The 144179-nt window shown below is 40.6% G+C and overlaps 2 protein-coding genes and 1 pseudogene across 5 annotated transcripts; 2 read left to right on the plus strand and 1 right to left on the minus strand.

The window, feature by feature from the left end:
* Positions 1 to 9407: 9407 nt before the first annotated feature.
* On the minus strand, positions 9408 to 67884 carry TOPBP1 (DNA topoisomerase II binding protein 1). Of its 4 annotated transcripts, none has more exons than XM_045856858.1 (28): positions 67692 to 67884; positions 66956 to 67046; positions 60846 to 60980; positions 59024 to 59167; positions 58205 to 58386; positions 56836 to 57032; positions 53684 to 53857; positions 52799 to 52968; positions 50811 to 50974; positions 50416 to 50663; positions 42562 to 42902; positions 41679 to 41851; positions 37697 to 37908; positions 36157 to 36440; positions 30959 to 31132; positions 30759 to 30868; positions 24565 to 24688; positions 23567 to 23713; positions 23347 to 23449; positions 20058 to 20250; positions 17956 to 18176; positions 16946 to 17112; positions 16585 to 16693; positions 14446 to 14609; positions 13584 to 13721; positions 12095 to 12187; positions 11758 to 11919; positions 9408 to 10143 (listed from the first exon to the last, which is right to left on the minus strand). In XM_045856858.1, exons 2-28 carry the CDS (start codon positions 67037 to 67039, stop codon positions 10000 to 10002), a joined length of 4557 nt encoding a protein of 1518 aa, XP_045712814.1. In that variant the 5' UTR covers positions 67040 to 67046; positions 67692 to 67884; the 3' UTR covers positions 9408 to 9999. The 4 variants fall into 4 exon arrangements, with proteins under 4 accessions (XP_045712814.1, XP_045712813.1, XP_045712815.1 ...); XM_045856857.1 differs by having other exon boundaries at positions 53678 to 53857; XM_045856859.1 differs by lacking the exon at positions 30959 to 31132 and having other exon boundaries at positions 53678 to 53857.
* LOC123830900 lies at positions 18627 to 18743 on the plus strand (annotated as a pseudogene).
* Positions 67885 to 79520: 11636 nt separating the features above from the next.
* On the plus strand, positions 79521 to 117793 carry LOC123830522 (inhibitor of carbonic anhydrase-like). The gene is made up of 17 exons (XM_045856854.1): positions 79521 to 79674; positions 81321 to 81490; positions 88378 to 88486; positions 89273 to 89449; positions 90105 to 90252; positions 90997 to 91052; positions 93948 to 94126; positions 96356 to 96530; positions 97409 to 97551; positions 100148 to 100238; positions 101412 to 101468; positions 105906 to 106061; positions 108912 to 109053; positions 114407 to 114471; positions 115140 to 115324; positions 116541 to 116727; positions 117489 to 117793. The coding sequence occupies exons 1-17, from the start codon at positions 79632 to 79634 to the stop codon at positions 117521 to 117523; spliced, it is 2118 nt and encodes a 705-aa protein (XP_045712810.1). The 5' UTR covers positions 79521 to 79631; the 3' UTR covers positions 117524 to 117793.
* Positions 117794 to 144179: the final 26386 nt, after the last annotated feature.

The raw sequence follows: 144179 nt of genomic DNA on the forward strand, positions 1-144179 counted from the left end.
CACTGACATGACAGCTATCACAGGATAATCTAACAAAATTGTTTCGAATGACGTTAAAGACAACTAAACACTAGGAGATCCATCGTATAGAAAAAAAGTAATGAGCTTTTTGGCCAACCCAATGTTTAGAGCTTATTTAATGCCCTTCCTTGACTCTTATTATACACTGTGTCTGAATGTCTGCTTTGTCTGATACAAGTATTCCTAACCCAGCTTTCTACTGGTTCCATTTTCGTTAAATATCTTTTTCCATCTGTTCACGTTAATCTTTGCGTGTGCTTATTTCTGAAGTGAATGGATCCCTTGTGGGCAGCGTATAGGTGGATCTTGTGTGTTTTTTTTTAATTCATTGAGCTACTCTATGCCTTTTGATTGACTAAGTTTTCCAATCAAAAGGCATAGAAAAGGCATTTTCCAATCATTTTCATTTAAATAATTGTTGATAGATATATAGTTATTGTCATCGTATTGTCTTCCAGCTGTTCGTTTCTTCTTTTCTTGCCCTCTTCCTTTGTGTTCATGAGTTTCTGTAGTGGTGGTACACTTAGTACACTTAGATTCCTTTATCTTTAGTGCACCTACTATAGGTCTTCGCTTTGTGGTTACTTGAGGCTAACTTTAAAAACGTATTTTTTAAAAACGTGTTTATGCCCTGGCTGGTGTAGCTCAGTGGATTGAGTGCGGGCTGTGAACCAAAGCATCACAGGTTCGATTCCCAGTCAGGGCACATGCCTGGGTTGCAGGCCATGGCCCCCAGCAACCGCACATTGATGTTTCTCTCTCTCTCTCTCTCTTTTTCCCTCCCTTCCCTCTTTAAAAATAAATAAATTAAATCTTAAAAAAAACATGTTTATGATGGTCCATCTTAAGTTGACAGCTTAAGTTGGACCACATTCTAAAGCTCTACATTTTTTCTCCCCACCCCTTGTTTAATGTTTGCTGTCACATTTTACAGCTTATTTTGTCTATCCATTAACAAATTAGTAGTTAGTTATTTTTACTATTATCTTTTAACCTTCATACTAACTTTATGTGATTAAGTCGTCCTCTTATAACATTAGGTTATTCTGAATTTTACCCTGTGCTTACCTTTACCAGTGAGATTTGTGTTGCCAGAAGTCTCCTGTGACGAATCAGCACGCTTTCACGGCAGCCTAAAGCCACCCCTTTAACATTTCTTGTGATGCCAGCCTGGCGGTGGTGGAGTCCTTTAGCTTTTGCTTGTCGGAAACCTTCTTCCTTCCTTAGGTCTGAAGAACAGCTTGCTGGGTAGCGCATGCTTGATTGGGAATTTCCTCTAGCATTTAGAATATATTGGGCCGTGCTCTTCTGCCCTGCAAAGTTTCTGCTGAAAATCCGCTAGAATTCTTATGGGGGTTCCAAGTATGTAACAAGGTGTTTTTATTCCGCTGTTTTAGAGGTTCTTTGTCGTTAACTTTAGGCACTTTAATTACAACGTGTCTTGCTGTGGGCCTCTTGAGGCCTGTCTCAGTTGGAACTCTCTGGGCTTGAGGATCTGTTTTCTTCCCAAGTTATGGAAATCGGCTGTTATTTCTGCTTCCCTCTGTCTCTGTTCACCTCCTGGGACCCCTGTACTGCGAATAATGGTCTACCTGATGATGTTCTAGAAGCCCCTTAAGCTGTCTTCACTCTTTATGCTTTATTATTTTGGCTGCTCCGATTGGGGGAGCTCCATGCACGGCCCACGTTCGAGTGCACTGGTCCGCCCACTGCTCCATTTGGTCTGCTGCTGACCCCACTGCGTGGTTTGCAGGCGGCTCACTGTCTGCTGGAGCTCTGTGGCGTGGGTTTGGTGCTTCCTTCCATCTCCTGTCTCTGCAGACATTCTCACGTTGTCTGCTCACTTGTTCCCCTGAGCTTGATGAGCATCTTCATGATCATTATTTTGAATCCTTTATCAGGTAAATCACCTATCTGCCTTTTGTTAACTCCTTGTTTCTAAGTATTATTTTCTTTCATTTGAAACATACTCCTGTTTCTTCATTCTGCTCGACTCTGTGTGTTGGTTTCTGGGCCTCAGATAAAATGGCCGCCTCTCCCCCTCTTGGAGTTACCTCACGTAGGAGATGAGCCTTACCACTCAACCCTGCCCTAGCCCCTGGCTGTCCCTCAAAACCTTGCATTTGCCCAAGCAGCCTGCTTTATCCTTTGTGGCTCCCAGTAGCTGAGGGTGTGTCAACAGCCGCCAGTGCCCCTCAAGGCAGGGCTGGGGGGGATCTTAGTCAGCACCTGGATATAGGTTGATTGGAAGCCAGGTCCTCAGGCAGCTGCATTGAAAGCATACACATATGCCTTTTGAGGGGGAGGACTGTGACACGGGCATTTCTGTCTGCTTCCTCCACTCAGTGCTGGAGTGACAGCCAGTCCACTGTCCTGTCCTGCTGGACCTGTGAACACAAGCCCCACTAGCCACCAGAGCCAGGCTGTTAGGGATGAGTCTGCTGGGTGGTAGTCCCGAAAGCTGAGGTGCTTTCTGGAGACATACACAGCCTGAGGCAGGGAGAGAGGGAGCAAAGATGTCTCTCCCCTGATTTCTGGAGAGAATTTCAGTTGGCCCCTAGAAGGGTTTTAATTAGAAGCCTGCCCCTAGGCCACAGCTGTGAAGATAAAAGAACAGGCCTCTTTCATAGAAAGACTAGGGGGAGTTTCTGTCTGTTGCGTCCGCACCGTCCGCACCGCACTGCGTGCGTCCTGGTGGTGGCAGCCCGTTAAGAACTGTTTCTGTTTGTTCCAGCGCTGTGGGACCCATTAGCTGAACTGCAAAACCCGGGCCACCGGGCATGTACAAAAGTTCCTTTTCAGGAGGCACTGGGGACTGGCAGCGAGGCTGAGGGAGGGTACGAGGCTGGTGCTCACTCTCTTGAGTTGTCTGGAGAGGACTGCAGTAGTCCTGTAGATAAAGCCTGTCCCTCTGGCTGCAGCTGGGAAGATATACAAATAGGCCTTTTTCACAGAAATACTGAGGTGTGTCTCAGGCTTCTGTCCCCAGAATGTGCCCTGGTGGTGCTAATTAAGAATTGACGGTCTGTTACAGGGTGGGACCCAGGACTGGAAGCCCTGCTGGCCACCTGGGGGGGGTGGGGTGGGGAGAGGAGCGTTGTCGCCTGCGCAGCACTCCCCTGGGTCACCGGATGAATGCACAAGCTCCTCTCTGTGGGTAGCAGCAGCAGAGGGCGGAGGGAGAGCCGGAAGACAGTGCCCACTGAGTTCTCTGGAGAGGGTCACCGTCGGCCCTTAGAGGTGGGATGCATTGGCAGCCTGCCCCTCAGGCTGCAGCCGTGCAGATGAGCCCTCAGGTCTCTCACACTGAAAGAATGGGCATTTCAGTCTGTTGGCTTCTGTGGGCTTAGGGACGCTTTTCTCTGCTTGTTACACTCCCGAGGGACCGGAGCATGAGCCCCAGTGGCCACTAGAGCCATGTGATAAGGGGTGTTCCCCGGGTGGCGGCCACAAAATCAGGGTGCCCGACAAAGCACACAGGCTCCTGTCTGGAAGACACCAGCGACCTGGGATGAGGTAGAGGGAGAGAGGGCAAGAATGGCGCCAGCTGGTCTCTGTCGTTGAAGAGTATTTCAGTAGGCCCCAGGTGCGTGTTGAATTGTAGCTCACTAGCTTGAAGATAAGCAAAACGGCCTCTTCCACACACAGAGAGCACTTTTCAGTTGGCTGCCTGGGTGCTGGGTGCTGGGTGCTGGGTGCTAGGTGCTGGGCCCTGGGGCAGGGTCATCCGCTGGAGCCGGCACCCTGCAAAAACTGTTTCTCAGGTCCTGCTGGGCTCGTGGGCCTCCCGGACGCAAGCCCCACTGGCTTACAGAGCGAGGTGTCTGGGGGACTCCTCCCTCAGGGAGGAGCCCGCGGTTGTGCGGTCCCTCCTCGATTGTGGGCCATCGCACCGGGGGTGGGGCTTCACGGTGACTGTGTTTCAGCCTCTCATTTTGTTGCGGAGCTTTTCCTCATTGGCCCAATGTGTAGGAGTTGCTCGTTTTGGGTTTCTTTTCAGGGAAACTGTTCTGTGTGTAGTGGGAGGTTAGGTGTGGCCGTGGGAGGACCTGAGATCAGGGTCCTGTAACGTCACCACCTTGAGGAAGAACACTCCTGACTCACTTTTGATGGATGGTATTTATAGGTGTAGGACCTGGAGGCTTCATCAAGTTCAAGTTTAATTAATGGGGGTAATAAATATCCTCTCCCTGTCGTATCACATCTGGTTGTCTTCTTGAGTGATGAGTGAATTTAGGTATTGTTACCTTGGTCCGTCATTATAAAACTCCCCATTTGCTCCAATCTGTGATTTCATTAGTTGTAAAATGTTTGCTTTGATAATTTCTTCTGTCCTCATTCCCTGGAATTACTCTATACAGAAGAGTTTTTCCTGAATGTGTTACCAGACGGGCCTGACCCTGAGGCCAGCTGCAGTGTGTGGCTTCTTGACTGGGTAGACTTCACAACGCAAGTTCTGGTGACCATGAGGAGCATTTATTAGGGCTGGGGGACGGTGGAACAAGAAAGGGCTTAGCATAGAAGAAGCAACAGGAGAGCCTGGGCTGGGCTGCTTTGGCTCACTGGGAAGTCAGAGAAGAGGGGACCTTGGGGACCGGTTCAGAGGATCAGTCCAGGACAGGCTGCCCATGGCCTTCGAGTTAAGGAGACACGTGCTTGTGGGGGAAGAAGTGGGGAAGACGAGGGGAAAGGCGTGGGCTCTTGAGGCTTTTCTCTGTCTCGTGCAGGCGAGTCTTACGGGAAGTCTCAGGAGGGTCTCAGAATATTCATCAGCTCTCCAGGTGAGCTTTTAGGGTCCTGGCCTCCACTGGTTGGTCAGTGGCAGGGCAGGGGGTCTTTAGTCATTGCAGCTGGTTCTGTGGCCTCGCCCACCTGGTTTTGCTGCTTTTCTGGGCCTGGAGCAGAAATATAACTGAGGCCTAGATGTTATCTCCAGGGAGGTGACCACAACAGGTTGTGAAGTGCTCAGCCATTGTGTTCAGCTCTCTGCCTCAGTTTCCCTATTCCACTTGCCAAGGAATTTTCCTCGCTTCTTACTGTCCTGTCTCTGTCAGGTTATCCTGAAGTGCAGTTCACACTGATAGGACAATTGCTTCTCTCCTTTAGTAGTTCCTATTGCTTAAAAAAAATTTAACATTCTTTTATGGCTTGAAAAAGGTCTAAGACATCTGTACCATGGTGTTTCTTCCCATAAATACCTCTCAAATTTAGAACACTTGGTAATTTTGATTGCAGAGTCCCAAGTGCCAAGCAAGCATGCGAAGGCTCTGCCGACAGGCTAACACTGCTCATGGTGGGGAGCCGAGACCTGGGCGCCCGGCTGACTGACCGGTCTGGACTCACAGGGGGTTTGAGGGCTGCCAGGCAGGGGTCCATACACTGTGTGGCCCACTGCAGACTTCTGTTTCCAGTCCTGAATGTCTGAACTTTAAAAAAAAAAAATCTTCACTTGATATTTTTTGGTTTTAGAGAGAGGAAGGGAGAGTGAGAGAAAGAGAAATATCAATTGCCTCTCTTATGTACCCCGACCAGGGACGGAACCAACCTTTTGGTGTGTGGGACGACGCTCCAACTAACTGAGCCACCCAGCTAGGGCTGAACTTTTAAAAAATGAAAGTTTATTGAGACTGTAAATTAGCATAGTTTTAGAAACACAGTGACCCCATGTACCCTTTACCCAGTAGTTTTCCCAGCTGTAACATCTTGTGAACCCACACAGCACACTACAGCCAGGACACTGACATCCCCAAGGTCCTGATACAGAGTCGGGACCTCTCCCTGCGTGCTGGATGATGTACCACCCCACTCGCAAATCGTTTAATGAAGCCGTTTATATCTTCAAGTTTATATTAAAAAAGCAAGCTACCAACAGTTCCATCACAAGAGTCCCTCAGACACCATTTTATAGCCACACCAACCCCGCCCCCAACTCATTTTCAATGCTGCCACGGTCTGTTCAGGCTGCATCAGTGCCTTTTGCCCAACACGGAGCAAGGTCACACAGAGCAAGGTCTGGCCCTGGGGTGAGGGGTGGGGGCCTTGAGGGCATGCCAGGCCTCCTGCCCAGGTGCTGAGGAGACGACTGAGTCTGCATGGGGCTATCCCGCCCTTCCTGCATTTATTTTTTTTTTTACTTCAAATAATTTTTTATTTTCAATTAGTTAGTTTCAGGTGTACAACCCAGTGATCAGACATATAGCTTACTAAACGACCACCCAGATGAATCTAGTACCCATCTGACATCACAGTTCTTACAATATCAACTGCATTTCCCATACCATACCTTATATCCCTGTGACTATTCTGGAACTACCAACTTGTACTTTTTAATCCTTTCACCTTTTTCACCCATTCCCCCACCCCCCTCCCATCCAGCAACCCTCAAATTGTTCTCTGGCCCTGACCGGGTAGCTTAGTTGGTTACAGCATCATCCCTTTAAGTCAAGGTTGTGGGTTTGATCCCCAGTCAGGGCACATGCAAGAATCACTCAATAAGTGCATAAATAAGTAGAACAAATTAATGTCTCCCTCTCTTCCTCCCTAAAATAAATCTTTAGGATATTCTCAGCCCTGGCTGGTGTGGCTCAGTGGATTGAGCTTTGGCCTACGAACCAAGGGGTTGCTGGTTCGATTCCTGGTTAGGGTGTATGCCAGGTCCCCAGTGGAAGGGCGCATGGGGGGCAATCACATTCGTTGTTTCTCTCCCTACCCCTGTCTAAAAATAAAATCTTTAAAAAAAAAGAGATATTCTCTGTATCTATGAATCTGTTTCTGTTCTGCTTGTTGTCTTAGTCCCCATATTAATAGAAACCATGGCATTTCTCTTCCTCTGTCTGACTTACTTCACTCAGCACAATCCCCACATGTTACAGATGGCAAGAGAACACTCTTTTTATGGCTGAGTCATATTCCATCCATTGTACATATGCTTGTCGCTCCCTCTTGGCTATTGTAAGTAATGCTGTGATGAACATATAGATGCTTCTCTTTTTGATTCAGTATTTTGGATTTCCTGAATAACCACCCAAACCACTTCCTATTTTTTATGGCCTTGAGCTAAGAATGGATTTTACATTTCTATTTATTTAATCCTCATCCAAGGACACAATTCTTGATTTTCAGAAAGGGGAAGGGAAAGAGAAAGGGAAAGATAGACGCAAGAGAGAAATATCAGTCGGTTGCCTCTTGTACGCACCCTGACTGGGGACTGAACCCGTAACCGAGGCATGTGCCTTGACCAGGAATCAAACTCACAACCTTTTGGTTTATGGGATGATGCTCCAACTGGCCAGGGCTGAATTTTATGTTTTTCACGGGTTGAAGGGAATATGCCTTAAAAGTCCTGGCCAAGAAAGCTTAAAATGCTTAGTATCTGGACTTCTACAGAAAGTTCACCAAACCCTGGTATGACACAGTATGTATTAAAGCACCTCTGGGTGAAGGCTGGAGGGGAAGTCTCAGATTGAATTCTAAAATTGAGCCCTTATCCTAAAAATACACATATACAAAGTTGTACACCTGAGTCCATATCCACGTATTACAGCCCCGGGTTAAGACCTTTGCACTACGACACGGTATGAGCCCGTTGGGCTGCCATAAAACACCAGACTGGGCGGCTTAACCAATGGCAACGTCCCACAGTTCTGGAGGCTAGAACTCAAGGTACTGGCTGGGGTAGTTTCTTGCTTCCTTAAAGGCCCTGTGTCCTAATACAGTCACACTGGGGGGGGGGGGGGCTCAGGACTTCAACGTATTAGGGGAGGGGGACACACTATTCAGTCCATGACACCATAAATACACTGAGGACCCCGTCTCTTTGGCTCTTGAGATCATGTGTTCTGAGTGGTGTGCTCCTGAGTCCTGGGCATTGCTTTACAGGCTGAATGTCATCTTTGTTGAGTTAATGAATGTCAGTGAGATTAGACTAAAGCATAAGGACATTTATGGAGGAATATGAAGTGCTAATGTATCACAGATTAAAATACTATAGCAATTCTGAGGAGAAACTAGGAATTAGGATAATCCAGGGAAGTCTTTTTCCCTCTCCTTCTTAAATGAGAGCACTATCTACACTTGGAATGGTTTGCATGTAGGAAGGAAGGCCCTGCTGGCATCAGGGCATTTCCAGACTGAGTCACAGGCAGAGCTGGAATGGTTGGTGCAGGGTGCGGACACAGTCTGGAGTCAGAAGGAGCTCAGATCATGAGCCTTAAAATTGTAAACCATGTCAATAAGACAAACTGGGGAAATAGTTCGCAATTTTAGCAGGAAATGATACATTAGTTAATTTTATTTTGGATAGAAAAGGGATCGTAACATTTATCAGTGTGTTCATCAAGAAGTTTTGAGGAGTATTAACTACGTCAAAGAATTTTTAATTGGTGAGATTCAGGGAAATGTACTGCGAACAGTCTGTGAAAGCACCCCGCTGGGACACTGAATGGCTCTGAGGAAACCAGGCCCACGAGGGTTTCTGTTGGGGGGAGGCAGTACAGTTTACATGACAGTGCTGCACCTATCTGGCTGTGCAGGACCTTGTACCGTCCTAAACTGTGAACTAGCTCAAACCTAAATGCGTTCAGGAGCCAATTCTCTTTAATGCCCACCTGAGGAGATTTTATATATATATTTTTTAAAAGAACAAATAAGGGAGGGAGAAATATCCATTAGCTGCCTCCTGTACATGCCTGGACCAGAGCAAGGGGCCAATCCCTGAGCAGCGGGGAGAACCCTACTCTTGTCAGGCTTTCTGTGTCTAGGTCAGTGATTCGCAGCCGGTGCGCTGCAGGAACTTTTAAAACATGAGATACCTATTTAGTCAGGACACTGACGTCTCTTCCTCAGATTGGGGGGTGGGGGGGAGACACCAGCCAACATAAAAGATGTCCAATGTGAACAAATCAAAATGATACCTTTTTTGGTCAGTGGGAAAAAAAAATTTTTTTTGGTGTGCCACAGAATTTTAGTAATTAGTTTACGTGTGCCATGAGATGAAAGAGGTTGAAAATCACTGGCCTAGGTTAAGAACTTGGATCTTTCACTGTCTGAATATGCCTTTGAAAGGAAGAGTCATTAGGAATTTAACAAGTTACGGTCCTGATTCTGATTTGTCCCTTAAACAAAAGAAGGTAGCTTTATACTTGGAAGCCTGTGGTAATGCATGTAGTAGCTGGTAATAAAGGCTGATGCAATTTTGTGGTTCTAATAAGGTTTTCTTTTTTAACCAAATCAAACAATATTCTGAATAAATAACAACCACCAGAAACATAACTAGCAAAATTTGCTTTTTAAGCAGTTTTACAGTTCTGTTATTGCTTCAACAAGAGAATAAATGCCAGAATACTTTTCAAGAACTTAAATATCTTAAAACTAATCTGAGTCACTACTTTTACTCTTTATTGTCTTTATTTCCCAAGTTTGACACCCAAACTCAGCAAACATCATGGAGGTCTGTACAAACATACACATACACATATACACGCAAATTTTAAGTTTAAAGCCTCAGTTCTTTGTTAAACCCTGTGCTCAGGCTCCTGTTAAAAAGAGGTAAACTGGCGAGAAGTTAAAAATCAGGGAAAACATGAATAAATCCCAATTGACAGCTTCCTTGTTATGAATTAAAGCAGATGTTTTAAGGCAAAATCCATCACCTTCTAATAAAACTCCCACTAAGTGCTAGCCTCAAATATTTACAAGAGAATAAATACATAAAAAGCCTCCTGCACACGTCAGGAGGTTTAACGGCAAGTCAGCTGAGGGGCTGTTTCTTATTTCAGGTAGCTCTCCATTCAGGGACAGTTACTATTTCACTGATTAAAATTTCAGGTGTTAAAAAAACTAACTTCAAGCAGGGTCATCATCATACTCTGCAGCTAAATTCTTCAAGTACTCGTCTCTACATCATTACACGAATCCGTCACAGTAAGAGGCTTTTAATGTGAGAACGTTCACCGTCTGGTAACTCAGGAGGAGACGCCATCAGTGTGCTCTAGGCCGTTTGGTATTACTTTTCTCTGCAGGCGCTTTTCTCTTTTGTGACAGTCCAGACCCGGGCTCCTTATGATTCTGAAGAAGTGAAACAGCTTCTGGCAGACAGTAGTTTTCTACTCGAGGAGGGGTTTCCTATGAAAGAGGGAAAAAACCTTCCATTATTCATTTTTTCAGATTTCAAACTGTTCAATGATCAGCTAATAGATTTCTTTACTCTGCTTTTTGACCACAGGAATCGTAAAAGGAAAATGTAAATTCATTCCTCGGTCCCTGCAAAGAAAACACCTGTCTTTTAAGGCATGCCTTTATCACCTGTCACACTCAGTGACCAGGCCCTGGTGACAGTCTCCACTTCTATCAGAAAAAGGAGCTCAGGCAGACCAGGACTGGCTCAGACCTTAACAATGGTTTTATCTGTAAAATATGGATTAAATAAAGAATATAGAAAACATGGAAAAATACAGTTAATAGTTATCAAGTGTGAGACAGTATATGCTTATTCAATTTTTGAAAAGAACTTTTTACTGAATTTTTACTTGATCTTTAAACATGTGAGGTGTTTTTCTCCATTCACAGATAAAATGAAAAGGTTAACTGACACAATGTTACATAACTACCCAGGTGGCAAAGCCAAAATTCACACACTTCTCTATTCAACTCGAAAGCCCGAACCTTTCCCCCAGAACCACACTCCCACCACATGGAGAACAGACGGCTCGACAGCTCAGCTCGCCGCATTCCTCCAGACCCCTGCGCTGACGGGTGTTCTAACCCTGAGCAGGGAGCGATCACTCCTGGGGTCGAGGAGGAAGCTGCGACTGGGGAGGCACCGCAGGAAATGCCTATGGGTGTCGCATGCTTCTGTTTCTTAACCTGGGCACCTACAAGACATTTTGCTATTCTTTAACCAGTACATGTTTTATACACTCTTACACATAAAAAAAAAAGTGAAATGAGAATGCGTGTACAAAACCCTGTGCCCAGCACAACACAGGCGATTACCAATGACCAGTTCTTACCTTGGACAGCAGCTGTACACCTGAGATGGTCAGGACTGGAGGGGGGAGACTCAGTGCGTCCCACTGCACTATGACAGAGCCTTCACGTTTATGTTGCAGGCATTCTTTCCTCTAAACCCAGAGCAACTCCCAAATACAAGCAGCAGAAACTGCGCAGGCAGGCTGAGCTCTGGCTTCTCTGTATTTCTGCCATTCTGTTCAAAAGCTTTTACAGTAAAGACACTCATGATCACGTGTCATACTCTGCTTATTCCTGATGGCACGCCAGGCACTCTGGAGTCAGGAGGACCTCTCCTTGCCCGTTCAAATCGTACATGGGCCACTCAGTACACGCGTGTGGTGAGTCTTCCACATAGCAAATGCTTGATTTACCGTGGTGTCTACCACCTGTGTTTACTATGTATCAATGCAAAAGGTCAAAACTAAAGAAGAACCCTGGGTAAATGGTTCTCCTTGGACTCTTAGAATCTACTTCTGCTTTCTTCATATTCCACCATCTAAAAGAGGCACCTAGATTTTTATACCTAGCTCATATTTAAATGTTTACAAGCTACATGTTCACATAGTGTTCATTATTATAAAAAAAGGAACTGAAAGGGGTTACCGAGTGTCACTGGAGACCAACACTGTGTTAGTAACCAGCCGAGGGTTTTGGTGTGCGGTCACTTCTCTATGCACGCCAGCAGATCTTTGGCAATGAGGAAGTCAAGGACAGAAGCATACAAACCTGCGTAAGATAATCAGCAATGTATTCTGTTTTCAAGCAGTACACATTCTGGGCAATAGCTTCTGCTATATTAACTCCTGAGTCATCGGGTTTCAGTTTATTTCCGTCAGAAAAGAGGTGTGTGGCTTCTTTAAATAAAGGCACAGAATGACCAGGTAACACCTAATAAAAAAGCAAGAAGCATCACTGTGTATTCGTATCTCAAAGTAATTCCACTGTACAATCTGTAGATAAGGATTACTATCTCACAAAGTACACAAGATCAGAACCTGATTGCAGCAACCTTGATCAGAGAATAATTCACGTAAAAAACTCAGTAAGTAGATGCAACACAAACCTTAGCTCCTCCGGACTGAAGCAGACGTTTGAATCCTGCTTCTCGGGACTGATTAGCAACATGTAGAATAACCTTCCACCCGCTAAATGCCCCCTAAAAATAAAGAAAATAATTGTGGTGAAATTATTTTGTGGGAGGTAACATAAATGACAGAACGATACAGATAACATTTTATCTGTAAGCGTAGCTCCACACCAGTGAATAATTCTATGACCTTCACTCCTGCCATAGCGGCAGACTCTCTGGTCAGGGTCCTTGGATGCGCACAGCCTGTCTGGCACACCGTACGTAACCCATAAATACTCAAAGAGTAGAGGAAAATAATTTAGGCAAATTAAACAAAAGTCAGGTTGCTTTGTTTTAGTCATTTCTAGTATTTTTTCTTACAATTAATCAAGGGTAGAGCCTAAAGCACAGCTTCTTAGATTAGATGAAGTCTCCTTTGTATTTCTCTTGAACATATCTGAAGTTGAAACATACTGGGGAACTGCTCTAAAGGAAAGGGAGTGAAGGCCAACGAAGACGCAGAACACAACCAAGATCGCTGGACGTGGGGTTTTGTTACCTTTTTGTGAGCCACATGGACCTGTTTTCTGATTTTTTTAAAAAAAGATAGCTTTGTTGTGTGATTTCTATACCATATGAACAGGTTGTAAATGTTCAAAATAAAATAAGGATTACACAGGAAATAATTTTATTGAAATTTATAAAATTATTTAAAACACTGTGACATAATAGATGTGCTTGAAAACTAGCAGTGAGTCAAATAACTACTATAATTTTAAAGTAGTAAACATAAACACCTCAAGATACAATTATAATGCAAAGCAAAAATATCTTTTTCTCTTGGGGCAAAGTCACAGGTACTATTAATAGTGTTGTGATCTGTTGACTAGACTTATAATGGAAAGAAAAGCTAACTTTTAATAGATGAGGAAAAAATATATCCTTATTTTTATTAATCTAAAGTGTGAAGATTAAACTCAGGAAGGGTATAAACTTCTTTGTGTGACTCTATGGGCCCCAAGTTAAGAACTCCTGAAGTTAGACACTGAAAGGATTCTTTGGAAGACATACACTATGGGTCACATTTTACATATAAACTATTTTTAAAAGAATTATTAACACTGCCCAGACTAGTGTGGCTTGGTTGGGAGTTGTCCCACAAAGCAAAAGGTTGCCAGTGTGGTCCCTGGTCAGAAGGCACGCTAGAGGCAACCAATTGATGTTTCTATTCCTTTCTCCCTCCATTCCCCTTTAAAAATAAATTTTAAAAAATTATCAACCTTTATATATATCTTACTTTCAATCACAATTAGAAAAATTAGGGATTAACATTAAGCTCAATTTAGAATGCTCAATCAAGTGTTAAAATACAAATAGAATTATTTTGTCAAGCACATTCGCTTCATTAAAAAAACCACCTTAATCTGAAAGAGTCATAACATCACATGCCCTTTATACCACCTACACAGTTACACTTTCATACCTCAGCAACGCCTGACTCCTGTGTGTGCTGGATTCTCTTCCTCCATCTCATTGCTGCAAGGGCTAGTTGTCGCTGCTGCACGCTGATTCCAGTCAACGCGTCCAGGATGGAACTGCTTCCCCATTCGTAGTCTTCTTCCTAGAGAATCAATCCCACAAACTGCTTAGTTCCCACAACAGTCCTCAAGGAGTTCATGGTCTATATGCTCAATTGTCATAAATTGCATAAGAAAGCACCACTTTATGAACATGGAGGAAATGTAGATTAATTTGGCTTTATAGGAGAGCGAAGTATATGGCTTTTAATTAGAAATCAAAAATATACTGGATACATTTCTAAGAAACACATGTAACCACAACAACTGGCAATGTTTAGATTGCTGTGCTTTCCCCACTGTAAGAAGAACTTCAGAGCAGGACATGGTCTCAGAGGAGGTATGCACTAACAGCCTGAGTACCTGTCCATAGAAGAGGTCCCTAAGGCCTCTTGACTAAAATCTTCAAAAACTACATTATAGATATAACCGTGAAGGTCAGTTAGGAACCAAAATATTTCAAATAATTAGTTTAATATTTAATTAGCTAATAGTAAAGAAAAAAAGCTTACAGTGAGCTCTTAATATTTGCTGATGTTATTTCCATTAAAAAACATTCAAATCAAAATGACATAACTAGGAATCTGGGTAATACCTAATTTTTTTTGTGCTTTAATTGTTAACATGGACCTTACAAAACTGGTATACTCTAATTGGTCATATTTGTTAATGTCAATTACACAGATGGTCTGTGTATGTGCTGGAATCAATCATTAAGATGTTCACTTTTAGAGAAAAGTGACCCTTTACGTAAATTTGAACGCGCACCGGCACGAAGCGCCCAGCAGTCCTGCATGCTTCCAGGTAGGAGCGGTGAAGCACCCACTTCCCCGCCGCCAGGGAGGCCAGATACTTCTCGTTGCGCAGCGGGTGCCCCACAACGATGTGTGTGCAGCTGGGGTCGAAGGCCTGCTTCTCTATTACCGAGCCACCTGGAGCGAGAAAAGTTGGGAATTTCCTCATTCAGCCACAACGCCATTGTCAGATCTAAAACAACGAACAAAAATTCTTTGCTATTTCAATACAAAATCCTTGTTCAAATTTTCCTGCTGGTACTGGGGTCTGATACAATTAAGGTTTAAAAAAAGAAGAAGAATACAAACAAGGGTCACATATGGCAGCCGGCGGTTCTATTTCTTGGGTTTCTACTACCCTCAGCGATTTTAAGTACTAAATAGAGATAAGCAGAGAGCTGGAAGTCAAAACAGGTCATCTACAGACTAAAAGCAGAAAAAACTTTTTGTGAGGGGACATAAGGTCAGTCAACCAACAGAGAAGCTTGAGAGGAAACACACACATGCCAGGTAGAGATACAGCAGCAGGCAGGAGCTGAAATCCCTCACACACAAATGTACGAAGCCTGACTTTGAGGAAAGAAATAAGACACAGTATATAAGCTTATGCAAAGCATGGTGTTGATTTATACTTTAGAGTTAGACTACAGGTTAGGTGGAGATGCATCAAGGACTTTCTAAGATTTTAAACAGAACATTCGAACTCATGGCTTTAGAGATGACTAACAAGAGCAGCAATGCTTTTTGAGCACTTACTATAGGCCAGGAACTGTTGAAAGTACTCAAGATTATTAACTCACTTCATCCTCACAACTTGATGAAGTTACTATTATTATCTGCAATTTACATGTGGGGACACAGGTAGAGTAACTCACCCAGGATCACTGAGGTAACAAAAGAACAATGACGTTAAAGTTCCATATTAGTATCAGTATCTCATTCTATATTATTGTCTATATCAAATTTACTGTGACCCAGACAACATAAAAGGTTGGTTTATGTATATCGGTTCACCACAGTGGCTTCACTCATGAAGTGAAGGGCCCCTTTACATTCTGCATCAGGAACCCTGTGGTCACAGGCTCCAATTCCAGCACAGTCTACACTCAGGTACCCCTGTTCTGTGTCTTCTTCCAGACAATTTTCTGCCAACTGCTATTACTCTCACCCAGAGTTTGGAGAGATGTCTCTATCCACCTACAGAGACAGACACTTGAGAGTTCCATTTTGGTGAGCTCTGGGTGAAGCTCAGTAATCCTGATTTATAATTCCATCTAACTTAACAGGCAACTGGGGAACAAAATGTTCCAGTTGAACAGTTCCCCAGAAACATAGTTTCTCAAGTGTACAACTATATTTGACAGAAATATTTTTTTTAATATATTTTTTTTGTTTTGTTTTTAGAGAGAGGGGAAGGAAGGGGGAAAGAGAGTGAGAGAAACATCAATTGGTTGCCTCTCATCAGCAACCAATCAGGGACCTGGCCCACAACCCAGGCATGTGCCCCTGACCGGGAATCAAACCAGCGACTTTCCAGTCTGTGGGATGATACCCAACTCACTGAGCCACACCAGTCAGGGCTGACAGAAATCTTTAAAAAGCATATATCATGGCCCACCACCACATCCTTAAAAGGACAGACAGCAGTAAATATGTGGCTGTAGAGCGCCAGCTTACCTTTCTGGTGTGCTGTTGCTATGAGTGATGTCACACTAAGGGCCTGACAACTAGCACAGCAAGAATAATGCCACGTAACTTCACCTTCATTAAGAAAGTGGTTTTACACACATTGTAAATCTATAACTTCACTGATTTGGTCCAAGGCTTCATCAATGAACAAATAAATGCTCAAAGCAGCACAAAAGATTCTTAAACCTTAATGGCTGGTTTCAATTCAAATCTTTAAATCCTATGACCCAGTGACTTTAGATTTAGATTAGAGCTTTATAAAATAAAAGTTCTAATGCTGACTCTATGTCGAGTCTCAGACAAATTAACCGTTTCTTGTTTCTCAATTTCTGTACCTTAAAAAATGACACCAATATCAGCCATATTTGCTTTCTAAATAAGGTTACTGTATGGAACATTTTTGACTTAAGTAAAATACTTATACCTAGTTTCTCAATCAGATGACAATAATCAATACGTTCTTGAGGATTCAGAGATGACAACTGAAATGTGTACTGTTTTTTTAAGTCTTCATGAGTCTCCTCTATTATAATCTGAAATGCAAGAGTTTCATTTTAGAAAAAGGAACATTAAAAAAGTTATCAGGTATATAGTTCTTTTACAATGACATTTTATTTAGTCTTCAAATAAAGTTATCAAATATGAAAACAATACAATGCAAAGAAATGAAGTTTTCAATACCCGACGAACCCTTGACAAGCCCGTGATATTGATGCCCACAGATTTTGAATGCAACCTCACTGCAACATGCAAAAGCCGCATCACTGTACTAAAGATGAACAAACCTTTTCTCTAGGATGTGGAGCCACGGGTGGGTTGGCCAGGGGGAAGGCGATACTGGGGGCCTGAGGTGTAGGGATCAGGTGGCTGTCTTTTAATGGAGTTTCCAGTTCTTCAGAGACTGGGTGTTTTGGAACTTCAGTCGCACACACGTTTCCAGGATCATGGACAGCTGAGGGCAATAAAATGTTGCAGTGTGATATTATCCAAACATGACTAAGAATGTATTCTGGGAAATAGTCTCATACGTCTTAGCCAAGATGAAATTAAATGAATTCTGGAATGTAAAAAGGACATGCAGAAGAACTGGCCTATTTCTAGAGCTTGTAAATAAAGGCAATTAATTAGTACTAAAAGAGCAAAGGGTGTTTTCTGTGGGCTTCTCCCAACCATTTCTTTTTTTTTTTAACTACCAAGCTCTCATTAGCAAAAAGTATCCAAAATTTATAAAATGAAAGCCAGGCTGCATTTGGAGAAAATCAGAAGCAGAGCACAATCTATACATCTAGTGAGAGAAATAATGTATTGATGTGAGGCGGGGGGATGACCAAGGATGAGAGACAGGAAACGTTTTGTTTTTAAGGAAAAGCCCAAGGAAGAAAATAATAGGGGAATTCAGAAACAAACTCATACAAATCCAAAGAACAAGAGTAGATATGTGCTGAGTAGAATTCAGAAGAGGACTTAAATGAAAATAAGATGATTGAGAGAAAAAACAAGTGCAAAAAGGACCAAAAGGAGAGAAAGAATAACAATGAAAATCATGTCTGGGAAATAATGCCCAAGACTAAATTTCCAAACTTAAAAACCAAAATATATTTTTCAATTTACTGATAAACTAATTAACTCAACTTTATTATTTTTCTGACTCTTAAGTTTAAACCAAAATCAGAAATATCTAGTAAGTTTTTCATTTGCATGTACAATTTAGAAACCCACAATGTGCTTATCTGTTAATTATCTTAACAAGACATGTACTTAATACAAAGAAGTAAATAGATTTCCTTCTCATTACCGTGTTCAACAATTTTTAAATCATGTAAAGGGTCCTGGAAAGGAGAATCCTCCAATTTTTTCATGTCAACCTGCGGTTCAGAGTACTGTGTGGGACAGCTAGGCCACTGCAAATTGCTGGCAAGCCTTGCCCTCTCCTCTCTGGCGGTAGGGTCATCCCAAATGATCTGTTCATTCTGGGAGGGCTCTGTGTTGACATCAAGAGCTGTCTGACGAGACTGCCTAAGGAATAAAAGTGACAGACAGACAGTCATAACAAAACCCACATTTATAAGTTCCTGAAGTTAGACTGTACATGTGTGGTTCACCTTTATATGCCCACCTAGTATATAGTAAGCACTTAAAGCTACCAAATAAACTAACTTTGGAAAATTTTATCTTTTTAAAATGTTTCTCCCTTGGCCCTGGAAGGGGAGCTCAGCTGCTTAGTGTTGTTCTGATGTGCCAAAGTTGTGGGGTCCGGCCCCAGTCAGGGCACAAACAAGAAGCAACCACTGAATGCATCAAAAAATGAAATGAATTGATCTATCAATCAATAAATTAAAAAACTAAAAAAAGCTTCTCCCAGAAACTAATCTGTTTTACTGAGAAAAATAAAACACATATTTTGACTGAATGTCCATATATTTAAAACTTCAAAGAGGAAAAAAAAAGTTCATTGTCAAAAATTTTAATTTCACTGTGGCAGATGATCAAAACTGTCTGACACAATTTGAGCTTGCTACAGCAACAGAGTCTAACCTATTCCGGCGCTCTCCTCCATGTGACAAGCCATTATACAGTCTTAGTGTAAAAGAAGAAAAAATATTTTTAATTTCAAATGACTGCTGCATTTAAAAATGGGAGTTTTCATACTTAGATACAGGGTTAGGAAAACATGGTAATGTTTAGGAAAATGGTTACTTTGCTTACTGGTAGATGTATTTTTATTACTTGAAACAATACAATTACATGGGAAATATATTATAAATACTGCCTCAAAAAGAAGGGTCTTTCAGCTCTTGGTGACCAAACCTCTGCGAGTCTCAAGTAGACAGAGCAGCGTGAACTAAGGTAAAGCACATTTTATAGTGTAATTGTAAGAATTCCACTGGAGAGTAAACAGAATTCTAACTATTTTCTTTCAAGATATATAGCAAATCTTTCAACATGTATACACATAAATACACATGCATGTTATGTATATATATAAAATTCAATCATATAGGTATACACACACATAAAACAGTAAGAATAATTTACTAAAACGGATATACCCCATGGAGTTCACTTGACTCAAAAAGAAGGCAGATAGCCTTTTATTCTCAGAGTATTTAAGTTGGCGCAAGATTTAGCTTCTCCATAATAAAACATGACCTGAAGCATATTAACAAAAAGGCACTGTTACTCAGTACTCACATAAAAAAATTAGCCTCATGAAATATACAATTATCATAAGATAAATGCATAGCTTAATTAATTTAAGATATTAAGTCCCATAATACTAATCATATAATTAGAGAGTTTCCTATTAGGAAAAAGATGAAGTAATGAAACTAAACTTAATGTCACATCACACTAAGATCTGTAACCACATTTCCTAGAAGCTAGATTTATAGATACAAAATACATGTAGTTCCAGTAAGAAATAACTGTTTACATCACACCGCACTGTGAAGCACTGCTTGGTAAGGAACAAAACCCCTGTGTCTGTCTCCTGCCCCCAGTTAAGAATTCCAGAACTGCGTGGAACAAGGGAGGGAAGACAGAAAATCAAGGGAGGTAATGTTTGAACATAATATACAGGGGTGGGCAAAAGTAGGTTTACAGTCATTCATATGGAAAATAATAAATAGTAATACAAGAATAAACTGTGTTTCACATACTCACAACTGTAAACCTACTTTTGCCAACCCTGTATATAGTTTGGGCTAAATAAGGCCCAGTAGTATAACCCTTTCAGTGGTCGTGGTATTCTAAATTTGTTTTACTAGTTAAAAACAAAAGCAAAATTAGGCTTTAACTCATGGAACTGAGTCAGTAGGTACCCACACAAGGAGCTACCTTTCTCTTAAATCATCTAGTCACTCCTTTCTGCCACCACGAGGAGTGACAGGCACGAACCTCAGGGCCTCCAGGACTCTGCTGCGTCCCGTGCGGGCGGAGCGAGCACTCTCAGGGGTCGAAGAGGTGCTGTTACAGCCATTTCTGCCAAAGGAAGTCCTCGGCCCTTGGGGTTTCACCACTGATGTTGCAGACATGATCTCCTGCAGCTGCTTTTGGAAATTCTCTCTCATCTCCAAGGTCTGTGTCAGAGCTTGAAACACACACAAACACACCAATAAAGGTAAATTTCTTTTTATAATAAAAGCACATCTTATCACATTAACTATTTTGTCTAGATTAACAAATTTATTAACTGGACATTTATGGAATACTTACAGACTACAGGGATGCACTAAGACCATGAATACTGCAGAACACAAAGGCAGCCCTTACCACGAGGGCTGTACATGAACGAGTCAGGAGGCCCTTCGAAGACACTGTACTGGGACCTGCAAAGTGGTATCTCTTTTGTAGGATCCCTGACTGCTTCTTATACTCTCATGTTATATACTACGATCATTCATGTATGTGATTTTCCCTATGATCCATGAAAACACACACAAGTGATTTATCTTTGGGTTCCTCGCAGCCTATTTTTGCAATGAACAGAGTGGGAGTAACTAAATAGGTAAGTCACAGGGAAAGATCTGGTAGGGCAAGATGAGTATGGAAAATAGAAAACAATGAATCCATTAAAAAGAAGACACCTATAGAGATAAAAGATTGTTCATTGCAGCACACTGTGTAATAGCAAGAAATCAGAAATAACTACATGACCAACAAGGGAATGGCTGAGTAAAGTGGGTGATTTATACAATGAGTATTATAGTTGCCAAAAAAAGAAAAAGACTGAAGAAGCTCCCTCCTTATGTACCAATAGGAAACACTCCACAAACTGAACTATTAAAAAGATCAAGATCAAAGTATAAAACAAAATATATAGTAGTCCACCATTTATGGGTTTTTTTTTTTCCAAAGTAGGGAGGGAGGAAATTCCATACCGTTTTCCACAGTGGCTGCACCAGTCTGCATTCCCACGAACAGTGCACTAGGGTTACCTTTTCTCCACAACCTCTCCAACACTTCTTGTTTGTTGCTTTGTTTATGATGCCCATTCTGACCGGTGTGCAGTGGTATCTCACTGTGGTTTTAATTTGCATCTCTCTGATGGCTAGTGATGCACAGCATCCTTTCATATGACTCTGGGGCCCTCTGTATGTCCTCCTTGGAGAAGTGTCTGTTCAGATCCTTTGCCCGTTTTTTAATTGGACTGTTTGTCTTCCTCAAATGGAGTCGTGTGAGCTCTCTGCATATTTTTGAGATCCAACCCTTGCCCAAGATATCATTGGCAAATATATTTTCCCATATGGTTGGTTCTCTTTTCATTTTGCTGATATTTTCTTTAGCTGTGCAGACGCTTTTTATTTTGACAAAATCCCATTTGTTTATTCTTTTCTTTATGCTCCTTGCTCTAGGGGACATATCAATGAATAGTGCTACATGGGATATCTGAGATTTTCCTGCCTATGTTCTCTAGGACTTTCATAGTGTCATGACTTATGTTTAAGTCTTTTACCCATCTTGAGTTTGGCCCGGTAATTGCACTGCTGGGATTGTACCCTAAGAATCCTGAAACACCAATCCAAAAGAACTTATGTACCCCAACGTTCATAGCAGCACAATTTACAATAGCCAAGTGCTGGAAGCGACCTATGTGTCCATCAGTAAATGAGAGGATCAAAAAACTGTGGTACATTTACACAATGGAACACTACGCAGCAGAAAGAAGAAAGAACAACTACCCTTTGCAACAGCATGATGCTAAGTGAAATAAGCCAGGCAGTGAAAGACAAATACCATATGATCTCACCTATAAATGGAACCTAATCAACAAAATAAACAAGCAAGCAAAACAGAACCAGAGACATGTAAATAAAGAACAAACTGACAGTTGACCAGAGGGGAGGGGGCGGGAGGGGTAACGGGGAAAGGGTCATCAAGGAACATGTAAAAAGAACCCATGCACAAAGCCAAAGGGAGGTAGGATTGAGGGTGGGAGGTGACAAGGAGAGTGGTAGGGGGAAAATGGAGACAAGTGTAGTTGAACAAAACTGAAAGAAGTTGTGTGTTTTGTTTTGTTTTTTTTTAATTTAAAAAGAACTGCAGTTATACCTAAAGTTATGGTTAAATTGGCTTGAAGTTAATATTGGGAAGAATATCATGAGAGAAACAAGTCGAGTATGGAAAATTGTTCACGTTTGCTCTAATGTTTTTCTACACTTGTGTGTTAAAGTTGTTAGTTATAGTGAAGCATAGAAATTAATGTCTCTTGGGAAAGTAAGATAGGTTTAACTGTGAGTCTCTTAAACATGGTGTTGGAAACTTAGGTAAACTCTGTTTTTCAGGGAGAACAAGTAAGTTACAAAAAGTTCTCTATAGGGTGGAAATGGCATGGGAAAAATTGTTATTTCTGTAAAAGAAGCCTTTTGTCCACTGTATTCAGCAACGTATTGTTTCACACAGATAAACACACTGGAACAAAGAAATGTGAATGCACTGTATTAAATCATATAAAATCAAGAAGTTACTTAAGTTTACGAGGAAAATACATCCAGAAGATGTATTCACTACTAATCACTCTCAGCCTGCTTTTCATCCTCTGAAAGCTACAGTGCAGTGTTTGGACATGCTTAAGTTTCATTCATACCAACTGGGAACGCTTATCAGCTGAGACAACAATTCCTAAATACAAACTTCCCTCTTTATGTAATAAATTATTTTACATTTACAAATGATCAAACATGTTCTTTGGAAGATATTTAATAGTGTCAAAGGCAAAATACAATAAAAAAAGTCAGGAAGGAGAGAACATTTATGATCATATACACATAAAATAGTCCTAGGAGGCTACACAAACTAGTAACTTTGTAAGGTAGGAGAAACCCTTCATACCTCCTTCTGTACCTTTAAAACCATGTGACTATGTTAAACTACATTGTACATATATTAAAACTTACTGATATCACTTAAAAAACAGAACCAAAGAAAAAAGTTAAAAATCACCAGCTCCACCTACCTTTAATAAGATAGGGCTATAATACACTAACTCTGCAAAATACCTAGTTTTACAAATTTCACACTTAAAGCTTTGCAAATTATTACTTAGTGACTGACATGGAACAACCTCAACCAACCCCCAAATATCTGCTTTACTTCCATTTAGCACAATAGAAAATAACTTATTTTTCCACTGGATGTAAAGGGATCATATTAATAAAATGTTTTTTTGTAATTTAAAATATTTTACCTCCTTTAGAGTCATTTCTTCCATTTTCATTTGATGTTGCTCCTTCTTTGTTACTGGTTGTCATATTATCTATATCATTTTCTTCCACAAGCAAATGATCTGTCTGTGGAAGGAAAAAAATTGCAATTGCTCAACCCAAGCCATCATATAAAGTTTCACAGTAGTATATGACTATACACTCGGCTCCAGGAGGGGAAAATGTACCACCCATGTTATCTACCTCATCATCCTTTGCTGTCCCGTCAGCTGAGGGCAGTCGGCTATTACGGAGTCTGTCATCTTGCACGGCGCTGATATCCAAGCTCATTTTGGGGTTAAAAGTATGTGGATACAGAGACTCAGGAAGGTGTTTATACTCTTGGGCACACTGCAACACAATGGTGTGCTTTAAAACAGGTCTCAGAAAATCTTAGAGAATAAATGATGCTAGCTTGCATACGGGTAACCAATATGTTAGGTAATAAGATAAAAAAGTTTTGCAAAATAAAAGTTTTTAAAAGTAGTTTACACTAAAAAAGTCTGCTATATAAAAGACAAACTGCCCTCATTTTTAAAAAATTGTTTTTCAATTACAGTTTACATTCAACATTATCCCCACTTAAAAATAAAATGTTTATTGATTTGAGAGAGAAAGGAAGAGAAAAAATTAGAAAACACTGATATGAGAGAGAAACATCAGTTGGTTGCATCCTATCTGCGCTGCAACTAGCAATCAAACCCACCACCTAGGATGTGCCCTGAGCAGGAATCGAACCCCCAACCTTTTGGTGTATGGGATAATGCTCCAACCAATTGAACCACACCAGCTAGGGCTGTCCTCACTTGTGAAGTCCACTAAAGTATAAAAATCTAATTCTATCTCCATGTTTTTGCCAAGGTATAAACCAAATTCCAGGGAATACCCAGAAAGAGAAAACAGTTCTAAATAGTATTGGTAAACATACATTAATTAATTCTCCTCAAAATTATTATAAAATTTTCTTTCACATCATTTCTAGTTAGTGAACAGAATCAGAGAATCACAGAGTACCCATTAAAGACTTCAGTATTTAAGGAATAAAGATCTTAAGTTTACGGCGGCAAAGAAATGAAATGCGCTCTGTTAAATAACTAAAGTTATCAAACTTCTTTACATACACTGAAATTGGTTCATATCCTGACACAATGTTCGTATACATTTTCATTTAACAGACAGGGAGGATAAACAGTACTGCTTACTTCTAAAAGCCAGTGCTCTGAAACAATGTGTATTCCTCTTTCTTTCACAGATTTATACTCGCGGTTAGTGTCGTTCTGTCGCCCTTGATAGATGAAATGAGTCACTGTTTCATCAAAACTCCACCTGAAACAACCAAGTATAAAAACCAAATAACTAAGAGAAATGTCTATATTAGTTTATAATCATTATTCTCTATGAATAGAATATTCTGGCTTTCACAAAACCTCTAAGAACTGGCATAAGCAAGATTCTTAAATGATAGTCTCCACTTTTTTTTTGTCAAATTTTATACACATATTTCTAGGAATATATATATGTGCAGAGAGATATTTGGAAGGATATATTTTAAAACATTACTTTCTCCTTTATACTTTTCTGAACTGTTTCAACTTCCTTATAATGAATATAACTTTATAGTAATAATACAGGTCTTTCCAGATCAAAGCATTCACTGTCTTTCAGTTGTTGGCAGTCACCATTCACTGTACACTTGCTCTACATCCCATAACAGACCATGTACTTGACACATCATTACCCCCCCAACTCCTCGCAACAACCCTCAAACACTGGCATCATTACATCCATTTTATAGGTAAGAAATCGGAAGGACAGGATTAAGTAGTATGTTCAAGGACATTCAGTGCATAAGTGGTAGGGCCAGGTTTGACTTCAAAACTCACACTCTTAACTATTTTATTATGCTATGATCTCCTGATTCTTCTATATAATATTCTCCTGACCTAGGAAAATAATCTAAAAATATAAAATATGCCATCTTGTAAAATATAAAGTAAAGACCAAAGGGGAAGTAAAAACTGTATTTCTAGCCCTGGCTGGTGTGGCTCAGTGGATTGAGAGCGGGCCTGTGAACCAAAGGGTTGCTGGTTTGATTCCCAGTCAGGGCACATGACTGGGTTGCGGGTCAGGTACCTAACTGGGGGCATGTGGAAGGCAACCACACGTTGATGTTTTTTTCCTCTTTCTTCCTTCTCCTCTCTCTCAAATTAAATAAGTAAAATCTTTAAAGAAAATGTATTTCTAAATATTATGATCATAATCACTAAAATAAAGTTTCTTTTTGTGGACACTTACCACACTTTCCACTTCCTAAATAAGAAATGTCTCTGAACTTTAAAAATAGCCAAATTAGGTTCCAGCCAAGATGGAGGCACAGGTAGAAACCCTTCGCTTCCTCACACAACCAAAAGGTATATACCAACCAATCTAAAATCAATAAACAACCAGAAGTGCCAGAAACTCAAACTGCATGGAACTCCAACAACTAAGGAATTAAACAGTCAACCAGACCAATTAGACTAACCAGACCAGTAGGATGGTCGGATGGAGAGAACCCGAGGTGAGGTGGAGGCCGGAGATCGCCAGGTGGGGCTGGCTGAATGGGAGACTGAGACTCAGCTGACAGTGGACTACGGCGTGGGTTGTGATGGTGGGAGAAACTCACATGACAGTTCATTGGAAAGTGGGGCTAAAGCCCAGCAGGCAACCCTTGCACTGTTCCCTCTCTGGCCCCTCCCCCACAAGAAGCAGCACAACACAGCAAAGAGGGTTCCCCACCCCCTTACAACTTAACAGGGGCCCCAAACAAAGAAATATGGCCCAAATGAAAGAACAGAGCAAAACTACAGAAAGAGCTAAGTGATGAGGAGACAGTCAACCCATCTGCTAGAGAGTTCAAAGCCTTGATAATCAAAATGCTCACAGAAATTATTAAACTTCGTTGTAAAATCAATGAGCAAATGAAAGATACCCAAAGTGAAAAAAAGCAAAATATTCAGGAAACCAACAGTGACAAGAAGGAAACCAGGACTCAAAGCAACAATCTGGAACAAAAGGAAGAAATAAACATCCAACTGGAATGGAATGAAGAAAGAAGGATTCAAAAAAATGAAGAGAAGCTTAGGAACCTCTGGAACAACTTTAAACGTTCAAATATCCGAATTATAGAAGTGACAGAACGAGAAGAAGAGGAGCAAGAAATTGAAGACTTATTTGAACAAATAATGAAGGAAAACCTCCCCAATCTGTTCGAAGGAAAGAGGACTTCCAGGAAGTCCAGGGAGCCCCGAGAGTCCCAAAGAAGTTGGATCTAAAGAAGAACACACCAAGGCACAGCATCATTAAGTTACCCAAGGTTAAAGATAAGAAGAGAATCTTAAAAGCAGCAAGAGAAAAGCAGAGACTTACCTACAAAGGAGTTCCCATAAGACTATTAGCTAATTTCTCAAAAGAAATCTTGTAGGCAAGAAGGGGCTGGAAAGAAGTATTTGAAATCATGAAAGGCAAGGACCTACATCCAAGATTACTCTATCCAGCAAAGCTATCACTTAGAATAAATAGAAGGGCAGATAAAGTGCTTCCCAGATAAGGTCAAGTTCATCATCACCAAGCCCATATTATATGAAATGTTAAAAGGACTTATCTAAGAAATTGAAGAATATAAAAACTATGAACAGTAAAATGACAATAAACTCACAATTATCAACAAATGAACCTAAAAAAAAACAAACAAGAAAAACAACGAAAACACAAACTAAGCAAACAACTAGAATAGGAACAGAATCAGAGAAATGGATATCACATGGAGGGTTTTCAGTGGGGAGGAGGGGAGGAATGGTACAGGGAAGAAGCGTAATTGGTAGGTATAAAATAGACAGGGAGAGGTCAAAAATAGTGTAGGAAACAGAGAATTCAAAGAACTTATAAGTACAACCCATGGACATAAGCTAAGGAGGGCGAATGCTGGAGGGTTGGGGGGTGCAGGGCGGAGGGGGTATAAAAGGGGAAAAATTGGGAAAACTGTAATAGCGTAATCAATAAAATATACTTAAAAATAAAAATAAAATAGCCAAATTAAACAAATTAAGAAGAAATATTTCCTCCTAAGTTACAAACATCTCTATTTCCTATAGACCACACATCCTTAAAAATAACAATAAAAAACACCTTGCCTAATTTGTTAGTTTTATCAAGATAATTCCAAAAAACAGGAATATTTTTTCCTAAATCATCTCGTTTTACTATCCACTGTAATAACATGGATAAATTATGAGTTTCAGTCCTCAAAGGTCTTTCAAGGACAGAATCTCAATGATTACAGATGGTTTTGATCAAGGGGTTCACAATTATTTTCTTAAAAGGCCCGATGATAAACATTTTAGGGTTTGCAGGGCAAACAATCTCACAACTACTAAACATTTGCCTTGTATGAAAGCAGCCACAGAAAACATAGGGCAGGGCAAAAGTAGGTTTATAGTTGTGAGTAAGCCAAACAGAGTTGTTTACTCTTGTATTATTTTATTGTCTTTTTCTATTTTATTATTTCATTTCATTTTTTAATTTATTTTTAGAGAGAGGGAAATGTAAGGAGAGAGGGGGAGAAATACCAATGTGTGGTTGTCTCTTACACACTCCCCACTGGGGACCCAGCTCACAACCTAGGCACGTGCCCCTACTGGAAACTGAACCAGCGACCCTTTGGTTTACAGGCTGGCACTCCATCCACTGAACCAAATCAGCCAGGGCCTATTTATTGTCTTTTTCCATATGGACAACTGGAAGCCTTCTTTTGCCTACCACCGTAGGTAAACAAATAGGCACAGCTATGTTCCAACAAAACTTTGCTTACAAAATCAGATGTCTAGCCTGCTCACCACTTGGTTTAGCTCAGTGCTTTCAGCATAATTGTTACTTTACTTTAGGAGCTATTTTGGACATTTGTGGGGGTAATTTTGGTTGTAATAATAACATGTGTTTGTATGTTGGGGGACTGTCACTAGATTTAGTAAGTAAGGTCTGGGAATGCTAGAATTTCTGTGGGAAAAATAGTCATATATACAATTATCCCACATCCTACATGGTTTTCTTAATGTCCTGACAAAAATCCACATAGGTAAAAAAAAAGTTGTATCCTCGATACAACTGTAAAAAAAAAGCTGTAAACTGTAAAAAAACAGTTGCTCCTCGAACATCATAGTTTTGAACTGCATGGATCCACTTACATACGAATGTTTTCCAATACATACATACATACAGTTTTGTAAATATATTTTTTCTTCCTTATAATCTTCTTAGTAACATTTTTTCTGTAGCTTAAGAATACAGTATATAACACATATAACAAAATACATATTGACTGTTATCAGCAAGGCTTCCAGCCATCAGTAGGTTAAATTTTCAGGGAGTAGAGTCACATGAGGATTTCTGACTCTGATGGTGGAGGGCAGAGGGAGGGGGCACTAAGGGGCACAGTTCAAGGGTCAACTGAAATTAAACGAGCCTAGAACCTGTTTCACATATAAACACAAGTTATTATTTTTTCCAGTTTTAATAATATGCTAGTGTACCAAGTATACAACTCCTGAATTAACTGATGAGACTCTACTTAATCTGGAACTTTGACAAATGGTGAACAAGCCTAGATAAAGTCATATTACTAAAGGAAATGCTGCTTGTGGTATCTGAGTCTCCCTAGCTCTTTCAGCCCTGTGACTGTAGCATTTGAGGTGATTTTACATATGCACACATGCAAATGAATACTCCCTTTTCTTCTAGTGTCCTCAGACACAGGCATCCATTTACATACTAAACATACTTTGTTCTTATGTGCCTTCTACTAACCTGCATTTTTTCAAATTATAAAGGTATATAAAATAGTAACACCTGAAATAAACATTTCCAGTGAACAACTATATATGTGTATATATATAAAAGTAGCCCTGACCGGGAAGCTCAGTTGGTTGGAGCGTCATCCTGTACACCAAAAGGTTGCAGGTTCGATCCCTGGTCGGGGCGCATACAGGAGGCAACCAATTGATGTTTCTCTTCCTTTTTCCTTGGGTGAAGATTTAAAAACAAATTATAAAAGTAGGTAAGTAATATTTACAAAATCATTTTAGTACAGGGAACGTGATGTAAATATCTGTAACCAAAAGGGGATGCTGCGTCTGAGGTGTGGAGAGGATTCTGGTTAGATGTTTAACTGCTGGAAGACAGGTGACAGTAAATGGTCTCTTCGGGATGTTCTATACCTAGCTTATGGAAGGGAACATCTGGGATAGCTGCACTTGAACATGTAACTACTGTAATCTCTGCATATTAAAGGACTTTTCCCTCTCAATCATCAAGTCTGAGAAATTCATTTTGGGAATAGATTTAAAACAAACTTTGAATCAAGTCCACATACAAGCAACATCTAAGGAAGCATTCAAATTTTGACAAATATATATATTCTCATAGGGCTATTGTGAGAGTGAAATGAGATAATGGTCATACTAAGTGCTCAGCAACTGGAAATACATAACATAAATAAAATAGGTAACTATATAACATAATAGTAGATAACACTAAATACATAATAGGTAATCCTAATAGTTATATGAAAACTTCACTATCCCACAACAGATGCATTAAACGCTAGCACGCTTACAACTATGACAGACATTTATGTTTATATTCTTCCGATCTCATTTCTCATATGGAACAGAAAGCTGACCGAAACAGGACTTACTGAAGGGGAAGATGAAGCTAATCGTAATCCTCAAACTGTGTTGCTTATAAAACCAATCTACCGTTATGCTACCTATGAAGGGCGGACTACAACTGATCAGAAAGCTGGCACTGCAGACAGTGGAGGGGTCCCATCAGCTCAGGATTGGCTGGACTAGGCAAGGGTCTCAGTTCTCTCACACTGGTGCCATTTGCACTAGAGACCTCTTTTTAGCTTGGCTCTCTGGTCGAGGGCAGATCTGCTAATCTATGTCTCCAAAGTAGTAAAAACGACAGAAATCAAAACATCCTCAAAAAAGACCATTTTAAATTCAGGAGTACTACTAGAGTACTTAGTATTACTCACAGAAAGGCTCTATTCTGAAAATCACTAAGGTAAAAATATGCTTAATCTCAGACCTACAGGCCAAGTTTCTAGAATAGTAACAGGCACAAAATAGGTTGTTGAAAATTTGTTAGACACCCTAAAAGAACATAAAAATATAGTGTTATGGCAGAGAATATTTTTAAAGGATGTGGTAAATTAAAAATCATTTGGAGTGATTTTGTACATAAGACGACACATTAAAGGGAAAATAAATATTCCTTTGTAGATGCTCATGAGAGCTTTAGGTCACCCTAGAAACTTGGGCCATGTGCCCACCAAACAGAAAGAGGTGCCTGGTACCTGTAATCTGCGCCCAGAGAGGCTGCAATCCCATTTAGTTCACTCTGCTTCTTACTGAGTTTTTTACTGACATATACCACTGCTTTGTGAAGTGGCTTTGGAGCTTCTTCCTGCACATGGAAAATAAAAGAAACAGATTGACTATTATCGTTTGAAATGTTTTATCTAGAACTTCCTTTTAGTAAGAGATCTAATACTACCATCTCTGGTTGAGCATCCTTCAGCTGAGGGCTGGCGGAAAGAGCAACAGCATCTCGAGAGCTATTTGCCAAAGCAAGCTTCAAGTTTCTGCCGATGACTTCTGAGAGCGGGGTACTCAGTTTCCTTCTCTTTTGGCTAGGTCCACCTGGAGTTTCCAAGGCTGCCAGTGCATCCTATATGTATGGAGGGAGGGGGAGAATGGAAGAGGGAGAAAGCAAGGTAGAGATGAAGAGGAGAAAAGAAGAGCAAAGGAAGAAAAGGAAAAAGAGAGTTCAAAAGGGGGATAATCCTAAAAATTAATTGGATTATAGCTGTAATTTCCTCTAGCTTTCCTCCAAACAAAAGGAAAATGAAATGTTATCTGTATCTGTATACTACAAAGAAAAAAAATTCATATTATCTTACATTTGCCCGAATCTTTTTTAAGAAAAGATTTTATTTATTTACTTTTAGAGAAAGGGGAAGGGAGGGGGGAAAGGGGGAGATAAACATCAATGTGTGAGAGATACATCGATTGGTTGCCACCTCTCACATGACCCCAACTGGGGACCTGGCCTGCAACCCCAGCACGTGCCCTGACTGTGAATCAAACCTGCATTTTTATTCATAGGCTGGTGCTCAATCTACTGAGCCACACCAGCCAGGGCTGCCTGAATCTTAAGAGTTTAAATTGTAATTTAAATGAAGAACAACAAAAACAAAACAAGCAGACAAAAAACACAGACGGAAACAAGTGAGCTAGGATGGATATACGCAAGACATGAACTAACATGAAGGTTAAGAAGTCAGACTGAGCTGAGAATTATGGAAGACCTTTGAAAGTACAAAATATCAGTATGTTCCTATTCCCAAGCCACCCACAGTTCCCTCACAGACGGCCCTGCTGCTCAGGGGCTTGCTCATTCTTTCCCATCTGCACAGTATCCCATGTGTACACAGGACGTATTTAACCAGTGCTCAACTGATGACTATCTTCGTTGACAATCTTTTGCCAATATAATGATGCAACGACTAACCTTGTACACACACCATTTTGCACATGCAAGAATAAAGGGAAGCATTTAAGCAAAATTTATGTACCAACAGTGACATGCTTCTCAGCAAAGCATTTAAGTGTACGTTTGTTCCCCAATATGCTTGACAGAACAGTAGGTTATCAGATTTTTTTGCCAACCTTATAGATTAGATAAATATATTTGTACATCTTAATTTCCCACCCTCTAAACAGCTGTATGATGTGTAATATTTCTATTTAATGTTTTGTGATAGCTATCTCTTCCTACCCTTTGCACATTTTTCCACTGGGTTATTAGTCTTTTTTATATTCACTTGCATGAAGATATTTGTATGAATTTACATACATATCTCCACTGTGATACTGGTTTTTGTATATATACATAGTTGGTCTCAATGTGTAGTTTGTCAAATTTTTGCCATGGAGAGTTTTTTAAATACTTTTTTTTAACCATATATCAATGAAATCTACATATTTAAATGTAGAGAATTTTATTTGCTGTCAAATTCTATGAATTTTTATTGCTTTTGGGTGTATGTTATAGTCAGAAAGGCCTCCCCCACAGTGATTTAAAAACCAACCAACTCTTGCATGACCTTTTCTAGAATTTTTATGCCTTCATTTCTTGTGTACAAATACTCTGATCTGATATTTATTCTGATGCAAGGTATGAGGTTGCATCCCAACTCTCTTCTCGATCGTCTGACTGGAATGCCTCCTTTATTATACAAGTATAATATATTCTCCTATCTATGGGATATAATCTGGTGCACTGATTTGACAATTTACATGACATTAACAAACTGCTCCAATTACTGCAACTTTGTTTCAATAACTAGTAGGACTAGTTCCTACCTTCAACTACTCTTCCCAGATTTTTTTTACCAGCAAAGTTTTCATTTATTATTTTTTAAAAATTACTTTATTGTTCAATTACAATTGTCTGCTCTATTCATTTTTTTAATGCTGTTTGTTTTTAATAGAATCTATTAAATGAAATAAATCCTTGTGATGTTTACTTGTTTTTTTTTTGTTTTGTTTTTGCAAGAACATGGTAAGGCTTTCTTCTTGCTAAAGCTTAAAAAAAATATTCCCCACGGCATTTAAAAGGATTCTTCACACACAAAAGAAACAAGAAGCTCCACACCACATGTGCCCACCTTCCGTACCTGTGAAGTAGTGCACCGTGAACACTACTTCCCTTCCGGGACTTGCCTCCACTTAATCCAACCCCTCGCACCAACTCAAAGATGTGGCTTCAGCAACTCTCCCCTCTCATGATCAATTCGATCTCTACTGGATCACTCACACTGGCATACATTTATTTATACCATCTTAAAATCAAAACAATCTCTGTGCACCCTATTTTGTCCTGTAGCCACCCACCCCATTTTCTGGTCACCCTTTACAGTAAAGCTCCTCAAATGCACTGTTTACATCCACTGTCTCCAGTTCCTCTTGCATTCTTGTATGAGTCCACGCCGGCTTCCACCTCTGCCATGTCATCAAAACCCTTACTGGTAAGATCCCTGGTGACCTCCAGAATACTAGATCCAGTGATCAGTTTTCTGTTTTCTTGATCTTTCTGCAACATGTGACAGTTAACCACTCCTTCCTCAAATACTTTCTTTCTCAGCCACTAAGAATCTCTAGGGGTATATGACTAGTGCTTATACTATTTTTTTATAGCTTCATGCAAGTCAGAAATTATTTCCAAGTAAAAAGTTTAAAAAAATTATAACACCTTGTTGCCAAGGATGGGGCACACTGGATGCTCAATACACTATGGGTGGAGTATAAACTGGTATGACTACTCTGACAGTCTTGTCAGTCTCAACTGAAGATGGAATAAAACCCAGCATTGCTTGAACTTGTATAGGAACTGACTGGTCAACATAGCCCATAACTTTGAACTCCTTACTCATGTTGGGTTTTTTTGCCCTTAAAAGCCCCGAATGTTAAGTCACTGGGGAATTTGGGCTTTAGGCAATACAGGTTCCCTTTCTCCTTCTTTAGCAATCTGCAAATAGTAACTATACTTTCTCCACTGCAAAAGAATAAAAATAAAAATAGACACGCACAAGAATGTTCACAAGTACATTATTTGGAAGAGCAAAAAAAATGAATACCACCTAAATGCCATTAAACAGTAGACTGGATATGTAAACTTCAGTATATAGAAAAAATGAAATATTTAATATCACACATTAATAAATCAATGAAGTGCAGTCAGAGGTAGCAACAGGAACAAATCTTCCAAATGAAGGTTGAACAACAATACCAAAAGAAGACAGACTCAAAAAAGTAAATACTATGACTTCACTTATTTAAAAGTAAAAAACGAGCACAACAGAGCCACCGAGTTAGAGGTCAGGGGCATTACCTCTGGGGAGGAGCAGGAAGCAGTACAGAGGGGGGGGTGAGGAAGCTGGTATGGCATTAGCAGTGGTCTCTTTCTGACACGTAAGTGGCTTCCCAACTGTTAACAATGATGTTTCATTTAGCAGCACATGTGTTGTACTTTTATGATGTGTCAATTACACATAAAGTTTCAATAAGAGGTTTTTTTCATTGTGAGGACTAATATATGTTCAACTTTGTGATTATTCCACCTGCCCTTCTGTTTTCAGAGTAAGAATTTCTGTATGCCATACTATGTCAATTTGAAGACTCAGTGATCATAAGCTGAAGTTTTAGTTTATTTATGACCAAAATGAGAAAAGAACAGAAAACTGCTAAATAAACTATGACTCCAAATAATGAAACCTCTAAACGTGTTCTCTACCTTCACAGAGACTCTTTCAGAACCACTGGCTTTGCTCTGCAAGGCATCTGAAGAATGGTCTAAATGACTGGAATTTATCAACTATTTTTTTTGCCTATTAAATTACTTCATTTACTATTCAAAGGTTCTATGATCTGAGACCTTAGAGATCATCTATACAGATGTATACATCTATACATATATGCCATGTTTTCACGGGTGGGAATAATGAAGCCCACAGAGGTTGACTTGCTTTAAAGGTAGCCAGAGGCAAAGCAGAGGCTGATTATAGCCCCCAGTTTCCAAACCAGTGGTTTTCCTGTTTCTTAAGACATAAGGAGCAGTGATAATCACAGTACAAAATGTTACTATGGAAGAGATTTGACGAACCTGAAATTCATGTTTTGGATGTCAACTATAATTAAAAATAAGTAAATAAATAAGCGATCTGATCAAAGATTTAGCTAGGAGAAAGTTGTTCCAGGTATTAGTTTATATTTATTTTCTGGAGATGAACAATCTGCAAACTTTGTAATTCTGCTCTAAAACATACCAGTAAAAATTATTAAAATGTTGCTTCTTAATACCCTATGAGCAAAATAGATATATGGTACGATGATGTTGCAAAAGTCCATGGATAAAAAAACATAGACAATGGTTTGGACACTTAAAACCTAAAAGCTGCTAAAGGACAATGAAGAAAATCATGTTCGGGGGAATAAAAATAAACCACTTGAGAAAGTTAAATTAGCCCTTGACTTGCAAATGATTTTTTCCAGAAAGGGAACCACACTGTAATGCCCAGGAGAACAAGCAAAGGTGCAGACTTGCTCATCATTTTAATGGAAATGACTGATAAGCAGGGTGATAATAAAGACAATGTCAGTATATTGGGTGTACTCCTAGAATCAAAATATAAATAGCAGTGTGTTTATTATACAAGGTAGGGCAAAAGAAGGTTTACAGTTGTTTGCATGGAAAATAATAACAAATAATACAAAAATAAACTGTGTGTTTCATGTACTTGCAACTAAACCTACTTTTGCCCCACCGTGCACTCTTTCATAGTTTACGTATTTTATCAGACCATTTCGTCTGATCCTTATGATACATCTGAGTTTTCAGAGTAAGGGATATTATTCTCTTCATACAAAAGAAGAAACTGATGGTCAGATATCACAGGATGAACAATCTGCCTAGAGTCGTACTGTTCATGAGAGATACAGAACTTGAACCCAGATGTCCTGGTTTCACACTGTATTTATCTGTTACTTCAACCACAAGTATCAGCAAGGACTCAATAATATGAATCTACTTGCCAACATCTCTGGAAAATATACTACTACAAACTTTAGAGGTGATGCAGAAAACGGTGCTTCAACTCTATAAATTCCCGGACCGTTTTCTATGAACCTTACCTTTACATCAAAGGAAGGCTTGAAGAGTTTGTCCTTGGACAGAAATTTGGATGGAGTGTCCAGGCGTAACGAGGGCTCCTTCTGGAGCGGCTGTCCTGCTGGGGAGACTGGCACCTGCCGGGTGTGCTGTGACATCACAGCATGGAAAGCCTTACTCTGAAAGCGGTTCATATCTAAAGGTGTGACGGCCGTTTTCCTGTGCGTTCCCAGGCGCGTGGCAGGATGCTCTGGAGCATCTGAATTTAGATTCACCCCATTTGCTATTTCAGTCTCTAAACTTTGCTCTGGAGGTTTAAAAAAGAAGAAAGAAAAACAAATGTGAGCCACTAACGATACCTTTTTCTTCCAATAAAGAGGTACATAAGTGAGATTTTTACCTTATTGTTAATTTTCATACGAATTCTCATGTATACTTTAAACCTCAAAGTTATATATCTACTTTCCAAGAAACAGACTAGATGATGCATTAAAATATGTTGAGTTAGACAAGCACATCAATTGAAACAAATAATTAATGAAATCAGTTTTCCCATTTTAGCTTGTAACACAAAATATTCTCAATAAACTTCACAATGTGCCAAAAATTATATAAATAAATATCATCTTAGTCAATGGTTGAGTAAAAAGAAAATTCCAAATACATGTACCCAGAGTTAACAACTAGTCAAGTTTCTGGAAAGCCCTTAATAAAATTTTAATATGACCGAAGCATTGCTTTGCCTGTTACAAAATTTCCAGTCTGTCTAGGTAAGTAAATAATGGCTCTGAGAGTTGTTCCCAAGCTGCCGAATTGTCCGTGAGGTTTTTCCAGGGACCCTGCCATCCTATAAGGGGCTACTGTGTCCTCCCACCCCACTCCCTACGTTTTCCGATATTTAACAAAAACACTTAGATGGCTACTGCATACCAGTCCCAATGCTAGACAATGGAAATACATAATGCCCAAGACATGCATAGTCCTTGCTTTTCAGAGCTTACAGTGGAGTAGGGAGACGCGAAGGCAAACCAGAATTGTAACACTGGGATAAGAGCTATAAAAGGGATAATACAAGGTGTGATGGCAAGACAAAGGCCATACTTGGTGAGTCAAAGGAAAGTGCCATCCAAGATGAGAACGGAAGGATAAGAAGGGGGAACAGGCAAGTGTGAGGTGAGCTAGAGAAAACATGCAGAAGTTTGAAGTGTGAGGGAGAACACTAATTACATGTGTGTCAGTATGAGTCATAGGAGGGCCAGTGAAAGGGACTCAAATTCACATCTTTAGACTTCAAACACTGAACGCCTAGAATGCTCCTCCATTGTTTTGCATCCTATAGCTTTCAAACAGTGCTCATACTTGAAAGTACATATTAAACACTTGCACTACGAACACCCATTTGTTTTCCCAATCAATAATGAATGCCCAACAGTGGCTCACTGTACCAGTGTGACAAGTAGAAATCAACAACCTTTCCTAAAAACAGGCTTTGGCACACTGGTATCTCAGAAACCATCAAACTGTAAAAATATGTATATATAAAAACAAAATAAAAATATTAACCTTCTTCAGTTGAATTTTCAATCAGAAAATGGCTTTCATTTGCTCTCTTTCCCATTCTAGCAGTCTCCAAAAGCCAAGCTATGGTGACTGCCGGTAGATTCCACTTCTTGGAAGCTTCATATTTAGAACCGCTTGGTTCCTTCAATACAAGATGTGTACTAGCAAGCATGCCTTTCTTTGCATTGGCTTTGCGGACAAAGAATTCTTGAACGCTGAAAGTTGTATTTAAAGAAAAGCAAATGGTCATACACACAATTAGCCAGCAACCTGACAATGAAGTTTCTAATACAACAGTGTTTTGTTAGAGTTCTAGGAAGACACCAATGATTAAAAGTCAGTTCTATCCCTTAGACTTTCAAGAATTTAACTAGAAAAATCTCCTCCCTAACGGGGAGATTTTTGTCCTTTCCTCCTAAAGGAGGCATGAACATCTAGGGGAGCAAAGAAAAGTGTATAAATCACACATGGTGTATTTTAGTCCACTACAACTGTTCAAAGCATTTGCACATATAATCTCATTTGATCCTCTCAGTATTTGTGGAATACTAATTCTTTTATAAAATATTATAAAGATACAACCTGGAAAAGATAAAAAGAAATTAAGTGACTTGCTCAAGATCACAGACCATTAATAAACACAGATTACATGGAGGCAGAAACAGAAGTCCACCACTTGAGGTATAAGCAGAATTCAATCATTTCTTTTGTGACTTCTCAGTTTCATATTCAAATTCTCCACTTTTAAAATTTCTTGAACATTCTACATTTTCCCAGTATTTTCAGGGTTTCATTTTTCATATTCAACCTACTTATCCATGAAGTCTGTCATCTTGGTACTGTTATTGTCCAGATTTTCTACAATTTCACTTTTTCAAAAAGCTTTTTATTGTTTAGTATAATTCAAATACAGAACACGACAAAAAAGGAAACGTACAATTTAATAATTCTAAGGTGAAAACCCTTACATCCCCCACTCACGTCAGAAGACAGAACCATGCCAGCCACCCCAGAACCTCTCCCATGGGCCCTCTCAGTTAACACTCCCTCCCACCCCTTCTTCACAGTAGCCACTATTTGAATATTTATGGTAATCATTTCCTTACCTTTCTTTCTTGTTACCACATAGTGCATCCTTAAACACTATTTAGTTCAGTTTTATGTCTTTTAGCTTAAATGTTCCCTTTTCTTTCCCCAGTGCCTTATGATCATTTATAATGTAAAGTTACCTCAGTCTGATTGTATTACTGTGGTGTAACTTCACATGTTATCCTCCTATCGTATTTGCTATAAATCAGTAGTTGAATCCAGTGGCTTTGTTGGATTGTTTTCACTATTTAGGTAGGACTACTTCAAAGGGTGATATGTTCTTCAGCAGGACAAACAAGATGTCTGTTCTTCTCTATATTACGTGATTTTCTACTGATTTTCAATGCCTAGATTTTTTCATTAATTCATTTATTTATTGGAATACCAGTAGAAAGGGAAATTTTGTCTTATTCATTATTACGGTATTCTGACAGATTCTATAGGAAAGGCAGGACAAATATTTCATCCTTTCCCTTCATTTACCAGCTCTCAAAATAATGGGTTGGTTCCCTTAGCATCTTTCAAACATGACCAATTAGTTTAGTTTGTTTGGTGTCACTAAGAAGTCATGAATGGGCCCTGGCTGGTGTGGATCAGTAGACTGAATGCCGGCCTCCTGTGAACCAAAGGGTCGCTGGTTTGATTCCCAGTCAGGACACATGCCTGGGTTGCGGGCCAGGTCCCCAATAGTGGGCATACTAGAGGCAACCACACATTGATGTTTTTCTCCCTCTCTTTCTCCTTCCCTTCCCCACTCTCTAAAAATAAATAAATAAAATGTAAAAAAAAAAAAGTCATGACTGAAACATCATTTGATGTATTTGGATCCACTGCTGTTATCATCTGGTGATGCTGTACTTAAATTTTCCTGTCCTTGGCCAGTGGACTTTTTTTCTTCTTCTTTTTAATTCTTACCTGAGTATATGTTTATTAATTTTGAAGAGAGAGGAAGGGAAAAGAGAAGAACATTGATCTGCTGCCTCCTATACATGCACTGACCAGGAATCAAGCCCACAACTTTTTGGTGTGTGGGATGATGCTCCAACCCACTGACCCACCTAGCCAGGGCCAGTGGAGTTCCTTTCGACACAACCCTCCCTAGTTGTGTTTGATAACGTATTTGCTCTCTGTTCCAACAAAATGGTCCAGACTCACTGGTACCTTTGCTGCCCCAGATCTGGAATTAATCATTTATTTAAGCTTTAGTTTCCTTTCGTGGGAAATGGTATTTTAAGATTACAATCTCCTGGCTGGTGTGGCTAAGTGGACTGAGGGCCAGACTGTGAACCAAAAGGTCACAGGTTCGATTCCCAGTCAGGGCACATGCCTGGGTTGCCTCCAGGTCCCCAGCATGGGGTATGTGACAGGCAACCACACATTGCTATTTCTCTCCTTTTCTCCTGCCCTTCCCCTCTCTGTAAAAATAAATAAAATCTTAAAAAAGAAATTCACAATCTGGGCACTGGGGTTCCTTGTTACTACTGGGTTGATAATGACTTTTAGACTTATAAATGATTTCAAATTCCTCTTTGAACCAAGAGTTATTAAAAAACAGTTCTAAAATGTTCAGTTGACAAGGTCTTTTCATTTTTTATTTCTACTATTCATTTCAAGTTTTTTGGACTGTGATTACAGAATATGGTCTGTACTTATTCTACTTTAGGAATCTATTGAGGTTTTCTTTGTGGCAAATATCTCTATAGGCAACATTTACAAGTGTTCCACAGGCACTTGAAAAGGTATGCTCACTGTTTGAGGGTAGATCTCTAACTATGCTGTTTAAATCTATCCTTCCTAGTCCTGGCTGTTATGGCTCAATGGACTGAGTGCTGGCCTGCAAACCAAAGGGTCACAGGTTTGGTTCCCAGTCAAGGCACATGTGGGCCAGGTCCCCAGTAGGTGGCACATGAGAGGCAGCCACACATTGATGTTTCTCTCCTCTTTGTCCTTCCTTTCCCCCTCTCTAAAAATAAATAAATTAAAAAAAAGAAATAAATCTATCCTTTCTCGTTTTCTATTTGACCTGTAATGAAGTAAAAGATGGGAATTAAAGTCTCCAACAATGTGTATTTATACTGATTCCTCTTTGTATCTCCTGTCGTTTTTGTTTCATAAATGAGTGCCATGGTCTATTTGATATACACGTATTTCAGTGTGTGTAGCACTCTTGATTTATAGGCTCTCTTTTTCTTGTTTAAAGCACTGATTTGAATCCAAACTTGTCTGACATTAAAATTGCAACCCGTCCTTTCCTTTTGTTTGCCTTTACTTGCCATCATTTTTTCCTGAGTCAGTTTGTTTTAGGTGCATCTCTTATTTAAAATAATTTTAAACGTTGTTTCATAATCTAATATAAAATAGCTATTCTTTTAATTAGTGTAAAAGTTTAGTTCATTTACATTTACTGGTACAACCGTTTTCTACTTCCTTTTAAAACAGCCACCATCTAACATTCACTTAGGGTTAATTTGGATCTTGGAAGCAACTTTTAAATTAATTTTCTTTTTCCCAAAGTATTCATTATTTCCATTTAGCATTTATATTTCTGGCTGAAAGCCAGAGGAACAATGAATGTATACTGAAAAAGAATACATCAACCATACAGTATGTGGAAGGAAATAATGCACACATAAATAATATTCAATAATGCTGCATGGGTCAGCTTTAAAGATTCTCTTTCCTGGCAGGTAAGCATTAATGTCTGCAGTCTTAACATCTGCCAGACATCTATCCCGCAGGACTCTCCCCTGTCCCTTCGAGCCATCACATAACTACACCACACACTGCTCATACATACTATAAAGCCACCAAGCTAAATTCTAATTTGAATGCTCTCCAATTAGTCAAAACAAATAAAATACATCAAGACAGCAGGTACACTAAAAATACTACATACCTTGCTCCAAGGAGCTCTGCTAAGAACGTCAAAGAATCTTTTTCTGCTCCTGCACACTGGCTGAATGAAATAACACAGTCCTCTAAAGGAGTCATTCCTGCCATTACTGGGACTGGCTTGAAGACAGGACTTGACTTTGGATCAATTAAAGTCTGACAGTCTATACAAGTTACCTTTAAAAACAACAGACAAAAGAACATCAACCTGAAATAAGTGACCAGTGGTTACACTGGTTCAGTTACAGTAGCAGTAATTTTAGTTTAGGTAGAAAGCAATTTTACTTTAAACTTGCGTATGCTCATTCTCAATACATTTGAATTATAATATGTAAAGAAATAGACACACCAATTCATTACATTAAATGTTACATTCTAAAATACTGAGGATATTAAAATCAGTGAAACTTATCACTGAATAATGCTTCAAACTTAATTTCTTCCAATGATGTATTAGTTTGTAATTTTTTCCTCTTAATGCTTGGAAAGTAAAAAGAAAAACAAAAACAAAAAGAAAACAAACCAACACCCCAGTGGTGAAATTACCAGCCCGTGATAAGCCAACCAGATAGAATAATGTAAACGTGCATGTCATGCTTTGGTTGTGAGAAAACAGGGGAAACTGAAATCACTCAAGATGACCTGACGTAACTTCCTAAGAAGAAATGTTGCTGGTTTGGCCCCTGGGAAACAAAACATCTCTACTCTACCAGAATTAGAACCAAGAAGCCTGAACATTTTCATATTTTAAAGTTTCCTTTGCTAAATGCAAAATTCAGATGCTGCCCATACCCAAACAGTAATTTAAACCAAACTGAACTGCCTAGGAAATAAACATGAACACTCCTGGCATTCCAATATCTTTAACTGCTACAGTACTTCCTTACCAGCCATGTGTTTGTAACGACTTCCCCCACCGCCGTTTCTACGTCAGACCCCAGCAGAGGAACCACAGTATAGTCGGCAACAGTTCGGCTCTGAAGGGATACGATTCTTCCAGCATTTTCTCTTATGACAGTTGCAATGTTAGATTTATTTTCACTACTAAAACCCAAAACAAGGAAACTCTTTTGGCTAAATAAACCTTCTTCTATAATTGTAGAAGCATCAGGGAGGCAATGACTGACAGATCGGTTTTCTTCTTGCAGAGAAATATGAGTAGAATCATTGAAGGGCTGAATATAAGTAGTGTCATTAAAGGCCCCCACTTCAGACTTTACAGCTTCAACTGGAAGAGAAAAAGAATTGTTTTCTAACTGATAATTTAGCTTAAAGTTTTATTTCCTAGCAAGGATATTAAGGTAACATAGAGCCTGAGAATTGTGCCCACACTTAAAAACTAAGGCTTTAATAAGTACACAATGCATAAAGGATACAAACCCACCCCACCTTCTGGGCCACCAAGAGTGTTATCAGTATTACCATGTATTATGAGGAAGGACAACAGCAATCGTGTTACTGTTTTAAGTGCTCCTACCGTGCTAGAAACTAGTTGAAAATTATGGTGCTCTCATATTTCATAGGTGTGTCTTAGTTCCAAAACTGGTTTAGATAATTCACAATGGAGAAAAATCATTACGCAAAAAACAGAACAGGTCTAAACAGTCAAGCCCTTTACATGGAAATAACTGTAGAAATGTAATAATACTAAGGTTACTGCTCTTTTAAAAATTCCTAAAATGTTTTGTATTGAAATTGGAGCTACTTAGCTTCTATATAGATTCCTTAAGAGGAATGATCAAGGACCTAAGCAAAAGGTCTTAACTTCATTTTAAGATAAAGTTGACTGATAGAAGGGTAGTAAAAGAAAAAAAATAGCTACATAAATAAGTGTCGATAACTAAACTACACAGTCCCTAGTATGCAAAAATATTGTTAATTCAAGGCTAAAAGTTTAAGAGGTGAAAAACAGTGTTTTTTGAAAACTCTAGCAGCGTCCTGTTGGAAGGTAACACTTTATGGTAGGGGATCAGCAAACTACAGCCTAAGGGCGAAAAGGGCCCAGAGCCTGTGGGGAAGAAGGTTTTTACATATTAGGACTGTAAAAACAGAACAAAACAAAATGGAATAGGTGACAGAGACAGAATGTGACTGGTAAAGCCTAAAATATTTATTGTCTGGCCTTTTACAAAAGGTTGGTCAACCCATGCTTTATGGGGTTCCAATAAGCCTGGAAGCTATTCAAGGATTCTTCACTTACTTATTTATACAGGTATTCTGCCCAAGTGCTTTACATGCACATAATTAATGCCCATGATGCTACCAGGTTGATATTATTAGTACATTTATACCCTTTCTTCAGGAGAAATCTCAGGTTTTAAGAGATTATGTAACCTAAGGTCATAGTTATAAAATGGCAGAAATTATATAAACCAACACTGCCCAACTCCAGGGTCCATAACATTGTCATAATGCCATCTCCTTATATCTATTCTCTTCTCCAAAAGATATTAATATTTTCACTTTTAAACTAATTACTGCCATAGATATATAAATAATATATAAATAAGGAGTGTGTGTGTATATATACATAAAATTTATTCCTACTTAATGAAAGTATTGAAATTGCTCTTATTGATAATCTGAAGAACTCTAGTTTTGTCTAGAGCATTAACTGATCAGAAGATTGTTTGACCCTCAGTTTCACAGTACAATGAATAAGAGACAATAGTATATTTATAATTTATAGAGATATATGAGGATGAGTAAGCTTAGATAGAAATAAAGATGACATGCTACTGTAAAACATTCTGCAAAGTAGATTTAAAATAGCAATTCTTAATACAAAATGTAAAAACAAAATATTTTTTGCAATTATAATTGTCTCACAATCACGGCTAGGGGGAAAAATTTGATGTCTATACACTGCAGGTGAGGTGGGAAGAAGAATCCCAGAGGAATTTTAGACTGCTACTATAAAACAAACTAGAAATACCAAGTCCTTATAAACTATAAGCAAAACCCTGAAGTTATTAAGAAACTCAGAACAAATGAGCATGTTCTACAGCAGTTCTTTCCACTTATTTTAGTAGAACCCTTTTTTCAAACCAACTTCATTCAGAAGCACACAGACACTTCTTGATAAACCTATTATTAAAAAACTTTCTCAAATCACAAGTAGTTTAGCTTTCACAAACTGCAAAATGCTTGATTACATTCTTTATAAGGCGCTAGGGAATTCACTGAGATTTATTGTCACCAAATCCTTTCAGAGTCAATAGATCACTCGCTGCCCTAGAAAGGAAGACCTGAGAAACAAATTGTTTTCCCCCACTAAGTGTCCCTGCTGAAGGACAGAGCACAAAACTGCTCCTAGCCAACCTGCGGCTGCTTTCTACCAGAGCACCCTGGGAAGCTGGCGCGATCTGCTGTGACACACTAATATAGCATAAGCAGCTGGTCTGATAAAAGTCAATTTTGCAGTGCATCATGAAAGTAAATAATGCGAATAAAAAATGAATACTGGAAATTCCCTTATAGAATATGATACGGTAGACATGCAAAACACTCACTATGAAACAATGGAAAATACAGCATGAAATATTAAAGACATCTTTGTAATTGCATAGCTGAGATTATAAGAAGGCAAGGGAAATCCTTAAGGGCTAAAAATGAAATGCTATTGAGCATCAAATGGTTACTAAAGCTAATGGTTACCCTGAAGTTACCCTGGCAACCTAGACCCTTAAAATATAAGGATATCATGCAGAGGGACAGGTGTTAAGCCTTTGGTTTCACACAAATTAGCAGTGGGGTAGAGTATACCCTAGGAAAACAAGCCCAGAAACTCTAAAGGGAAATGCCTTCACTAGAATGTAGAACAAAACCAATCAACTAACAGCACCATAAACACATCCTACAAGAGGAAATAAGCAGTACACTTGGTTTGGCTTTGGGTCAAGGGGAAAACAGCTCTCCTGGGAAGCCATCATCACGAACTGGTCCTCAAATTAGTTAAGGATATAAATTTATGGAAGCCTGATAGTCCAAGAATGTCCTGCCAATAAACTCACTCAGAGGTGTCCTAAGTTGGAAGATTCCTAGGCTCCAGGCAGATTTAGACATGAATCTTTTCTGGAGGAACAAATTCTCACCCCAGGCTGCCAAGAATTCCCATAGTCCTAATAAGAATGATAAATATCGCAAAACACATGAGGAAACCAGGCATTGTGAACAATAACCAAGAGAACTTCCCCACTCCTCCATTCAGATGTTGCAATTAGTTAAATGTGTTATAAGAAATAAAGAACAAACAACATGAATACAGAATAAGAGACTATCAAAAGAATTAGAACTTCCAGAAACTGATGAAATTAGAAGGAAAGGTTAAGTGACCTATACACAGAACTAATGGGAGTTAGAGAATATAGAGAATGGGGGATAAGAAAAAAGAAAAAGAAATCACTCATTCTTGGATTCAGGAAAAAATGAATTATAAGAGGACAAATCAGTGATAACATCTGGACACGAAAAATAAAAGATATTAAAAACAGGTAGAGAAAAAAAGATTTTCTACAAAAGAATGATAATTAAACTGGCATCTGACTTCTTATCAAGCAAGCATGGAAACATGACAATAAAATAATATTTCCAAAGAGTTTACACCAGGGGTGTCAAACTCATTTTCACCAGAGGCCACCTCAGTCTCACAGTTACCTTCAAATGGCCGAAAGTGATTTTAGGGCTGTATAAATGTAACTACTCCTTAATGAGAGGCAAGGAGCTTGGCACTACCGCCAGGCAAAAACAAGGTGCTGGGCCAGATAAAACAAGGTGGAAGCTGGATTTGGCCCACGGGCCTTGTGTTTGCCACCTGTGGCTTAGTCAAAGTAACTATCTGTATGTCTAGCAGAACTATCTTTTAAGGAAAACTGGAAAATAAAAAAACATTAACAGAAATTAAAGGAATTTGAAATGTATCCTTTAGAAATTCCTTTCTAAAAGGATACATTTCAAGAGGAAAGGAAATGATTCCAGAAGAGACGTTTCAGAAACAAGATATGGGGGACTTCTGGCCAAGATGGAGGCGTAGGTAGACATACTATGCCTCCTCACACAACCAAAATAAGGCCAGCAACAATTTAAAAACAAGATAACAACCAGCTATGACATAAAATTGAACTGCATGGAAGTCGGACAACCCAGGAGTTAAAATATACACATGCATTCAGACCGGTAGGAGGGGCAGAGTCGGGCAGCCGGGAGGAGAGGGGCCGCAGCACAAAAAACAGTGGCACCGGGTGTGTAAAACATCCCGGGCACAAGACCGCAGCAGGGGGACCATGGGCGCGCAGGTGGCTGGCAGACCCAGTGAGGTGGTGACTGTGAAGCAAGGTACTGTATGCAAGGTGCCTGGCTGTCCAGGCAATCCCACATTTATGCGCAGATAAACCAGGTGAAATTGGGCAGTGAGACCATGCAACCCAGGGTGCCAGCATTGGGAAACAGAACCTCTGGACACTGATCGAAAACACCTGTGGGGGTTGAGGTGTAGGGAGAGACTCCCAGCCTCACAGGAGAGTGCATTGGAGAGACCCAAGGGGTCCTAGAATGTACACAAACATACCCACTGGGAATCAGCACCAGAAAGGCCCAGTTTGCTTGGGGGAAGCAGTGGAAGGGACTGAAATCCAAAGGAGAGAGGAGCACCATTGTTCCCTCTCGGACCCTACCCCCACATACATCACAACCCAGCAACTGGGGTGCCCAGCCCTGGTGAACACCTAAGGCTCTGCCCCTCATATGTAACAGGCATGACCAGACCCCTCCAGAAATGGCCCGAACAGATCAGATCAAAGCTCCATAGCAAGCACAACTAAGCGACCAAGAGATAGCCAACCTATCAGATGCATAGTTCAAAGCACTGGTGATCTGGATGCTCACAGAATTGGTTGAATTTGGTTGCAAATTAGATGAAAAAATGAAGGCTATGATAAGTGAAATGAAGGTAAATGCACAGGGAACCAGTAGTGATGGGAAGAAAACTGGGACTCAAATCAATGGAGTGGACCAGAAGGAAGAAAGAAACAACCAAACAGAAAAGAATAAAGAAACAAGAATTCAAAAAAATGAGGAGAGGTTTAGGAACCTCCAAGACATCTTTAAACATCCCAACATCCGAATTATAGGGGTACCAGAAGGGGAAGAGGAAGAGCAACAAGTGGAAAAGTTATTTGAACAAATAATAAAGGAGAACTTTCCAATCTGGCAAAGGAAATAGACTTCCAGGAGGTCCAGGAAGCTCAGAGAGTCCCATAGAAGTTGGATCCAAGGAGGAACACACCAAGGCACATCACAATTACACTACCCAAGATTAAAGATAAGGAGAGAATCTTAGAAGCAGCAAGAGAAAAGGAGACAGTTACCTACAAAGGAGTTCCCATCAGACTGTCAGCTGATTTCTCAAAAGAGACCTTACAGGCAAGAAGGGCCTAGAAAGAAGTATTCCAAGTCATGAAAGGCAAGGCCTACATCCAAGTTTGTTCTATCCAGCAAAGCTTTCATTTAGAATGGAAGGGCAGATAAAGTGCTTCCCAGATAAGGTCAAGTTAAAGGAGTTCATCATCACCAAACTCTTATTTTATGAAACGATAAAGGGACATATCTAAGAAAAAGAAGATAAAAAACATGTATACTAAAATGACAGCAAACTCACAATTATTAACAACCACACCTAAAACAAAAATGAAAACACACTAAGCAATCAACTAGAACAGGAACAGAACCACAGAATTGGAGATCACAGGAGGGTTAGCAACAGGGGAGTGGGAGGAGGAGAGAGGGGGAAAAGGTACAGAGAATAAGTAGCATAGATGGTAGGGAGAAAACAGACAGGGGGAGGGCAAGAATAGTATGGGAAATGTAGAAGCTAAAGAACTTATGACACATGGACATGAACTAAAGGTGGGGAATGTGGGTGGGAGAGGGTGTGCAGGGTGGAGAGGAGTGAAGGGGGGAAATGGGACAACTATAATAGCATAATCAATAAAATAAAAAAAGAAACAAGACATGGGAAAAAAAGAGCTAAACATGTTGGCAAATCAAAATATATTGACCATATGGAATAATAATGACAATGTCTAATTGTGACATTAAAAAGGACAATAAAAATAACACACAAAATTACATAAGCTGAGTGTCTTAGTAAGTACATATGTAGGGGATGTGGGCAGCAGTGATGTTAAAGTGTTACAAGGTTCTTGTATTATTTAAGGAATATAAAATTCTGAATAACTCTAGATTTTAAGCTAGGATGCACATTAATGTTCCAAAGGTAACCACTGAAAGTATAAATAGTATACATAACTTTCAAATTAGAAGAGGGAAAGATAGAAAGTATAGAGTGGGATCTGAGGCAGGAAGGGGGAAGCCCAATCCATCCAAACAGCAAAAGTGTTAAAAAACAAGGAAGCATAGAAAAATGGGACAAAGTACAAAATAAGAAGGTAGAAAAAGAATCAAAATATATCACAAATAACAACAAGTGTAAATCGATCAAATTTACAGTTAAAAGAAAAGGTCAGTCATACTAATTGCTGATCCACATGAGGCAGGGATAGCTGCATTAGTATCAGACAAAACTGATTTTAAGTTAAAAAATTATTAGAAAAATGAGGATCAGCATGCAATAAAACTTCAAGTTACACAGAAACTAAATTGGAAATTCCGATACATGCTAAAATATGAATGAATCTTGAAGACATTAACTGAAGTAAATTCAGCCAGCCACAAAAGGACAAATATTGTTTTTCTAATAGTTTTTTTAAAGATTTTATTTATTTTTAGAGAGGGGAAGGGAGAGAGAAGGAGAGGGAGAGAAACATCAATGTGTGGTTGCCTCTCACGCTCCCCCCACTGGAGGACTTGGCCCAAAACCCAGGCACATGCAATCCCTCAGTTTGCAGGCCGGCACTCAGTCTACTGAGCCACACCAGCTAGGGCAAAAGGACAACTATTGTGTGATCCCATTTATATGAGCTATCTAGAATAGTCAAATTCATAAAAAAACAGAATGGTGGTTTTAGGGAGTGAGTAGAGGGAGAAATGGGAAGTTACTGTTTAATGGGTATAGAGCTTCAATTTGGGAAGATAATGTTCTGGAATGGATGGTAATGCTGATGGCACAAGAATGTGAATATAATTAACCACTGAAGTGTACACCCAAAATGGTTAAAATACTAAATTTTACGTTATATATACTTTACCATAATTTTAAAAAACTCAAACCCAAAATATTCTATAGTATTTTGGATTTCATCCAATTTGTGTGAAACCTAAGACTTAACACCTGTCCCTCCTTAAAGTTTAAAGGTCGAGGTTACTGCCAAGATAGCTTCAGGGTAACCATTAGCTTTAGGAACCACTTGATGCTCTTGATTCACTGTGTAAAGTATATGCTATCTAACCACTACACTGTACACCTGAAACTAACACAAAATAATACTGAATATTGTACACTGTAATTGAAAAATAAAATTAAAAAAATTCACATTGTTTCAAACTTACACTAAGTGATGCCAGATATAAAACAGATCAAAGTGGAACCCTTGAGTTGAAGAGACAAGAAGGGGTCAGAGGGGTCAGAACCCCTTAGCTTTGTCTGCCTAGAAAAAGTTACAAACATAAAACTTAAAGAAAAAGGTTTAACTTAAAATTTTAAAAAACCTGGCAAAAATCACGTATGTACGAGTACTATGAAAGCAGTTCTTAATGACTATAGATACCAATCAGCGATTTCTTACCTACTATTGGGTTATCGTTTACATATTGAGAGAGCAGGTCTTCATCAGCCTGCTCATGCTTTTCCGCAGAGGCACACTCTTTCTTGGAGAAGCTGCTATTCCTTTTTAAAAGGGATGTTCTACTTTCAGGTTGGTCTGAGACTGGAATTTCCACTGGCTTGTAACTAGCATGGATATATGGCTCTTCAGGAAGCATATAACCTTTGCTAAAACACTCCAGCAGCCATTTTGCTCCCACCACATGAGGCCTATGAAAACAGTATATAGTTATGCATTAGTTTAAATTATAAAGACCATCATCCCACTTGCCATGCAGTTTCCAAAATTATATCAATGTGCAATTTTAAGAAAAATTATCAGGGTAGAAACTGGTTTGAATTAAAAACTGACAAAACCTGTGGGCTGACTTATCCCAAAACTGCTTCAATTCATCATCATAATCTCCCACAATAACATGAGTTACATCTTCATTGAGCTGGTTAAAACGAACTCCACCTCCGTTGTTAACAAGCCTTCTCAGTTTATCTAGTTTTCTGCCACTAAAACCACAAAGATATATCTGAAAAAAAGAAAAGACAATATTTACTTTAGATCAATGCATGTAAGATGTTTTCTCTCACAATACATTTATTAAACATATGTTAAAATCTACTGTGTATAAACAAGATAACTCTTGTGTACGTTTTAAGACAAAAAAAAGAAAAAACAAGAAAATATATATCAAGGGGTGTATTCTGAAACTTTGATTTTTTTGAACAATTCTGAAATTTTTATTTTTATCACTTCTTCATAATCCCATAGCATTTTTATCCCTCACAGTAGATACTCGGTAATTACTCTGATGCTTTAAATAAAAGCCTTAAGTAAATTATCATCTGAATGTTAGTGCATAGTAATTTCTAAAACACAGGCAGCTTCTTAAAGATCCTACTACTTGTGGCCCTGGTGAGGTAGCTCAGTTGGTCAGAGCATGTCCTGATACATCAAGGTTGTGGGTTCAATTCCTGGTCAGGGCACATATGAGAATCAACCAATGAATGCATAAGTGGAAAACAAATTAATGTTTCTCCTCATTCCTCTCTCTCTCTAAAAATAAATCAATAAATTAAAAAATAAAGATCTTATTACTTGTAAATTTTAAAATAATTATAGAAACAAGTGTCTGAATTCCAAAAACTGGGTTTAAATTTTGGTTCAGTTGTCAATGATTAACCACACGACCATGGCAACTTAGGCCCTTTAAACCAGTTCCTTACTTCTAAGTCAAGATCTCTTTTTCACAGAGTTAAATAAACAAGAAAATTTAAGTCAAGAGGTGAGCACTGCTTTGTGGATAACACATGAAAATTTATTTTTAATTATATATGCACTTATCTAAACTAATCAATATAAAAATGTTTTTCATGTGTTTTGTTTTTAAAAAATTTCTTAACAAATCTATTCCTAACTGCATTTATATCCCAAACTAAATAGCCTCCATTACTAGAATATATTTAAACAAAAATTAGAAATATATACTTCCTATAAGAGTAATTAAGTCATATCCAGAATTAGTATATTCTAAAGTAAAAGAATCTACAAGACACTTTCTGGTCTGCCAGTAAGTTGATAAATTTTAAAAGTTAAGGAAGGTGAGGTAATCTGCCCAATTTCCTTCCTTAACAATAGAACAAGGTTGAATCTCTGCTACTCTTTGAGAAATAATGCACAGCTTATTCATGCTACAAGCAGGAATATATCAAGTAAGCATTCAGCTCTAGGAGACCCAGAATATAAGATGTTTCCATCAAGGCACTTATAAGGTAATTATTCGTGCACTAGAACATTAAACAGCCCAAGAGACACTAAACAAAGCAGTGGGTCTAACGATTAGAAATACAGGCCTTGGAGTAGACTGCTGGTTACTCAAGGTCTGCGACTCTGAAAGAGAACTTTTTAATCCTCTACGTCTCAGCCTTTGGATAATATCCATTTTAGAGTTATTTGTGGGAATTAAATGAGCTTATACATGACATATTAATAATATATATGAAATGATTAGCACAGTGTCTAGCGTATTATAAGCACTTAAAAACCCCTTAAGTGGTTCAGAAACTAAATGATCTCAAAACACAGCAGATGGAAAGTTTAATGTAGTTAGAAGTTTCAGGAGAGCTGAAAACTGATAATGGACCTTGAAGGATGACAGATGAAGGCACATCCCAGGCAGCAGGACCATGACTGTTAAAGGATGGACATGGCCTAATAAATGCATCTGCTTAGCTAGCATTGAAGGGTTATGCAGATACGGAGCAAGCCCAACTCTGAAGAGTTTTCAAAGTCAGACTAGGAAGTACCAATGTACACTGTCACTTCCTACAATTATTACATAATAAAGACATACCCGACAACCATCTAATAAGTCCTCAGGTGACTGAAATGCACTGACATCCAGATTTTCTAGATTTTCAAGTGCTGGATCCACTTTGCTATTAAAAATGGAGTTAGACATCGATTCATTTATGCAACTTGCAGTGATGTTGGAAATATGGCTGACATCTGAGAGAGTCCGACCTGCACAGTCAACAAAGATGCAACCAAGTTACGAAGGTAAAATAACTGTGATTACACGCTTTCCTCTAGATTAAGTTTCCTTATACACACAGGGCTATGAAACACTTCCAAAGTTAAGATTCAAGTGTTTTTACTGAAATCATGGTGGCAAAGCATGAAAAGGGAAACTAAAACGAAGGTTCATATTTTATTTAAATAAAAATATATTTAACATATTTAACAGTGGCTTGCTTTTAATAAAAATCTGAAGTTGCTGGCTTTAAGGTCCAAGAAGCCTACATCTGAGAAAAAAGTTTATAAATATTTGCTGAATTGCCAACATGTCACCTACAAATAGGAAGTTTTAAATTTTATACAGATATAGATAATCTATAACAATTGCAGCAAACTAATAAAGGAAATGCACTAATAGTATTTGAACATCAAATTTTTAAAATTAAGTTTTCAGTTTAAGTCTTTATCTGTTAGTATTCTTAATTTCTTTAATCATCTTTTGCATTACATCAAGATATGTAAGAAAGTATGCATTCAATATTAAAAAAACATTAGGAGTTCTGGACTAATTTTTCATTCAGTTTGGTTAATATACAATTATGCCTAGAAGCAGAGCAATAGAAGACAGAATTCCCTACTATATTCGCTGATCCTATTAACAAACCAATTCTTACACAGGGAACAGATAGTTTACTTTAATCCCAATGAGACTTACTACCACCTGTGTTAACCTGGCCGGTAGGAGTTGAAGTATCAGGCATAGTCTTTGTTTCCGGTCTGGGCTCTATCTTGTACATGGATTCATCCTGACAAAAACCTTTCTCAACACTGTCAAAAAACCATTGCGTGGTGACACAATGTACATTCCATCGCTTGGCACACTCATATTTCTGACCTGTCATGTTAAGAAAGAGAAAAAGAGAAATGCAAACCATTAAACTTTGCCTTGGCAGAAATATTCAAATTTATGATAGATTATTAAAAAAACAGATGAGACAAAATTAAAGTTAACAGTAATTATTCTTAGTTTTAAATAAATACATGTGCTATGTGAGGAGGTATATCTCTCTTTTTTTAAATTTTAAAAAAAGATTTTATTTATTTATTTTTAGAGAGGGAAGGGAGGGAGAAAGAAAGAAACATCAATGTGCAATTGCTGGGCGCTGTGGCCTGCAACCCAGGCATGTGCCCTGACTGGGAATCGAACTTGCGATGCTTTGGTTCACAGCCCTCACTCAATCCACTGAGCTACGCCAGCCAGGACAGGAGGTATATCTCTTATAAAATTATATAGTTACCCCACAGTTGCAACTGAAGGGGTAACTGAAATAATATTATACTTGGTTTGAGTATAGCCTCCATCACTTAATTTATTTAAACAAGTTTATCCATAACATAGGAATAACTCACAGAATTATGTCATCTTATTAAGACTCCAGGGGTGCCAGAAGAAGAGGAAGAGCAAGAAATTGAAAATTTATTTGAAAAAATAATGAAGGAAAACTCCCCCATTCTGGTGAAGGAAAGAGACTTTCAGGTAGTCCAGGAAGCTCAGAAAGTCCCAAAGAAACCAGACCCCAGAACACACCAAGGCACATCATAATTAAATTACCCAACATTAAAGATAAGGGGAGAACTTTAAAAGCTGCAAGAAAGGAGACAGTCACCTACAAAGGAGTTCCCATAAGACTATCAGCTGATTTCTCAAAAGAAACCTTAAAGGCAAGAAGGGGCTGGAAAGAAGTATTGGAAGTCATGAAAGGCAAGGACCTACATCCCAGATTACTCTATCCAGCAAAGCTATCATTTAGAATAGAAGGGCAGATAAAGTGCTTCCCAAATAAGGTCAAGTTCAAGGAGTTCATCATCAACAAACTTATTATATGAAATGTTAAAGGGTCTTATCTAAGCAAAAGAAGATCAAAACTATGATCAGTAAAATGACAACAAACTCACAACCATCAACAACTGAATCTAAAACAAAAGCAAACTAAGCAAACAACTAGAACAGCTACAGATCCACAGGAATGGAGATCATACGGAGGGTTATCGGTGGGGAGGAGGAAGGGGACGAACAAGGGAAAAGGAAGAGGGAGGAAGAAGCATAATTGGTAGGTACAAAATAGATAGGGGGGCATTAAGAACAGTATAGGAAATGGAGAAGCCAAAGAACTTACATGTACGACCCATGGACATGAACTAAGGGGGTGGAATGCTGGTGGAAGTGGAATGAGTGCAGGGCAGAGGGGGATAAACAGGAGAGAAAAAATGGAACTGTAATAGCATACCCAATAAAATATACTTAAAAAAACGGACTACATAAAACAACTGAAAATGTCAGATGTTTGCAATATAAAAAATACCAGCTTTGAGTAGGCTACTCCTATGTCATCAGATTCTAACTGAAGTACAGGAGAGATATGTAGATGGGTAAGTTATATAAAAAAACTTTTATTAGGTTATATGATCTATAAAACCTTTTAAAAGGTTATATGATAACCTTTTATTGTCTTAAAAATATTTTAACACAATGTATTTTGAAACAATATCATAGAGAAAATTGAGGTCAACATGTAATAAACAATAACATGAAATGGTTATTTTTTTCAATCTTGACAGGAAATGAACTACCTTCAGAATTAGAAAATATCAATAGTAGTTATCAACTCTTCTTAGAATCCTAGCATCATAATTGGCCATATCCAAAATTCTGACTTAAGTATAATCACCAATTAATTTTAACAACATTTTTCTAATGTAGGTAGCTGGGTAAATCACTGTATAGATATGAGGTAACATTAACAAAATTACTTCTCATCAACTTACATATATTTCAAGGGTATTGATAAAAAATATTCTCCAGAATAAAGATTATAGACCACCACCCTGGCTGGTGTGGCTCAGTGGACTGAGTGCCAGCCTGCAAATGGAAAGGTGACAGTTTCGATTCCCAGCAAGGGTACATACATGCCTGGGTTGTGGGCCAGGTATCTGGTCGGGGGCATGTAAGGGGCACCTAGCCTACGTTTCTCTCTCTCACATCCCTGTTTCTCTCCCTTTATCTCTCCCTTCCTTCTCTCTCTAAAAATAAATAAATAAAATAAAATAAAAAGATTATTGAACACCAAAATTAATAGGAATTTTAAGGAATTCTTCTCATTGGTAATATATTTTTCTTCATGGCCTCATTTTCTGTGAAGTGTATCTTCAAGTAAAAACTTACAGTTCATTCAGGAAAGCTGATTCATTCCATTAAAAACAGAGCTAAGCCTTTAATATGCCATTAGAAAGAAATGTAATTTATCTACAACTATTAGTTTTGTTGTTATTCATTCAAATTTCCTACCTCATAAGTATTTGGTAATTGTGTAGGAGACTCGAAAAAAATCAGTCCTGACTAGTGTGGCTCAATGGATTGAGCACCAGCCTGTAAACCAAAGGGTCTCTGGTTCAATTTCTAGTCAGAGCACATGCCTGGGTTGCAAGCCAGGTCCCCAGTAGGGGGGCACACGAGAGGCAACCACACAGTGATGTTTCTCTCTTTCTCCCTCCCTTCCCCTCTGTCTAAAAATAAGTAAATAAAATCTTTAAAAAAAAAGAATAAAAAAATCAGATAATAAATTTAGATAAAACACCACTGGAAATTTTTGTTTTATATTTAAATGATATATTAAATGATCTGGATAATAAACACTAGGATAGTCAAGTAATTTTCTACAGATTGTGACCCAAACTATCCTCGTAAGATTAAAAAAAAAAAATCACGCTACGTTTATGACATGTAAGAAGCAAAAGCTATTCTGGAAAAAAATCTTAAAATGTTAAAAAGTAGAGAAAATTTTGCATTTGTCCATTTACGAAATACAGTTTTACCTTTTGGCTCTTGCACGATGAGGTGTGTACATTCATTCATTTTCAATTGTCCCATGTATTGACCTCCATGCTTAACTGTGAGCTGCTGAACTCTCTTTCTTTCTGGACCATCTAAGCCAGTCACACAGATTATGCAACCAAGGAAAACAGGACATTTGAAGTCTTCCATGTTTACATCAGTATATCTAGTTATTTTACTGGGGAAAACAAATGGTAAAAAAGAAAAAATGAACATATTAAATATATCAGTAGTTTAAAATTTACCAGAAGAATAAGGACAAACAATATCACTAACGCTTTCCCCATTTTTTTAAGATTTTAATTACTTTTAAGAAAAAAGAACTCACAGGCACACTGAGAATTACACTAATTGCTCATCTAGATCGGCGCCATGTCTCTAATAAAAAGTAACATTTCAGACAGTCTCTCGAACCTGTTTTAGAGGAAAACATTTCATTAACTCTAAGTCCACATGGCCAAAGTGGTGTATTTTCCAAAATTTTAATTTTGGTTGCCTAGTAGAAAAATGGAATTTGTATCCTTTTATTATACTATATAAATAATAAGCAATGATTGGGGGGCAGAAACCAACAAAGATATCACAGCCAATCTGCTGCCGTGCTAGGCAGGTGTGCTGATGAAACAGGCTGGGAACGAGGGTGCCCACGTGGAGACATGATCAGGATGTGCTGGATGGTGCTGAAAGAAGACTGTAAAAATTCCTAGTTAATTCAAACAGTGGCACCTGGACGCAGGGTTGTCATTCTAATTTCAGGGAAAACTCAGCTCTGTCCCTTGAAACAGGATCTAAGTTCCACAAGGGCAGAGATGCTACCCTGTTTTGCTCACTATGTATACCTACTGCCCAGCTTAGGCCAAGTACATCAAATGGGTTTAATTAATACTTTTTGACTGATCACCCCCCCAGCTAATGCTTTACATGTTTACTTTCAACCGTACACATAACCACTGTGGGAGGAAACACAACAGCCAAAATGGTTAATTGACTCTCCATCTTAACATATGAGTACAGTATTGAAGGATAAAGCAACAGAAGAGTTACAGCCACCACACTGACTCTCCCAACTATTTTACAAATATTTACTGCTGAAAACAATTTTACCATCAAAGCATTTTCTACCTTGTAGCTAACGTTAAACCCACAGCCCATTCCACCTGTCATCTACCCTGATAATAACAGCTTCTGGATGCTGCTTGTTTTCATTGGAGAAAAGAATAATGACCCCATTTTTGTCCCTGAATCCAAAGAGGACACCACAAAGCCTACCCTATTAAAACCCACAATAAGCCAGGATGACAGAATTGATCACTTTTTCAAATCTAGAATATATCTAAATGTTTTTCTTACTTCTCTTGTGACTTCTCCCAAAGTGTTTTTATCCAAGAAGGAAGCAAAATAGGTTTCCTTAGATTTGCGGCAACTAAATATTTTTTGCTACCAACTTCTCCGGCAATGAGGTGTGTAACTGACATGTTAAGGTCTCTGTATACGTGTCCACCCATCATTTGTACATATTTATGAACTTCTTCCTGTAGTCCCAAAAGAAAACATGTTATTAAAACTGAAGCAAACAACCTCTCTTCTATTTTCTATACAATATCCCATAAATATCTTGTTGTTGTTAAGCTTGAACACACAAATGTTTCTCACTGTCATAAAGTAAATAACCAAACTACTTTTTGTAAGTAAAGTGAATATAAATTATAAATAAATTCTAAAATAATTACCTTTACACATTATTTTCCTATTTATCTCTTTTAATTCCATGAAGTTATTAAACTATGTTGCTTCTCTAATATATTTCAATTTACCAGACATATTTTAAAATATGCAAATTATATAAACATATATAGTATACCCATCTCTCAGAATCTTTTTTAAAGATTAACTATAGTGAAAAAATGTGATTCAAAAGCAAACTCACTGACTATATAAAAGTGAGTTTCCTTTAAAAATTATAAAAAAAGACTTCAACTAGCCAGTTTTCAATAAAAGATTCCTCTGTATCCAATTTATTAAAAAATAAAAGATACACACTGTTGTATATTGACTTCGTTATAAGTTATGAATACCAAGTGTAAGGTCTTTCAAAGTACAGTGTACAAGGGAAGAATTAAGTATGGAAATAGATACATTAATTGTATTCCTCAACACCTCACCACTTACCCTTTTGTCTTTTTCCAGGCTTGTACAAGATACAGTTACATCACACATAACCATGTTATAAACTGGATGTTCAGCTCTTGGGACACACTGCTGGTGGTGCATACAAAATATGACTACTTGAGGACCAACAATTCTGCAGCCAAGCTATAAAAAAAGGAAAAACTAAGTAAAGAAAAGAACTTCAGTTTTTATTTACCAATTCTTTATAGACGTTGATGACCACCACAACAAAATAACCAAATTGTTATAAGAAAAAAATAAAAACCATTATATAATTTCTCAGACATACTACTAATTTAATACATGCACCCACATAAAAGCAAATCCAACAATGCAGCCTATTAAAGGAAATAAGATTTAAGACCCACATTCACTCAAAATTGCCATTGAAATTTTAATCTCTGAAGCAAACACAGTCTTAATGATGGGAGCTATGAGTAACAACAGTCTTATGCTGCAGGTGGCAAACACAAGGCCCAAAGGCCAAATCTGGCCCTCCACCTTGTTTTATCCAACTCGGCACCTTGTTTCTACCGGGTGGCAGTGCCAAGCTCCTTGCCTCTAGTTAAGGAGAAGTTACATTTATACAGTCCTAAAATTACATTGGGCTCTTTGAAGGCAACCACAAGGCTGATGTGGCCCCCGGTGAAAATGAGTTTGACACCCATCTTATGCTATAATAATTAGGAAATACCCATATATACTTTTCAAATAAAGCATCTAGCCAGTGAAGCAGTTTAAAAGTATAAGCCTAAATAACCTCCCTCTGAAACACTTCTATGTCACCAAAAAAACCCATATAATCCTCAGCAGTTTTTACATTTGTGTTTTAAATACTCTTTCTCCAACTCAAAGTCTTCCCATGGAAGATCCACAAAGACTTCTCTTAAGATACTGCAGGTTACTAAAAAAATTACCTTTCATTTTCATTGATAATTGACACCAGCACATTCCAGCCAAGCTAAAAAGTCTACAGTTGTGAAAGTCACCATGGCATGATTAACTGAAAAATCTGTGTTGTAAATGATTACTATCTTCTTGGTCAGCCAGAAAAAAAAAAAAGAGTTTTTGATGCTACTGATTCTGACAAGCAGTGTTATTTCCAAAAGGAGGATAAGACCAACAGTGCTTTTGGCAAAAGTGGGCACAGACCTTCCATAAATTGTACAGACACTGCATCTACCCACTCTTCTATGTTTTCTTCTCCTTCAAATAAGAATCACTTCTTTGTAATCTGGATGGAATTACAGCCCGTTTACTTTTATTTCAATGCTTCTCTCTTGTCCAGACACCAAAAAAGTAATGAGTCAGTAGACTCTAGAATCAACAGAAAGAAATAAGATGGCTCACTGGTACATTAGCAATAGTCATCACCAAAATGCTTCCTTTTAGCATATAATTTTTCAGAGACTGTATGAGGTATAGGTACTAAAATTCTTCCTGCATGAGCATGTAGGAAAGACAACAAATAAGCAAGCATTACTTTGAGGTCTTTTCCTACTCTTTATTATTTCTCCCTGAAATATTTTGCAACTGCAGTGAGTTTAAGTACCATAGAATTCCACTAAAACACTTCATCACTATAGGGTTCACTCATAACCAGTGAAGTTAAATCCCCGGAAATATAAAAATTACATATAACAAAAGTTTATTATAACATAATTAGCCTTTAAAAATATTCTGGTCTCCCCAAACCAAAGGATGCCTCTGTATTCACAACTTGCATAACACTTCATGATCAGTAAAGAATTTATGTCCACTGATGTCAAAAAACCAAAAACAAAAAAACACACATAAAGGAATACACTAGAAGTCAGCAAACCTTTTTGAGGTGATCAAAGACAACACCACTAAAAGGGTCACAGATATAAAGTGATCTATCATTCTCCTTTATCTTCAATGCCTCTTCTTCTGTAATAATCTGAAGATATTCTTCTGATTGGAATTCTTTTATTGACTGAAAGAAAAAATAAAATAAGATTGTACCTGATGGTCAAGATGGAGGCCTAGGTAAACATGGCTCGCCTCCTCACAGAACCACAGAAAAAATTACAACTAAACTACAAAACAACTATCACCCAGAATCACCAGAAAACCGAGCTATATGGAAGTCCAACAACCAATGAATTAAAGAAGTCATATTCATTCAGACAGGTAAGAGGAGTAGAGATGTGGAACAGGCAGTCCCACTCCACATGGGGTAGGTAAAAATTGGGAAGGATATTTTGGGATTGAGGGATCCCAGCCCCACACCAGACCACCTAGCTCCAGTGCCAGGAAGTTAAGTCCCTAAAACTCCTGGCTGTAAAACCCAGTGGAGGTTGGGGCAGTGGAAGAAACTGCAGGATTCTCAGGCATCTTCTCTTAAAGGGTCCCCAATGGACTTAGGGCTTACATAGACTCACTCCCTCTGGGCTCCAGCACTGAGGCTGCAGCTCAAAGGGCACCAGCAGCATATGGGGAGAAACTGAAGTGTCTGACATCAGGGTTTTATCCCCAGGGACTTGTCCTCCTGGACAAAACAGAGGCCAGGCAACAGTCACTATCCCTTTTCTGAGCCCTTCTCCATACAGAGTCAAAGGCAGAGTCTCCATCTGAGAGTATCTGAGACTCCATCAACCTAATTCACTGGGTTGCCATGTCCAGGCAATAACATAAGGCTCCACCTTATCCAATTTCACAGACTCGCTTTTCTACAATAGGCCATGCTCGTAAAATAGGGAGTCAAAGCAGCTCTATCTAATACATAGAAACAAACACAGGAAGGCTGCTGTAATGAAGAAATAAAGGAATATGGCACAATTGAAAGAATAGAATAACACTTCAGAAAAAGAACCTAACAAAACGGAGATAAGCAATCTATCAGATGCAGACTTCGAAACACTGGTTATCAGGAGGCTCAAGGAACTCATTGGGTACTTCAACAGCATAAAAAGACCCAGGTAGAAATAAAGTTTACACTAAGTGAAATAAAGAGAAAATTACAGGGAACCAACAATGAAGTGGATGAAGCCAAGAATCAAATCAATGATTTGGAACATACGGAAGAAAAAAACATTCAATCAGAACAAGAAGAAGAATAAAAGAATCCCCAAAATCAATGATAGGATAAGGACCTCTGGGACAACTTCAAACATACCAACATCTGAATCACAGGGGTGCAAGAAAAAGAGAGAGAGCTAGATATCGATAATTTATTTGAAAAAACAATGAAAGGAAACTTCCCTAATTTGGTGAAGGAAACAGACATGCAAGTCCAGGAAGTGCAGAGAATCTCAGACAAGATGGATGCAAAGAGGACCACACCAAGATACATCATAATTAAGATGTCAAAGGTTAAAGATAAAGAGAGAATCTTAAAGGCAGCAAGACAAAAGCCGTTAGTTATCTACAAAGGAGTTCCCCTAAGACTGTCTGCTAATTTCTGAAAAGAAACTTTGCAGGGTAGAAGGGATTGACAAGAAGTATTCAATGTGATGAAAGGCAAGGACCTACAACCTTGATTACTCTATCCAGCAAAGCTATCATTTAGAATGGAAGGGAAGATAAAGTGCTTCCCAGACAAGGTAAAGCTAATCAACACTAAGCCATTATTACATGAAATGATAAAATAACTTATTTAAGAAAAAGAAATCAGATGTTCCGGCCACGATGGAGGCATAGGTAGACACACTTCGCTTTGTCACACAACCGAAAGAAGGATAGCAACCAATCTAAAAATAATAAACCACCAAAAGTGCCAGAAAATCAAACTGCATGGAACTCTGACAAACAAAGAGTTAAAGAAACATTCACCCAAACCGGCAGGAGGGGCAGAGATGGGAGAAAGGCAGCTAAGGGGAGAGGGCTGCAGCAAGGTGGCAGACCACGCAGGTGGCGAGGTGGGGCTGGCTGAGAGGGTTAGTGGCATGGTGGTGGACTGCACAGACAAGGCAGGGCTTGCTGAATGGCAAACTAAAGACTCAAAGCTAGCTGTAAACTACTGCAGAGGTTTTATTGCCATGGTGGGAGAAACATCCAGGCTCACAAGAGAGAGTTTGTTGGAAAGTGGGGCTAGAGCAGAGCAAGCAGCACTGTTCCCTCTCTGACCCCTCCCCCACAGAGAGCACCACAATGCAGCAGAGGGTTGCCCCACCCTGGTGAATACATAAGGCTCCACCCTCTTACAATGTAACAGGTGCACCAAGACAAAGAAATATGGCCCAAATGGAAGAAGAGATCAAAACGCCAGAAAAAGAACTAAGCGACAAGGAGATAGCCAACCTATCTGATGCAGAGTTCAAAACACTAGTAATTAGGATGCTCACAGAACTGATTGAGCTTGGCTGCAAAACGAAGGGACAAATCAAAGCTACCCGAAGTGAAATAAAGCAAAATATACAGAAAACCAACAGTGAAGGGAAGGAAACCAGGATTCCTATCAATGATTTGGAACAAAAGGAAGAAATAAACATCCAACCAGAATGAAATAAAGAAACAAGAATTAAAAAAATATGAGGAGAGGCTTAGGAACCTCTTGGACAACTTTAAACATTCCAATATCTGAATCATAGGGGTGCCAGAAGAAGAAGAACAAGAGCAAGAAGTTGAAAACTTATTTGAAAAAAATAATGAGGGAAAACTTCCCCATTCTGGTGAAGGAAATAGACTTCCAGGAAGTCCAGAGAGTCCCAAAGAAATTGGACCCAAGGAAGCACACACCAAGGCATATCATAATTACATTACCCAACATTAAAGTTAAGGAGAGAACCTTAAAAACAGCAAGAGGAAAGGAGTTACCTACAAAGGAGTTCCCATAAGACTGTCAACTGATTTCTTTCAGGCAAGAAGGGGCTGGAAAGAAGTATTTGAAGTCATGAAAGGCAAGGACCTACATCCAAGATTGCTCTATCCAGCAAAGCTATCATTTAGAATGGAAGGGCAGATAAAGTGCTTCCCAGATAAGGTCAAGTTCAAGGAGTTCATCATCACCAAGCCCTTATTATATGAAACGTTAAAGGGACTTATCTAAGAAAAAGAAGATCAAAACTGTCAACATTAAAATGACAACAAACTCACAACTATCAACAACTGAACCTAAAAAACAAAAACAAAAAGTAAGCAAACAACTAGAATAGGAACAGAACCACAGTAATGGAGATCACATGGAGGGTTATCAGTGAGAAGGGGAGGGGGGAAGGTTGGGAGGAAGGTACAGAGAAGAAGAAACATAATTGATAGGCATAAAATAGACAATGAGAGGTTAAGAATGGTATAGGCAACAGAGAAGTCAAAGAACTTAAATGTACAACCCATGGACATGAACTAAGGTGGGGGGAATGCTGGAGGGATGGGGGTGCAGGGCGGAGGGGCAATAAAAAGGAGAAAAAATGGGACAACTGTTAATAGCATAATAAATAAAATATATTTAAAAAACATCAAAACTGTGAACATTAAAATGGCAACAATTTCACAACTACCAACAAGTGAATCTATAAAACAAATTAAGCAAACCAGCAGAACAGAAACAGAATCACAGAAATAGAGATCACATGGAGGCTTACCAATTGTAAGGGGAAAGGAGAAGAATGGGGGAAAAGGTGCAGGGACTGAGAGGTACAAATTGTCAGGTATAGAAGAGGCAGGGGGATGTTAAGAACAGAATAGGAATTGGAGTAGCCAAAGAACTTATATGTATTACCCATGGACATGAACTAAGGCGGGTGCTAGAGGGAATGGGTAGTACTGGGTAGAGGAGAGCAAAGGGGGAAAATTTGGGACAACTAAATAGCATAAGCCATAAAAGATATTAAAAAAAATAAAAAGACTACACCTGAAATTAGTCACCTGTATTTAAATCCTATGAACTCTGTCTTCAAAATCCAGCCTTTTCCTTGTTGGAAGCTACCACCATCTCTCACCTAGACCTCTGTAAAAGTCTCTACAGTGCTTCCTTCTCCCTCCCTTACCCTAAGTCTATTCTCCATAGAATGCTAGTAATATTTTTAACAATATAAATCAGGTTGTGTAACTCTCTGCTCAAAAACTCCAATACGTCCAGGCTGGTGTGGCTCAGTGGACTGAGCGCCAACCTGAGGGCCTGGGGATTGCTGGTTTGATTCCCAGTCAGGGCACATGCCTGGATTGCCAGCCAGGTCCCCAGTTGGGGGTATGTGGGAGGCAAATGATCTATGTATCTCTCACACATCGATGTTTCTTTCCCTCTCTTTCTCCCTCCCTTCCCCTCTGTCTGAAAATAAGTAAATAAAATCTTAAAAAGAAAAACAAAACCCAACTCCAATGGCTTCTCAGCACACTCAGAATAAAATGCACATTTCTTATTATGGCCTACAAGTCCAGAGAGTCTGGCCCTTGCCTGTCTCCCTGTCCTTATTGTCTACCCTCCACCCAGCTTGCTTTTTCTCTAGCCACTTCTGCTCTCTTGCTATCACTGGAACAAGCAAAGCATGACCTAATTTAGAGGCGCTGCTCTTGTTTCTACTCCCTGGAATACTCTTCTCCCAGGTCTTCACTGGATTCAATCCCTCACTTCAGTCAGACCTGATGAAATGTCACCTCCTCTGAGATACCTTTCCTGATCATGATTTTTAAAATAAAAATAACCTTTTCCTCCAATCTATGTTATGTAGAAAAACACTGAAAACATTTCAAGATCTTGTTTGCCATCATATCCTGGCACCCAGATAAGTACTCAAATATTTTCTGAACAAAATTTGAAGTCCTTATGTTAGAGTGATCGTTTTAGAACAATTAAGTCAGATCATGTCACTGTTCTGATTAAAAGCCTCCAGTGGCTCTCCATCTCACTGAGAGAACCAGTCATAAAGTCCTTGCAAAGCTGTACAAGACCTCTTTACTCGTACTCTGTGAAGCATCCCTTAATATTCTTCCTCTATCTCTTGCTTACTACACTAGAGACACACTAATGCTGGAGAGACACTCTAAGCACTTTCCCAGGGGCCTGATTGTTCCCTCTGCCTGAAACCCTCATCACAATCATGTCCACAAGGCTAACTATCTCATCTCCTTCAAGTATACTGAAATATCTTTTCCATAACACATACCCTGATCACACTCTATTTAAAATTACAAACTTTGGGTCTCTTTCACCCCCAACAAACGTCTTCCAGACCCCTTAACATGTTTTGCTCTTTTCTCTTCCCATTGCACTTAGTGCACTGTAACATGCTGTGTAGTTTACTGATTTGTCATGTCTGATAACTGTTTATTTCCTCCTGCTAGAATAGAATGTAAACTCTGAGAAGAGAGCACTGATGCATCCTAAGTACTAGAACAGTGTTTATCAGATATGGACACCAATAATTATTAGCTGATCGAGTGAACTGTAAGGAAAACCCAGCTACAACAGGGCTCCTTAACCTTTAATGTATACAGGATCACACTGAGGATCTTGTTAAAATGCAGCTTCTAATTGGCTAAGTCTGAGCTGAGCCCCAAGTTCCACATTTATAACAAAGTCTCAAGCCATGCTGATGTTGCTGGGGTCTGTGAGCAGCAAGGCCTCACGATACCCACAGATTCTCCCATATTATACTGGACATAATGAAACATACTTTAACATTAACCAATTAACTAAAAATTATTTGTAACTAGTATAAGACTGACTCAATATTTTTCAACACACAAAGGTCTACTCTCATTAGTAGACAAAGGAAAGCAACTTAATTTTCAAGAACAGCAGGTCTGCTACTTTCAATAGAAGATTTAATAGATTTAAGGCCCCCCAAAATATACAATGATATACTTAATTTAAAATATGTAACAATGATATATCTGTGTTAATGGAGACTACAGTAAAACTATGCATTATGAAAATAACTATTACTAAGATACAAAAGCCCAATAAATTAAAATCCCTAAGAAAAAAATAAATTCTGAACATCAAACAAGATATTTTTCAACTGTTCTTACCTCAAGAGCTTTAAGAAAACATTCGGAATTGCCTGAAGATTTTAAAAACTTCACAAAAAGTGGTTGTTTGTCATTTCCGGACATTTTTGAACTGCCAAAATAAAGGAGCCATTAACAAAAACAAAAACACATTATCCACGACGTTATATGCTTACAGCATATATTTATTTCTGCCTATTATTTCTGCCCAGACAAGAATGCATAAGAGAGGATATTTTGACCTTGTCCATGAATTCATCCACTTCGTTTGTAAGAAACGCTGGAATATGGGAAAAGTCAAGAAAAAATATGACAACACCAGTCCTTGCACGTCAGAGAACGTAATCAATGTCCCTAAGCCGACTACGTGGAGGGCCTTTGCCATGGCGCTCTAAGGCCCCCAAAGACAATGAAAAAGCAATTGCATTCAGCTAAGGGCCCACGTAATAAATCTGTCCCTGCGGGCAACCCAGAGCCTAGAGATCTGTTCATCCCTCAGTACACGGACTTTAAATACAAACGTGCAAGCCAGATAGCAAAGTTATGCCCCGTAAAGGCCGGACGCTCTTGCTCCCCAGCTCCCGGGGAAAGGCCCAGCTCCCGGCCCGGTCGGAGCAGCAGCCTCACCTCCCCGGAGTCCAAGTCCTACCCGCCGGTTACGAGGGCAGGAAACCAGGGCCGCGAAGGCCAAAGGAGGCGTCACGACCCCCATCTGGAGTGGGGAAGGAGCGGGGTCTTCCCTCCGTGCCTCACTCACCTCGGTGGAGCCAGAGCCCCTGGGGGCGGCGAGTGGGGGCGCGCGCGGCCCGCAGGAGAGCGGCTGGGGTCGGGCGCCAGCCCGGCACACACCAGCCGCACCCCGCGGCGCGCCCACCCCGAGAGCAACGCAGGACCCGGAAATTGCCGAAGCCCCGAACTGACTTTCGCGCCTACTGTGCGGACGCGCTCACCTCTTCCGGCGGAAGTGACCTCGGTGTGCAGTCGCGGAAGGAGGCTGGAGTCCTCAAAAATTGGGGTGGGCAGCCAGAAGTGTATTACTGAGCCGGTTTTGGGGTTAGGGAAGGACTTGGGACGGACGCCTTGGGATTTAGGCTTCTGAAGAGCGGCCCGGGGCTCCGCAGGGAGGTGACCTGGGATCCACGGCTCGAGGGGTGAGGCCGGAGGCCAGGAGTACCTTAGAGGAGGTCCGAAAACACCGAAACATAAAGCGTAACCCCAGGGGAAAAGAGCGCTTCCTCAATAAATATTTCATACCTGCCACGGGCCAGGCAGGGCACGAGAAACCATATATTACATAAAACAAATCTCTCAGGCAAATAGTGGTATTTTCATTTTAACAGATGTAAAATCTGAGGCTTAGTTAAGTTAAATGATGTGTCCAAGACCATACAGTTAAATGGTAGAATTAAGTTGTTAGTCAAGTCTTTTTGACTTGTGGACAAAAAAGGAGTTCTGTGGAAAGGAACCTCACAGGGTGATCTGATCATAAATTCCTACCTGGGCAGGTCATGGTGGGTAGTCATGCCCCAGGCACATAGCTTTCATAAAAGGCTTATTTTTACCTGAAGGAAGCCCTGTCCATTGTTTCTGCTGTGTGAGTTAACACACCTTTGAAATGCCCCCTTTCATACCCCTCCTTCCAATAGTGACTACCCTTTAGGACCCCTCCTTATAAATTGTGAATCTTAACTATCCTGCAATCTGATTGGGGCCTTGCTTTCTTCCACCTTCACGTAACCTTCCTTACATCCCCTGTTTAATCTCAAATGCATAAAAGTAATTGAAAACCGTTAGTCTCTAGCCCAGGAAACATCTCAGTCTAGTGCGGTCTTGCTTCCAGGTGTATCCTATTTGGCTCAAAAAAAAATATTCTCTACAGGTTTGGACATTCTTACGTCGACAGACTCCACGGACAAGGTTTTTTCCCCTCCAATATAGCAAGAATATAACCACTGCCTACCAGAGCCAGGAGGGCTGAAGGGGAGAAATTGACAGGATGACATGAATTATGTACCTAGTACAAGGAGGTCTTTGCCAAGATCATCAAAAGCCCTCCTCTACTTCTTGCCTGCAATGAGCATGTCATCATCTTTCTCTGCAACTCCCTGAGAGTAGGGGAGGTCTGGGGCAGAAAGTGAAGTTCAAATGGGAAAGGTCATGGGAGAGGAGCTAAAACAGGACTGCAGAATCTTGGATTGTTCAGAAGAAATGACAAACTGCTTAGTGTTTCTTATTTTACTCTCGAAATTGAAAAGCTCATGATTTTGGATTGAGTGATGTGAGAGTTTAATGCCATATACCTTGATTGTTTTTATTTTTCTTTTTAGCACCTAAAGATGATAATAAGCAGCTTAGGTCTAAGTCTGTGAATATACTCAACCAAGGTGAGTCAGAATCAGTAACACTAGGTCTCAAGGTAAAAAAAAAAAAAACCATTGTTGTTGGGGACAGAATGAGAAAAGGCTTGAGAGAGAGAGGGAGAGAGAGAGAATGCCACTGTTAATTGTTAAGGAGCACGTCGGTCATGAAGCTGCCCTAATAATGACTATCCATAGGGTACTTTACAGTTGACAGGACTCCTGCTTGCACGATTCCTGCTTGCTTTCTCAGCAATCCTCTAGTTGCTAGAGGATTGTAATTTCAACTCCTTAACAGTTACAGAGTAGTTACATTTATACAATCCTAAAATTATTTTGGCCCTTCAAAGGTAACTATGAGGCTGATGTGGCCCCAGGGAAAATGAGTTTGACATCCCTTCTCTAGTATGTGGGCGTCATTGTCCCATGTGTAGATGGGGAAAGTGAGGCTGAAGAACTTGTGACCCCACCAGAGCCACAGGGGTGGCCGCACCTGGGCTTGAGGAGAGGTGGCTGACTGGAAACCCTGTGCCCTTCCTGACCAACCGCACTGTTCCTTTTCACATGCTGCCCACCCATGTCTGCCTGAAGGTCAGCACCAGGACAGGAGCCCATTCTTGACATTTCTGGGGCTGAGTGGAGGCCTCCTGAAGAGAGTTGTACATGCCACTAATGAAGATGAGGAGGAAAAATGAAATCAGCCCCTTAGCTTTTGGCCTGCTTGATTTGAATAGCAGGGGAGTCAACCTCGTCTTTAGACCAGGGGAGCAGGTGACAAGTTCTCCCATCTGTGTCTCCACATAGGCAGAGAGGGTCTGCATCTGTCCCTGAAGTACTAATCTTGGGATTTAGCTAGAGCAGTGCTTCTCCATCTAGTGTAGTACCTGGACCAGATGCCTCAGCTTCACCTAGGAATTTGCTGGAAATGAAAATTTGGGGGCCTGACCTGAGGCCTGCAGAGTTAGGAACTCTGGGGGTGGGTTCCAGCATTCTGTGCTTTCACAAGTTCTCCAAGTGATTGTGATACACATTAAAGTTTGCTTGAACAGCAATCTGTTAGGAAAGGGTAAAAGTGGTTATGTGGGTTGTGGTTAGTGAAGATTCTGGTGAAAACAGGTAATAGGTGTGATACGACCCCCTCCGCATCCCCGCCCCAGCTCCCTCAGAAGGAGTTCAGGGATTAACTTTCCCCTCACCTCCCTGGCATTCGAAAGCACCTCTCTATTTCTTCGGCACTTCTTCAGCTAGGACCAGACACTCCAGGCCCTGCCTGGAGTAGGATTAAAGGGAACGTTATATTTATCTATTTGTAGAATGAAAAAACACAGGAAACAAATATGACAAAACAGTTACTTTTAAAATGCAGGTGGTGGGAATATGAGTATTTCTTGTATATTTTGCTATGTAGATAAAATTTCTCAAAATCAAAAAATTAAAAGCCAGATTTTTAAGGGTTTCATATTTGTTTTCCAGGGCTATAATGAATGAGTATGTATAAATAAAGGGATTATAATTTAAAATGAGATTAGTTTATTGCTGCAAAAAGAGTTTGCAGTGGCAAAACATTTGTTTAAACTGTTGTCTTCAGAAACCTGAAAGGTAAAACATAGACCTACTGAGTCTGCTGAGGTGAAGGGAAGAGGGGGAAAATAGAATGTTAGCAGCACTCGTGTTGGTCCTGGCTGCATTTAATTAGTTATTATAAGAAAGACACAACAAGCTCAGGGAAGAACTGGCTTGTTTGCAAGCAACAATAAAAAGGATTAGAAATCTAAAAATGCGAGGTTTTGCAAGGTTGGAAAAGCTGACTGCATCTAGGTCCTAAAAACAAGATATACATCAGAGAACTTTTGAGCAACAAATGGCCACTACAACCCATCCGTGTGGGAAAGATCTAGTTAAGAATATGGAGCTCCCACCCAACCTGGGTAAGCACCGTCAAATGAGAGTGGGAGGCATGAAGCCAAGGAGAGCAATTGGGCTTGAAAATTAGTTCGAGAGAGACCTGCAGTGTGGCCACTGTTTCAGGGAAACAGCTCTACCATGGCTTCCTCCTGGCGCCTCTGCCCATATCCACAGGGACAGAGGGTGGAATTGTAGCATATCTGAGTCTTGGCCAAACACCTGGTGATCCTGCTAGAACAGGAGAGAGTGGGAGGCCTCTACAGAGCTGCTAGTCAGGAAGCCACCTCCCACTCATCTTCCTGCCCCTCCTAGGAGGCTGTCCTCAGATCGCTTCTCCTGGCCTCCCTGGTTCTGATGAGGTATGGGCTTCCTACACCGCTCCCCTGAGAATAGACCTGCAGAATACTAAGCCACTTAGCTGCTGTCTCTGTTTGGCTCCTTGGCAAACGGGGTTTCCCACAACTCACATTGCAGCCCTGTGCATTTCAGTGTCATTGTCTTTGGTGTGTGGGTCAAGGAATCAGGGAGCTGGCACTTTTGGCGTTGGCTTCTTCCTCTTCACTCTCTATGGAAGTAATAAACAATGTATAATAAATCTAAAATTGTCTCATGTGTCTTCACTAGCCTAATCAGGCCCCGCCCTTAACCTTGTATGTGTGAGGTTGACAACTACTCCATAAAACTGAACAGAAGCAAATAGATCTGAAGGTTATTCAAGTTTTGCGATAATTGCTTTGTGAAGAAAACCAGAAATGAGGAGTACTTAAATGGATTCAATCTTCAAGCTCTTATAGTAGGAAGAAGGAAAAAGGCAGGCCCCAAGGAGCACAAACTTCTCAATACCATGCAGATGTGACTGGAGAGGATAACGGGAAAAGAAGACCCTCCCAGCATGAGGTGCCAGACACCTGGGAGAGAAATGAGCAAAGAAGCTACTTTCAGAGAGTGAATCTGGGTCTAATCAGGCAGAGGAACCACCCAATCCCTGTCCAGCAGGACCTCAAAATTGATGCTGTCCAGCAACAGCGATGGCTTTTCACTCCTCCCCTTTCTAAAAGGGAGTTTTATTGTAGTTACATTGCCCCTGTCACACCATCGTATATCAGGCATGCAATTGCAGGGGGTTGGGGTGGCAGCAAATTGTGTGTTTCATCCATATGCCACTGGACCATAAGGTGAATTCTGGTGGAGACCATGTAGCAGAACATTAGTATCCTACACATTCCTCAACCTTAACAGCCTTTTAAAAAAAATTCTCACCCAAGGATATGTTTAGAGAGGAAAGGAGAGAGAGAAAGAGAGAGAGAGAGAAACATTGATTGGTTGCCTCCCTGTTAGCACTCCGCCAGGGCTTAACCCTAACCACTCAAACACATTGGGAAACTTCCAACTGCCAGCATCTGTGCTTCTTTGCGTGAATGCATTCTCTGACACCAAGAGTCTGCTTTGCCACCTGCACAGTAGACCAAAGAGTTAGGACCTAAGGAAAACTATTGTTTGCATGCCCCTTGAATGGGATATTCTCCTGTGGCTTTCAAGGTGTCCCTAGTGGAATTAAGTTCCAGTCTCTACAGTGGTAACTGACTTGTTAGTACAACTTTTGTTTACCTTCTTTCCTTTGCCTTGCTTCCCCATTCTCTTACTTGTGTTTACTTACTAAATAAAACACTGGAAAAGTCTTTTCTAAGATCTGTTTTTTGGGGGAACTCAACTAAGACAAAAGACCCAAGACATATGCCTCCTTTTCACAGTGTGTGTTGTTACTGGGAAGAATTTGCCCAGCCAGGGTTTTAGTTGCCAGCCTCTTGGCACGTAGGTAGGGTAGTGGGACTGAGTTATGACCAATAGGATATAGGTAGAAGTAATGCACTTGCAGGCCTGGTCCATGAAAACCTCTTGTATTGCCTTCCACACTCTTCCATATTCTGGATGTCAACACATAGGACAATCTTGGACGCCACATGTTAAAAACAGCAGAGCCTCCCTCAACCTGGATCTCTGAATGACCAGAGCTATGAAGGCAAACTTACCCCTGCATCTCCAACAAATATCACCACGGCTGCCAGAGGTCACCTTATAAATTGTTACGACATTGAGATGTGCAGCTTCATTTGTTATGGCAATTAGTAGCAACCTAATCAACCCTGAACTTTATATCCACAAAGGACCTTAGAAAAAGGAAGGGTGCAACTGCTCCAGAGACAAATGCCAGAGGCCACACGGGGAAGACTGTGGACTGAGGAAGCAGGCTGCCTACTTTGAATGCTGGCTCTCACACATGCTAGCTGTCTGACCTTGACAAGTTGTTTAACCTGTTTCACTTTCTTCTTGTATGAAATGGGAATGATAGTAGCACCTACTTCATGGGGTTACTATAAATTAATACTTGAAAAGCACTTAGCTTAGTGCCTCATAAACATTTAATGATAAATTTACAAATTCTTAATTTTCCAAAGGGCATTCTCACCATAAAGTCTTTAAATTATTTTCTACACCACAATCTTCTAACCTGCTTGCAACTATGACAGGTTGTGCCAAGGCAACAGAGATGGCTTTAGCACTTGGGTGTCCTTCCTTTGCAATATGACTTTGCCCTTGTACATAACAATTTTTCAGAGTTTGCTCCATCCTGGGGTCACAGTGCACCTCGGCCCTTTTGGATTTGAGCTGTGTTAGCTTTAGATAGATGATTAACTTCAGGAGGCATGTTCACCTCTTGGTCCTATTTGATTTTTGTCCACAGATCTGCAGAGCAGATTGCTCAATCCACATTTGAGACAATCATTTATGTGCATTTATTCATTTACTTGATATTTTTGAGCCCTATATTATACCAGACCCTATTTTCCAACCTAGGATTAGCATATTGAACAAGAGAAATGTGTTCTCTGCTGTGACAGACCCTATTTCTTCTCAAGGGTATGAATAAATGAGAGCTAGAGCAGTTATAAATGAGCACAGTAGCCTATAAAATGTATTCACTCAGAAATAACATACTAGAATCTTAAAAAATAAAGATTAAAATCAGTAGCTAATATAGTCCTCACCTATGCTTCTGTCGTGATGATGTAGCATGTGCAGGAACTGTGCCCTCATTGAGCACATCAAGAAGATGTGGATAAAGCACCAGAAAACTTTTATTTAAGAGCACTATTGGCTAGAGGTGCCAAGTTTCTGGAAAAGCGAAGGTAACTCAGAGAGGTGCGATGACATTCTGCAACCACATCTCCCTGTGGAAATTTACCACTTCCAGGACCAAGACAAGAGGTATTTGCTTTGCCTAAGCAGAGGACCACTGTTAGCCAAGCTGATGGCAGTCTCAGGGCTGGAAAAACAGAAGTAGAGGCAAGATTGCAATCACAGGGGAGCTGCAGAGAACTAAGCCTGACGAATGACCAGTTTTCCATTAAGATATTTGGCACAATTTGAAGATCCACGGGATGAGAGGCAAAAGAAAAAAAAAACACTACATCTTAGAGAGATCCCAATAAATATACTAGGTGTATGAGTTTCCTATAGCTGCTGTAACAATTATCACAAAGCTAGTGCCTTAAAGCAATACAATTTATTGTCTGTTCTGTAGGTCAGCAGTCTGAAAGGAGTCTCACTGGGAAAAACTGGAGGTGTCATCAGAGCTGTGTTCCTTTCTGGAGGCTTGACAGGAGAACCCATTTCCTTGCCTTTGCCAGCACTAGAGCTGCTCCCATTATTTGGCTCATGGCCTCACACCCTTCCAGCTTCAAAGCCAGAAATGTCAGAGTCTTTCTTACATCGCATCATTCAGACACTAACTCTTCTGCTTCCCTCTTCCACATGTACAAGACCCTTGTGATAACATTGGCCCGCCCAGATAATCCAGGATCAAATCACCTGATTAGCAACTTTATTTCCATCTGCAACTTAAGCCCTTCTGGCCACATAATGTAACATATTCATAGTTTGTGGGGTTAGGACATTGACACCTTTGGGGGACCATTATTCCGCATACTGCACCAGGCTTCCAGTAGGAAGGCAGGGAAGCTTACCAAAACTGCAGCTTAGCCCTCATGCAGCACAGCTGATTGGATCGAAGAGATCAGTGCCCAGTCTATCTTTTTTAGCAGAATAAAAGGATGAATGCACTTTGGAAATGATAGTAGATCATCTGGAGTCTCTAAACAACTTTATACACAGTATCCAAATACTTGTTTAAGCAAAAATTAAAAGATGTGTCAAGACAACTATGTGTCCAAGGACTAGTAGAAAAACACATAACATTAATAGATCCACCGATAATCCAGATATTGCAGTCAACAGACACACAAGGACCTTTAAAAACTATGACTAATAGAACAAAAAATAGAGTCAAATGTGATGAAGTAGAAGAAAACATGGTGAAAATAATGGAAAGATGGAGAATGTCATCGGAGAATTGGATTCTCTGAAGAAGGAATTAGATGAAAATTCCAGAGGCGAAAAAGGCAACAATTCTACTACAGATGCAAGAAAAAGCATCTTTGGGCTTTCTGTCTGTCTGATTGTGGCACCAAGAGTGAATGAGGAATGCAGGGACTGCAAAACCATGAAAAAGGAATTTTTGCAACTCAGAAATAACCTTGTTAGTAGTTACTCTACAAAATAATCTAAAATGTGAGTTTGTACGAAAAAGGAAAGAATAATATTAATTTTTCAATAAATGGATTTAATAGTACACAGATGCACAGAAGAAAGGACTAGCAAACTGGAAGATAGGTCAATAAAAAAAATCCAAACTAAAGCACAGTGAGAAAAAGATAGAGTGGAAATACCACCCCCCACCAAAATGATGATACATGCTTGTTTTAAAAAGATTACCATACAAACACTTACTGTCACAGAAGTAGAGTCAACAGAGAATAGGCAGGAGGAATATTTAAATAAACAATGGCTGAGAATTTTCCAAAAAGTGATGAAAAACAGCCCATATATTACCCATATATTCACAGCTAGGGTAAAATCACACTGAGACATGCTGTGGTCAAACCAAGGAGATAAAGAAGGTAAGGAGAATATTTAAAACCAGTCAGAGGAAAAAGGTACATTACTTTCAAAGGAGCAACAGTTAACTTCTCAACAACAATTATGACAAAAGAGTAAAGTGACATTATTAAAGTTGTAGAAGAAAAGAACTAAAAGGGTGGAATATTATACTCAGTGGGGGAAAAAACTCCACAAAATTGTTAGTTAAAAACATTTAAAACCCTGGGAAATTTCTCTGCCAGAAGATTTGTCCTAAAGAAAGAATTCTTTAGACAGAATAAAAATGGTCCCAGCTGGAAACACAGAAATTGAGAAAGGAGTGAAAAGCAATGAAAAGAGTAAATATGTGGTGAAATATAAATAAATATTGACTTAACAAACAATATTTTACGACATTCCAAACTGTAAATGTAATGAAAAGTGCATAGCAATAATACTGCAGACAAAAGCGAGTCCATGAACTTCAGATGTTACAAAGTCTCCAGCATCAGCAAGGAAGTTGTAGAAATGATGATGTTCCTAACACCCTAAGTCAAGGATGTGTGTTGTAATCTGTTGAGTACTCACTAAAAAAAGAGGGGAAGAATATGTGACTAACAGGTGAATAGAGAGGAAATGGTGGACTAAATAAAAAAAAACTAATCTAAAAGATGACAGGAGGAAAGAGAGGAAAGGGAACAAAAAACAGCTTAAGCAAAGAGAAAACAAATAGTAATGTAGTGGATGACACCAAATATAATAGTAGTTACATTAAATGTTAACAAATTACTTCTACCAATTAAAAGTCTAAGACTGTCAGATGGAATTCTAAAATATATGCTTCTTATAAAAGACACATTTTAAATATAAGGACACAGAAACACTGAATACAAAAGAATTTTAAAAAGCATACCATGCATACATAGCCAAAAGAAAGCTGATGTAAGTACTCCAATATTAGACAAAACATTACTGAGATGAAAAGAGGCATTTTATAATGATCATAATAATAAAAGAAATAACCCACCAGTAAGGTATCACAATCCCAAATATGTATGCACTCAAAAACAGAGTTTTAAAATATATAAAGCAAAAGTTGATGAAATTAAAAAGAAGAAAGAGACAAATTCACAATCATAGCAGGGAACTTAACACACCTCTCTTGAGTGCTAATAGAAAAACAGGAAAAAAAGAAATCAGTATAAAAATATCAAATCACTATATTGTACACCTGAAACTAATATTGTATGTCAACTATGATTCAATTAAAAATCTTCCCTGGCCAGGTAGTCCAGTTAGGTAGAGCATCATCCTGATAGGCCAAGGTTGCGGGTTCAATCTCCAGTCAGGGCACATACAGGAAGCAACCAATGAATGCATGAAGAAGTGGAACAACAAATCAATGTTTCTCTTTCTCTCTCCTTCATCTCTCTCTCTCTAAAATCACTAAATTTAAAAAGAAAAAAGAAACCAAAGACAGAACTAAATAACACAATTTTCAAATATGGTTATATATACAGATGTACGGATATGTTTATTATGTATTTTATGTATATAATATCTTATATATAGACAAGTATTTTATATATTATACATACATGTACATAATACATATTACATATAACAAATATAAGAAATAGTATTTTTACATAGTATGAATATATATAAATGTCATAAAATAGATGGGACAGGGGCAAAAAATCCTAAACAAAATATCAAAAATCCAAGCTCAGCAATAAATGAAAAGCATTATACATAACAACAAAGTGGGGTTTATTCCAGAAATGTAATAGTAGTTTAATGTTTAAAACTCAAGTAGGGTAGTCCCCCACATTAACATAAAAAGGCTTCAACGTTACAAAATATTATCAAGAGAAAACCTAGTAAAAAAAGCCTGAATCATCAGAGGGGTGTAACATAGTTATGAATTGCAAGTCTTAATGTTGTCAAGATGTTGATATTGACAAAATTCCTCCAAACTGGTTTACATGCCTGTATAGTTCCAAACAAATCTCTGCAGAACATGTCAATTCTAAAATTTACACGGGACTGCAAAGCCAGAACAACAAATAAATCCAAGTTCATCTTGAGGAAGAACAAACTGGAGGACTTTATACTATGAGATGTCAAGACTTATTCTAAGGACACAGACATTGAGACAGTGAAATATTAAGTGGAAGGACTGATCAGCAGAACATAATAGAGAGTCCAGAAACACCTATAAAGTTATCTGATTTTTGACAAAGTTGATAATAAAGTGCAGTGAGAAAAGAATTATCTTTCTAGTAAATGGTGCTGGGTCGATTGGGCATCCACGTGGAAGAAAAAAAATGAATTCAGGCTCCTGTCTTACAACATTCACGAGCACCAGTTCCAAAAATATTTAGGCCGTGTGGCTTGGCCTTGTCTTCTGTGACATTATGCAAGCTCACCTGGTCCTTCAGCTTATAACCACAGTTGTATAACACAAGTTAGAAGTTTCTAATTCATTCCTTAAATCCCAGACCTAATGAGTGAACATTTAGGGCAAAAAAATTCATGTTAAGAAAAGTCAATTACCGGTGATGGCTTCCACTCATGATGGAGGCGTAGGTAAGCACAGCTCACCTCCTCCCACAACCACAGCAAAAAATACAGCTAAACTACAAAACAACTATCACCCAGAATCGTCCGAAAATCGAGCTGTGTGGAAGTCCAACAACCAAGGAATAAAAGAAGTCACATTCATGGAGACCGGTAGGAGGAGCAGAGAGCAAGGAGACAGATGGGGCCGTCCCACCCACACCCATTAGCGGCAGATAAATCCAATGCCGGGGACTTCTTGATGAGGGTCTCACCGCGGAGAGGACTCGTATCCTTTCTTTGTGATGGTGCTCAGCAGGGATTACTAGTCTAGACATTGCTTGAGCTCCTGACCAGAAATACACTAGCTATTTACAAATCATGACGGGGATCCCTGAAAATTGTGTTTGAAACGTTGTGTATACGTGTGCACCTGCTTTCCTGGGGGGATGGTCCTCAGTTTTCACCGTGCGAACTGCTCCCCGCTCCCCAGAAGTATATGTGCAAAATATGAAGCCCCGGAGGTCAGGGAAGTTTGGGCCCCGGGCGGATTGCTCTGGTCCAGTCCCGCGGGCTGCAGGGTTGCTTCGGTCTCACCTCCCAGGTGCGGGCTCCTCGCTCCAGAGGTCCAGCTTCGCAGCTCCGGCGCTGGGCAGAAGGGGCGGCCTCTGGGCGGGGGCCTAGTGGAAGACAACTTGCATCTCTGCAGCCCCGCGGAGGGCCGGGGCTGCTGGCGATCTGGCCTCGGGAAAGATGGGGGTGGGGCGACCGCGAACATCCTGAAAGGGCAAACCCTGTGGAAAAAGAGGATCCGCCCCTCCCCTCAGCCCCAGGAGGGCAGGTAAATCTCGAGGACGCCGGTAGGAGCCGGGTTGGTGTATCTCTCTCCGCGGAGGATGAGGCTTGCCATCTGCATCCTGCTGTGCGCGGGGGCCCTGGGTGAGTGGCACACTGGGATCCGGGGTGGGGGCCGGCCCTCCAGGCCTGGACTGGGTGCTGGCGGAGGGTCAGCTGTAGCGGAGGCACTGCACTGCCTGGGTCTAAAGAGGCCCGTAGCAGCCTAGCGCCTGCCTGGCCCCCAAATGCCTTACGCATACGGATGCACCGGTCACCTGACTAACTTTGGTCCTAGCAGAAACTCAGCCTCCTTAGGGCTGGGGTTCACAAACCAGGACCAGCCGTCAAATCCCGCCTGCCGCCTGATGTTTGCAGCTAAGAATGTTTGAATGGTTGAAAGAAAATCAAAAGAATAGTTTTGACATATGGAAGCGATATGAAATTCAGATTTCAGTGTTCGTATATAAAATTTTATTGGAACACAGTCATGCTCATTCAGGTAAGTGTTGTCACGGTTGCTTTCAGGCTTCAAGGGCAGAGTTAAGTCGTTGCCACAGAGACTGTATGGCTTAAACTATTTACTTAGCCCATTACAGAAAAAGTTCATGAGTGCTAACCTAGAGGCTGTTGATCCCCCTTACAGTGAAGGAAACTGGGACAGAGGAGAAGGAATTTTCCCAGGGCTCACTGGTTATTGTTGAGAGGGACTTAGAGCATGGAGCACGTGTCAGCTGTGCTTGACACATCAGATGTCTAACCTGAGGATCTTCCCTGCTCTGAACCTTACACAACCCCCATCTCCACCACACATTAGGGAGGTGGAGGAACGCAGGGGAAAAACAGCCACCCTAGAATGGGATCCACCTGCCACTCAGCGCTGTGTGACTCTAGGCTGTCCCTTGACCTCTCTGAGCTGTTTTCTCATCAGTTCAGTACACATTGCTTTTTCACAATAAGACACGGTTGCTGTGAAAGTTAAATGAGATAATTTATCTAATGGCAGAGATCTAGACACAAGTGAGTTATCTAACTAGTAAAAATCCTGCACATGAATGTAGGGGTGGCCATCCTGTGTTGTGGGGTGAGCAGGGCTCTTGGCTGGGTAACTGTACAAAGGTAATGGTGTAAAGTTAATGAGCTCAGGCATATGCAGAACCCTCTCTGGCTCAACATTGTTGGTTCAGTCCCGCCCTGGTTTGGTCAGGTGTCAAGCTGTCTTAAATCATTTCTGGAGTTGGGTATCTTACCTGGGGGGAGGGGTAATCTGGGTGGGGCAGAGGAAGAGGGCGCCAGGAAGGACAGGAGTGCTATGGTGGGCCCTTCCCGGCCCAGTACTGCCACATAGAGTCTCACAGTGAGCTCATCGGAGGCTGGGGTTGGGAGGAAGGTAGCTGTGGTCCAGCTATCTGCGGCCACAGGGAAATCCAGAGTGCACCCCGCCTGGGTCTGTCCCAACCCTTCCTGGATAGGGCTTGTGTTGTTTCTTCTTCTTCCGTCTTCTCCCCTGGTCAAGTCATGGGCTGACCAAAAGTTTGTTTTTCCAGTCCGCTCTGTGTTTACAAACCAGAGGCAAGAGTTGCCTCCCTTTCTCTTGTCCCCACCTCAGAAGGCAGTGGAATCTGTACCCTTCATTATTCATGGACAGGAGGTGGGGAGGACAGTACAGAAGGGATGTACTTTCAAGTCCCTTCAGAGGGTGCTGCCGTCTCTCCCACTGTAACAGGGACCTCTGAACCTTTCTCTCCTAGGGCTGTGTCTGGCTGTCCCCAGGGAAACTGTGAGATGGTGCACCATCTCCAGTCATGAGGCCACTAAGTGCTCCGAATTCCGTGACAGTATGCAGAAACTCCAACCTGATACTGATCCTGTCAGCTGTGTGAAGAGAACCTCCCACACTGACTGCATCAAGGCCGTCGCAGTAAGTCACTGCTGCCTAAAGGAGAGTGGAGGACAATCCATACTTCCCCTTGCTCCTGGTGCTTCTTTAATCTGTACTCACACATAGGAGGTTGATGTGTGGGGCAGTCAACCCCCACTGTTAATAAAATCCCTTCAGGAATGGACATAGGAGTGACCATCTTTAGCGAGTCTTAAAGCAAAGTCCAACATGCTCTGAAGGGGGACCATTTTGAGGCACTGTGTTCTCTGAATTCAGGGAAAAAACAAGGATGTTTGCTATCAAAATGATCATATAACACAATTTGGAAGTTCTTGCTACATCATGGGAAGTAGATGAATGATGCTCACAGGGAGGAGGAGTATGGTGTCAGGGTTGCAGATGACAGCTGAACCCTTTGTTTTCTGGTTTTCCAAAATCCTCTTCACCCCTTCAACATTGTTCCTGCCCCTTTGAGCCTGTGTCAGATGCTGTGCTGGGCACTGGGGCTGCAGTGAATTTAACAAACGTGGTCCTTACTCTTGATGAGCTTACAGTCTAGTCAGGAGAGAAGAAAAACACGCAAACAAGCAGACATGTAATTTCAAATTCTGTGATGTACAATGAAGGGGGAAAGTGGAACACTCTGACAGAGCACTGGGTGTCAGGGACATCTCCGTGTGCGGGAACAATGAAGCTGAGACCCCAGGGGTGAGCATGGGCAAGCCAAGAGCCAAGGTACAATACTCCAGGCATTGAACAACAGCGTGTGGAAAGGGCCTGAGACAGGGGAGAGCTGGGCTTGTCTGAGTTGCTGAAGGAAAGCCAAGGTGTCAGGGCAGAGCAAGGAGGAGACTAGAAGGAGCCAAAATTGGGAGAAGTAGACTCAGCCAGATGGAGCTTGATTAACTCAAGGAATCAGCAATTCAGTACAAACAATTCTTGTGTTCTGTTTTTGTTTTTGTTTTTAAATTGGACCTCAGGTACCATCATGGCTTAATTATAAGCCTTGAATTATGACCTAAGTTCAGCTTTGGTCTATGCATGCCCTTTTTATTTTTAAATGTGTTAATAATATAAAACAATACTATGCACAAACCCATCACAAGTTCTGAAACCTTCATTATCACCAGTAGCTCACATCTATAGGGCTACTCTGCGGTAGCACTGGATTCTGAGGGAATGGAGTCACTTGGGGTGGTGTAACTGCTGGGCCTACTCACAGGGGCCTGTGTGTTTCCCCTGCCTGAGCAAACAGAATCCTGAGTTTTTTGCCTTTTATTTTAGTTTTAAGACTTACATAGGTATGTGTGAGTGACTGATAGTTTTGCTTCTTAAAAAAATTTATAAATGTGACATTATTATGTGTTGTCTTCTGACACTTGTTTTTTTTTTTGCCCCCGTATTATCCTGAGACTCAGCCATATTGCTGAATGTGGCTATTGTTCATTCATTTTCAGAGCTCTACAATAGTCCATTATGTTAGTATACCACAGTTTATTTGTTCTTTTCTGGTCATCAGGCATTTGGACTATTTCCAGGATTTTTGTTATTTTAATGAGTGCTTGAGTGCTTGAATGTTCTTACACAAATATCCTGGGACACAAGTATTAAAAGTTTCTCTTGCACAATGTGAAGCAGAATTGCTGAGCCATGGGATATTTGTTAGACTTTTAAGACAATGCCAAATGTGTTTGATTTTTAAGCAAACCCAATGTGGTTATTTTGATTTCCACTCCCACCTGCAGTGTATGAGAGAATAGTCCATATCATTCTTGGTGAAATGGTATTTTATCATTATGAAATCATCTCAGTCTCTGCAGTGCTTTTTGACTAAATTCTGATACACACATACCACATCAGCTTTATTTGGTTAGTATCCTCCTATACCTTTTTTCCCATTCCTTTATTTTCAACTTTCTGTATGCTTATGCTTCGGTTGTGTCTTCTGAAAACTGTATATTGCTGGGTTTTGTTTATTAATGCAATCTGACAACTTTATTTGTTTTATGTGGTAGATTAGACCATTAATAATTATTGTTATTGATTGATTTGAGGTGCTAAACACACAAAAGTGTATAGGTGATGTGTTGTGGAATTATGCACCTGAAACCTGTATAATTTTGTTAACCAGTGTCATCCCAATAAATTCAATAAATGGGAACATTATTGTTACTAATGTTATAAGTACGAATATAAATTTGTACTTATTTCTGACATGTTTATATACATGTGTGTTTGTGCATGTGTGTCTATGTATGTATTATATGTATGTGTTTACATATATCTAAAAACTTAGAAAGAGGGAGAGGGAGACAGAGAGAATATTTGGATTGCCTTACAATTTTTGCCATTTAACCTGTTCACCATTCTTTCTCTTACTTCAGACCATCCTTCTGGACGTGTTTCCTTTTTGAAATATGTTTTCTTGATGATCCTTTAGACCGAATCCCTTGATGTTAATCTCTGTCAATTGCTTGCTTGTTTGTTTTCATTGTAAATGCTTTAATCTCCCCCTTATTCTTGAGTGGTAATTTTGCTGGATGTATAATTCTAGTTTGACATTTTCACTGTGTTCAAAAATACTATTCCACTATCTCCTGACTTCCAACGTAGTCATTGAAAAGCGTAGTTTGTCTTGTCATTTCTCAGTCACCTTTTCTCTGGAGAATTTTGAGATTTCATTGTCTTGGTCTATGATGTCCCACAAATTTACACTGATATTTCCAGCTGTGGAAATCTTGGTACTTATCCTGCTTAGGGTATACTCATTCTGTGGAACCATGTTTTTCATCATTTCTGGAAAACTTGTAGCCATTGTCTTTTTAAAAACTGCCTTTGCTTTAGTCTCTATTTTTTCTTTTAAAATCTAGATTCTAAGATGACATGTTTGGCCTTCTTTAATCTAGCCTCCATATGTTTTAATCATTAAAAAAAAACTTCTATCATCTGCACCTCTTTTTGGCAGCATGCAGGATAAATTCTTCAGGTATGGTTTCCAGTATACTAATTCACACTTTGTTTATTTATGAAACTGTTGATATTTCTTTTTTCTTATTTTTTAAGCTTTTAATTAAAATTTGTTTTCATTCCCAACCACCCACCCTCACCCCTTTGGTAACCATCAATTTCTTCTCTCTATATATGGGTCTACATTTTTTGTTGTTTATTAATTTATTTAGTTTTTTTAGATTCCACATATAAGTGAGATCAGATAGTATTTATCTCTGTTTGACTTATTTCATATAGCATAGTATCCTGTAGGTCTATTTGTATTGTTGCAAGTGGCAAGATTTCATTCTTTTATTGCTAAATAATGTTCTATTATGTATATGTTTTAGATATGCTACATATTTATCCATTCATCTATTGATGGATAGATAGCTTGCTTCCATATCTTGGTTATTACTAGTAATGCTACAATGAACATAGGGGTGCATATATCTTTTCAAATCAGTGTTTCTGTTTTCTTTGAATAAATACCCAGAAGTGGAACTGATGGATTGTATGGCAAGTCTATTTTTGATCTTTTGAGGCATCGCCATACTGTTTCCCATAATGTATACTCTGAGGTGCAATCCCACTAACCGCATATGAGGGTCCCCTTTTCTTCTCATCAGCACTTGTTATTTATAGATTTATTCATAGCTGTTTTGACAGGTGATATCTCATTGTGATTTTAAGTTTCATTTCCCTGATGATTAGTGATGTTGAGCATCTTTTTACATGTCTGCTGGCCATCTGTACATTCTCTTGGGAAAAGTGTATATTCAGGTCCTCTGCCCATTTTTAAATTGGATTGTTTGTTTTTTTGGTGTTAAGTTGTATGAGTTATTTATATATTTTTGGCTATTAACCCCTTGTTGGATGTATATTTTAAATGTCTTCTCCCATTGAGTAAGTTGGCTTTTTGTTTTGTTGATGATTTCCTTTGCTGCGCAAAAACTTGTTAGTTTGATGTAGCCCCATTTGTTTGTTCCTTTTGTTTCTTTTGCTTGAGGAGATATAACCTTGAGGACTCACAATTCAACCCAGAACACAAAAAGATATTGCTAACAGCAATGTCAAATAGTTTACTGCCTTTGTTTTCTTCTAGGAGTTTTATAGTTTCAGGTCTAACATTTAAGTCTTTAATCCATTTATAGTTTATTTTTGTATATGGTGTAAGAAAGTAGTCCATTTGAATCTTTTTGTGTTTATCTGTCCAGATTTGCCAACACTGCTTATTGAAGAGAGTGGCTTTTCCACAGTGTGTACTCTTAACTTTTTTTGTCATAGATTAATTTACTGTATAAGTGGGGATTTATTTCTGGGCTCTTTATTCTATTCCATGGATCTATTTACCTGTTTTTATGCCAGTACTATACTGTTTTGATTAATGTAGCTTTGTAGTATAGTTTAATAGCAGGTAGTGTGATACCTCCCAATTTGTTCTTTCTCAAGGTTTTTTTTGTTATTAAGTGGCTATTCAGGGTCTTTTGTGGTTCCATACAAATTTTAGGATTAGTTCTAATTCTGAGAAGAATGCCATTGTTATTTTAATAGGGATTGCACTAAATCTGTATATTATTACTTCAGGTAGTAAGGATATTTTAACAATATTAATTATTCCTATTCATGAGCAAGGTATATCCTTCCATTTATTTTTATCTTGTTTATTTTCATTCTTCAATGTTTTATAACTTTCAAAGTATGTCTTTCACCTCTTTGGTTAAATTTATTCCTAGGTATTTTATACTTTCAGATGGATTGTAAATGGGACTATTTTCTTGATTTCTTCTAGTCGTTATTGGTGTATAGAAATGCAACAGATTTCTGTATATTGATTCTGTATCCTGCAACTCTACTGAAGTCAGTTATTGGTTCTAATAGTTTTTTAGACTTTAAACATGTTCGATAAGTGGTTTCCCATTCATTCACACTTTGATTTCAACAGTTATATTTTGGGCTCTAGAAGTGTCAGTTAATTTTTTTTCTTTTTATTCCTGGTAATTTTCTGTTCTAGGCTTATCCTTGGATTATAGCCTTCACTTTGTACATAAAACTAAATACCACATAGGAACTTCTTCTCCACTGCATCTGATGGTTCCAACCCCCACAATCTTTGAAGGCCCAAGTCTGTTCATATGCATGCATTATGCCTTACCTTACTCTGGGTTTGGTTATCTGCACCTGGGAGGTCATGTTTGATTTTAATCCTCCCTCTCCCTGCTGGTTCAGGTTCCCCTCAGAATCCCTGCTGCTCTAGTGGATCCCCTGAATTAGGTGTTGGCTCCTTGGTTCCTGGGTCCCTGAGGCTCCAGTGATTCCTGCCTGGGATCCTGGTGTCTTGTCCAAGAAAGGCCCAACGTCACTGCCCTGGGAAAAACTCTTATTTATTACCTTATTTATCTTTGTTCTACAGTGTGTGGGTTTGGTGTGGAGAGTCTCTGGGGGTTTCATCTACTTTTTGTGATTCCAAGAAAGCCTCAAGATTGTTTCATATCTGATGTCTTGTGGATTGAAAGGGTCATTCACTAATGTGAATATACGTAATGGCACTGATGTGTACACTTAAAAATGGTTCAGTGGTAAATTTTCTGTTATGTATTTTATCACAATAAAACAACAACCAAACAACCCAATATTAAGAAGAAAAGTTTCAGCTAGACAAATATATAATTTGACTTACATTATCATTTTAATTCACTGAAAAATTCTGTCGTCTATCTTACCGCTTGCCTGTAACATGACACAAATCGTGGAGCTATAGCTTCTGCCTTGTAATGTGATCAATAAAAACTATTCATAGACTACTGGCAGAGGCTTATAGAAAGATCATTTTGACTAAATATGATTAAAGCAGCAAAAAGGCAATACAGTTTGTTATTAAATGTCTATATATTTAGACATTTAATAATGTCTGTAGAACTAATGAAAAGGCACATATAATATTTCAAGTGAAATATTAGTTTAAGGTTGAGATTTAGTAGAAGCAGAAACTAAAAAAACAATAAAACAAAAACCCTAGTAAGTAACAGCATAATGGAAGTAATAAACCTATACTGTTTGCATGCAAATCTCAGCTCCATGACTTACTAGCATTGTGGCCTGAGGAAGTGACTTAAACTTTCTGTGTCTCTATTTTTTAATGTGTAAAACACAGCTGACTTGGACAGTGGTGAGCTGTGACATGTCTGAGCAGACAAGTAAATGAACAATGAGCTATAATGGAAGCAATGATCGTTTAGCACTTAGTGCAGAGTGAAGCAAGAAGTTAAAACCCAGAGAAACACTGAATCCATGAATGAAAGAGTCCTGCAGTTCTATGGACCCAGCACAGGAAGGTACACCACTGAACACTGAATCAGAGTGCAGAAGAGTATCATCAAACACCCACTGGCCCAGAAGGAGGGCTTCACAGTGACTTCTGAGAAGGTCTCAGCAGAAGGACCAAGATAAAGAGGTCATCAGAGCAAAGCACCAGAATTCTCAATGTAAACATGTGTAAAAGCATGGCCAGGCAGGCAGACCCAAGTCATTGGCTGCAACCTCCTTCAGAGCCTGCAGTGCATGGGCTGTACACCCTGGCTGGTGGTGGGAGGGCAGCTTTCCCCCACAAGGCCTGCTAGCTGAAGCCTCTGGAACTGAAGCTGATTGCAAAAGATAGCATGTGGTTTTCTGGGCCAAGAGCCAGACTTCTCACCAAGGAAAAGAAAAACTAATCTATTCCTTCCTCTATGTGGGAGGAATAGGGAATATGGTGGCCCAGTTCCCTCACCAGAGTGCTGGAGTCCAATGAAGCTTGAGTTAGTGTGTGATGTGGCCAAGCTGATGGTTTTTCGGGTCCCAGATCCAAGAAGCCCCACCAGTCACCCTCACTCACCTGGGTTTAGGCGGGCTCTCCTAGAAGGGAGAGCTTCACTGGTGTCTGGGCTGTTTCCTTTCAGGCAAATGAAGCAGATGCTATGACACTGGATGCAGGTTGGGTGTTTGAGGCAGGCCTGGCTCCCTACAATCTCAAACCTGTAGTGGCAGAGTTCTATGGCTCAGAAACAGGTAAGTTTTTCCCGGGAACCCCAGAGACGGTTTGTTTGTGGCCATTGTTCTCCCCTGAGAGATGCTTGTTCTTTCCTGGTAGAGTCTTGTCTTGTTTAGGAGGGTGACAGAAGAGTGAGTGGGCAGTGAGGGGCCCTACTGGCCACCACAGGCCCAGCTCAAGGCCTCTGTGCCTTTGGGCTGGTTGAGGGCTGGTATGGCTGACACTGACCTCCTGGGCCAGGAAATGTGCTCCCTGGAGAAACAGAGCAGGCTGGGTACAGCCTGACCTGAACCATTAGAGTTCAGAGCTGTATATAGAAGCCTCCAAGAACCACAGGTGCCTCACTCAGAGGAGAAACCACACTGGAGCACACATGCAGAGTCCCAAAAGCCTTGTGACTCTTCTGAGGGTAACCTCACTATCCCTGGCCCTGTGTCAGGGGGTGGGAAATAGTTGGAGTCAGCAATGTGGCCTCTGTGCCACAGCTCCAGTCTCCTGGTAGGCTTGGGTTGGCGGGTGTAGGCAGACAACCTGCAGGGCCAGGCTAGGAAAAATCCTTCAGGGCACAGGTGCATGTGGCGTCTTGCCTGTGTTTGCCTGGAGGGTTATTACAAATGTCCCCTCTGTAATCCTTTCTTTCCCCTCAAGCCTAGGAAACTGCTTCTGACCCCTCCCTCTTTACCACCCAGCCCAACATGAGTGTGGCTTGTGGCTTCCTCTTCCCTAGTCAGGAGCCCAGCAGTGATGAGCAGTGTTTCCCTGGGGCCCAGGATGCAGGTCTTCCATTCACACTGTCTCTGCAGATCCACAAACCAGCTATTATGCTGTGGCCGTGGTGAAGAAGGGCAGCGGCTTCCAGCTGAACCAGCTCAAAGGCAAAAAGTCTTGCCACACAGGCCTTGGCAGGTCTGCTGGGTGGGTTGTCCCCATAGGCTTACTCTATTCGGAACTGCCTGAGCCACGTGATCCTCTTGAGAAAGGTAAGTGGGCAGGAGGGTGAGTGCCCTGGGGCAGACATCCCTTCTGTAGGTGCCCACATAGGCCACCCTGAGGTCACTCAGACATAATCATGTGTGAGGACTCTTGGGGTGGAGGTGGGAGGTTAACCAGGTTCAGCAGAGAATGTTTGGAGGAATGGGGGTGAGGGCATCAGGCCTGACAGAAGGTTCAGGCATGTCCAAGGTCGCTGGGCCCTACTGTCCCCTTCCCTGGGGCACTTTCCTTTCTGTGGATCATGTGTCTCCCACTCTGCTGGAGCTCTCTCTAGTGGCCATCTGCTGGCTATGCAGGCATGCACCTGCCCAGGTGAGTCTGGCATCTCCTGGGCATGGCTTCCAGAGGAGACCTGTCTACAATGTTCCAATCTGACAAGGCAGAGAGGGGAGCTGACAGCGACCTGAGACAGGCCTTTGTTGGTGGCAGGCAGAGTTCTAATTTCTGGGGGAGGGCAGGGGTTAACCTGGTCCTTTTCAAAACCCTGATCTTGAAGAGGGACTCCACATAAGGCCAGCTGGGGATGGGATGCTGGTTTTGCTCTGGGTGCTCTCTGTTCACGCGTGAGTCTGGGCTGGGAGCTGTAACTGTCTCTGGCCAGGCTGGCACATGCCCTTTGTTCCACATCTTTGTTTTGAGCAGCAGTGGGCAATTTCTTTGCGGGCAGCTGTGTCCCCTGTGCAGATCGGGCGGCCTTCCCTAAACTGTGTCAACAGTGTGCGGGAAAAGGGAGCAACAAGTGTGCCTGCTCTACCCACGAACCATACTTTGGCTACTCGGGTGCCCTCAGGTGAGTGAGACTCCCTGCTCTCCCCCAATCCCACCCACACACTCTGAAGATGGTTCAACTAAGGGAGTAGACAGGGCTGCCCCAGACCACCTTCAGCGTCAGTGTGAATCCCAGGGTCCTGAGTGCTTCCTAAGCATCCTGTGGAACAGTCTTCTGTGTGGGAGCCCCGCTTGTCTCCCCAGAGCCTGAGGTCTGCCTATGTTACCCTTCTGGACCCTCTTAGAAGGGGGAGGGAATAGACCCACCTCTGGGACTCGGATCCATAGACATAGGCCTGGGCTCTAGCTGGGTTAAAGGCCAGGGCCTCCCAGTTTGCTTCTTCCTACCAGAGCATCTCCTGTGTCTGCCTCTCCCCACCTCCCTCTCAGCCCCATAAGGAACCTCTCCCTATTCCATGCTTAGTAAGAGAAATGGCTACCACTCAAAACCAGAGCTAAACTGACCAGGAATCCAAGGCTATCTTGAGTTTTTATCCTACACATAAAAGGCTTTAAACCTTTACTTTTAATACAATTTATTGCTTTTGGCTGCCTTTGAAGAGGGTGGTGAGGGTCTTACTTTCACACCATCCCCCACCAGAGTTGCCTGGGGTATGGCTTACAGGGATCCTTCCTGCTTCAGGCCTGGGCTTGGCTGTGGGGGTTCAGGGCCTATGGCCAGGTCAGAACCTCAGAGGGGCTTCATGGGGGAGGGGCAGGGCCCTGTCTTGGAGAGTGGTCTGACTTCAGCTGTCCTGTTCCTCAGGTGTCTGCACGAAGGTGCGGGGGATGTGGGCTTCGTGAGACACATGACTGTGTTCGGTAAGTGCTGGATGGAGCAAGAATCACGTGCGTCACACCCTGGCAGGGGGAACTGGTTTTTGCCCGAAAGTTTCCCTGCACCCAGAGGTGGGTTACGACAAGATCTTTGATGAACGAAGAGAGTTTCTGCATAAAAACAGTTTTGTTATTTGTACATTCTTTAGTGCTGTATTTGTTCAGTCTGTAAATCTACTAAACAAATTTTCTGAACATTTAAACATTACTTAACAACTAGTAACACAAACTGAGTTTTAATAATCAAATTTTCTTAGACACTGAAATACTGATTTCAAATGTAATCACATTCTCCTAAATGCTTATTATAAACGGCTCCTAAAAGCTTCAAATACCTTCAGCAAACATACAAATTATCATAATTATTTCAGAACTTGTTGACACATGTACAATTAAATCTGTTGCAAAAAGCATTATTACCATGGACAAAAATGTATTTCTTCTTTATTTCTACATTTAATAAAAAATACCTTTCCAGAGTTTTGGGTAATTTATCAGAAACAAACAAATAAACAAAGAGTTTTTCAGACAAGTTGAGGTTACAGATTTTGGGTTTTATAACCAATTAAATTTCTATTAGATACAGAACATACTTGTACCACTTAAGATGTTTAAAGCCAAGTGTATATTCATTATGCTAGGTTCATTTGAAAACTAATGTCTGCTACCTCAAGGAAAATTTTAAGTTCTTACTTTTCACATGGGCCTTAGTTCCGCCTAACCTAGTTTTTTCTCTACACAAAATAGGAGTTTCCTGTGTTTTGTTCCTTTGTTTGGTCATTCACAATCCACAGCCTCCTCATTACTACACACGGACGTGGTTTGTTAGCATTTTGGTAATTGATGCACGTCTTATTATCAGTCATTTTAATTAGTGGGGTCAACTATGGGTTTCATCTCCCAGGATCAAGTTGTTCCAAAAAACTGTCATGGTGATCTTCTCTGCTTGCTCAAGTTACCACAGTTATGTTAGAGAAGAGTATCTTCTAACACTCACCCTGAAGTATTTGAAAACATCCTCACTTTCTGAAGCAACAGGCTGTCCCAGACCACCCTGACTTATCTTTGCTGGAAGTCACTTGTCTGCAACACCCCTTAGAAAAGTCACACAACACCCCTTAGAAAAGCAGAAGTCTATAAAAGACTGTCCGCTGGGCTTTAGAGGTGAAAATGAATGCTGGTGGGGAGTGACTGAGGTGGCAAAGTTATTTCTTTCCAAAACTATAGGATCATCGTGAAATCTTTTCCTTTAATTCTAACATTACTGAATCATTTAAAATTTTTATATCCATACCTATTTAAGATTGTAACACTCACAAGGACTCTAATTGTAACTCCTTTTCTTTGGGGGTTTTATCAACCCAAAGACCTTTTACATGAGTTTGCTAGGGTTGCCATAACAAAGTACCTTAAGCAACAGAAATTTACTGTCTCGTGGTTCTAGAGGCAAAGTTCCAAGATCAAGATGTTGGCAGGGTTGGTTCTTTAGGAAGGCTGTGAGAGATAATCTGTCCCATGATTTTCTCCTGGCTTCTGGTAGTCTGCTGGCAGTCTTTGGCGTTTCTTGGCTTCTAGTCACATCACCCCAACCTCTGTCTTTCTTTCCACATGGCATTCCTTCTGTGTGCATACTTATCTGTGCCCAAATTTCCTCTTTTTATAAGGACACCAGTCACAATGGAGTAGGGCCCATACTACTGCAGTATGACCTTATCTTAACTAATTATATCTGCAGTGACTATATTCCTAAATAAGGTCATATTCTGAGGTGTTGGGGATCAGGACTTCAACATGTGAATCTTGGTGGGGGGTCCATAGTTCAACCCAGAACATCTTTTAATAGCTGGATAAGGGGAACCAAAGAGCTTATTTTTCTCACAAGGTTTTCTGGTCCTTCTCTGTCTCTGTGGAATGCCCTGACTGGGCTCCCAAGGCTCTGTCCCTCCCTCAACTCTTCCACCATCTCTCCCTGCTGTGCTCTGCCCTCAGGGAAGTGTCGCAGAGTTGGGGACCTGGATTGTCCTAGCATGGCCACGTGTCAACCTCAGGTTAGCGAGTTTGATGAGTTACCTCAGCTCTCTGAGGCTGTTCCCTCTTCTCTGGGTGGGATAATCACATCACTGGCCTCGTCCAGCTGTTATGAGGATTAAATGACAGAGAGCGTGGAGAGACTTTAGCACAGTGTTGGGTGTACTACGAGCGCTCACTAAACATTTGCTGACATCTTTCATATTAGCAGAGCCAAAGGGATGAGGGGCAGTGGGAGGGCCCCAGGCCAAGCATGCCTCCCAGCCCCGGCTGTCTGCAATGAGAACCAGTCATTTCATCTCCTGAGGCCTCAGGTTCCTCATCTGTGAAAAATGCATTTGAAAAAGGTTCTTTCACTCCTCTTAGGATTGTTAAAAGAATGATTAAAGAAAAACAATTTTGGTGATATAAACACACTTTATTAACACTTCATGAAGCAGGCAATCTCCATTTGGAGAAGTACAAAATGAATAGGAACATAGGAAGCTTTTATAGGACAAAGAATACAGAACAGTGAAGAGACACATAGGAAATATCTGATTGGCTGGGGCCACGTTGTCGATCTTGTTTGGGGCGAGAAAGAACAAAGAGAGAAGTATAGAGCCCAGAGTTGGCTTGGCATTTGAGGACTGACTGGATAGTGTGTTTCTGGTCAAGCAGAACATTACAGGGACATGAAAGTTATCTGAGTTTTGGTTTGTTCATGTGGCATGCTGGGCAGGAGTGGCTCCATCTTGGGCCTAGAAAATTGTTTCAATAAGGTCAAGTAGTTTGTGATTCAGTGAGGAGGGGGGACCACAGCTGATGGCTCTGCCTGAAGTCTGTTGGCTCCTCTGGTCTTTCTTCTCCCAGAAACCTTTGCGAACCAGGCTGAGAGGGACCAGTATGAGCTGCTCTGCAGAGACAACACCCGGAAGCCAGTGGACAAATACAAAGAGTGTCACCTGGGCAAAGTTCCTTCCCATGCTATTGTGGCCCGAAGTGTGGATGGCAAGGCAGATTTGATCTGGGAGCTTCTCAACCAGGCGCAGGTACCAAATCCACTGTCCTCCCCACTGTTCAAGAGTCTCTGGTTGGATTTGGGGCATTGTCCTCCATTCTCTTGTTGCCACGCTGGAAGTCCTTCTGGGTTCAGGAGACTGCAGGACCATAGCACACGTCCTCCTCTTCACTGACAAGCCACTCAGTCTGTAAATGTTACAGACAGCAGAGGCCATAAAACCCTCACCTGCCACCGTCACCCTGGGGGACAAAGACTCTGCAGAAGTTCCTCGTTGCCCTGTTGTGTTCTTTTCAGTTCTAAAGGGGTTCTCAGGATGCAGTGCGCATTGTCTCCCCTACCCGACCACCATGAAGTGTTCCCCTGTTATCCCGCTGGCATGTGATCCCACCCTCCCGACGTCCCTCAGTAGCAGGCACCCCTCCATGAGCATTCTTCTCTCTGTCCTGCATTGGTGGCAGTCTCTGCCAGCCTGTCCTCACTCATTACCCAGTCCCAGCCCATTAGTGCTCTTTGCTCAGCACTGGGGATTCAGAGATGAACTAGACAAAGCCTTGCCCTTGAGTTGCCTGCAAAGAAATGTGGACACACAGAAATTATCACCAGATGGGATGCACAACCTCGGAGACATGGATTATGTACTCCGCAGAGGATAGAAGGACTGCTTTGCTGGGTGTATCCAGGAAGATTCCTGGGCTCCCAGGAATAGGCTGTGTGCACCCCAAGGGAGCGTGGAGGTTTGCCAGAGGAGGCAGCAGGTGACATTGTATGCAGAGCCAACAGAAAAGCAAAAAGCAGACAGACATCAGAAAGTGCTGGGAACTGCCCTGCTTGGTTTTAGGAGCTGTAACCCCCCCATGGCTAAGGCTGAGTAAGAGACCTTCGGACCAGAAACCACTAAGGAGACAAAGCTTATCTCCCTGGCAGGGGCGCTGCTTCTGCTCTTTTTTCCATAACTGGCCCCCAATGCTTGATCAGTTAGCCAATGATGGGTAAGATTCCCCAAGGGGGGAATGACCTAAGACAGGCATGATCATGTGGAGGTCCCAGGGAAGGACTTGGGGGGCTATGGAGAAAGGGGGTGATGGACCCTCGACCCTTGGCTTTGACAAAGCCTGAGTCCTCATTCTGTCTGCGAGAAGTCTCTTAATCTCTTGGCTGCCTTACTTCCCCTGCCTGACTTAAGCCTGAAACAATGACAAAGGGCAGTGCAGCCCTGTGCTGCAAAGGGCGGGCTCCCCAGGTGATCAGGTCTGAGAAAGAATACATAAACTCCTGTGAAACCTGCTTTGCTAAGAATGCTCTTAATTAAATGATAAAGGCCCAAGCAGGAAATTAGTTTGTTTTCCAAAGTTTTGTAGCCCCTTAGCTAACAGACCCTGACTCAGAATAAGCCCTCGTAGTTCTTTGTATGTTATCTGTTGTTTGGTCCTTACTGCCTGACAATGATTAATGAACTTTACCTTAATCATTGGAATCAATTCCTGTGCAAATTGATTCCAATAAAAACCTGTGAAGGGAAGGATCGGGGCACTTTCCTTTGAGAGAGTGGCCAGGCCGCTCCGAGGAGCTCTCCCCTTGAGAGAGTAGCCGTGCCGTCCCTCCACGGGACTCGGTAGTCCGTGTGAATTTATCTTGTGTTTCATCCATAACACCGTGGACACTGTGGGCCAGTGTCTGCGTCAGGAAAGAGCGTGTGGGTAGGTGCTGCCATTGGCTACAGTCAGGACCAGCTGTGGGCCAGTCAGAGGGAGTCATAGGCAAAGGGCCCTTTGTTTTCCTGGAGGCCAGAGGGGAAAGGGACTGCTTGAAACCCTTCAATGGCAGGATTGGGGTGGGAGAGGAGCCCAGGACTCCTGGCAGAGTGGGTCACCAGCTGCTCCAGGAGGAGGATCACTGGAGCCACTTGGGGCAATCAGACGGGCAGAACTGAGGCAGCCTTCACTGATGCCCTGTGGGAGCACAGCACTGGAGGGGGCAGCTGCCTGGCACAGGAGGAGCCCGAGGCCCTTCGTACAGATTTGGGGGGCAGCCCCTGGCAGTTTTCCTGAGTCCCAACAAGGCAGACAAGCTGGTGTTTGGGTGAAGCGTTCCTTGGAGAGAGACTTGAGAATGCCGTGAGCCACAGGGGCTTTGGAGGGCCTTGGCCTCTGTCTTCACACTCAGGCACTCATTCTTTCCCCCTTGCTGTTCCTGTCTGGTTTGGGGTTTGTTTTCCCTTTGCCTCTCCATGCCACTGTTTGTCTTATCCTTTCAACAGGAACATTTTGGGAAAGGCAAGTCAGCAACATTCCAGCTCTTTAGCTCTTCTCATGGGAAGGACCTGCTGTTCACAGACGCCGCCCATGGGTTTTTAAGAGTCCCACCTAAGATGGATGTCAAGCTGTACCTGGGATATGAGTGTTTTGCTGCCGTTCAGGCTCTACTAGTGGATGGTAAGACATCCTGGGAGGGCAGCGAGGCAGGATGGGGGTCGTAGAAGCTTTCCTAGTACCTACAAGCCTCGACTCACCCACTCTTTGCCAGCCTGCAGAGCCCAGGGAAGCTACCAACTGCACTGGGTGTTAACGAGGGGATTTTTTGTTCAGCTGGGGAGAAGACCTAACGACCTTCAGATTATGAACAATCTGAATGATGGTTCTGGCTTCTGTGTATCAACCAGAGTTGCCCCACCCAACAACAGGTCTGTCTGAGAGGGAAATAGCCCATCCCAAACTGAAGTGGGAACATGGCCTTTGCCACCATCAGGAGAACTAGAATTTCAGAGGGTTTTAATCCAGCTCCTGCCTTCCTCTGAACTTCTATTTCTCCCTTCCTTCTCTCTTTTTCCTCCTCCATTTAGTCAACCAATAGTTACTGGGCATCTACCAAACGACTGGGTTAGATGTGGGCGTACTGCAGTGATCAAAGACACTGGGTGAGGGAGAGCAAGCAGGCCCACCCAGAACAGAACACATGACTACCAGCTGGGAAGCACTACCTGGATGGGAGAACCCAGTCCTGTAAGAAACACCCCCTAGAAGGCCCTGAGATGGGCTGGCGCTCAGAGAGGCCTTCCCCGGGAAGGTGATGCCTGAGAAGGTGAGGTTACGAGGCAGATCAGGGTTGCTCTGCCTTCACTGTTCTTTCTGAGAACTGAGGTCCCGTTTCTCCTAGACAGTGGTAGGGAGGCATGAGTGGTGATATGGGCACAAGACTCTCCTGCTGCCCATGGGGACCCCACTGGGCCGCCACCCTGCAGCCAGTGGCACTAAACCCCCAAACCTATCTTGGAGCTTCTTTTGGATCGCTGGCTCTTCTCCACCCATCCTAGGTGTGAGAGACTCCCAGAGGGTGCAGTGGTGCGCAGTGGGCCACCATGAGAGGGTCAAGTGTGACGAGTGGAGCATCGTGAGTGGTGGCATCTTAACATGCACCACGGAGGAGACCACTGAGGACTGCATTGCTGCCATCGTGGTAAGGAAGGCCCTGCTTCCAGAGCTGGGTTCGCACACCCACACATGTGGCACTTCTGCTGGGTCTTCCCGGACACTTCCACGTCAGCCACGAGGCTGAGATGCTTGTGTGTTTCCCCCTACTCTCCAAAGCCCCATCCCACTCCATCCCACTGACCCCTCCAGCTCACGGATGGGCAGAAACAAAGAGCCAGCCCAAGGCCCAAACTCATCTGGTGCTCAGTTCCGGTGACCAGGGAGCTCTGAGCATTGTCCTGCCCAGGACCTGTAGAAGGTGGGGTGACATCCCAGGGTGTAGTCAGGGCATCCCTTGTGGATTGTGAAAGCAAATCAACATTTTCAGTGCTTTAGTTGAAAGTTTAATGTTTTCTGGAGATAAAAAGTATTACATGCTAAAAAAGAAATGAAAAATAAACAATATCATTTACAACTTCATAACTCAGAGATCATTATCATGTAGTTTTTGAGTTATGAAGCTGTGCTCATGAATTTCCACTTCTCTATGGACAGATAATACTTTTGTGATTAGAAGAAATTATACATAAAGGACTGAAAAATTGACAAACTTAGGAGACAGTCTTTCTTAGAAAAGAAGATCCTAATTTTGGTAAACCTCCCTGCAACCAACCCAAAAGATTAACATCGTGTAATTTATACAGTCTCTTAACTTTGTCAATTATAAGGATTACATGAATTTGAGTGGTCATAACATTACCTGGCATATGGTAGCTGTCAATAAATGTTAGCTATTGTTATTATTACTTAAAGTCTTTAATATAGTTGGTGTACTTTCTTAGGTAATGAAGTATTCATTTAAAATAAGTTTTGCTGGCTGCAGAATGTTCCACCAAATATTTCTGCCTCAATTTATTTAACCAATTTCTAAATGTCTTTATACAAATTATCTCCAAATTCTTTGCTATTACAGATAATATGGGAGTGAAGACTTCTGTCCTTTAATCATCAGTATTTCTGAGTATGCCTTTAATATCAGTGACAGCTAAGGTTTCTGTTTATGACCCCTTAACTTGCATTAATTCATTTAATCCTCATGATAAGCCTATGAGGTAGATGTTCCACCCATTCTGTGGATCAACAACATGTGTGTAGGATAGTATTTAGGGATGTGTCCTTTGGACAAGTTGGATCCTGGAGGCTTGTGGGATAGTGCTTAGAGCAGAAGCTAAGAAATTAAACTATCTACATTTAAGTCTTGGTGACTTAAATGTAGATAGTTTAATTGTAGATAGGAGAAATTCTTTTTTTAATTTTTTTATGGAATACCAATTTATTCTTTTATTTTTTTTAGATTTTATTTATTTATTTTTAGAGAGGGAAGGGAGAGAGAAAGAGAGAGAGAGAGAGAAACATCAATGTGCGGTTGCTGGGCACTGTGGCCTGCAACCCAGGCATGTGCCCTGACTGGGAATTGAACCTGTGATGCTTTGGTTCACAGCCCACACTCAATCCACTGAGCTATGCCAGCCAGGGCTATTGGAGAAATTCTTTAATCCCTATCTGCCTCAGTTCACTAATGTGTGAAAGAGGGAGAATTATACTACCTACCTAATTGGATTTGTGAGGAATACATGAAGCAATCCCTAGAAAGTGTTTAGAAAAGGCCCTGGAGCATAGTAAGAGCTTGGCAAGTTTTTCCTTATAGAGTTACTACTGTCTTAAATAGTAGATTTTTTTTTACAGACCTAGAAAGGCAGTTAACAGGTCAAAAGCAAAGAGTGTGTGTGTGTCTCATTTTTTTTTCTTGATGACCTTATCTATGACTGTAAGTACATTGTTTTGCTCTGTTGGAAAAGTTCATTGATTAAAACCAGAAGTTAATTATTACAGGAATATCTTATTGTATTGTGCTTCGCTTTATTGCACTTTGTAGATATTAGATGTTTTTTACAGACTGAGGCAAGATCCTCCTCCAGCATAAAGATTAGTACTAACTAAAGGCTCAGATGATAGTATTTTTTAACAATAAAGTATTTTAAAATTAAGGGATGTACATTGTGTTTTTGAAATAATGCTGCTTCATACTCAGTGGCTATAGTATAGTGTAAACATAACTTTTACATGGAGAGAAACAAAAAAATTTGTGAGACCTGATTTATTGTGATAGTCGATTTATCACAGTGGTCTGGAATAAAACCACAGTATTTCTGAGGTATGCCTATAATGAATTATTTAAGTAGAGTAATTAATTATTTATTACAAATCTTTGCTGTGCTGGGGGTTATGGGGCCACAGTTGAATTCTGCCATACAGAAGGAAACGTGTTTCATAGAAACAGATAAACGCAGTCATGGGGTCTGCCCATGTGGACCGTTGATGATAATGGCACAGTGAAAGTTTAGTGAGGGCATGTCCACCGTTGGCATGCCCTGGGTTGAACTCTTTCTCCTGGGTCAACAGGCCTAATACATGTCCAGTTTTCTAAAGCCATGTTCATGTGGCAGAAGCTTTGGGTGACCCATGATCTGGTTAATCACAAGGATATGTGATATGAAGCCAATGAAGTGGAAACTTCCAAGGGTCAGTGAGACAGGATGACAACCTCACTGTTGTGCCATTGATTTATTTCTTAACTTCAGAAAGGAGAAGCTGATGCCATGAGCTTAGATGGAGGATTGATGTACACGGCGGGCAAGTGTGGTCTAGTGCCTGTCCTGGCGGAGAACTACAGTAAGTGGAGGGAGTGTCTCTCGCTGTTGTGTTCCCTCTGGGCCATGGACTTAGAGATGAGGAAATAATTTAGTTAATTTGTGAGATAATAACAACTATTGCTGGAGTGTAGGGAGCTAGTAGGTAACACCCTTCTTCCCGAATGTTAGAACCAACTAAGATACAGATGTAGGATTTAGGCAAAAAGAGAGAAAATAACACCTTTATTACTGAAATGGTGATATGGGAGGGCATGGTGTAGAGGTGGCTGAAGTGCTTGCCAAACTGCACTTGAGTTAGAGTTGCCCACTGATTCAGGGGAATGGGTCTGCTGGCTCACCCCATGGCTGAGGGCAGAGGAAAACATTTAGTTATAGGTGAGAAGCTCTAAACCACCCTTTCTCCACTATCCTCAATAAAGAAAGAAGGGACTGAGCAAAATGTGCCTAGATCCTTTTGCTAACTTTACTAATCCAAAATAGGCTCATGCCAGCTGCACTGGAAGACTGAGGGGTGGGACCACCTGGTCATGTTATTTTTTGGAGATCTGTCCACATGAAAAAATAAAGCCAGAGAAGAGGATTTCACCAATACCATTTGTTAAGCACCTCATCTACTAGGCAGTGAGCAAGAAGCCATACATTATCCTTCAAAATGAAACAATTCTGTAACACACAGAATGGTATGTCCATTTCACAGGTGTTAAAAACTAAGGCTTAGAGAAGTTGCCATAAATACTGTGTCCAAGGTAGAATAAAGACATCACTCAGGTCTTTTTGACTCTGTGGACTGATTCTTTGCCCTCCAACATAGCAAGAATATAATGATTGCCTATCACAGGCCAGAGCTCTGAAGGGAAGAAAGATGTCAGGATGACTTTAATCACATTTTTGTCAAGGTCTTCAGTAGTCTATGCCTCCCTTTCAAAGTGCATCTCATGATCTTTCTCTGACATCTGCTTAAGTGTTGGGGAGTTTCTGGGATGAAGCCTAATGTTCAGATGGTGAAGATCTGGGGAAGAGAAGGTAAACTGGGACTGCAAATCTTAGCTCATTAATGACCAATGAAAAACTGCTTAGTGGGTGTTTCTCCTCATGTTATCCTTAACTCTTATGACTGAGAAGCTCATGACTTTGAATGAGTTTGTGAGACTGTAACGCCATGTACCTCAATTGTTTTTCTTTTTCTTTTTAGTGCCTAAAGATGGCAACGAGCAGCTTGGGCTTAAGTGTGTGAATACACTCACGGAAGGTGAGCCAGCTTCAGTAACACTGGGGCTCAAGGGTGAAGCCTATTCTTGGGAAAGGGATGTGGAGAGCCTTAAAAATAAGCAAAGATGACTAGAGTCGTGAAAAAGAAGGAGGAGGAGGGGAGCAGGAGAAGTAGAAAAGAAGAAGACAAGTTAATTGTTAAGGAGCAAGTTGGTCATGAAGCTGCACTAATAATGACTATCCGTAGGGTACTTTACAGCTGACAGGACTCCTGCTTGCACGATTCCTGTTTGCTTTCTCAGCAATCCTCTAGTATGTGGGCGTGATTGTCCCACATTATGTTGATGGGAGAAGTGAGGCTCAGGGACTGTGTCAGTTGACTGAGCCACACAGCCAGGAAGTGGATGCACCTGAGCCTGAGAAGAGGTGGCTGACTGGAAACCCTATGCCCTTTCTGAGCATCAGAACTGTTTCTTGTCACATGCTGCTTGCCCACCTCTGCATGAAGGTTCGCACTGGGGCAGGAGCCAATTCCTGACACTCTGGGGCCTTGCCGCTAATGAAGATGAGGAGGAAAATGAAATCACTCTTTAGCTTTTAGCCAGTTGGATTTGAATAGCAGGGGAGTCAATCTCGTATTTAGACTAGGGGAGCAGGTGACAAGTTCTCCCATCTGTGCCTCCACATAGGCAGAGGGCGTCTGTATCTGTCTCTAAAGTACTGATCTTGGGCATTGGCTGGAGCAGTGTTTCTCCATCGAGTGTAGTACCTGGACCAGATACATCTGCATCACCTGAGAACTCATTAGAAATGAAAATTCTTGGGCCTCACCCCAGATCTGCTGAGTCAAATGCCAAGGATAGGGCCACTACTCTGTGTTCTAACAAGCCACCAGCTGGTTCTCATGAACATTAAGGTTTGAAAATGACTGTGATGAAGGATCCTGAGATGAAAACAGATGCTTGTTTGGTTTTGGAGTTTCTTTTTATTTTCTGAATTTAAATGGTTTTAAATAAAAATATAGTCGGCATACAATATCATGTCATTTTCAGATACACAGCATAGTGATTCGACATTTATGTATCTTACAATGTGCTCACCACACTAACTCTAGGAACCATTTGGCACCGTGCAAATTTATCATACTGTCATTGACTCTATTGCCCTTCATCTTTTTCACCCATCCATTTACCCCACTCCCCTCTGGCAACCATCAGTTTGTTCTTTGTTTCTACAATTCTGTTTTTGTTTGCTCGTTTTAACTTTTATGTAAGTGAATCATGTTGCATTTGTCTTTCTGTGTCTGACTTATTTCACTTAGCATAATACACTCTAGGTCCACATATACGAATATGTCAACCACATCTTCTTTATCCATTCCTCTATCAGTGGACACATAGGTCACCTCCATATCTTGGCTATTGCAAATAATGCTGCAATGAACCTAATGGTGCTTGTATCTTTTCAAATTAGTGTTTTTGTTTTCTTTGAATAAATACCCAGAAGTGGAGTTGCTGAATCATGTGGTAGTTCTGTTTTTAATTTTTTGAGGAATCTCCATACTATTTACTATGGTGGCTATGCAAAATTGAAGTGCCACCAACAGTGCATGGGGGCTCCCTCTTCTCTCCAACCTCACCAACACTTATTTGTTGACTTTTTGATAATAGTCATTCTGACAGGTGTGAGATAAAAATTGTGGTTTTGATTTGCATTTTCCTGATATTAGTAATGTTGAGCATCTTTTCATGTCTCCTGGCCATCTGTATGTCTTCTTTGGAGAAATGTCATGTCCTCTGCCCATTTTTTGACTGGATTTTTTTGGTTATTGAGTTGTAGGAGTTTCTTATATTATCATTCAGAAATACCACTTGTGAATATAGTCTCTCATTCAGTAGGTGGTATTTTCATTTCCTTCACTGTGCAGAGCTTTTTAGTTTGATGAAGCCTCCTTTCTTTATTTTTGTTTTTGTTTCCTTTGCTTGAGGGGACATATCCAAAAAGATATTACTAAGACTGATGTCAAATAGTTTAATGCCTATGTTTTCTCCTAGTAGTTCTATGGTTTCAGGTCTTTTATTTAAGTCTTTAATCTATTTTGAGTTTATTTTTGTCTATGGTTTAAGAGAGTGGTTTATTTCATTTTTGCATATGTCTATCCAGTTTTCTTAACACCACTTGTCAATGAGATTATCATTTCTTCATTTTATATTCTTGCTTCCTTTGTCACAGATTAGTTAAGCATACAAATGAGGGGTTCTTTTGCAACTCTCTATTCTGTTACATTGATTTATGTGTCTGCTTTTGTGCCAGCACCAGACTGTGTTGCTTATTATAGCTTTGAAGTATATTTTGGAATCAGGGAGCACGGGTTTGGAGTTTCTTATGAGATAGGTGAGCTAGGGGAGGTGAGTGGGTTTGGAGCATCACAGCATAAAGAGCACCTGCTGAGCATGGGGTCACAGAAGCCCTGCACTGACCACTCTCCACAAAGTCCTCAGGAATGCAAAGCCACTCACCCTGCAGCAGCTTCTCTTCCTGTGTAGCAGGATCCAAGCCCTAGGATTGCTGTCCCTCTGTCTGCTTTCATGGCTAATGGCCTTCTCTAAATTGTCTTTATCCCCAACCCTAAGAGCTGGCATTTCATCAGCCATTTAGTCTGTTGTGATTACAAAATACGTGAAGTCAAAGAGAACTCTAGCTGCTTCAAGAGTGGTTGGAATTTCAGGAACTGCAGTGATAAGCAAATGTAGGTCAACAAGGATGCTTAGTAGACAGTTCAATGTGACTGGCTATGATGGAAAAGGTTAGATCTGAGTAGAGATGGAGAGGGATTAACTTCAAGCTACGCACACAAACATACATAATAGAGGACAGTAATGCCATTTGTGCATGAAGAGTTACATCTCAGAAAGGCTCTGTATTTAGTGCTGGGATAGTAGGTAAGGGCTTGCTGCAGGCTCGGGAGAAGCCCCTCTCTGCTTCACCAAAAGAGGGGCTCTGATACTTCTTCTGCCACTAGCAACAGGGTTAGAAACCTACTGATGTAACTTCCCCTTCTCATTCCTAACATACGATATGCTCATACTAGCACATCTGATCTTAACTAACCCTCTGGGATGGGTATCATTGTCACCATTTTACTGAGGAGACATTTGGGATCTTAAATGTTAAGGGACTTGTGTGATGTCATTTAGGAAGTAACTGTCGAGGCAGGTGTTCCACTTCCCATGTTGACTCCCAACTTTTCCAGGCTTGAATATATAGAGACCTGAGCCATGACCCAAGAATGGGAGTGTGTGTGTGTGATGTGTGTGTGTGTACGAGGGAAGGGGGTTTGCTTATGATGAATCTCATTATCTTCTAATTCTGAAGATTTATGATTCTAATCATATTATAAATTCAGCTTTGCCACTTAAGCTTTACTCAGTAAGCACAATTCAGTCACATAATGTTGGGATGGGATAGGAATACATGAAATATCAATAGTGTTCTCATTAGAAACAGGAACAAGATAAGAAGGCTCACTCCCACCAAAGATATTCAATGTTATTTGGAAATGAATGCAGCAAGAAAAGGAAAGAGAGAGATTTTTTAATATTGGGGAAAGGGAAATTAAATTGTAATTATGAGAGTTCTGACTGGTGTTACTCAGTTGGTTAAGCACCAGCCTGCAAACTGAAAAGTTGCTGGTTCAGTTCAGTCAGGGCATGCGCCTGGGTTGCAGGCCAGGTCCCCAGCTGAGGCCACGTGAAAGGCAATCAACAGGTGTTTCTCTCCCTCTCCTTTTCACTCTCTTCCCCTCTCTTTAAAAATAAATAAATAAATAAAATCTTTTAAAAAATTGTCATTATTAAAAAATATTATTGTGAACTTAGAAAATCAGATTTAACCTTAAAAAAGAAGCCATTAAAGCTCTTTCTTTTGGACTTTTATTCAACAGAAATATTTAAACATGAGCACAGTCATATATGTACGAAGATTTATATACATTAGTGGTTTGTAATAGGGAAAAATGGGTTGCAATGTAAATGCCCACCAGTAGGGGGATCACAAAATACGGTACTTCCATACAGTGGAACATAACTTAGAGTCAACCAATATTAAATAGAATGAGAGAGTTATATTGATTTCTACTGAATCAAAAAGATATCCACAATCCGCTGTTGAAAAAAATAAAGTAACTCGCAGAAAAGAATGTATACCAGGATTCGATTGAAAAAGTATGAAGTGTGAGTGTAAAGATTTGTGAATGTGCACATGCAGACATATCTGGAGCAGGAGTGGTAGTCTGTTTGGCCCAGTACTAATAATGACAGTTATTTGCAGGGGCTTCTGCTACACTGAGGTAAAGGATTTGAATTATGTCCCCTCCCTGGAGAGAGTGGCAGGCAAGGGCTAGCTGCAGCAGCTCTAGAACACATTTTCAGAGGGCCCTGGAGCTATTGAAATTGCATCTTGGTATCTCTGTTGCCAGGTTACTATGCTGTGGCAGTGGTTAAGAAATCCGATGCCCACCTTACCTGGAACTCTCTGCGAGGCAAGAAGTCCTGCCACACAGCAGTTGGCACTTCTGCAGGCTGGAACATTCCCATGGGCTTAATATACAACCATACTGGGTCCTGTAAATTTGGTAAGTGTGTTCTGGGAGGTGGTGTGGCAGCCCCTTCCTTGGGCCTGTGCCTGTGTAGGGGAGAAATTCACTTCAGTGTATGGCAAGGAGTGGCCTAAAAGGGCTGGACAGACATTGTGGGTGAGCTTCACATGTCTTGAAAGAAGTCCTCCCCTTTCTCCTCACCTCCTTGCTTTGAGGGGAGTGATGACCCAAAGGGCAGATGTTGGGGAAATACCCTATTCTTTATAACTTGCAGCTGGCTCAGGGAACAAGCCTGGGGTTGCAGAGCAAGAGTGGGATGTGTGTTCGTAACATACATGTGCATTGTTTTCCCAAATACACTGGCTGCTTTTTAAAACTGAAAACCTTACACCAGTAAACCCTAAGTGCTTTATCTTTCACTTTCATCCTCATCTCTCTTAGATTCCTTATTAGGCATTTTTTTAGCAACATTCTTGCCAAAACCTAAAAGATTCCTGCTCTCCTCTTTTCCCCAGCCACCTGACAAACCCCAGCCCTTCTATGAACCCCACTATCTGCTCTCTTCGCCCTCTGCACTTGAGCAGCTGAACATGGCTGGAGGATGTGACAGGGCAGAACAGTTCATTCCACTGGAAATGCCCCAGCTCCTGGCCTCAGTGGTTCCCCAGCACTCAGGAGCACTCCCACTGCTTCTCTGCTCCACACCCCTACACTTCCCAATAATTATCCTAATGCTGTACTTGTCCACACACCTCTATCCCACACCCATCTACCACCCTTTCCCAGAAGGTGATCTCATCTGCACCTACAATAGGCAATTGAAACCACCAGAAAGGACCCTCACCAAACATCCTGCTGCCAAAGCTGTGGCCTCCTGATGGCTACATATGCTTCACCTCCCTCCACAACCCAGCCAACCCCTCTGCTTCCCTTAGGTGTGGGCCCCTCTCTTGCTCCCCTCCCAGAGCCTCATGCCCTCAGTCACTACTTCTCCCTCTGGTATATCCAACAATTTCTTTCAACATGTAAACATACCTAACATCTTCCATCTTTAAAAATCCTTTCTCTCCCAACATTCTCCTCTAGTTCCTGCCTTCTTTCTCTTTCTATTTACTGCCAGACTTATTAAAATCCTGGTCTGAACCACTCACCTCCCACTCACTCCCTGCCCTCTGGTTTTGTACATCATTCCACACGAAGAACTCTGGTCAAGGCTACTGTGACCCACCTGTTGCTTAATTGGAAGGGCATGCTCCTGTCTTTTTCTCCATGACCTTTCTTTCTCCAAAGCAACTTAAAACACTATCCTGGCATTGTGAAAACACACAGGCTTGGTCATTTTCCTACCCCTACAAAGTCCCCCTTTCCCAACCTGGTTAATAAATGTTTAAGTTGCTTAAAGTAACTTTTTTCCCCCATTCTAAACACAGTTCTCATGTACTCACACCATGCCTACAGCCTTGACCACCATCTAAACAAATATTGTATGTAGAAACCTAGGCACATAGCAAGCACTAGATAAATGTTTGCTGCTATCATGATTAATAATATTATGTCATATATTGATAATATCAAGTTTTTATCCCACATACAGATGGGATAAAAAATCCCATCTCCAGATGTTGCTCTCCAGACCTATATAGATAAACTGCCTATTTGACATTATCTACTTACAGATCTCAAAAGCACATTAAGCTCAAACTCTCCAAAAGAAAATATACTGTGTCTACTGAGCCTGGTCCTGCTGCTGAGCTGCCTAGCTTGCTGGAGGACCCCACAGTCCATCCACTTGCCCCATCTGGAAACCTGGAAGCTGTCATTTTCCACACACCCATGCATCACCAGTATTGTCAGTTTCTCTCCCCTCCACCTACTGACCTCTCCTTTGTGCTACTCTAGTCCAAGCTGCCCCCATCTCCCCTTGACTCCTGCAGCAGCCTGCTGCATGCACATCACATCTGCCCTGGATTCCATCCACCCTCTTTCCAGACCATTCTTTGCAAAGAGCAGACCTGACAATATCCTGCCCAGGACTGTCTAAAGCCCTTCAGAAGCTCCCCATTTCTCTAACAATAAAGAACAAACTCTACACTGAAGGGTAAAAGGTCACATGTGGTCTGGATGCCTGCCCACTCCCCACTCACCCTTGCTGTGGGTGGTTCAGCCCCAGTGGCCTCCATTAAGCTCTCTAGGCAGTTTGTCTTTCGCCTCCACTGCCCACCCTGGGCCTTTGCAGGTGCTGTTTCCTTCGCTCTTCACTCAGGTAATTCCTATTCATTCTTCATCTCTCGAGACCTCTCCTTGACTCCCAGTGTGTACTGGGTTCCCTTCTCTGCACCCTGTAGAATCATATTTTTTCCCCAGAGCAAGAGGGGAAACATGAATTCACTGTGAGATTACTTGAGTTATGACTGTGCCCCACAGACTTAGGTTCCAGGAGGGTGGATCTTCACCACAGTGTCCTGGAGCCCAGCACAGGACTTGGTGGCCGGACCTCCCAGGCCCCTTCTCGGACTTAGAGTCACGATGGCAGGCCTTGTAAAGAAGGGCAGGGCAGCAGACATTGGAAAACATGTGGAACAAGTTCAACCAGCCAGGGCTTCCAGTTTTATCCACTCTTAGGGATAAGTCTATATCTACTCTTCCTGTTCCAGAACAGAGAAGACTTTTGTGAATTCACACTCTTGTCCCAATGTCAGCTAGTCCCCCTTTACTTCATTCCAGCTGCAACTTTTTTTTTAATTTCATAAGGTTTCTATTTCCAAAAATATGGTACCAAATACCCAAATGCGTCTTTACATTGTTCTGTCAATTCTAGGGGCAAAAATCTGAGACTTTCTTGCTAACACAGGCAGGTGAGCTGACCTCCTGTTTCCTCCTGCACAGATGCATTTTTCAGTCAAAGCTGCGCCCCTGGGTCTGATCCAGATTCCAGTCTCTGTGCTTTGTGTGGCGGCGGCAGCAGTCCAGCCCATGTGTGTGCTCCCAACAGCCACGAGAAGTACTACGGCTCCAGCGGGGCACTCAGGCGAGTAGTGTCTGTGCACCACATTTCTCTTTGGCTCCAACCCCATGAACTTCTTGTCCTTTCACCTCTTTCACCACCCCAGCATCTCAGTGCTGCATTTCAGAGGAGCCAGAATTCAGAACTAGAACTGCAAATTCCCAGTGGCTCCTAGGACTCAAGTTTAGCCATTTTCTGGAACACTCACCTACAGTCCCAGCAGACCTAAGGCACCCGAGGAGAGGCAAAATGATGGTGCAGGGTCACAGCCCTGGTTCTGCTTCTGCTCCTTTCTTCTGTGTGATTGTGAACACATCATGAAGTCTTTCAGAGCCCTACTTTAAAATAGTAGGCGGGGGGGACTCTACATGTGCTTCTTACACATAGCTGATGAGATTTTGAAAATAGATATTTTTGAGCTCCTTTATCCATTCAAGAAATATTATTGAGCACCTAGTTTGTAGCAGGCACTGTTCTAGGTAGAAGGTTATCATGGCAACAGAACACACACAGTCCCCACCCCGAGTCCACGCGAGTAGGGCAATAAACATGTAAACCAAGGACAATCACTTACTCACTTTGTTAAGGGCTACTGAGGAACCAAGGTGGGTGATATGGCTGTGACTTGGGGAGGGGACGATTTTGGAAATGGTGGTCATGGAAGCAAGTGGAGGGTCAATGTGTACTGAGCATTAAATATCAAAAGGGAATCCGACTCAAGAAAATTTGGAGCAAGAGTAATCCAGGAAGAAGGAGTAGCAAGGACAAAGGCAGGAGGTGGGACAAATCCTGCTGTTTGAGGCCAGGGAAGAAGGCCCTAAGTAGAGCCTGGGAAGGAGAGGATCAAGCGTGTGAGGAGGTTGAAGCTGCAGACAGTAGCTGTCTCAGTGCCCCACTGTCCTGGCTAAGAAGGTAGATTTAATTCTAAGTATGATGGACGGCATGGGACCCTTTGAGGCAATAGGCTATGTTGTGCGAATTAGGGTTTTGTGGCTGCTGTGTGGAGAATGTGTGAGCTTCTAGGAAGGACACTTACTCATCACACTGCCAGACTACCTTGTTCTGCCCTCTCCAAAGTTTTGTCTCTTTCATAAGCCATACATAAATTATATATTTTCACAGGTCCCACTATAATAATATATGCTGAATGTTAACCTTAGATTAAAATCATTTAATTTTTCTTTACATTGGAAGGTGCATTGGTATTAAGTTTGATAGACCCACTTTGGTACTATGACAATATATCACAGAGGACCTAGAGTTGAGTTCTGTCCTGAACCATGAACTCCCCTCTTTCCAAAACAAAGATGAACACACAAAGAATAATCTTCACTTCCAACACCTCATTCTCCCCACTACCTCCTACCTGCCTTTTCACTCCCTATAGTTTTCTGACTTCAGTAGCCCTTCACTCCTGCTGCCCTGTGATCCATTGATCCTACGAACCCTTCCCTGTTCTCACTTCTCTTTATGTCCTTTCCCCTTCTGCGCCCAGCATACATTCCACAGCCAACAAATGGTAATTGTTCTCCTGCACATATCCTCAAATGCCTGTCCTCTCTCCTGGCTGAACCCACAACCTTGGTAGGTCCAACATTCCACCACTCGGTGTCTGCACTTCCAGGCTCACTGGTCTCCCTTTAAAGTGATGAGAACTCACTTTAAATGGGCCATACGTCTCTGAGTCCATTCACCACCCTGCTCTCCTAAGAGATGATTCCGTACTTTGTCCTCTCTTCAATCCTCCAACACTTCCTCCTCCATCTATTTGATCTTTGCTTCCCATTTCATCTGAAGAAAGTGGAGCAATCAAAAGAGAAATTCCACCCTGTCCCCAGGGCAACTTTTCCTGTGTGCTAGCATCTGTGCTCATAGACACTGCCCTCCCTCCTCTAATAAGAGTCATCCTGAATATGGGATGACTAGGCTGCATCCTAGCAAAGCCCAGCCCTGTCCCTGCACCAATAGCCTCTCCTGCAGCCTCTTCCAGGGCATTGACCCAGCACATCTGCCCTCTTTCTACTTTATCATCCCATTTTCTTCTCTACTCCATCATTTCCATCAGCCTAAAACATGCTGCTATTTTTTTCATCTTAAATATATATATATAAATAAATAAGTAAAACTTTTCTTGATCTCTTTCCTTTCTAGCAGTTTCCTGTTTCTCTCCTCATTATAACAAAATCGCCTTGAAGTTCAACATCCTTGCTCACTCCAATTTTTCTCCTTTCAATCTCCCCAGAACTGAATTTAAAAATCTGTCCACCTCCCCCACCTCCAATTAGTGGAATTGCTTTTATTATTGTTTTTAAATTATCTACAGAAAACAGTCTTCCTCACTGTTGGCACATGGGCAGGCTGTTCCCACCCTACCTCCCCCTTGGTGCACCGCCATCCATAATGAAGCTGAAACTGCACTTTTAAATCACCAACGACCTCCATGTTGCTAAGTAAATCCAAAGACCAGTTGGCAGTCCTTGCATTACATGATCTAATTGGCACCACTGATCACTTCCTCCTCTCGGATACAGTTTCTTCCTTGGCTTCAGGACACCACACTCTCTTGGACTCCCTCTTCCCTCTCCTGTTACTGCATCTCAGTCTCTTGCTGATTCAGCCTCACTTCCCCAACCTCTGCTTGGTGGTGTAACCCAGGGCTCCATCCTCGGACTTCTCTCTTCATGCCCGTGGTTATCTAGTCTCCATTCATCTATATGCAAACCAAATTTACATTCCTGTTCAGCTTGTCCCTTCAAAACTCCAGATGAGACTCCAGATTTGTATATCCAACTGCCTACCGGGATTTCTAATCACCATCTCAAATTTAAATGTCCCAAACTGACCTTCTGAAATTTCACACTCCCACCCAAACCAGTACCTCTTTCAGTCTTCCTCATCTCAGTTAAAAGCAACTCCATTTTTTTTTTCTTTTGGAAAAATGTCAAAACCTTGGTGCATGTTATCCATGTCTACTCTCCTCTCAGACCCCAAATTTGGCTCATCATCAAATCATGTTGGCTCTACCTGCAGCAGGTAACCAACATTAACTATGCTACTTGTCTCCACTGATGCCACCTTGATCCAAACCACATCTCTCCTCAGATTGTTATAATATCCCCCTAACAGATCTCTATGCATCTGTCCTATCCTCCCCCACCACAGTCTATTTTCAACACATTGGCAAGAGCGAGGCTGTTAAAACACAAATCAGAGCATTACACTTCTCTGCTTAAAGTCCTCCAGTAATTTTCCATATCACTCAGAATAAAAGTCAGGGTCCTTCTTTGACCTATCAGGCCTCTTCGTGATATTCCCCCGTGCTGGCCATGCTGGCATCCCAGCTGTTCCTTGAAGACATCAGCCACACTCCTGCCTCAGGGCCTTTGCACTTGCTCTTACTCCCATCTGGAATGTTCTTCCTTGTCATGTCATCATGGTTAATTCCCACATTTCCTTTAAGGTTTTTCAAGTAAGTCTTTCTTGGCTACTGGATAATTTCTTTTCTCTCTCTCACGCACACCCTCAACCATTCTTTATTTCCTTCTTTCTTGCTTTATGTTTTCTTTAGCACTTTTAACTCTCTAGACTAATCTAAATTTTATTTACTTATATTCCTTATTAAAAGATTTCATTTATTTATTTATTTTCAGAGAGAGGGGAAGGAAGGGAGAAAAACAGGGAGAGAAGCATCAATGTGTGAGAGATGCATCAATCAGTTGCCTCTTGCACACCCCCAGCTGGGGACCTGACCCACAACCCAGGCGTGTGCCCTGACTGGGAATTGAACCAGCAACCTTTCAATTTGCAGGCTGGCACTCAATCCACTGAGCTACAACAGCCAGGGTTACTTATATTCTTTAATGTCTTTTCTTCTTTAATAAAATATATAAGGACTCCTTTGGTTGCAAGTGCAAAAACCCATGCGAACCATCTTAAGCCAAAGGGGATGTTTTAACAGATGCTCTGGGGTGGGCTTCTTCCTTGGGAGGTCTGAGACCTGAGCCTTAAGGGCCAGCCAAGGTAGGTTAAGGTGAGAGTTGCCAGATAAAGTTCAGTATGCCCAATTAAATTAGACCAAATTTGGAATTTGTTTTCCTGGATATGAAGATCACATAACACTGCAATACTGTGAACTATACAGGCTGATGTATGTGCAAGAATAACAAATCAACGGAAGAGAATAGACTTACATGAGCATAATTATATTTGGTCTATAACAAAGATGACTTTTCACAGCACTGGGGAAAGGATGAGAGACCTTGAGAGAAACTTGAGAGATCACATAAAATGAGTATGGCCAATTGGCCTTTGGATCTGGTGACTCTGGTGGCAGCGGATTTGATAGTGAGTCCATCTCCTAACCTGACTGCCAAGGGTGTCAGTGAGGGTGGTGTGAAGGGGTGCTGATGGTAAATGTGGTCATTCCTTTTAGGTGCTTGGATGAGTGGGGAAGAGAGACCCGTTGCTGAGGGTTGTGTGGCATTGATGCAGGGCTTATTGGCTTTTTTTTTTTTAAAGAAAAGAAGTAGGAATGCCCATGAAAAGAGCTCAGTGAAGAGGAAAAGGCTCCAATTATGCAAGAGAAAGAGGATAACTATAGCAGAAAGTTCCTGGGAATGTGGGTGGGGATGGGATGCAGAGCACCTGGGGAAGACACTTTCACTGGGAGGGAGACCCTCTCTCCTTTGTACCTGAAGGGCAGGAGAAGAGCACTGGACACTTGGACGGGTAGATTTGGCAGAAGGATGCTGAAAGAATGCCCAGTAATGATTTCTGTGCTTCTCTGGGAGGCAGGAGCACCAGACAGAGAATGGGTGTTGGGGAGGGGTATGAGGAGGGACAGAGGTTTGTGGGAGATGTTTCTGAAGTCATTGCTCCATAGACTGGGGAGGTGGCTGCCTTGAGCATTAGTTCTAACACCTGAGCACAGGTCAGAATCTCCTCGAGAGCTTGTTAAAACACAGATCACTGGGATCGAGTGTGGACAAATATCTAGTGATACACACTAACTTTTATTAAGGCTGAGTAGACATATGGATGTGATGAGAGCCCTTCAAAATCAAATCTTCCGTGTTGATTTTAATCTCTGAAGTGAGTTTTGATCCAACCAGTCATCCTTGAATATCTGTTAGTAGGAGAACACAAGCATTTCCCCTAGAGAAACTGATCAGCACTTAAAATAAGGAACAATAGAAACTAAATGGCATATTTCTTTTTTTATCATTACTACACTTCTCCTCTAATTCCCAGGGAGAGCCAGGCATTACAGTTGTGTGTGTGGAAGGGGCCTGGGTGGAGGCCTCTCAGTGATCCCCTCTCGGTGTCTCTCCCTCCACTACTGCTGGTCCTCCTCGCTGACCTGCTCCTTGGTGTGCAGGTGTCTGGTTGAGAAGGGAGACGTGGCCTTTGTGGAGCACCCCACAGTCCTGCAGAACACAGACGGTACGTGGCTGCTCTGTCCTTTACTCCCTAGGAGAAATCTGAGTCTCTCATGGAAATCTCTCCTAACTTGGGAAATCAAGGAAGTTTGTTAAGTCTATCAGACTTGAGTGACTTTGTCCCTAACATGTTTTATTTGGAGAATGAGAAACTTCTTTATGTCCAGTCAGACTTCACAGGGTCAGTTATTACACTGGTCTTCAACCCATCTGGCAAACACACAGAGGATGCATTCCATCTGAGCACCTCTCTCTCTGTTGATTTATAGGCATTCTTGATGTATTCTGGATACAAGTTTTTGACAGTTATGTGTGTTGAAAATATATTGTCCACCTCTGAAAAACCTTGCCTTTTGGTTTCTTAGTGATGTCTTTTGATGAACAGATAATCTTAATTTTAACGTAGTTTAATTTATCAGTCTTTCCCTTTTTAGCTAGTGCTTTTTCATGCCTGTTTAAGAAATCTTTGTCTTTGACAGGGCAGAAAAAGCACTAATCATAAGGGTTATGAATTTATGAGTTCATGAATGTTTCTCTTCTGTTTTATTTTAAAAGCTTTATTGTTTTATTTCTCTGTGTCTCGGTGAGCCTGGGCTCTGGTGGTTGGTCACATCTCCCCAGGGGGTGCACCTTGGTGAAAATCATCAGTTGTCCTGGCTTCTCTCTCCCCAGGAAAAAACCATGAAGACTGGGCTAAGGATCTAAAGCAGAAAGACTTTGAGCTGCTGTGCCTCGATGACACCAGAAAGCCTGTGACTGAGGCTCAGAACTGCCACCTGGCTGTAGTCCCAAATCATGCTGTGGTCTCAAGAAAAGATAATGCAGATTTTGTTCGCAGAATGCTCTTCAACCAACAGGTATGGGCAACTAAACGCTCAGTTCACCTGCAGACCTGTACAGACACACCCGAGCCCTGTCTCACACTCTTTCTGCCTGGGTGGTGGCACTTGATTCTTGCAGTTCTTCCTCTGATGAAAGCAGAAGACTGGTGGCTGTGTTCACTTTTGCTCTGGGACCTTCTAGGACACACAAGTGGACTGAAAAGCCTCAGACATGTGGGCATGTGAAGGATCTCACTGAGATTCCCTTGATTCTGAACACACTCATTGTACCCCTTGGGCTTGTTCTGTAAGAGAAATAAGGGTGTTAGCTCAGTGCCCTTCACACTAGGCTGAGCTATATGTGGGAAAAGCAGAGTGGAGGTACTCTCTCTGACCTAGGTAGATCCAGGGTATTTCCTGAACCTGGCAAGCTGAACACTGTTTTAGGCTTCATGAGAGTTACAAAGCCAACATTCGGATAATTTATGACCTCTATAGGCAGCCAAAAAGGGCTGATCCTATGGAGCAGTGGGCTGTGTAAATCAAATTACTTCAGGGAAAACCCAGAGCCTCATCTTCCTTTTACACTAGCACACTCCATTCTTGGAAATGCTCTAATGAGGAACCCATGTCTTAGCATATGCTGCCCACACATCCCAGGAAAAGGACAACCCAGGGAGAGGTCTTGGTCTCGGACTTTTGAAGGAATGGGTCCCATGCAGGGTGAGCTGCCACCCTGGTTATAAAGGAAGTGGACAAAGGATCAGAGGGGAGGGAAAGGAAGAGATGGAAATGGCTGGGTACCTGGGGCAGATCCAGAGAATGGAAGAGGAAAGGTAATGAGAACTCCAGGCAGCAGGAAGACATACAAGTTTGACCCAGAAAGTTGAAAACCCCTGGGAATGACTGGCAGAATAGTGATAATGGTGGCAAACTTGGAGCTTTTTGTGTTTAGTATTTTCTTTATATACATTATCTCACTAGTTAGTGTTATTATCTCTGTTCATAAATGAGGTTCAATAAGCTCAGTAAAGAATTTTCCCAAATAACAAGGAAAAGCTAGGGCCAGGATTTGAATCCAGAGGCCATGCTTTTTGCCATTTCACTATGGTGCCTCCAAAGTTGTTGCTGTGCTCCCGATATCCCTGGGGCTGGAGCTGCAGTCCAGCAGACTCAGGTCTTTGGGGGCAGAATACACAACCCTGTGCTCCCTGGCACTGCTGGTCACTCACTATCTGTCTATCTGACCCAGGAGCTCTTTGGAAGAAATGGGTTTCAGTATATGATGTTCCAGTTGTTCGAATCCTCAACCAAGGACCTGCTCTTCAGGGATGACACGGAATGTTTGGCCAACCTTCAGGACAAAACAACTTATCAAAAATACTTAGGGCCAGAATATCTTAGAGCCATTGCTAACGTGAGACAATGCGTACCCTCTGGTGAGTAGAAGAAAACACCGAGGAGCAATAACATGGGGGTCAGGTAAACATGCTAAGCCCTGGCCAGTACTAATGGGAACAGACATTCAGAGGGCCTGCTCCCGACCCTGCAGGAGAATTCAACCTCACCAATGAGGTGACTCAGTTAGAAAATAGTATAAAACACTAGGTGAGAAAAAAGCCAAATCATGTGAAGGAGTCAGAGTGCAAAAGAATTTGAGATCATTTGGAAATTGAACTTTATATATGTATTTCATTTTTTTGCTAAAAATGAAAATGTATGTATGTGAGCACTTCATATACAGGGAGAAGTTTGGGAAATGACACGTATATACCAGTCAGAGGATTGATTTTTTCAAAGATTTTAAGTAAAATAATGAATTAAAATTAAGTAAAATATTATTAAAAATAATATTAATAGAAACAAAGTGTAGTTAACACTATAATAGGGCCTTTCTAGCTAGAATGGCCTAGCTGCCTCAAAAAGAAGTTGGAGAAATACTATTAGAGATTGGATAATCAAATTATTAGGAGTGTACCTGAATTTTTGTTGGATTATTTCACATGCTGTAGAGAATGAGAGCAGGAGGGAAGGACAATGTGGGTAGTCAAGAATAGCACTGACATTACTGAGGGGAGATGGAGAGTTAGTTTTAAAAATCTTTATTACCTATCATTTACTTTAAAAAAATAGGAACAGAACTGTGTTGAGTAAGCATAGGCAGTACCTGAAGGTCTTTCTCTTATGTTGTGCTTCACAGAACTTTTCGACACCTGCACATTCCACAGAAGTTAAAAATGGATCAAAGTGGACAACTGCAGAGATGCTCAGAGCCTGCAAATATGATGGGGCCACATTCTCACTTGTTTGCATGTGGGTCTGTGTCAATATCAATTTTCTTTGTAATTATATGCTATAACTGATGCAAAAATTGAAATGAATAAAAATGGTCTACTCAGAAAATTTTCTTAAATGTTCTCACATGGGGGAAGAATACTATTTGTTTGTACTAGAATTATGCTTCTGAGTTTAATATCTATTAAATTGTACCTTTTTTTAAAGCTCCCTATTCTTTGATTATTTTACCTAAGAGTCAAGTTACTTAAATAGTATCTATGCAATAAATCTTTCTGAAGGGAGTCTGAGTGGTGATCACAAGGGTTCAAAAAGCACCAGTGTGTGTAGTATCAAGGACTTACATAATAAAAATAAAGGATAAGGAATGAGTTTATTTTTAAATATATTTTAACATTTAAATATCATAATGTCAAGTGGAATCAAACTCCTGATTCAGATTAATTGGGAAATATTAAAAGGACTGGAAGAATCTAATCCTACTACCCTTTTATGACCAACTTCCTGAAAATGTGATTTATACTCATTTCTTTTTAATCGGTTTGTTATCAGAGATTTTGTCATATCTATTTGTATGATAATATCAGCTCATGGTAGTGCCTCAATGAATGCTGTTGAATGGGAACCTAAATTATATATTGTTAAATGTCAGTTTGATGAGTGTCGACTTCTGTCTGGGAAATAGTAACCAGCACAGGACTTGCCCTGTTTCCATTAATAGCTAAAAAACTGGACAAAATATACAAAACAACTGTCTTCAAACACTAGACAGTAACAACACAGGACTATGGTCCCTGAAAGAAGGAAAGGAAAAGAGGTGAATAGTACATTGACCCTACCTTTTGCCTAGAGGAAATTTCCAGATCACAGCACAGAGAGAGGGAACCCTAGAGAACCCATCACACTGAGTTGAGGAAACAGAGACAGGAGCTTGGGAAAGCCACAGTGATTGGAATCTGTATACAAAAGAGATCTTATAAAGAGTCTCCTTGAGTCTCTGGTGAAATACTAATCTCCATGTTGTAAATGAAATTGAAGGCTGGGCAGAGAATAACTGTGAGAGAACTACATGCTGAACAATTCTCAGGGCTTATACAAAGCCAGGAATCATTCACATTCCTACCAACCAGAAGGAAGAGACCTCACTGAAAACCTAAGGATTTCACTAAAGGTCATGCCTTGGATGTGGGTCTGAAATTGCTATAGATTAAGGGCTGCTCTGTAACTGCCCTTACTGAGAGTGAAAGTAGCCTTGGTAGAATCAAGTTAATGTACAAGTAACTTAATTGCCTTCTAAAATAAACCTCAATTTTCATTAAAGGGAGATAATAAAATCTAAATAAGAAAAGAAGATATCTAGATATAGATACAGATATAATATCCAGCATCAAATGCAAAAATTACCAGATATGCAAAGAAGCACAAAATGTGACCCAGGATCAGGAGAAAAATCAACTAACAGAAACACAACTGAAAACCACAGAGATGATTGTTATCAGACAATGAATTTTAAACAATTTAACAACTCTTGAATTGGTATTTTGGGACTCTTAGGGTTTATTCCCTGCAGTGGAAGGGCTGGATCAAAAGGCAGTTCCATTTTTAATTTTTTGAGGAAATTCCAGACTGTTTTCCACAGTGGCTGCACCAGTCTGCATTCCCACCAACAGTGCACTAGGGTTCCCTGTTCACAACCTCACCAGCCCTTGTTTGTTGATTTATTAATGATAGCCATTCTGACAGGTGTGATGTGATATTTTGTGGTTTTAATTTGCATTTCTTTGATGGCTAGTGATGTTGAACAACTTTTCATATTTCTATGGGCCCTCTGTGTGTCCTCTTTGGAGAAGTATCTATTCAGGTCTTTTGCCCATTTTTTAATTGGATTTTTTGTCTCCTTGGTGTTCAGTAGTACAAGTTTTATATATTTTGGAGATAACAAAACACCAATTCAAAAGAACTTACGCACCCCTATGTTCATAGCAGTGCTATTTGCAATAGCCAAGTGCTGGAAATAGCCTAAGTACTAATTGGTAGATGAGTGGATCAAAAAACTGGCACATTTACGCAGTGGAATACTATGTGGCAGAAAGGAAGAAGGAATTCCTACCTTTCGAGATAGCATGGATAGAACTGGAGAGCATTATGGTAAGTGAAATAAGCCAGTTGGTGTAAGACAAATAACATACGATCTCACTTATAAGAGGAATCTAATGAACAAAATAAACTAACAAGCAAAACAGAACCAGAGGCATAGAAACATGGAACAGACTTGACAGTGGCCAGAGGAGAGGGGAATAAGGGTAGAAAGAAGGGGAAGGGGCTAGTCAAAGAACATGTATGAATGACCCATGGACATGGACAGTAGTGTAGAGATTGACTGTGAGGGGAAAGTGGGTTGGGGGAGGAGGGCAAATGGGGAAAACTGTACAGCTGTAATAGCTGTACAGCTACTTAAACTGTAGCTGTACAGCTAAATAACTTTTACCTTTCATTATCATTCAGGTAAAAAATTTTAAAAATAGTTTTCCAAAGATTTCTCCATTGATTTGTTTATTTAAAAGTTATTTTTAATTTCCAAATACTTAGTTATTTTCCAGATATGCTTTTTCATTGATTTCTAATTTAATTCATTTGTGGTCAGAAAATATATTCTGTATAACTTTAATCTTCTTAAATTTATTAATTAATTTATTTTTTATGGCCTACATATGGTCTATCTTGGTGGGTGTTCCATGTATACATGAAAAAAATGTATTCTGACTTCCAGCAAGATGGAGGAATAGGTGGACGGTACCGTACCTCCTCGCACAACCAAGATTAGAACAACAAAAATGTACGGCTAGAATAACACTCAGAACTGATAGAGGATCTATCTGAATGGAAGTTGGACAGCCAAGAAGTTGAAGTAGACCCGTACATCCAGACTGGTAGGAGAGGACGAGCCGGGCGGGCGTGGTTCGGCGGCGCGCGGAGGTCGGGGAAAAGTTGGCGCAAAATCGGTGCACAAGAACGCAGTGGTGGCCCCTGAGTATGCAGCTGTGGCTGGCAGACCCAGTGAGGCTGCGATTGTGGACCAGGGTAGAACTTGAAGCCCAGGATCCCAGAGAAGGGACTGAGATCCCAGGAGAACGGAACTACCGCCATTGTTTCCTCCCGTTCCCACTCCCGTCCCCACCCCCACATTTAACGTCACAATCTAGCGATTGGGGTGCCCAGCCCCGTTGATCACCTAAGGCTCCGCCCCCCACCGTAACAAGAGCGACCAGACCAAAAAAAAAAAAAAAAGAGAGAGAGAGAGCGATGGCTCAAATAGAAGAACAAATCAGTGCACCAGAACTCATCCTTCTGAGTGACCAAGAAATAGCTAACCTATCAGATGCACAGTTCAAAACACTGGTGATCAGAAAGCTCACGGAATTGGTTGATTTTGGGCACAATTTAGATGAAAAAATGCAGGTTACCACAAAAGAGATGCAGGAAGATACACGGAGGAGAGCCAATAGTGAAGGGAAGGAAACTGGGTCTCAAAACAATAGACTGGACCAGAAGGAAGATAGAATCAACCAAGTAGGAAAGCATGATGAAATAAGAATTCAAAAAAAAAACAAGGAGAAGCTTAAGAGCATCCAGGACATCTTTAAACGTTCCAACATCTGAATTATAGGGGTACCAGAAGGGAAAGGGGAAAAGCAACAAATTGAGCACGTATTTGAACAAATAATAAAGGAGAACTTCCCCATTCTGGCAAAAGAAATAGTCTTCCAAGAAATCCAGGAAGCTCAGAGAGCCCCAAAGAAGTTGGACCCAAGAAGAAACACACCAAGGCACATCATAATTACATTAGCCAAGGTAAAAATGAAGGAGAGAATCCTAGAAGCAGCAAGAGATAAGGGGGACAGTAACCTACAAAGGAGTTCCCATCAGCCTGTCAGCTGATTTCTCAAAAGAGACCTTACAGGCAAGAAGGCGCTGGAAAGAAATATTCCAAGTCATGAAAGACAAGGACCTATATCCCAGATTGCTCTATCCAGCAAAGCTCTCATGTAGAATGGAAGGGCAGATAAAGTGCTTCTCAGATAAGGTCAAGTTAAAGGAGTTCATCATCACCAAACCCTTATTTTATGAAATGTTAAAGGGACTTATCTAAGAAAAGAAGATAAAGAAAAAACATGTATAGTAAAAGGACAGCAAACTCACAATTATTAACAACCACACCTAAAGCAAAACCAAAAGAAACTAAGCAAACAACTAGAACAGGAACAGAACCACAGACATGGAGGTCACATGGAGGGTTAGCAATGGGGGGGTGGGAGGAGGAGAGAGGGGGAAAAGGTATAGAGAATAAGTAGCATAGAATGTAGGTTGAAAATAGATAAGGGGAGGGCAAAAATAGTACGGGAAATGTAGAAGCTAAAGAACTTATAAGTATGACACATGGACATGAACTAAAGGTGGGGGAATGTGGGTGGGAGAGGGAGTACAGGGTGGAGGGGAGAGAAGGGGGGAAATGGGACAACTGTAATAGCATAATCAATAAAATATATTTAAAAAATTAAAATTAAAAAATGTATTCTATAATTGTTGGGTGTGATTCTATAATGTATAGTTTTGTAATATAAGGGTGGGCAAAAGTAGGTTTTTGTTGTTTGTGTGGAAATGATACAATAAGTAATAAGTAACAATACAAGAATAAACTTGTGTTTCCCAGACTCACAACTGTAAACCTAATTTTTGTCAGCTTTTGTCTATAGTGTAGCTCTATAAATAGCAATTAGTTGAAGTTTGTTGATATTATTGTGCAAATCCTCTGTCTTGACTTATTTTCTGTCTACTTTTTTTGCACTTAATCACTGAGAGAAGAGGATTGAAATCTCAAACTATAAGATAGAACAGTCTGCAGTTCTATCAGATTTTGTTTTATATATTTTGAGACTGTTAGGTGTAGGATTTTAGGCTTTCTTGATGAATTGACTCCTTTATCATTATGAAATGTCCTGAGCTGTCTCTGGTAATACTTCTCCTTAAGTCTACTTTATTGCATGGTAATATGGCCACTCCACCGTTTTTTTAATTAGTGTGTATTTGGTGTATTTTTATTCTTTTACTTTTAATACATCTGCTTCTTTATATTAAGGTGGTTTTCTCACAAAGAACACATAGTTGGGTCTTTCTTTTTCATTGAGTGTGACAATTTCCACCATTCTAAATGTGTTTAGTTCATTTATATATAATGTAATTACTGATACTTCTTTCCTGTCTTTGGTTCCCTGCTTCTGCCTTTCTGCCTTCTGCAGGCATACATCAGAGGTATTATGGGTTTGGTTCCAGACGGCTGCAATAAAGTGAGTGCTGCAATAAGCAAGTCATAATCTTTTTGCTGGAGGAGGGTCTTACCTTCAATTTGTAAAAAGTACATCTGTGAAGGGCAATAAAGCAAAGCACAATAAAACAAAGTATGCCTGTATTAATTTTTTTTTAGTATTCTATTGTATCTTCTCTATTGGCTATTTTATTTTTTAACATCTTCAAGATTTGCAATATACATATTTAACTTAAAACTACTGCCAAATAATAGTATATCACAAGTATATTTGCACTTGTGTGTAAATGTAAGATCCTATAATAGCACAGTTCTACTTCCCCAGTGATATGCAGATGAGAATAAGATCTTTAAAGAAAAAGAAAAGGGTGGGTAGCCCTGATTTGCATCATTTGCCAGTTTCATGGAAGATTTCAAGCTACCAAAGTGCCATCAAGGAAACCAGAGTTGGGAAGTGACACACAGCCAGCATTTGCAAGCCAGCACAAGCCGCTGCACTATTTCACTGATTTCCCTCTTTCATCTTTTGTGCTCTTTTTTAAAATATATTTTATTGATTATGCTATTACAGTTGTCCCATTTTCCCCCCTTCACTCCCCTCTACCCTGTACACCTCTCCCACCCATATCCCCCTCTTTAGTCATGTCCATGTGTCATACTTATAAGTTCTTTAGCTTCTACATTTCCCGTACTATTCTTACCCTCCCCCTATCTATTTTCAACCTACATTCTATGCTACTTATTCTCTATACCTTTTCCCCCTCTCTCCTCCTCCCACTCCCCTGTTGCTAACCCTCCATGCGATCTCCATTTCTGTGATTCTGTTCCTGTTCTAGTTGTTTGCTTAGTTTCTTTTGGTTTTGCTTTAGGTGTGGTTGTTAATAATTGTGAGTTTGCTGTCCTTTTACTATACATGTTTTTTTCTTTATCTTCTTTTCTTAGATAAGTCCCTTTAACATTTCATAAAATAAGGGCTTGGTGATGATGAACTCCTTTAACTTGACCTTATCTGAGAAGCACTTTATCTGCCCTTCCATTCTAAATGAAAGCTTTGCTGGATAGAGCAATCTGGGATGTAGGTCCTTGTCTTTCATGACTTGGAATATTTCTTTCCAGCGCCTTCTTGCCTGTAAGGTCTCTTTTGAGAAATCAGCTGACAGGCTGATGGGAACTCCTTTGTAGGTTACTGTCCCCTTATCTCTTGCTGCTTCTAGGATTCTCTCCTTCATTTTTACCTTGGCTAATGTAATTATGATGTGCCTTGGTGTGTTTCTTCTTGGGTCCAACTTCTTTGGGGCTCTCTGAGCTTCCTGGGTTTCCTGGAAGTCTATTTCCTTTGCCAGAATGGGGAAGTTCTCCTTTATTATTTGTTCAAATATGTGTTCAATCTGTTGCTTTTCCTCTTCCCCTTCTGGTATCCCTATAATTCGGATGTTGGAACGTTTAAAGATGTCCTGGAGGTTCCTAAGCTTCTCCTCGTTTTTTTGAATTCTTATTTCTCTGTTCTTTCCTGTTTGGTTGTTTTTTTTCTTCCTTCTGGTCCACTCTATTGTTTTGAGTCCCAGTTTCCTTCCCATCACTATTGATTCTCTGTGCATCTTCATCTCTTTTATGGTAACCTGCATTTTTTCATCTAATTTGTGCCCCAAATCAACCAATTCTGTGAGCTTCCTGATCACCAGTGTTTTGAACTGTGCATCTGATAGATTGGCGATCTCTTGGTCACTCAAAAGGATGAGCCCTGGGGCATTGATCTGTTCTTCTGTTTGAGACATGTCTCTCTCTTTTTTTTTTTTTGGCGGTCTGGTTGCTCCTGTTACAGTGAGGGGCGTAGCCTTAGGTGTTCATCAGAGCTGGGCACCCCAGTCGCTAGATTGTGACATTTTATATGGGGGCGGGGGTGGGAGGGAACAATGGCCGTAATTCCGTTCTCCTGGTACCTCATTCCCTTCTCTGGGATCCTGGGTTGCGGGCTCTGCCCTGGTCCACAATCGCTGTCTCACTGGGTCCGCCAGCTGCTGCTTGTGTACTCAGGGTCCACCCACTGTGATCTTGTGCGCCCCAGATGCCTTATGCACTCCCAGTTGCCTTATGTGCCAAGTTCTCCCTGTTCTCCGCACGCCGGACCCGTGCCCGGCTGCTCCTCTCTGCCCCTCCTACCGGTCTGGATGAACGGGTCTACTCCAACTTCTTGGCTGTCCGACTTCCATTCAGATAAATTCTCTATCAGTTCTGGGTGTTATTCTGCCTCTAAATTGTTGTTCTAATCTTGGTTGTGCCTCCATCTTGCCAGAAGTCCCATCTTTTGTGCTCTTATTATCAGACATTTTACATCTACATGTTAGAAACTCCACAGTACATTTTTATTCTTACATGAAATAAACAATTATCTTTTAAGGGAATTTAAAAGTGAAAAAGAAAATAAGTGGAGTATTTACTATTTATCCTTTACTATTTATCCACATCTTTACTATTTCTGCCTCTCTTCATACCTTTTTATAGGTTACATATTTTGGATGTTTTGCAGTCATATTTTCCTGGCATACTTGCATTGTCTGTAGAGTAATTTCTCTCCTTATTTAATTTTTCTTGTAACAACTTTGTATGGTATTTGACCACGGTACTTTCCATTGCTCAGTTTTGGCGAAATTTGCTTTCCTGAACTTTTAGACTAAGGCTATTCTCAGGAAATGTTTTCTAACTTCACAGAGCAACATCTTGTACTGTTTTGTGCATTATTCAAAAACATAGTACCTTGCTTTCTAGGGTTTCTTGCTTTTACTCTCCATCCACTTTGGTCTAGAACTTCTTTGTAGTTCATCTTTCCTTGTCCCTTTCCTTCACAGTTTTGATTTATTTCTAAATAGTGTCTCCTGCTCCAGATAGCTCCAGGTCCTTCAGTACTTCTTGAGAAAGTTGTTTTCACATCTAGTTTTAGGTCATCTCCCTGCAGGCTGCCTCCAGAAAACCACAGGCATGATTATCCTCTGTGCTGGAGGCTCTAGGAAAATGATTTCCTAGAGTGTCACCTGCTGCAAAGCCCTCAGGCTCCTTTGGCCAAAGCCTCGGAAACTGTTGGCTCTGATGGGTTTGAGTTTCTGCTGCCAGTTTCCCCCACAAGAAGAAACAAACTTGAAATCTTGAGTGGCATAGATCTGAGGGAGGAGCCTGAAGACTCTGGCTCAACAGGGGCCTTTCACTGACTGGTGCTGGGGAAGAGCTGTCAAGTACCCTACCTCCACTTCCCTTCGTTTCTGAGAGCTTGGAAAGAAGACTAGAGCAGATGCTTAATGTTTAGCATTTCAACATACTTGAGGTATTAATGAGACTGCTTTTAAGGATTAACAAAAGCCTGGGGCTCTCCCTACTAACATACACACCCACACACACCCACACACACACAGGATTTGGTGTATAATTTTTGTGTAGTCATAGCTGCCATCCAGTGATTCTCTACAGCCTTACACCACCTGTCTCTGGACTGAAAGAGTGGAGATAGAGGGCAGTTAACCTGTTTTTAGGAAGATGATATCCTATAGGGCTAACTGTTGTTAAATTATACACGTAGACAAGTTGCATATATTTATGTAAAAGGCCTATTTGTGAGAACATTTAGAACAAGTAAAATGGTAGGATGATTCAATTGTAGAAACTAATAGTTGACACCAATTGTCTGCAAATCTGTATAGGTCAGAGGTTTACCATAGTTTTCAGACCATAAGAAGCACCTAGGTTTTAGAGAAGGAAAACAGGAAAAAAATTTGAATCCAAAAATGTGGTAAGATATTTAATAACATAAATAACATAATATTTCACCAATGTAAATGTAAACAGAACTCAACAGCAGCATTAACAACCATTATTCCTCCCATATTTGCTGTGGGGGCAGTGTGGCTTATAGTCAGAAAAATACAGCACTTTGGAATAGCTGAGGACCAGGTGGAATTTGCTCTTCTCTTCCAGTGGACAGAGCAGGGACATTAAACAATAGTGTTTGCTCTGGGGGCAATACAGTGATCAGTAATCTGTTTGTTTTGCCTCCAGGAGCACTAGACTCTGCTCAGCTTAACCAGCAGCTACTCATAGATCTCCCTGATGATCTCTGGTCTTAGCTTCTCTTGGTAAAAGAGTAATGGGAAATGAAATCCCTAAATAATCTTGGAAGCAAATAGGAATGACACCTTCCAAGGAAGTATGTCACAAGATGGTAGTGACAGCTAAAGACACTGAAACCAAAGTCCTATGCTCTAACTTTGCCTGTCCTGCTGGCCACTTTTCCAGTTATGTCTTCTTGCTGGGCCCCAGTTTTTCTCCCTGTGAAATGAGAGCATTGTACTAGGTGGTCTTCCAGGGAGTGTTTTGCTGAAGGGCCCATTAGCAATGGATGGAGCCATAAAGAAATTATGTGCAGTCACTTCATTAATTCATTGAATGTGTCATCAGTACTTGGTCCATTCCAGGTGTTATGTAATAATGAAAGTCATTTGCATCTGTGGTGGCTGTTACATGTCAAGCAGTGCCAGCACTTTCAACATGTCTTCAAAATGACCTTAGAGGGTAGGTATTCATATCCCTATTACTAATGAGAAAACAGAGGCTCAAATACAATAGATGAGTAACTTTTCCAGCATCATGCAGCTTCTAAGTGCCCTAGAATTCAAACCCAGGCGTCTCTGACTCCAATTTCATACCTATTTTATTCCATAGATAACACATAATACCCAGTACCTGTCCTTCAGAATGGACAGATACTAAAAGGAGTGCACAGGTACTTGGTATACAGAGCAAAAATGCTGCTAGGATCTGTCTGTTATATTCTCTATGATGCATTGTCTAGGATCTAGTAGTCAGAGTGCTCGCAGGGCTTCCTAATGTGGCATGACCTGATGGGCTGGGATCACAGTGCTTACATGTACACGGGACTTAAATGAGGAAGGTATTGGTAATGACACAAATAAAGTAGGTTTCATTATTTCCATTTACTAGATGGGAAATTGAGAGTTAAGTAACTTGCCTAATTCATTAAACAACTGAATGCCTTACTATAAAGAAATGTATAGAAGCGAATGACCAAACCACACTAGCTTAGTTGTGGACCCAGTCAGGGAGAACCAGGGCCATATTCTCCTCTTGTCCTAATCTTTGCAGTTCTGATCATATCTCATGTTTACTTAATGCCACTTCTACCACCACTATGTTCCCATTTAGCACTGGGCAGATGATTTCCAATCACAAATCTGGGAATAAACTCCACTTCTGGGAAAAGATTCCTCTCTCTGGACCTTGTCTTTATTTTATAATCCAAACTCTTTGACACCCTGGTGTCCTGGTCCACAATACCAGGCTCTCAAAATTCCCCAGCCTCCCTTCACCCTCCCTAGCATTCAACTTTGTGACCTGGGAGAAGTCACTTGCCAGAGAGGCCTCTGGAGTGGGAAATGAAGCAACTCCTGGGACAGATATGGCCTATTTTGCCTGAAATCAACCCTTCAATGGGCACTAAACTGTATCCCTGACCCTGACCCCCAACCCCCTTCCCAACTCTGCCAAACCTATCCAAGCGTTCTGCAAATAATGTGCCAGAGGAGACCAGCTTTTCCCGCATGCCTACCTTTGATCAGGACTTTTGTTCCTTTACACATGACAGTTTCCAGAGTATGCTCAGCTCCAGGGTCAGTGGCCTCTGAAGCTGTTGGCCTAAAGGTCAGGGATGGTTTGATTAGGTTGAACATTATACTAACGAGGAAGGGGTTTTCTTAGGAGGTTCTTTTGCTTGCAGAATGGATATTGCTGGCTTTTGAAATGAGGACAAATGACTTCTAGTTTCTCCCAGTGCATTATAGAATGATTGAGTTGAAGAAAAGGAGCCCAGAACTTTGTAACATTGAAAGATGCTGGCCATCTCTGTTCAGTTATTCCTCATTTGGCACATGATCCTGCTATTTGTCCTTCAGAGTACTGTGTGTCTGTGGAGATAGATAAAAGGCTTCCCTTTCACATTCCTCTTCTCCTTCCTGAACTTTCTCCCTTCCCTTCCCTTTTTTGTTCTTTTCTTCTGTAAAGAAATATGAACACACTTTCCTCCCTTTCCTTTTCTTACTGAGGCCATGGACAGGGGAACTTCAGAGACTGGGACCAAGAGGCAGCTGGAGGATTAGGAAATTGATTATGTACAGGGGAAGTGATCAAAGAACTAAAAATATTGAGAATATCGGGATCCATGTTTCTCACTGTCAGAGAAGGGATTTGCAGATATGTGGAGGACAAAAACGGGAAGATATGCTGTGGTGTTCAGCAGAAATTGGAGGAATCAGTGTGAACTCAGGGTTGGAGAGAGGGAGAAAGGAAAATTGATGCGGATCTGTGTCATGGATATCCATTGACTTGCATCTGTAGCTCTGTCTATTGAAAGATGCTAGTATCAACTTCTCTCCAATAGTAGTTACCACACCTAGTGCTCAGCATTTGGTTCCTAAATACCATTCTATATTAAAAGAATGAAGTTTGTTTTTTTTTTTTAGAGGAGCAAGATTCCAGGAACAGAGATTCTAGAGTTGGTGCAGGGGAAGTAAAAGATAAGCCTGAATATTTTATTCTGCCAGAAAGTGAAGTGTTTAAAAAATAATGGGGCTTGTAAAAAATATAGAGAAAGCTTGGAGGCCTGCCTGGTAGCCCAATTCATAATAATACGAGCATAAAAATAAAGGAGAAAGGTTCTGGGAAGATGGCAGAGTGCCAGGATTCTGTCTCCCTACCCAGACAACAATTGCACTGGTGAAATTTGTCTGATGTATTTTGGGACTCTGAAGTCTGTTGGAGGCTTCCAACCTCCAGGGGAAGGCTTGGAAGATAAATTGCCATTAATTTCCATCAATTTGAGTTCTTAGCGTGACAGTGGCCACAGATTCTGCCAGGCGTCTGTGCATATATTCCAGGAATGGCTTGCACACAGCTTGTGGGAGATAGATGGATAATAATAATCCTGTCATGCAAATATCAGGGATGTGTGATATTTGTGTTATGGTCACAGATTGCTGCTTCTGGCAGGGAGGTGCCAATACAGAGGAAGGAGATTGCTGTTACAATTCCCCTCCTCCTCCAGCTGAAGTTATTCCCTGAGGTTTTAAAGGGCTGACATCTCTTATACCTCATCATTTTTCTCTCCCCCTTTTGAGAATCAGACATTAACAGGAGGATACTAGAAGACAACTGTATATTTAGGAGATGTTAAGAAGTTATCTCACACACCCAGGGAAAAGGGCAGGTTCAAAAACATCTGAAAAGACCTTAACTTTACACTTCAGGCTGATCCTCAGCACAGAGGCAGCCTACAGCAATAAAATAACAAAACAAAACAAACTGCCTAGTCTTAGGAAGAAGGAGAATCCGATTTCCACAGTTACTACATTATTTGATTCAAATGTCCAGTTTTCAACAACAAAAAAGCATCACAAGACATACAAAGAAATAGGAAAGTATGGCCTGTTTTTAGGGAAAAAAATAAACCGACAGAAACTGTCCCTGAAAAAAAAAACCCCATGATGACTGTTCTACCACAGGGGTCCCCAATCCCCAGGGCCACAGACCAGCACAGGTCCAGGGCCTGTTAGGAACCAGACTGCACAGCAGGAGATGAGGCAGCCTGTGGGCAAGTGGAGCTTCCTCTGTACTTATAGCCAATCCCCAACGCTAGCGTTACTGCATGAGCTCCGCCTCCTGTCAGATCAGCAGCGGCACTGGATCGTCATAGGAGCACGAACCCTGCTGTGAACTTCACAAGTGAGGGATCTGGGTTGTGCACCCCTTATGAGAATCTAATGACTGATGGTCTGAGGTGGAGCTGAGGTAGTGATGCTTGTGCTGGGGGGGCGGGGGGCAGCTGCAAATACAGATTATCATCAGCAGAGAGGACTAACTGCTCAGAGACCATAGCAAAACCCTATCAGTGAGTGGCGAGGCACAATTAAGCTGTAACTTGTGGCAGACTTTATGGTGGCAAGTGAGTTGATGTACTTCAGTTGTACACCTGCTTTAAGTCAGAATCCAACACTTATTTTAGTCTGCATGTGGCCTGCCCATTATTTTATTTACTACTTTTATCCGTACCTCTTTCCCACACTGTACTATCTCATTCACAGTTTTGGTAAGCCCACATGCTAACCCTAGCCAAAATGAGTAAAAAACAAATGTTGCTGGAGAGCTTCTTTGAAAAGTAGGAAAGACCCAATGACGAGACAGCAGAAGACTCTAAGACCGCCAACAAAAAGAAAGTTGCATTTGAAAGAAAATACCAAGCAAGAGTCCTATTTAAATTATGGTTCATTGCAACAGATGATTCACTTTCTCTAAGCCTGCTTTGTATAATATGTGGCGACTGGCTATCCAATGAAGCCGTGAAACCTTCAAAACTTCTTCGCCACATGGAGACCAAGCACCCTACATTAAAAGACAAGCCTCTGGAGTTCTTCAAAAGAAAAAAATGTGAACATGCAGAACAGAAGCAATTACTGAAGGCCACCACTTCACCAGATGTGTCTGCACTGAGAGCATCATTCTTAGTGGCTAACCGCATTGCTAAAGCTAAGAAGCCCTTTATTATTGGTGAAGAGTTGATCTTGCCTGCTGCTAAGGACATTTGTCAAGAACTTTTAGGAGAGGCTGTGGTTCAAAATGTGGCACTTTGGGTGCCACTGTCTTCCATCATCCCCAGGTGGGACTGTCTAGTTGCAGGAAAAAAAGCTCAGGGCTCCCAGTGATTCCGTACTATGGTGAGTTGTATAATTATTTCATTATATATTACAATGCAATAATAATAGAAATAAAGTGCACAATAAATGTAATGCTCTTAAATCATCCCCAAATCATTCCCACCCCCACCCCGATCCCCTGGTCCATGGAAAAATTGTCTTCCATGAAACTGGTCCCTTGTGCCAAAAGGGCTGGGGGCCGCTGACCTATCAGACAAAGACTGTAAAACACTATCTTAAAAAGGCTCAAAACACTAAAAGAAGATGTTAAGAAAGTCAAGAATCTGATGTGTAGAAAATGAAAATAGCAATAAAGAGATGAAAAGCCTAAAAAGAAAACAAAAAGAAATTTGAGGCTAAAAATACAATAACTGAAATGAAAATTCACTAGAAGGATTCAAAAGCATGTTTGAACATGCAGAAGAAAGAGTCAGGGAACCGAAAGACAAGACAATTTAAATTATTGAGTTTGAGAAACAAATTTTAAAAGATGGAATAAAAGTGAACAGAGCCTAAGGGATCTGTGAGACACCGTGACATGGAACAACATGCTTTGTGGGAGTCCCAGGAGGAGAAGAGAAAGGAGCAGGAGAATATTTGAAGAAATAATGGCTAAAAATTCCCCAAATTTGATGAAAGAGATAAATATAAATATCCAAGAAATTCAACACCAAGTAGGATGACCTAAGGGACCCAAACTGAGACATATTACAAGCAAAATGTCAAAAGCCTAAGACTAAAAGAAAATCTTAAATATAGCAAGAGAGATGCTACTTATCACATACAAAGGGCTCCCAATAAGATTATAAACAGATTCTTCTTCAGAAAGTTTGGGGGCCAAAAGGCAATGGCTGATACATTTAAAGTGCTAAAGGAAAAAAGCCAAAAAAATCCTATATCTGGCAAAATTGTTTTTCAAAAGTGAGGAAGAAATTAAGACACTCCCAGATGAAATCTGAGGTAGTTTGTTACCAATAGACCTGCCCTGTAAGAAATGCTAAAGGGGGTCCTGCAGGTTGAATGAAAGGACACTAGATAATAGTTGGATCCCTACACAGAAATAAAGTTCATAGTAAGGGAAAATACATGGGCAATTATAAAAGCTAGTGTTATAACTTCACTTTTTGTTTTCTACATATAAGAGGCTAATGCATTAAAATAATTATTGGCTTATGTTTTTAATATACAATGTATAAAAATGAAATTTTGTGATATCAACAACTGAAAGGGGTGGGGAAAGGAGCTTTAAAGGAGCAGAGATTTTGTATGTTATTAAAGATTCAAATTAAAGTGTTATAACTTTAGTATGTTAAATATAACCTCCATGGTAACCAGAAGGAAAATACCTACAGAGTATACACAGAAGGAAATGGGAATGGAATTGAAGGTTTTACTAAAAAAAAAATAGTCAAATACAAAAGAACATAATAATGCAGGTAAAGAGGAACAAAAAACTACATGGAGTATAGAAAGTAAACAGTTCAATGACAGAAGTCCCTCCTTATCAGTAATAATGTAATTTTTATTTTTTATTGATGTAACATTGGTTAGTAACATTATATAACTTTCAGGTACACATTATAATTTTATATCTGTATACACCATAATGTGTTCACCACCAAAATCTAGTTTTCATTCATCATCACATATTTGACTCCCTTTACCCATTTCATCCTCCCTGCACTCACTCTCCCTAGAATCTACCAACCTGTTGTCTGTATCTGTGAATTTGTTTTTGTTTTGTTTGTCCATTTATTTATTTTTTTGTTTTATATTCCACGTGAGTGACACCATATGTTTTTTTTTTCCTTTCCGGCTTATTTCACTTACCATAATACCCTCAAGATCCATCCATGTTGTTGCAAATGGCAATATTTCATCTTTTTCATGGCTGGGTAGAATTCCATTGTGTGTACATGTGTATACATACAGAAACAGATACACATATGCTGCATCTTCTATATCCATTTATCCATCAATGGACACTCCAGTTTTTTCTATATCTTGTTTACTGTAAATAATACTACAAAGACCATAGGGATACATATATCTTTTTTAATTAGTGTTTTCATATTCTTTGGATAAATATCCAGAAGAAGAATTGCTGGGACATATGGTATCTGTATTATTTTTTAAAATTTTAATCCTCATCCACAGATACATTTATTGATTTAAGGGACAGAAATAAAGACAGAAACATCGATTGGTTGCCTCCCATATGCACCCCAGCTGGGAACTGAACCTGAAACCTAAATATGTGCCCTGACCGGGAATTGAACCTTCAACCTTTCAGTGCACAGGACAACGCTCCAACCAACAGAGCCACACTGGCCAGGACATGGTAGTTCTATTCTTAATTTTTTGAGAAACCTCCATACTGTTTTCCATAATGGCTTTCTCAATTTTCAATCTGACCAACAGTGCACAAGTGTTCCCTTTTCTCCACATCCTCACCAATACTTGTTATTTCTTGTCTTTCTGATACTAGCCATTCTAACAGGTATGAGGTGATATCTCATTGCAGTTTTTGATCTGCATTTCTCTAATAATTAGTGATGTTGATCATCTTTTCATGTGCCTGCTGACCATTTTGCTATTTGGGTTCTTCTGTGGTTCCTTACACATTTTAAGATTTTTTTTCTGCTATTTCTGTGAAAAATGCCATTGGGATTTTGACAGAGATTGCACTGAATCTACAGATTTCTTTAGGTAATATGGACATTTTAACAGTGTTAATCCATGAGTACTTCCAATCCATGAGTACAGAATATATTTCCATTTCTTGGTTTTCTTCAATTTCTTTAATTTCTTGTAGTTCCCAGTATACAGGCCTTTCACCTCTTTTGTTAAGTTTATGCCTATGTATTTCTTTTTTTGTTGTTGTGATGTAAATGGGATTTTTTCATTTCTCTTTCTAATAGTTCATTGTTGTGTATAGAAATGCAACACACTTTTGTATACTGATTTTGTAACTTGCAACTCTGCTGTATTTGTTTATTATTCCTAATAGTGTTTTTGGTGGACTCTTTAGGGTTTTCTCTATATAAAATCATATTGCCTGGAAATAGGGACAGTTTTACTTCTCCCTTTCCAAGTTGGATGCCTTTTATTTCTTTTTCTTACCTAATTGCTCTGGTAAAGACTTCTAGTACTATGCTGAATAAAGGTGGCAAGAGTGAGCATCCTTGTCTTGTTCCTGATCTTAGATGAAAAGCTTTCAGTTTTGTACCATTGAATATGATGTTAACTATGGGTTTTCACATATGGCCTTTATTATGTTGAGGTACTTTCCTTCTATACCCATTTTATTGAGTTTTTTAAATCACAAATGGATGTTGGATTTTGTCCAATACTTTTGCTGCATCTACTGAGATCATTATATAATTTTTATCCTTCATTTTGTTAATGTGGTGTATCACCTTGGTTTATTTGTGGATGGTGAGCCGTCCATTTGTTTGTCTTTTACTAGTTCCTTAAGATGTAAGGTTTCATTGTTTATTTGAGATTTCTCTCATATCTTGAGGTAGGCCTGTATTGCTATGAATTTCCCTCTTAGCTTAGTACCACTTTTGTTGTGTCAAAGATTTTGATATGTTGTATTTTCATTTGTCTCTAAGTATATTTTGATTTCTTCTTTTATTTCTTCATTGACCCAATAGTTGTTCAGAAACATGCTGTTTAATCTCCACGTATTTGCAAATTTTCCAGCTTTCTTCTCGTAGCTGATTTCTAATTTTATACTGTTGTGGTCAGAAAAGATGCTTTATATGATTTCAATCTTCTTAAACTTAATAAGGCTTGTTTTATGATCCAAAATATGGTCTATCCTTGAGAGTGTTAATATGTGCACTTGAAAAGAATGTGTATTCTGTTGTTTTTGGATATGTTTTGCAAATGTCTATTAAATTTATCTGATCTAACGTGTCACTTAAGACCAATGTTTCTTTGTCAACTTTCTGTTTGGATGATTTATCCATTGGTGTAAGTGCAGTGTAAAAGTCTCCTACTATTATTGTGTTGCTGCCTATTTCTCTCTTTAGGTCTGTTGATAATTGGTTTATATATTTTGGTGCTCCTAAGTTTGAGATATATATATATGTGTGTGTGTGTTAATAAATACTATGTCTTCTTAGTGACTAGTTCCCTTTATCATTCTATAATGTCTATCTTTGTTTCTTGTTACCCTTTTTGGCCTGAAATTTATTTTGTCTGATATAAGTATGGCCACACCGACTTTCTCCTGGATACCATTTGCTTTGAATATCATCTTCCACCCCTTCACTTTGAGCTTACATTTGTCTTTAGACCAGGGATGGGTCTTTTGAAGAAAACATATAGTTGGACTTGTTTTTCAATCCATCCAGCTACTCTGTGACTTGTGATTGGTGAGTTCAGTGCATTTACATTTAGAGTGATTATTGGCATAAGATGACTTCCTACTGCCATTTTACCTTTTGTTTTCTGATTGCTCTATATCTCCATTGCTTCTTTCCTCTTGTGTTTCTGTCTGCTATGTTAGTTAGGTGATTTTTCATGATTTTTTAAAAGATTTTATTTATTTATTTTTAGAAAGAGGGGAAGGGAGGGAGAAGGAGAGAGAGAAAGAAACACTGGTGAATTGATCAGTTGACTCTCACACACCCCCAACCAGGTACCCAGCTCGGGGACCCAGGCATGTGCACTGACTGGGAATCAAACCATTGGCCTTCTGGTTTGCAGATGTTGCTCAACCCACTGAGCCACATCTGTCAGGGATCCCTGAGGTTTTTCTGTTTCCTCTTTGTTTATGTTTTGTGTCTCAGCTCTGCCTTTTCCTTTTGTGGTTACCATGAGGTTTATATAAAATGTCTCAAAGGTAAAATAACACTTTTTTTCTGGCAGCATTCTATACAGTGCTATACATTCTATACCACTCAACCAAACAACAACAGAAAACACATTTTTTTCAAGTGCACATGGGACATTAGACTATTCCAGGTTAGGTCACAAACTAAGTCTCAATAGATTTCAGTTTTAAATATATTTTATTGATTATGCTATTACAGTTGTCCCATTTTCCCCCTTCATTCCCCTCCACCCTGCACACCCTCTCCCACCCACATTCCCCCCTTTAGTTCATGTCCATGTGTCCTAAGTTCTTTAGCTTCTACATTTCCCATGCTGTTCTTGCCCTCCCCCTGTCTATTTTCTACCTACCATCTATGCTACTTATTCTCTGTACCTTTTCCCCCTCTCTCCTCCCACTCCTTGTTGTTAACCCTCCATGTGAATTCCATTTCTGTGGTTCTGTTCCTGTTCTAGTTGTTTGCTTAGTTTGTTTTTGTTTTAGGTGTGGTTATTAATATTTGTGAAGTTGCTGTCATTTTACTGTTCATATTTTTAATCTTCTTTTTCTTAGATATGTCCCTTTAACATTTAATATAATAAGGGCTTGGTGATGGTGAACTCCTTTAACTTGACCTTACCTGGGAAGCACTTTATCTGCCCTTCCATTCTGAATGAAAGCTTTGCTGGACAGAGCAATCTTGGATGTAGGTCCTTGCCTATCATGACTTGGAATACTTCTTTCCAGCCCTTCCTTGCCTGTAAGGTCTCTTTTGAGAAATCAGCTGACAGTCTGATGGGAACTCCTTCATAGATAATTGTCTCCTTTTCTCTTGCTGCTTCTAAGATTTTCTCCTTATCTTTAATCTTGGGTAATGTAATTATGATGTGCCTTGGTGTGTTCCTCCTTGGATCCAACTTCTATGGGACTCTCTGAGCTTCCTGGACTTCCTGGAAGTCTATTTCCTTTGCCAGAATGGGGAAGTTCTCCTTTATTATTTGTTCAAATAACTTTTCCACTTGTTGCTCTTCTTCTCCTCCTTCTGGTACCCCTATAATTTGGATGTTGGATTGTCTAAAGATGTCCTGGAGGTTCCTAAGCCTCTCCTCATTTTTTGAATTCTTGTATCTTCATTTTTTTCTATTTGGTTGTTTCTTTCTTCCTTTTGGTCCACTCCATTGATTTGAGTCCCAGTTTTCTTCCCATCACTATTGGCTCCCTGTGCATTTTCCTTTATTTCACTTAGCATAGCCTTCATTTTTTCATCTTATTTGCAACCAAATTCAACCAATTCTGTGAGCATCCTGATTACCAGTGTTTTGAACTGTGCATCTGGTAGGTTGGCTATCCCTTTGTCACTTAGTTGTATTTTTTTCTGGAGCTTTGATCTGTTCTTTCATTAGGGCCATTTTTTTTTGTCTTCACACACCTGTTAGGTAGTAAGAGGCAGAGCCTTAGGTGTTCACCAGGGCAGGGTAACCCATGTCGGTGCGTTGTGACACTGTATGTGGGGAGGGGTCCAAGAGGGAACAATGGGGCTTGCTCAGCTCTCTGCCAGATTTCAGTCACTTCCCCCTTTACCCACATGCAAAGTGGGCCCTTCTGGTGCTGATTCCTGGTGGATGGGCTTGTATACATTCTAGGATCCTGTGGGTCTCTCAAAGGAACTTTCCTATGAAGTTGGGAGTTTCTCCCGCTGCCGCCTCAACCCCCACAGGTGTTTTCAATCAGTGGTTTGAGGCTTTATTTCCCCTCACTGGAACTCTGGGTTGCAAGGTCTGTCTTGCTCCCCAATTGTTCCTCCCAGTTTATCTGTGTGTGAACGGGGAACTGTAGGTTCCAGGAGCCACTGAATCACCAGGTCTTCCAGTTGCTGCCTTGCTGGCCAGCTGCAGTGTTGCCTGCCCTGCTCCACAATCCGTTGCCCCACTGGGTCTGCCAGCCACTGCCTTGCCTGCCCTGGTCCGCCAGCCACCACCTCACTGCGAATCCTCTCCACCCAGCCATCTCTGCCCCTCCTACTGGTCTGGATGAATGTGTTTTCTTTTACTCCTTGGTTGTTGGACTTCCACACAGTTCAATTTTCTGTCAGTTCTGGTTGTTTTTTGTTTTTAAATTGTTGTGCTTATTTTGGTTGTGTGAGGAGTGACAGCATATCTACCTATGCTTCCATCTTGGCTGGAAGTCTCTCTCAATAGATTTTAAAAGATAGATATAATACAAGGTATCTTCTCTGACCACAACTGGATTAAGTTGGGAACAGAAATAAAAGAAAAACTGGAAAATTCACGAATTTGTTAACAGACTCCCAACCAATCAAAGATGAAATCACAAGTGAATTTAGAAAATAGCTAGACATGAATGAAAACAAAAATAAATATACCCAAACTATGGTACAGATCAAAAGCAGCACTAAGTGGGAAATTTATAGTTATAAATGCATTAAAAATAGTAAAGATCTCAAATCAATAGCTTAATTTTACAATTTAAGGAACTAAAAAAAGAATAACAAATTAAACCCAAATCTAACAAAATGAAGGAAATAGTAAAGATAAAAGTAGAGATAAATGTAATAGGGAATAGAATAGCAAAAGTAGAGAAAATAAGTTAATCCAAAAATTGTGGGTTTTTTTAAAAAAGATCAACAAAATTGACAAACATTTAGCTTGCTTGACTAAGGAAAACAAAAGACTCTAATTACTAAAACCACAAAGGAGAGTGGGAACATATTGCTGATTCCACAGAAATAAAAGTGTCATGGAAATGGACAACAGTGTGGTGATTGTGAGGGGACAGGATGAGTGGAGGTGGAGAGGATATAAGTGGGATAAATGGTAATGGAAAAAAGTACAATAAAAAATTTTAAAAAGAAATAAAAAGAATTATAGAGAGTGCTATAAATAAGAGTACATCAACACATTGGATAACCTAGGTGAAATAGACAAATTCCTGGATACACAAAACCCATCAAGACTAGTCATGACTTCCAGTCAAGATGGCAGCATAGGTAAAAATGGCTTGTCTTCTCACACAACCACATCAAAATTATAGCTGAACTAGATGACAACCATCATTCAGAATTGTCAGAAATTGAGTTGAATGGAAGTCCTACAACTACAGAATTAGAGAAGAAACCACATTGAGACTGGTAGGAGGGGCCAAGATGTGGAAGGGGCTGGTCCCACATTCACATGCAGCAGATAAAAATTGGGAGGGATATCTCAGGAGCGAGGGGTTCAAGCCCCACACCAGGCTCACCAGACCAGGGTTCCAGTGCCAGTAACTTCTAGCTATAAAAACCAGCAGGGATTGAGGCTGTGGAAGACAGAAACTTCTGGGTTCCCAGACAGGTTTTCTTAAAGGGCCTGCGCACAGACTTACTCAGACTCACTCCTTCTGAACTCCAGTGTAGGGGCAGCAGGTTGAAAGACATCAGAGACATAGGGGGAGGAACTGAATTGTCTGGTATCAGAGTGAGAGCTGGGGGGGCAGCTTGCTCCCAGTAGAAGATCTGGCAGAGACCACTGTTTCTTTTCTGAGGCCTCCTACCCCACAGAGCCCCAGAACTGGAAGGTGGGTGCCATATCTGAGACTCCATCAACCTGGTTCACACTGTTCGCTCCATGTTGGTGATTCTCTGAGGCCTTGCCCCCCCCCCCAACTTTTAGGTCCACTCAAGCTGTTTCTAGTGGCTTTTCCATACAATTGACTGTCTTGTTCCATGCTCAGATCTTCCTAAATTCTATCAAACAAGTAGTACTTGGCCTCAGTGTGCTCCATACCTCTTACTTAGTTGCCCCAGATTCAGCACTAGCAGCAGCCAGCCTTGGTTCACAGGTTGGCCTCATGTGGGCACCTCTAAGCCCAGCACAAGTAGTAGCCATCTGCAGATTGCTTTGAAGCTTATGTTATATAATCCTGGACAGAACACAGGCCTTGTATATGCCAATAACAATAAAGGCTCAACTACAACAGGAGGGTGTACACAGCCCACATAGTGGGTGCACCTTGAATACCCAACTTGGGTAATACCAGAAGTTGTGCCACTGGACCCTACAGTACACCTAGTACATTAGACCAGTCTACCAAGCTTGGGACACACAGTAGCTCTACCTGTTACACAGAAACAAACACATAGAGGATACAAAAATGAGGAGGCAAAGAAATATGGCCCAAGTGAAACAACAGAACAAAAATTCCAGAAAAAAAAAAACTAAACATAATAGAGAGAAGGCATATGCTAGATACAGAGTTCAAAACACTGTTTTTTAGACTGCTCAATGAACATAGTGAGAACATCAGCAGCAACAAAAAGATCCACTCAGAAACAAAGGATACACTAATTGAAATAAAGAACAATTTACAGGGAATCAACAGTAGAGTAGATGAAGCCAAGGATCAGATGAGTGATTTGGAATATAAGGAAATAAAAAACAACCAATCAGAATAGCAAGTAGAAAAAAGAATCCAAAAAAATGAGGATAGTGTAAGATGCCCTTGGGACAACTTCAAGAGATCCAACATTCACATTATGGAGTGCCAGAAGGAGAAGAAAGAGAGCAAGAAATTGGAAACCTATTTGAAAAACATAATGACAGAAAACTTCCCTAACTTATTTTTTATTGTTGTTCAAGTACAGTTGTCTCCATTTTCACCCCACCACAGCCCCCCGCCCCACCCATCCCTGCCTCCCACCCTTGAACCTACCCCTTTTGGCTTTGTCCATGTGTCCTTTATACATTTTTCTTGATGGACCTTCCCCTATTTTCCCCCATTATCCCTCTTTTCCTCCCCCTGGTTGCTGTCAGTTTGTTCTTTATTTCAATGTTTCTGGTTATATTTCACTTGCTTATTTGTTTTGTAGATTAGGTTCCACTTATAGGTGAGATCATATGGTATCTGTCTTTCACCGCAAACTTCCCTAACTTGATGAAGGAAATAGACATATGAGTCCAGGAAATGCAGACAGTCCCAAACAAGATGAACCCAAAGAGACCCACACCAAGACACATCACAATTAAAATGTCAAAGGTTAAATACAAAGAGAGAATCTTAAAAGCAATGAGAGAAAAGCAGTTAGTTATCTACAAGGAAGAACCCATAAAACTTTCAGCTGATTTCTCAAAAGAAACTTTGCAGGCTGGAAGGCATTGGCAAGAAATATTCAAAGTCATAATAAGCAAGGGCCTACAACCAAGAATACACTACCCAGCAAAGCTATCATTTAGAATTGAAGGGCAGATAAAGATCTTCTCAGACAAGAAAAAGCTAAAGAAGGTCATCACCATCAATCCAGTATTACGTGTAATGTTAAAGGGTCTTCTTTAAGAAGGAGAGCAAAAATATGAACAATAAAATGGCAATAAATACATATCTATTAACAATTGAATCTAAAAAACAAAAACCAAAATAAACAGCCCTAGCCCTGACTAGTATGACTCAATGCGATGGGCATCGAACCACAATCCAAAAGGCTGCCAGCTCATTGCCAGTCAGGACACATGCCTGGGTTGTAGGGCAGGTCCCCAGTTGGGAGCACGTGAGAGGCAACTGATCAATGTTTCTCTGGCACATCAATGTTTCTGTCCCTCTCCTTCTCCGTCTTTCCCCTCTCTCTAAAAATAAAGAAATAAAATCTTAAAAAAATAAAAAACAAAATCTAAAAACAAGCGTATCAGAAACAGAATCATAGATACAGAGAATATTTTGATGGTACCCAGATGGGAAGGAGGTCAGTAGGATGGGTAAATAAGGTAAACAGATTAAGAAATACAAATTGGAGTTACAGAATAGTCATGGGGATGTAAAGAACAGCACAGAGAATAGAGTAGCCAAAGAACTTACATGCATGATTCATGGACATGGACATGGACAACACTGTGGGGATTGCCTGAAGGAGTGGGTGGGGCTGGGTGAAAAGGGGCAAAGGGGGAAAATTGGAGCCACTGTAATAGGATAAACAATAAAATATAATTTTAAAAAGACTAAGTCATGAAGAACTATAAAATCTGAATAGACATTTAACTAGTAAGGAGACTGAATCAGTAATAATAATAAAAAAAAAGTCTCCCAATGAAGAAAAGCCCTCAATATGCTGGCTTCACTGGTGAGTTCTATGAAACACTTAAAGAACTACCACTACTTCTTAAACTTTTCACAAAAATTGAAGGGGAGGGAACACTTCCTAATTTGTTCTACAAAGCCTTTATTACACTGACACTAAAGCCAGAAAAGAACACTATGGGAAAAGAAAACGATGGGCCAATAACCCTACAAACACTCACTCAAAAATCCTCAACAAAATACTAGCAAACTGAATGCAGCAGTGTATTATCAGGATTATACAGTGACCGAGTCAGATTTATCTTTTCTGCAATGTAATGTAAAAATGGTTCAACGTGAAAACTGATCAAGCATCATACTCCACATTAACAGAATGAAGGAAAAACCCACATGATCACCTAAATTTATGCAAAAAAAGTTTGGTGAAATCCAAAATTCTTTCATGATAAAAAACAATAAACAATGACTAGAAGGAAACTACTTCAACATAATAAAAGACAAAGCTGAAAACCCCTCGCAGACCTCATACCCACTGGTGAAAGACTGAAAACGTGTCTCTAAGATCAGGAACAGGGCAAGCATGCTCACTTTTACCTCTTCTGTTCAAAAATAGTACTGGAACCTCAAATCAGAGCAATTACACAAGAAATAAAAATAAGGGCATCCAAATTGGAAAGCAAAATAAAATAATCTCTGCTGGCAGATGATACAATCTTATATGTAGAAAACCCTATTGATTCTATGAAAAAAGTTAGAACTTAGTAACAAATTCAGCTAAGTAGCAGGATCCCAAATCAACACACACAAAAACAGTTACTTTTCTATATACTAATAATAAAAATCCAGAAAAAAAATTAAGAAAACAATTCCAGTTATGATAGTATCAAAAAGATTCTTAGAAATTGTCTTAACCAAAAAGTTGAAAGACTCCAAAATATCTATGAAAGAAATTAAGGAAGACAAAAATAAATGCAAAGACACCTCATGTTTGTGGATTAGAAAACTTAATATTGTCATGATATCATGTCAGTACTGTCCAAAGCAATCTACAGATTAAATGCAATTCCTATCAAAATTCCAATGACTTTTTTTCAGAAATAGAAAAAAAAATCCTAGAAGTCATATGGAATCTCAAGTGATTCTGAATAGTCAAAACAGTCTTGAAAAAGAAAATTGGAGGACTCACACCTCCTAATTACAAAATTTATATAACTTATAATGCTATAGCTATCAAAAGAGTATGGTACTGTTTACACCATGCTACAGCCCTTTAACAATTTGTTCCATGTAGGAAATAATAAGTAATAGTTCTGTTCTGCATTTGTTGTTAAAAAAGAAGTTCTTCCTCACAAATAACAAATTTATAGCAAGAGAATGTAAAAAGAAGAGTGTGGTACTGGCAAAAAGACAGACACATAGATGAACAGAATAGAATAGAAAGGCAGGGACATAAACAATCACATAAATAGTCAAATGATTTTCCACAGTGAGCCAAGGACATTTAATGGGAGAAAAAGTTGTGTTTTCAAAAAATTGTGTTGGAAAAACTGAACAAAAATATGCAAAGGAATAAAGTTGGACCCTCTCCATTACCATATATAGATATTAACTCAAAATTATTTAAAGACCTAGACTTAA

This window comes from Phyllostomus hastatus, unplaced genomic scaffold (genome assembly GCF_019186645.2).
Source record: "Phyllostomus hastatus isolate PE091 unplaced genomic scaffold, TTU_PhHast_1.1 phas_scaffold_129, whole genome shotgun sequence".
Lineage (NCBI taxonomy): Eukaryota > Metazoa > Chordata > Mammalia > Chiroptera > Phyllostomidae > Phyllostomus > Phyllostomus hastatus.

Excerpts from the sequence above, each read along its gene's own strand:
- TOPBP1 (XM_045856857.1), bottom strand. The coding sequence starts at position 67,039 with ATGTCCGGAAATGACAAACAACCACTTTTTGTGAAGTTTTTAAAATCT. Across the intron at positions 57,033-58,204 it reads TGGGAGAAGTCACAAGAGAA|TAAAATAACTAGATATACTG; the intron begins GTAAGAAAAACA and ends TGTTTTCCCCAG. Across the intron at positions 23,714-24,564 it reads CAGAGCACTGGCTTTTAGAA|TGTGCCCAAGAGTATAAACA; the intron begins GTAAGCAGTACT and ends ATTGTGTTGCAG.
- LOC123830522 (XM_045856854.1), top strand. The coding sequence starts at position 79,632 with ATGAGGCTTGCCATCTGCATCCTGCTGTGCGCGGGGGCCCTGG. Across the intron at positions 94,127-96,355 it reads AGCTTCTCAACCAGGCGCAG|GAACATTTTGGGAAAGGCAA; the intron begins GTACCAAATCCA and ends TCCTTTCAACAG. Across the intron at positions 109,054-114,406 it reads GGCTCCAGCGGGGCACTCAG|GTGTCTGGTTGAGAAGGGAG; the intron begins GCGAGTAGTGTC and ends CTTGGTGTGCAG.